Genomic DNA, 141,201 nt, shown 5'->3' with positions numbered 1-141,201 from the left:
GACTCATGGATATATATATAAATTTAGCAATATTATATATATTTTTTTTTTTGAACTTCTTTTCGGAAATATGTGGTAAGATAAATTTCCTCTTGGTTTCCCTCACACAAGGCTGCTCACCCAGAGGCCCAACACTTACCCAAAAGACGTCCTTTTTATTTATCAAGGGAGATTGTACATTTATGAGCTAAGAAGAACAAACTAATATAGTGTATGTAGTTAGAGTTTGTATTAGTAGCCACATCTAGCGAAGCAAGTACTAGAGATGTCGAACAGTGCGGGCCAATCCAGCCTAGCCCGTCTCTTGGGCCGCGTGGGTTGAGCCCACAAAAAGCCCGATCCAGCCCAGATCGAACTGTGATATTTGGTAGGTGGGTCGTGGGCTAGATTTTTTGAACCCAACCCACACGAAACCCGTTACTAAAACCGTTTAGCCAGGCACAGGAAATCGGTTCAGCCCGGTCCACGAACCGGAACCGTCCAATCCAAGTAATTATTCAACCAAATTGTGTATATTTTAATCAAATTTCACATATTATTCAATCAAATTAAAAAATTATTAAATTATTCATTAATATTAATAATTGTATATATTTTAATTACTTTTATAGGTGTTATGTAACTATAATAAATGATTACGGTGATTAAATAATTTTGAAAAAAAAAAAATCTCATGTCGGCCCGCCAGCTCAGTAGGCCCACGATTCGCTAAAATCGCTTCTCGAACCGTGAAAACCGGTAACAGACCAATGTGGGCCAAAATTTTTCATCTCGTGGACCAATCCGCCCAAACTATGAATTTCATGGTCTGATCCTGAGCCGTGAAATCTCAACCCGGCCTACTAGGGTCCGCAGACCACCCCACCCAACTTGCATCAATGATCATCTCTAAAGGTTACATATGTGCAAAGACCTTCATTAATAAATAATATTTTATTTCTGCGTTGTTAGCTTCATGAAAAACATGAGCGATGAAGCAAATGTTAAAGTGGCGATAGAGAAAAAGGCTGATAACATCAATTAGGATGTGCGAGACTATGGGCGGCATGAGTATAGTCATTGCAAATTACGAATCACCACTTAATTGTTACCTTCAATATAAATAGGATTAGTTGTATAACCTACTAGCTTTTAATGCATGCGATGCGTGCGACGATATTTTTCAAAATCAAACCACTACTCCCCAATTACCATACCTATATTTCTGAATTTCATGCAATATTTTTTTTTCTCTCTATTCAATTGAACATCATCTTCATCAATTTCCCCCAATTCAAACCACACACTCGATTTTTTTCTCTCTTTATTCAATTGAGACCGTCGATTATTAGTTGAGGATTATCTCAAGCAAGTTGCAGAGTTGTCTTTAGCGGTCACCGAATTGGCTTTCGCTCAGCCTGTCATAAATCATCGAGCTTGCTTGTGATAATCATGGCGCAAACTTTGTAGTTTATGTTGAAATTCGATTATGGGCGCAATTTTTTGATTTTAATATATGGGTTTAAGTATTTTTTTGATTTCCCCCAAATTCGAGTTCTCATATTATGTGTCAATTCTTTTAAAGTTATATTAACGATATTTGATTTTTTTATTTTAATATATGGGTTTAAGTATTTTTTTTTCTCAAATTCTTTTTAATATACGGGCACAAAAATAATTCGAGTTCACATATTTTGTCTAATTTTTTTTTATATCCAGGGCACGAATATCGAGGTCATTTTTGATGAAATTTCATTTTTTTTGAACTATTTATGATGTAATTTTAATTTGAATTTCAACTATCCTCGAATTAAATTTTAAATAAACTGTAATTTAAGTTATATTTTACTTTTGGACAAAAATATAATACAACACATATTCGTAAGAGTTACTGTAATTTGAGTTTAATTTTCTCGAACATAGTACATATTTTTAAGATTTACTGAACATAGAACAACACATATAATTTTATTTTCAATAACGAATTGAGTACCTGATTAACGATAAAGAATCGACAAATCTCAGAGTTTTGTATTTGAGAATGTCGTGAAACTCCAATCTATGAATATAACTGTTATTTTTGTTTGGAGTTTGTGTTTGTAATTGAGTTTGTGTTGTGGAAAAAAATTGATTTGATAGGATGTTATGTCGTGTAATTTTTTTTTGCTATTGTATGTAGTATTAACGGTTTTTTCACCAAATACCCCCCGAGTTTTCATGAAATTCACCGGGTACCCCTGCACTTTTGAAAATACACGGGGTGCCCCTCAGTTTCTGAACAATACACCCAAATACCCTTAATGACTAACGGCGGTTAACTCCGTTAACCACCGTTAGTCATTAACTGTTATTTTGTTGTTTTCAGCCATAATTAACTACTAACCCTAACCTTAAACCTAACCCTAACCATAACTTAACTTAACCTAACTTCTAACATTAAACCTTGTACCCTAACCTTAAACCCTAACCACCCTCCCCACCACCCCATCCACCCACCACCCAGCAGACCCCCCTCCCCAACCCCACCCTACCCACCACCTCAGCAGATCGCCCTTCCCCCAACCACCGGTTGCGCCCCACCCCACCCCTCGCAGCCCCTACCTCCACCCCCTCGCAGCCGCTCACCCCACCAAGCCCCCACTCGAATTTCGCTCCCCTCCCCTCACCTCCGATGAGTTTCAGTCCCCTCCTCCCACCCCCTCCACCGTGTCGATTGTCGCGCACCCTACTCCCAACCCCAGTCGATTTCGACACCAAACCTCCACCTTTGTTGATGAACAGCCCAGAAACCCTAACCCTTTGAACAAAAACCAGTTGGGGTGGGGGGAAGGGTGTCGAAATCGACTGCAGTTGCAGGGGAAGGTAACGAAATAGACTGGGGTTAGGAGGGAGGGTGTGAAAATCAACGAGGGTTAACCGTCGGGAATGGGAAAACGTCGGGAGTGGGGGGATTAGGGAGAGGGGGTTGCTGGGCGGTGATGGAAGGGGGGTTGGTTGGCGGTGGTGGGAGGGGGCTGTTGGCCGGTGGTGGGAGGGGTTGTTGGCCGATGGTGGGAGGGGGGCTGGTTGGCGGTGGTGAGAGGGGGAACTGTTAGCCGGTGGTGGGAGAGGGGACTGTTGGGAGGGTGGGGGAGGAGGTGGTGGGATAGGGTTAGGGTTAGGGTTAGAGTTTAGGGTTAAGGTTAGGATTAGAGTTAGGATTAGGGGTCAATTAGGGTTTAAAATAAAAAATTAGGGTTAATGACTAACGGCGGTTAACGTCGTTATTCATTAAGGGCATTTGGGCGTATTGTTCAGAAACTGAAGGGTACCCCGTGTATTTTCAAAAGTGCAGGGGTACCCGGTGAATTTCACGAAAACTCGGGGGTATTTGGTGAAAAAACCGTAGTATTAACGTATGGTAAGTTCTTGATTATGAATCTTTTTATTGGCAACTTTATATGATTGAATCTTATATGAGTTGATTGGGTTTAAATTTGATTTGATTGATATTTTTGTTTTTTGTTTTGACAAGTTTATGCATGGCCCGCATGGGATTTGGGGTTGGTTAGGTGGCCAAAGGGGCATTTAAGTAAATTCCAAAGGGGACACCATTGCTCCCCCTTGGCTTATATAATAGAGATATAGCTACACTTTCCTTTTTTTATACTAATCTTACATGCACGCAATGCGTGCGATAACGTGTGATATATAACAAATGAAGTAGAAAATAAATTAATTGGGTAGAAAAATTGTCTTTATATTTTATTTTCTCAAAAAACTGATGTTCGGTTTAAATGTCCTACTTTCCCCTCTTTTTTCATTCAAATAAAACAGTTAGTTGTCCTCTTTTTCTTTTCTTTTTTCCTTTTTCTATTTTTTTGTGTCCCCCATGTGTTGCCTTATATAATAGAGATCTTGAGTGCGAATATTTTTTAAAAGGTATAGAAGAAAGTTAAATGTGACACATTATCTCAAGTTATAGAGTTTGTCTTGTAAGAAACCGCCTATTTTAAAATTAAAATTAGGCAATAGTAAATCTAATATTAAAAAAAGAATTAGTCCATTTAGTGACTATGTCTAATTTTAATAATTTTTGCAAGTGATAATCCCAAAAAGAAAAACGATAAAAACACACAGTTTATATTCAAGCCGAGAGTGACATCAACTAACATATGAAGTAGGAAAAGAATGGGCGGACTGTCAAATAAAATTTGCAAATTTATTTGTTTTTCATTAAATATGACTAATAAGAAAATCTATATGAAAAATATTCACCAAAAAAATTATCTATGAGAAGTTAGTGAATGTCATTTTTGGGAGTATGGAGTTGCCATGGACATCTGAAGTGACCTAAGGTAAATAATGTCACTAACAATCAACTCTATGTGTTGATCAAACTGAGTATTGTGCAACTAGACAATCATAAAACTTCCGCCTCCTCTCTCCTTTTTTTTTCTCTTCTCTCTCCTCTCCTACAAAACTCTAATTTTCAACTTAGAGGTTATCACCACCCTTTTGAATGGTGGTATCTACTCATATATTGGGTTTTATCTCTCTCCATATAGGGGCGGATTATAAGAGGGGCGGACAGGGGTCTGGCCCCTCTTAGTTTAATAAAACAAAAAGAGTCAAACTGCAAGACAATACATGAGAGTTTGGTTTGGCATAGTGGCGCATGAGCAAGAAATCAAGAATATTGCTTGTAGAGTAGGTGGTTTCATGTTCGATCCTTCTTCATGCATGCTTTCTGTCTTTCATACCTTTTCTTTTTGTTGTGCCTTAAGAAAACAATTTGATAATCGATTTAGTTACTAATAATATTAATGAACTATTCCTTCAATTTCTAAGAAATCTACCCACTACTTAATTGTACCACTCTTTTAATACCTTGAAAATTTAATATTGGTCAAATAAATAAATGGACAAAGCTGCTTAAAAATGGAAGGATAAGGATTTAGAACAATTACATTAGCTACAAGTTTTTTTTGTAACCGATGATAATAATATATTTAAACTTTGATGATGTGCTTTTGTTAGTGTTTTTATTCATCATTTAAATTTTACAACTAAGCTTTTAATTTTCCTACTCGGCCCCTGTAAAATTGTCGGTCAAGATCCGCCACTGTCTCCATGTGAGAGTTTGGACACTTTGTTTTTGGATTTTAGTGTAATTCAATATGTTGATTTGTTAATCAGAATTTTGTGCAAAGTTGTAACGACAGATGTCAAGACTTCATTTACAATCACTTGAATTAAATTCAGTTCTACTTGAAAACTACAAAAGATCGACAGAACCCTTTGCAAAAGGCTACATCAGACAACGATGTGAAAGACGAGGGTTTTCAGAAGTGTTATATCTACTCAACGATCATGGCTTAATATTAGAATTGTATTTATTTCATTTTGATATGTATTATTTGTTTAGTTTCTACTTCTATCGTAGATGTCGTATGACTTTGAATCAATTAATTAATGTTAATTTCAAAAAAAAAAAACCTAAGTATTGTGCAACCTAGCTACCATTTCACAGGTCTAATTATTATGTAGAGTATATAATATATTTCCTCTACTTAGAAATAGTTGCACCACTTGCATAGTGTTTACTATTCACATTTTACCTTTTGATTATCTTTGGTGATTTAATTTTTAGGAAAAACATAGTTATATGGGATCTTGTTAGATTCGTCTCAATATATATTTTTTTAATATTAACTTTTTATAATTTTTTACTCGACAATTGAAGATATTAACGTTTGAAACCATGCATCGTTAAGCGTGAAAACATGTAACGATGCAACTATGTCTAAACAGAAGAAATATATTGTAGTATATCTATTTAATGTTTACAAAAATGTCTGCTCCCTCTATTTTTTACTTGATCTGTTTCCTTCGAGCACACTTGTCATTTTACAATGCGCTATTTGAACCTTTATATCTTTAGTTATCAATAAGCAAAAATTATAAAAAGTTGATATTTGAGAATAATACCTTGAGAAAAATCTAACAAGATTTATTCCACACTACTAAATTTTTTCTTAAGTGCAAACCACAAGAGATGATCAAAGTCATGTATGTGAATAGTATCAAAGTAAAAACGAGTCATCTAAAAACAAACAGATGACGTATATAATGTATTAATGTAAGACAATTTTGTAAAAACTAGTGTAAGTATGTAAAGCCTTGTTTATTCTTGTGCATTAATCATATATATTAACCCTGGATTATCTTAACATTAAACAAAAACACTAATTTGACAAAATCATTCTCCTTACCATATAAATATAATGTGATTATAACTTCGAAGAATCAACCAATAAAATCTATCTTTTACGTACTTCTTTCACATCCAAATATATGCTGGAAGGGGAGCATGCAAAACGCAAAAAACAACCTCTTCCCACACCTATTAAATTCAATCTCCAGTTGGAAAACATCAAGTTCTTAGCAATCAGTTGTCAGTACTTATACCATCAACTTACATAATTTCTGAAATTTTCATGCATGCCCTTATTATTTTATCATATATTTTGTCCTACTATGAGAAGTTTATCATCATCTTTGACTAGTGGACTAATCTCCTACGAGAGTTTGCATGGATACCTTAAAGGACAACATTTCTTCCAGCTTAGATTTTTTCCATACCCAAACTCGAACTCGAGACCTTGATTGAGGTGCGAGAGGCACTTAACCACTCACGCCAACCCCAACTGGTATTATTTTATCACATATTCAATCATACAATATAACTATAATATAGTAGTATAGTATTATTGTTTGGTAACATGATGATATAGTACTTCATATCATTTCCCTTGTATTATACCTACCCCTCCCTCCTGAATAGCAGAAAAATGATGACAATAATAAGGTTTTCTGAGACTGCCTTCAAAAACCCATAACTTTTACACATTCTTTCCCATATCTCTTTCTTTTTCTACATATGCTGATGATATTTTTCTCATATCTTTATTTTGATTTTCTTTTTTGTCATTCCTAATCATCAACCAACCTGCTCTGATCTGCAGTGCTCCCCCGGTTGAAGCGGGGGATGCTTTTCTTTTTCTCATTATATTCTCTCTCATCTGTCATGGGTGCACGCATATCAATAATGCATGCATGACTGACACTTTTTCACAATGCAAAGTCATATCCTCATGTAATCTTAAAGAAATCCTATACTATACCATCTTTACTAAAGATGTCTGGGTCTAATGATTAAGATTGAGGTGTTGTGAACGATAGGTTACAGGTTCGAATCCCTTCCTTTTTTTTCTTTACTTTGTACTGCCTTCGTGGCTCATATGGATCAAAAAAAATACTATACTATCTTTCAATATATACTACTTCCTCCGTTTCATAATACTCACTACACTTTTATTATGGAAAGTTTTGCATTACTTACTATACTTTTTTTTTGGACAATAAACTCTCTCTATCCCTCTCCTCTTCCATGAGTCCTTTTTCTTCTCCAAAAATTACTTAAAAGTTTGTGAATTGAAAAATATAGCAAGTAATATGAAACTAAGGAAGTACTTTCTCTGTTTCTTAATAAGTGCAACATAGAGAAAGTGGGGGAATATCAAGGAATGTAGAGAGAGAAAGTTGGGACCACAATAAAGTAGAGTAATTCAAGTGATGAAACAAAAAAGTTGTGGTCCCTCCTTGCTTTTTGGTGGTATATTTGTAATAATATTGAACTTTTTTTTACCATGTTGAGCTTGGTTGCACTTATTGTGACTATTCCAAATAAGGGAAATGTTGCACTTATTAAGAAACGGAGGTAGTATATATATTATATACAATAATCTTAATGTTATGATGGACGGAGTTTAATTAATTTGGCTACACACCAAATAGTTTCGCACCATAGGCATAGTCCACATAAAGAGTTGAGAAAGGAGTGTGGGTCCTAAAAAAGTGAAATTATCAAATTATTTTTGACATAGACCTAGTAAGATAGTCGGTCAAATTGATTTCCACTAGCATAACTTTAGGGTTAGGTTCATGTAGAGCTAATCAAAACTAGTCTGTCTCGGTTCGATCTGTTATGTTTTTGCTTTAATATAATCCGATTTTGGGTCTGGTTCGATTTTTTTGCTTTAAGATAATTCGATTTTTGGCTCAAAAAGGCTGTTCTTTTTGGCGCGAAATAGCGGGCTTTGAACACAAAATATTTAACCCGAGTCGACTAACGAGCATTTTTTTAAGGTATAATCCAGTCCGATCTATGATCACCTGTATATTTATGTCAAGTTAATTTATACTGAGCGTTGTTGCATGGTTGTAACTTATCTCAGTCTTACACAAATTCTCATAGAACCTTTTCTTAGTTTGTAATATGAATAGTCTGTGAGGTGTTTACTCTCACATGGACTATCTCATTTTGTATGTTGATCTTATGATTTCATCAATGAGAAATTAAAACTATATAAAAAAAAGTGAGCATCAAATTAAGTACAATGCAACGTTCTTGCCTAAATGCAAAAACCAAAATGCTTTATAGTTCATACAAATATATAACATTGTGAATACAATAATTCATGTTTATTATTAAGAGGAAGGAAAATTACATCTTTTTTAAATATTTTTCAGTTCCTTCGGCAACATATATCGTATCCAAATAAGGAAAAATGAATTTCTTCCTTGCTTTCTCTTCTCTCATTCTTTTCCTTCAAAATTTTATATATATCTAAACAAATATTAGTATGAGTTAACTCAAAATTTATAAGTTCCTCGCCAGAATGTCCATCAGGGGCGGGGCAAATATGAACAAAAATAAATGGGGTCATGTACTTTTTCCTTAATTGGGTCCTTCATTTGTAGTTAAAAAAAAAAAATAGAAGTATATATAGGATTCGTATTTACCGCCGCTTCCTAATGGCAACTATCTTCAAAAGTTAAAACAACAAAACTTTGATGGATTTCATGTTCTCGTTATTCTTTCCCTTACACTTTTACTACTAATCCAAATGTTTTCTTTTGTCTAATCTTTAAACAATTAAAAAATGTTCATCCTAGTATATCCTTTTCTTTCGTAGAACAAATAGGTAAAATAGAAGGAATAGAACTATAATCAGAATCCAGGAACAACAACAGTTCTAAAAAGAAAGCAAGAAACTAATGCACCTTCTACTAAACTAGCTAGGGGGCTTAGCTTGCACCCTATATTGGGACACTAAACCTTCTATTACGGTTTATAGTTGCTAGATTTCAATTGGCAATTTAATTAAATATTCTTTTACGAACTCACGGTAACATTGATCATAATGTTTAACAATTAAACTTATTGATCATTATATGAAGTAAAAAGCTTAATAGTGACATAAATATGCAATGTTAACCAGATGAACAATATGGGTATACAAATGAATATATAAGAGTTAAGACGATGGATATTTTAACAACTTTAATATGCTATGTACGATGTATTAGAATCGACATATCTTTGTGTAATTTTGTTCTTTTTCTCGCTAAATTTAGGGTTACACTATTATTTGTTAGGTATATAGTATGGAGATTGCTATATCTATCTATTAGGTATACTATTTATTACTCCCTCTGCTTTTTATTATATTTCTCACTTAGAATCTTGGCACTATTCATACTTAAAGAGTATCTTCTAATTGTTTCACAATTTATAAGAAAAAACATAGTCATGTGGGGTCTTGTTTGATTTGTCTCAATTAGTACATTATTAATAGGAAAATGATATATGTAGCCCTTAGGGCTATGTATAAGAAGCTTAAAATAGAAATAAAAATTTGAATCAAGCATTAATTACCTCAAATGGTGTGAAATTTTGTCATAAATTCATAAATTGTTTTCATTTTAAGACGTGTATTTAATGCTTATATGTAGCCCTAAGGGCTACATATAACATTACCCCAATAAAAGAACGAGATCAGAGACGGTAAATTTCACATGGAAATAAGTTGATTGCCTAATTATTATTTTTCATATTTTTGTGTTTAATTAATAATTGTAACAATAGTACTTACTAAAAGTTCCAAAGCTACCTTATTTATGCATAATGCAGTGATATGAGATTAAATTGAATAGATTAAGTGATTTTGATTGATATGTTTGATAAATTGATTTGTTGTATCTAATTAAAAATTGTAATTATTAGTCATGAAATGATTATATTGAAGTAGTTTATTTTAAAAAAAAAATAATCATGGTTTAGACAATTACATGGTCAGTAGCCGACCTTGACCCGCAGTTCATGAATTTCTGGATGCGCCACTGATGTGCATGGTACACCTTATCATATGCATGTTTCATCCAAGACTAATTTATGCTCATTCACTCATTTGGAACTCTCCTTTTTAGGCACTCTTCTTTTGGACTTATTTTCAATTTAGTTTCTCGTAGTCAGTTCAATTCAGCTCAATTCAGTTCAGCTTTGTTTAAACACTCTCTCATGTTTAGCTTTCTCACAATTCAGTTCAGGCACTCTCTCATGTTAAATTTTCTCGTGGTTCAGTTCAGTTTCTCGCAATTCATTTCAATTCAATTCAATTTATTCCAGTCCAAAAGAATGGAGCTTTAGTGTATTTTGCTCATTTGAATGATTTTAAATGAGTAATGAGTAAAATATAGCTTTGGGTGTACCATGTTCAATGTACACTAAGCTGTAAGATACAATTTGTATGTCTACTCAGTGGGTAATTAATTCGTCTAATTAATCAATACAGTCAAACTCATCAAAATTAATTATTTTTTAATTATTTATATTCAGCAAGTATATGTATCTATCTCCCTAATTAGCAATACATTGCACCATCAGCTAATGGTATGACATACATCATTTAATTAAGATAATTGTAGTCAAATAAAAGAAATGGAAAGTAAATTATCTCGGTAATGTCATCATAATCATGTCCTGTAGAAATTTAAGCCTATTGGGGGGAACAAAGAAGCTTGCCATTATAGACAAAAAGAGAGTTGCACCAACTTTTGACCATTTATCTAGGGTTCCCACCTAAGTTTTGAATTCTTTTGACCAGTGGTACTTTTTTTTCACCGTCCTATTAGCATTAATTACCAGTGCCGGTGCACATTAGCTAATTAAGCTGTAAAATATTGAAGTAACTTTTTATTTTAGAGTTATGCTATATACAGTCTTTAAGGTTGTATATAAAATATAAATATACTACTTAAAATGGAAATAAGTTGTAAATTTATGGAAAAATTTTGCATCAATCGATATAATAAATGATCAATTAATGCAACTTATTTCCATTTTTAGCTTCTTATATACAGCCCTTATGACTGCATGTAGCTTTTTCCATTTTTATTTTATAAACTCCAAAAAAAAAAAAAAAATGCAATCACCTGGAATGCATACTATAATGTCCTGGTACAGAGAAAGTTAGCAAGTTTTTGAATTTATACTGTTGTCCCTTCTTTTTGTGTCTTCATTGATGACTATTTTATTGTACAAAAAAAAGCTACATGCATACATGTATTTTGTTCTGCGTAGTTTTTTGTGGAAAAAACTTGAACACAATCCTTAATGAGGATTGAGGGTGATTCTACGAACAAAAAAACTCTTTATTTACGTATATTTCAATATAAGCATTCCCATGCAAAGAGCATACACAAAATAAAACTTACCAAATGTGGACTTTCCCAAAAGAAAATGGAATAATAGACTTATCTCTAATCTCAACATGCTTCCCATTTTTCTTATGAGACAATACATAAACGGCTTATGTATGAAATTAAGGATCATGAGTGGATTTCGAATACTTAATTAGTTGTTAGGAAATAGGGTGTTGTAGTTTGATTAATGGGGAACAAAATCAAGGAAATAGTAAAGGTAAGAAAACAATAAAGAGGAACAAAAAAGAACACAGGGATTTACGTGGTTCAGTCAAATTAGATTTACATCCATAGGTGGAGAATTAGAGTTTCTCCACTATAATGGAGAAAAACCAAAGAGAACAATACAAGGATTCTTAAAATAACTAGCGAGCGGCTCAAAGTGTTTCAAAAGTTGTGTGTTAAATAATAAACATCAGGAGGTTCTTTTATAACATAAGGAACCACGTACAAAATTCTAAAAGATAACTCAAAACTGAATATAGTCAATAACTGCGTAACAATTAAGCCGCCCGATAGCAGGGCGAGCAAATTCCTCAAGCAATTGACGCAGCGGGCCCGATCAATCCGTCCGGTCGGGTGAGCCTACGAAAACCGGTTTTGACGAAGTTTGAAGACATCAACTTTAACATTATCATTTACCAAAAGTTTATCAAACTCAATTCTATATAGCATTTAAGCCCGCTCAACTTCGAACAATTTAAAATGCCATTAATCTGAAAACAAACAACCAATTGAAAAATTCGGTTTAACCAATATGTCCAATTCAACTTAGATTGAATAATTCTAATTAACTTTTGGTCGATCAGATGTTGGTTATTTCCACCGGCAAAATGGATCTAATATAAAGTACTGCCCTTTAACGTAAGAAGTATATAGGTAATTTCTTGCAATTTTCCCTATACAAAGTACCTTTTATACCCATATTGTGAAGCCTCCATGCATGATATATCAGCAGATACAAAGGAGTAGGATAAGTGCTGTCAAATCAAACGGCTCATCCAGTTAGTTAGCAGTAAGCACACAAGTTGTGGGGCTAGAATTTCTGATTTCATGCATTGTGCCATGTGATATGAGCATGCCCTCTTTCCCCCAAATTTCTAATAATTTTGTGATATTACTCCTAAGGTCCACCTCCATTTACGAAGCTCTTACAACATTTAGGTGAGTGTATGTGTAGATATGGAAATCATTGACAAAACCCCCTACACAACAAAAATCACACAAGTGTATGTGTACCATCACTCAAAAAAGCATGAAAAAGTTAGTTTTATTTCAATAAATTAAAATCTAAAAGTACATTATATTACTTTGTTGGAACAACTTATAATATTAACATGTTATGATTTAAAAAGAAAAATTAAAGTATTATTAACGTATGTATATTGTTGCAGATATCATTTCCCTAACATTTGAATGTACGTGAAATTTTGGGTAAAACCTTCTTAGTCAAGGAAATGACTGAGATGGCAAGCTGGAATCATACATGGCTACAGTGGACCAACGTATACACCATAACATTCGAGATTTTCCCCATATACCCTAATCCCCAAATTTGCATCGATTATATATAGGAGTACAAATACAACTAAGTAGGGATTTTACCTTTTTCTTATATAAACATGACATACATTTTATTCATTACATAATAATGTTAAACATAATACAATACAAGATTAATTGTTTATTTGTTTCGAATATTAAGTTGGACTTCAACTAGCGTCTCAAATTTGAACTAGGTCACTAATTTCCGTGCTTCAAGCCAATCAAGACGATCACAAAGCTTTGGGATGTCAAGAAAGAAGTCCAGTTCACAATGATTTTCTCAATGATATGAAAATTAGTTTATTCATTAATATCAAATTTCTCTAAACTAAAAAAGTAAATACTTAAACTGATCAGAAATAATATGCATAAATTAATAATAAATATGCATCATTCATCAGAAGGTAGATGAAGATATCGATGTTTTGTATGTCACATATCTCAAGTACTTGTGTTGATTGCCAATTGTGCAACTCTAAATATCAGTTCCAAGATTTATTCAACAGGTGATAAATGATAGGAAAATGATATACATAACCCTTAGGGCTATGTATAAGAAGTTTAAAATAGAAATAAAAATCTGAATTAAGCATTTATTATCTCAAATGATGTGAAATTTTGTCACGAATTCATAAACTGTTCTCATTTTAAGACATGTATTTAATTAACAAATTATCAATCCCCGTGACCCCGTCTTTCTCCCTCGCCTTGGCCATGATAGGTTAACCAAAAGTATGAGCCTTATCAATTAACATGTTTCACGGAACATGACCCCTTAATAGCGAGGGCTCCAAAATAGTGAAAGTCCAAGTAGTAAAAAAAAGAAGTTTATCTACGTATTTAGGCTACTCTTTTTTCATAATATGACTATATTAAATGAAGAATCATGAATGGATGAACTATTACAGTAACGAAAACTTCAAATATGAGTTTGTACCGGACCTTTATATAGTTCGAAACGGGCCTAAGCCTTATTTGCTTCGTTTAAGAAGTTAATCTCAACCATATAGTATGGTCAAAATAAAGAACAACAAAAAATAAAAGAATGAAAAAGTGAGCTATGAAGAAGAAAGAGAAGGCAGTGGGAGAGTGGGATTTTGCATGGGAGAAATCAGCGGAGCACCCGTGCCTCCTTGGGAAGAAAATAAGCTAAGCGAATATTGTTAATCCCATTTGTTTAATAGTACTAAAAAAATTAACACTAATTTCCATGCCAAAATTATTATACAGGTATAAATTAAACTATCTCACAAAATTCCAAAAAGCCCAAAAAGGAAAAGGAAAAGAGAAAGATCCAAACAAAAATACAATTTTCCATATCTCAAGTGCTACTGCTTCCCATAAAAGATCACTTTGTTATAGGACAGACTATGGTGTCCTTAAAATTTTGCATGGTCCAATCCCATGGCTCATAGTTAGGCTGGATTAATGGACAATGCAGTCCAATAAGTACAAGGATTAGGTCTAGTGGTGGAAAAACTTTAATCTGTTGATAACTAGACATAAAATTAGCAGATTAATTCGGATTAAAGTTTTCACCCCGTTTAAAGTAGTAGGTTGAGTCGATATAATTTGTTGATTAAACATATTGGGTTAATTAGGGTAAAAAAAATTAACGAAACTAGACAAGATAACCAGTTTATCTATAGGCTGTTATTATCAATATTATTATTAGTGTGACTTGTGATGGTTTAATTAGATTTGTTCTTTGATACCGTATTTGATTACATTTTGGCAAGATATAGATATATAAAAAGTGGGTTAAGAAATATATGCGTTTTTACAGTTTAATTTATGTATGTGTGTAAGCTTGATAAACGAGTCGAGTAACTCATTCATTAGGCTGGCTTTAGGCTGGCTTGAGGCTGGTTGTTGATTCGACAACATATGATGAGTATTTTAACAAGTCTCTCTATGAGATTAGTCTTTTTTTAAGGAGCTTAATTATGTAATTAGAAAAGAGGATCACACATGACGAGTAGAGATAAAAGAAACCCTAAACCAAATCAAGATAATTTATTGTACAATTTCTCACAAAGAAAATTGTTGTATTTATATGAGGACTGAGTTACTATGTTCGGATTGACTTGGAAATAGATTGGTCAAACATGCATCAAATCTTTTACGCAGAAAAAAAAACCTCATATCTTGTGTCACGACATCCCATTAAAAAGGTAGGGTATAAAGAACTTGGAGAAGATACAAAGTAAAAGTGTAATAGGAAAGATAGTACTACTAGTAATTATATGCAACAGTTTTGTTTCACTTCCCCTTTTTTGAAGGGAAAATAAGACTTTACTTACACTTAATTGCAGAGATTATGACTACTACTATATTTAGAGTGTAGGTCTTGTGGCTCTATGAAAGATAAAAAGAGACAAAATTAAAGCTAATTAGTGTGGGATTAGAGCTTCATTTTAATATTTTCTTGGTAAAATCAATAACATGCACTTTGCCTCATGCTTGTCTAGGACTGTCTTTATACTAAATTCCTCTCTTATTAGCTTAACATTAGTCCTAGAAATGCTCGTCTCTCTCACTCTCTCTCCTTGTTTGTTCATCATAATCTACAACGGGCAACAGTAATAGGGATTCAAACCTTCTAATAACAAGGGTTTTAAAGTAAGATTTGGGGTTTTCCTCGAGAATTACTCTTAATGATAAATAACTTGCTTATTATATAGATTAAGAGTTTGAAGTTATCAAAGAACCAACTCAACCAAAAGTTTAAGCTGATGGTTGAGGCCCCAAGAATAGATTTATATTCTATCAGTTCCGTTCACCTTAAAAAATAAGCTTCAGGTCCAATAAGTTCCGATCAGGTCTGCTTAGGTTTGATCAAGTCTAACACAACACTCAAAAATATGTTTCAATAAGGGTCGATCAGGTCTAATAAGTTCAGGTTTTTCCAGGTGAATAGTATGCACCCTAAGAAAAATGCAATATGTAATCTTAAAATATATGTATAAGAATTAAGAGAGCGAAGAATTGGGTTGAGGCAAGAAGGCATTCACCTTTGCCTCACCCTCCATCCATCTCGTATAATTATTTTATATAGCTAAATGTAGGAGTTAGGATTATGAAAATTATGAAGAAATATATCGTATAATTATGTGTAAGTAATTTGTTATCGGTCTCCAAATTCTATGCATTTTTCTTTTTATAAATCTAAAGGCTATATTAATTTAGTCATTTTTTAAAAAAAAACTAACCCTTTCTCATTCATTTAATTCCTCCAACTAATTAATAATATGAAAATACTTTGGTTTTCTATAAGCATCTGAATATATTTGATTAATTTAAATAAGAGAGAATTATTACATCCAAATATAATAGATGCTATTGAGGAAACCTAAGTCTTGATCTTGCAAGCCATGGACCAATTGTCCAATTGTACAAGTATATCTTCAAGATGTACACAATATTGTTCATTATTTCGAGGCCTAAGTTGATTTCCCTTGGCATATGAGCTCTCTTTGCAATTTGCTTAATTGCATGCATGAACCACAAACTTTATTATTGAAGTTTATGCTACACTCGATTGCGTGTAATTTAAGGTAAATATATTCACGTGTATTAGATCCGTTCCATAATGCACCTTGCCACTCAATATATATACAGTTAATCTACAGCATAAGTGATATTGGAAGTGTTTGATGGATCAAGTTATTTTTTTATGGTGAAAATTATATACAAGTATAGTGCATCCAAAAACCAATGTTGTGCTTAAAAGATCCGAATAGACTATTATTGAGAGGGGAAAATACTTGCTTTGCTCCAAATTAAGGTAAGTAGAATCTAAGAGGGGTAGTAAATACTTATGTTGAAAATTAAAAGTTCCTGATTTTGTTTTCTACGGAAATTAAGGTAAGTAGAATCTAAGAGGGTAGTAAATACTCTCTCCGTCCCATAATATAGTGCTTGTTTCTTTTTTACACGGTCTCCAAGACGTAACTTTAACCTCTAATATCTTCAATTCCGTACTAATAAAAAATATAAAAAGTTGATATTATGAAACTACACATTGACACGAATCTAACAAGATCCCACATGAATAAATTTTTTAATATATACAAATGAGAATATTCGGTCAAAGATTTTAAAATTTGATCCACCAAAAATGAAGTAGGCACTATATTATGGGACGGAGGGAGTATATTTTTGTTATTTAAGTAAATATTGTATGGGAAAAGATGATGTTAGGAGAGAGAATAGAGAATAATTCGTGAAAGAACATTAATAGTATGACTTGAGTTGAATAAACAAAGCAAAAAACTAATTTCAAGAGGCAAACAAATGATATGATACGGTTTTTTCGGGCAAATCACGGGAAAATGTGGAACAAAATATAGAAACAAGAACTATATTTTGAAACACCCAAAATAGAAACAGAATCTATGTTTTAGGACGGAGGGAGTATCAAATTCTAACCATAAATAGATCAGGATGCAAAATAAACTGGGATCCTCAAAAAATGTATTGTAACTTCAAAGGAATGCTGAAAAAAGCTTATTCATATATTGCGAATTGAAAATGGACGCACAAGTAAATGTAATTTCGATATAGAATTCAATAAGTTTCTGATAGTTTTTTTTTACTAAATGAGGATTTTCTTCAAAAGAATCAACAATGAAAAATAAGTGGTTCGTATCTAGTAATCAAAACTAAATGATACTACTTATCATTGGGATAATAATTCATAATTGGAATTTTTTTTGATAATTAATTCATAATTGGAATTATCTTATAATCTTATCAATCCTTTGATTCCTTTTAATTTGATGTTTTTAGTTTAAAAAAATTAGACTAAAAAAAAGTCAATGTAAGATTATAAAAGGCGAAGCTCAAATGTAGTAGCAGATTCTTTGACTAAGAAAGGTTTAGTTCGCGAATCCGAATTTCTGGCTTGGTTTTAGGCAACATGTAATTTTGTGGCTTTCTGATTCATGAGTCTGATAATCCTTGTGTAATGGGCCTTGAGCATAGACCTTGTTTAAATGCTGTAAACACTGCCTTTTAATAGCTAAGATCGATGAAACCAAAACTTATTAGAAAAAAAAAAACTAAAAATAACAAAAGAAAATGAAGAGAATATGAGAAATTTTAATAAAAGACCAGTTTAAAAGTTGGGTGTTTTTTTAAGTGAATTGTTAAACATCGTCCTGAAATTTATTAAAATCGCCCAAAATTTATTTTTATAGACGGTTTCACCCTTCCCTCTTTTCCATCCCACCCACCACATACCTCCCCACTGACAGGCCATTTCATCCTCTCCTCTTTTCCACTGCACCTGCGAACTCCACCTACCTTTCCACTGCACTTGCGACCTCCACCTACCTTCCTACTGTACATGCGACCTCCACCTACCTTCCCACTGCAGCTGCGACCTCCACCGCCATCGCCATCACCGCAGCCAACAACACGAAAACCAGGCGATTTTTTTTTTGCCATGGGCGAACGTCCAGCACGAACGTCCGGGCCATGGGGCGAACGTCCTGCACTGAGCGGACGTTCGGGCCATGGGGCAAACGTCCAGCCCATACATTCGCCCATGGCAAAAAAAAATTCGCCTGGTTTTCGCGTGCGTTGGTGGCTGCGGTGTTGGGGGAAGGTTGCTGTCGCAAAATGGCAGGTGGATGGTGTTTGCGTGGCAGGTGGATGTTGGCTGCTTAGCAAGAGGTGGAGGGTGGTGATCTAGGGGGAAGAAAAAAAAAAGAAAAGGTGCGTAGGCGGCTGCGGTGGTGGGGAACGTCCCTGCTGTAGCCTGTAGCATTATGGCAGGAGGTGGATGGTGGTGATGGTGGTGGAGGGTGGTGGTATAGGGGAAAAAAAGAGAAAATATTATAAAAGTAATTTCATTTTTTTTTTGGGCGATTTTAAGTAGATTTGGGGCGAAAAATAGAAGTTCAGTTTTTGAACCTAAGATTATAAGACACCTATGAGCTAGGTTACTTGTGTCAATAAATTGCTTAACCAGGTTTTCAGTTGTTTTTGATTAAATGACAAACCAATCAATTAAATATCGATTGCCCATATGAACCTCTCTTTCAAACTTCGAGCAGTGCATATATAGTGCATTCATTAGATAATCCCTCATCATTAATTAGCTAAATGGCAAAATAATTGATTTATTAATGAGTTGGTTTCATGAGCTTATGCAAACTAGTTATAATTAACTAATGTTTTATTTTTATTTTATTTATTTTTTTGATTCGGTAATTAACCGACCCAACAGGGTCAACCCTCATGAATTGGGGGAAAGAAGAGGATCCGAACACACAAAAAAACTTCTAGAGACTGGAAACTAGAAATTTATTGACTAAGGTTTTATGAAAGCACTGAAATTCTGGTTAGTCGATTATTTCCCATAAATATAATGTTTCCTCTTCTATAAAGAAACATGTTAGAGTCCGTTTTTGGTGAGACGGTCTCACGTTAGTGTTAACGTGAGACCGCTGATGTCATGCTGACATCACATGCGTGCATCAAACCAGTATTAGAATTAGTTAAGCGCTTGCCCCTATTAGTTATGCTAGACTTAAATTGCTTTTGGGTGAATTAGTTAAGCGTTGAAGTATATTAGTTAAACGCTGAAGTATATATTAGTTAAGCGCTGATGTATATTAGTTTTTTTATCGTAAAATTAAGATTATATTGCATTTTATTGGCCATAATTTCAGTATCAAACATAAATAATTCTCTCTTTCTCAAAAAAATTAACGCACTAATTCTCTCTTTCTTAAATAACTATCGCATCTTTGCATAAGTTATGCCAACCTCAAATAACCAATGCAAAAACAATGTTTACTAATGCATACAATAAATAAAACTAATGACCTTAAAATCATAACTATTGACTGCCCATACTATCAACCCTCAAAGTATAATTGTTAACCAAATATAGAAACTATAATCATAAAACCATGCATCACTGTTACTCATGAAATTAATAAATAATTATTCATATGCTATAATTATAATCTTTCAGTTTATTTTTAGATTGAAACTATTAGCCAAGAAATCGGAACTAATAAAAAAAAGGGTCATAACTAATACTACCTCCGTTCTTTTTTAGTTGCAACGTTTGACAAATTGCACTATTCATGTTCTCTTATTTGACCACATTTATTGATTTATATGTTAAACAAAATATAGTCATGTGGGGTCTTGTTTGATTCGTTTCGATGTAAGCTTTCATAATATCAAATTTTTATAATTTTTACTTACATACAATTAGAGATAAAACGATTTGAAATTGTATATTGGCAAGCGTGAAAGTCAAAACGTTGCAACTAAATAAAAACAGAGGTAGTATAAAACTAAATATCCAAATATCATAACTATTTATCAGAAAACAATAACTAATAGCTAGAATCACAACTATCAACCACAAAACCATGATTATTAACCACAATTAATAACTAGAACCTAAAAATCATAACTATATATCCGAATATCATAACTATTAAGCAAAAGTTAATTGTGAATCAAAAAACCATAACTAAGAGCCGAAAATATGTAACTAATTATTAAAATTCCTTAACTAATTGAAAAATTATAACTATAACTTGAAAATGACAAAATTAGAAAGAAGAATTATAAAGAACAATTAAAGTTGGTTTAATAGAGAGAAGCCGGAATTTTGGTTTGCTGTCAATTACTTATACCTTCTCAACAAAATAAAAACCCCATATTCATTCTTTCTCCCTTGAAGAAATTTCCCTCTCCGTACTGAAGCTGCTTTGTTGCTCTATGAGAGCTAGGGCAGAGTTGTTTGTTACCACCACCATTTCTCCTTGCTTCGCCATTGCTTCTACTAGCACTCTACTCCCTGTTTTTCTCTCTCATATGTCTCTGTCCTCCTGCGGTGTTGTGTAGTGATGTCACGGCTGCGTTGCGGTGGTCGCCATGGTTGGGTTATATCTACCTATTATGCTATTTGTTACCGCTTTGTTGATGCTATAGCTGGGCTTCTCAAGCTATTCGTACTCTGATTGCATCTTTCCCTCTCCTCTGTTATCTTTGCGTCGCCGCTACTGAAATGTTGAATTTGGAGGGTCTCACGTTAAGCTAACGTGAGACCGTCTTTTATAATACTTTGCGAACATGTTATTCACGTGACTTTTTTTGGACATAGGCGAAACGAACAACCAAATTAAACATGAACAGAAAATGTAGTAGTGCAATGCTTCGCCAATTGATGAGCCTCCTCGATTGCATTCCTATGATCTTTAGGAAGTAGACACCAGTTAAAAGTATAACACCTCATAACTACTAGTCCAATACATTCTTGGTTAAGTTAGAAATATCTGTTATAATAGCAAGATAGCACGCGACTTTTTCACGTGAAGAAAAAAATATAACTTTTTACCAATTAGAATGACATGTCATTAACAATACTCTTATATATTTATATATACCTATTATCAATCTTAGAGTTATAGATTCATATTCCTACCCTACCTACATACTTTTTTTTAAATAGTACCATACCTACATACTTTAACACATGCAGATAATGGCACAATTAATTTGCACTAGAAATGATCAAAAAAATTCACAAAGTGAAAGAATTAATCACATCATAAACATTTGTAAAATGTCAAAGAAATCTACTTTTGTTACTGTTGCTCCCTTTTTTCAGAGAATAGTTGCTCTAGCAAAAGTTAATTAAACAAAATTATTTAAATACTTTTAAAAATAATATACTGACATCATTTTTGAATTAGAAATAGTACTATAAGTTTTATTAGGTTAAACACATAGAGTGTTTCTCAATGTAACATTATAGAAAAATCATCAAAAGTGGAAAAAATAAAGTACAAGAAGAATAGGTCTTCAGCCTCTATAGTGAAATTGTAATAATGATCTCAAGAAACATGGGCTTTCTAATCTCTAAAGCCCAAATACTCGAAAGTACTAACATTGGTATTTAATAACCAATGGCCCAAACAAACAACACATGAAAAATGCTCTTACCTATTTTTTCTTTGATAGATGCATATACAAAATGTAGATTTGTTTGATTGGATATAAATAACTTTGGATTTTTTAACTACAATAATACAAATTTTTATCCGTTTTTTTGCATTAATACAAACTTTTGATTATTTTTTAATATTACAAACTTTACATCAAAATTCCTCGAATAGGTCAAGTTGACTTGTAACCGGCAAAACAAGTCAAAAAAATTCCAAAATGATCTTTCTTCTCTCTCCCTCTTCCACCAACCCCCCACCCCCCTGAACCACCTCAGCTTGTTACCTCCTACAACAAGTTAACAACCGATATTGTCCTACTGGAGGAATTTTGATCAAAAATTTGTAGTATTAAAAAATAATCAAAACTTTGTATTATTGTGAGAGAACGGGTAAAAGTTTGTATTATTTTTGTTAAAAAATCCAATAACTTTTAGTAAATCATAGTTTTCAAGATTAATTTTTTTCCTATTCTTCTGTTTTTTACAAGAAAAGTTGGATAGAAATTGTAAATTAAAATGCAGGAGGAAAAAGAAAAAAAAATTGGTAAGAATTAGAGAGAAATTAGTATCCTAAAGATTTCATTTTAATTGAAATTTGGTTATTTACCATTTACGAGACGCTAAGCATCTATGGTTGAATGTTTAGTGAAGGAAAAAAATTGTTTCTCATATCCTTATCTAACCGAACATAAAATATAAAAAAATATTAAAAAAATTCATGAAAATTTACCCAAACATTAAACATATTACTATAGTTTTCCAAATATCTCATAGAAACTTTACCATATGTGCACTATGGTTTTTCAAGCCGCTAGACTTCAGTATCAGCAAAGTCTTCCAATATTCAAGGGTTAGATATATTCTGTTTTAATATTACAGTAGCCTGAATTGACATTGTAATACCTCATTATCGCCAATTAGATCACAACAGTCAAATATAAATTTCGGACTTCTCATATGTTGTAACATTTGATTAATTTGATGTTGCAACATACTCTCGTATACTGACCATCTTACCATAAAAACCATCACTTCTACCTCCCAAATATTTTGCGCATTCACGGTAACTACAGCTCTATTTCGAACCTTCTGAGCAAAGTAATGAATGATTTTATCTGCTCGTACCACAAGATAATGGATCACCAATCGATAATTTGCACTTTCCAATAATTGTCGACTGATGTATAGTGATGGAGACTCTCGAACATCGTATGTGTCCACTTTGTTTGAAAAGTCGTATATAGCTATGGTTTTCCCACATCCTATGCAGTGTATGATTTCTTGCACCAACTCTTCCATCTTGTTAATTCTCATTTCATTTATCAGCTTGAACAACTTTCTTTTTTTGTCTAATCCTAGACAAGCACAAATGTACTCCAAATGCGAAACATCTCTAATTAAGTCGGAACCTCCATAGTCTGCTCTTGAATCCAGAAAAAGTGATTTATTCTTAGGTCAGCTTCAATAGTCCTCTTAACATCTCTGACATTTGCTCCAACCTCTACTTTATCACATATGGATGATTGAATGTTGCTGATGGTCAACTGAGCAGCGATACAAGCGTTTGGTAACAACTTACCTTAACTTTACTTGTTTGAAATGTCAGAATTCATGAATTAACTTAGAAGGTTGAAATGTTATTTTTGAATTAAATGTGATAATGTTAGAATAAAATTTTGAATTGATGCTCCATGCTTTGATGGGAGTTTAACGACAATTCTAATTTTTGGAATGTGAAAAACATGTTTTGTAATGTGAGTAATAAGGAACTTTAATTGTAGAATAGAATATGTGTTAAACAGACCCATTTATGAGAATTTGGAGTCTAAGGGCGAACCTATATATTAGGGTGCTAATTAGATCCAAGTTATTTGAATGTTTGATTTTTGATCCAGATCGAAAAATAAACAGTTGTTTGGTCCGCATTTTCTGAAATATTGATTTTTAGTCCAAATCGCGAATAATTTTCTTTTATGTGTTAAACAGGCCCGTTTATGAGAATTTGGAGTCTAAAGGCGAACCTATATATTAGGGTGCTAATTAGATCCAAGTTATTTGAATGTTTGATTTTTGATCTAGACCGAAAAAAAACACTTATTTGGTCCGCATTTTTTGAAATACTGATTTTCAGTCCAAATCGTGAATAATTTTCTTTTTTGTCTTAACTTCTATAGAAAATTTAATTTTGCAATATTTATATGTATATTTTTTTTTTGATAAATTTCGAATCTCATTTCATTAAACCAAATCAACTATGGAGGCAGCCTCTACTCAAAAAAGGTATTCCCCCACTAGGTGGGCGACAGTTTTAATAGTGCATAAGCACACCCTAAAGAGAGGAGTCCTCCTCCATACAAAACGTTTACATCCTAATCTCAGTTACATGGGACTTGTTACATACAATCAAAATAGACCTGATGGGATGAAACACAATGAAGGATAATTATGATCTGAAAAAAATACACTCAAACTGGAGCCCTTACTGCTTCAAACACACTTAAATCCACGCTATGAAGTCGGAGCTGCGATGTAGTCCTTGCTTGGCCATAGAATCAGCCACAACGTTGGCACTTTTGCGCTTATGAATGATTGAAATATTCAGATCCTTCTTGCACGCGTTTCGTATAAAGTTTAGGTAGAAGTTCATGTTCCAAGGTCCACCTTCTATTACACCATTGAACTGCGTTCGACGAGTCCGATTCGAGAATTATGTTGCATCTTTTCAAGGCTTCTGATGCTAATGTGATAGATATTTTTATGTACTTTTTATGGATATTAATATATTATATCAAAAAGTTATTATTATATTATTAATAGTTATATTTTATATATATTAGAGATAATACAGAGGTGAAATAGATATTTAGATTTGGTGTATAAGAGAAGATGAAGGCACTAGCGGACCCCATATAAGTATACAGGGTACCAAATTGAAGGTATCATCATCTCCTGATTGTTAGATGTTTAGGCTTGAGCTTGTCAAATTAAACAGACTCCCTTCTGGAGTAAAATTGGCTTTGGAAGTTGATCCTTGAATCTGTTGGAAAGTATTCAAAACAAAATTATAAACTCTATGGAGCCTAACTCATTTACCGTTGCAAAACTATGTCGATAGCAATCCAAATTGGTGATGATCCCTTCATTGAAAAGAGTTTTATCATACTCTTTCTTTCCACTTAACATGAAAATCTCTATATCTTTCCATTATGTGATGTACATATATAATTAGCATTAACATATAATTCATTATGCCCGACCCACTGATTCTTGTTCTTGGTCTGCATTGATTCTTTGTGAAAATTTGCTTACAGCATGCGAATATCTTTATGTTGCTAAAAGGACATCCTCCTTGCAATGTTGGTTCGTTAAAGACTTTTCTGACAGCTTTAGAAGGGTTACAAGTCTTCGGTTATTTGGCATTGTGAATGATGTTGTACTTGTAGCTATAGCAATCCGTGATCACTGTCCTCGACTCAAGCAACTGCGTCTCAGTTCATGTGCCTTTTCAGTTGATGCTTCAATATAAAAAATTTAGAAATTGTGTAGTATAGGATTTGATCCCGAGACTTCAAGTACATATACTAAAGTCTTAACCACTAAACCAAGTTGTATTTAATGCTATTGTCATAAAATATTATATTAATAAATGAAACTTTTCTTACCCGGGGCATAGCCCGGGTCTAATAACTAGTTATGCATGATAATGGGTGTTATTAAGAATAAAAATGCAATACTTTTTAAATTTTAATATTCTTTTTATTTTTGAATATTAAGGCGTAACTTTTCGGTATTATGAAAAGGTGGACAACTAGTTAGTTCATCCAAGTATTAAAACTCAGGTAATTATGTTGGACCGAGTGATTGGTTTTTACCTTTTCCTCCCTCACTATTATTCAGCATTTTACTCGTTATAGCAGTATGTTGTTTTATGCATCAAGTATTTAGGATGTAAACCTTGAGGCTGTATTGGCAATCAACTGATTGGTGTTGTTGTTGTAATTGAATCTTAAGGAGTGGTTGTCAATTAAGGTTTATGAGGTTAGAGAATGAATCCATACAAAGAAACACCCTTTAACCAAGGATGTCTTGGCCTAGTGGTTAAGATTGAGGTGCTGTGAACGATAGGTCACAGGTTCGAATCCCCCCAAAAAGTTGTGCCTTTTCTGAAATACATGCGTATCAAAGGAAGTCATATGGATGAGGTCTCTAATTTCTGAGGACTTCTACAGCCGAGATGTTGGAAGGTAAATGCTCTGTCGGTGTTAAAACCCATTGAAAGCCCACTTGTGAGTGTCCCACATTGGAAAAGAGGAGAGCATAAACCACTTTATAAGATTAGGAATTACTCCTCCTATCACCAATTAGTTTTAGGATGGAACCTCCTAGCTTATAAGTGGGCTAAACTCTCCTCCTCCTTAAGTGACTTTGTAGAAAACGCATAGGAGAAGTTAGTACTCCTTTTTACATTATTCATGGAAAAAATTACCCACACATATTAATAATGTTTCAAGATATTTCTCTTCCAACTTTTTCTTTTCGTATACAAATTTAGAATGCAACCTTAAGGGTGATATGAACATGTTTTTTGTTACAAGGAAATTATGGCAATTAACAATGCCTCCTTTATAAAGTTACATTTGCTGCAGTCTACGTGCTATCGATGGTATATGATTATGATACAACAGCATCCATGACTTTGGATGTTCTTGAATGTTTCATATGCTTCGGTTTGCTTACAGTTACACCCAACCATTTCTGTAAAAGCTCAAACACGGCATCGTTGCACAAAAGTGCTCGATGATTAGCAGCAACTCCAACTCTTTCTACAGCAGCAAATCCGTCGGCCTGTTCATAGATTGTGCAACTACATATTATACCATAAACAATAATGTTCCACGATTTAAGCTCGTTTCCTAAGCTACCTAAAGCATTGTAGTCCTTCTGTCCATGAAGTTGGCAATTTTCTGATTTTTACCATCCAAAAAAGCATAGCTAAGCTTTCTTGAACTCGGATATAGGTTATATTCGTACAAGTTGGCGATGTAATCTTCTATTTCTGAAGGGTTGTGGACCTTGTGGCTTTAGTGGCATCTACTCCCATCTCTCGGGTGGGGGGAGGGGGGCGAGAGACCCAGGTTTGAAACTGGGAAAAAGCAGTCTCTGGAAGTACGGAGCTTAGAGGTCTTTACTTGAGATAGGTGGCCGGCCTAGCCCAAATCTAAATGTACGAGTTCAGAAATAAAACCGAACTTGTGATAACCTTGTTTCTTTCTTTTCCCCTTTACCAACTGTTTACTGTTACTGACTCAAAATTATTCAAAAAATGCAAAGTCATAGATTGAAGGGTTGAAGAAACAAAAATCACACCTGTGCGGATTCAGCAGGGACAGTTTCATCACCATCAACATAAGAATATTCAGGCTGGAAGCACAATAAACGAGTTATTAATTGGAAAAATAAATTGAATGCACAATATATTACTCGGATTATTCAACCCAAACTGAGAGAAAGGGACCCCCAGTGCCACACATAAACTTCAGACACCCACAAAAGATGATACTTGAGAGCTTCAAATAGACTAAAATGAAGGCAAAAACAACAGGAAAGCACAAGAATTCTTATCCCAGTAAATGAGCAACATCAACAATAGAAGAATATTATGGAAAAATAAGCCCACTCACCAGTGTATGACATATTTCTGACAAGTCGTCGATAGGATACGTTTCTGAACCGTAGCTGCATAAAGGGCAAATGCCGTGTTAAATTTAAAAGAGTGAAAATTAACATTCAAATATGAGTACATGCATCTTTGGAAAAGGGGGTGACCAGGAGTTTGACAAACAACATTTATTGTGTATGGACTAAAAAAAGTCCTGATAATGATTTATTTTAAGTTTTTAACAACAGATTCTTGAAGTGGGGTAAGCTAGAGACCAGATATATATGCAAATGATTAGAAAAGAAAATAGAGCAACATTATTACAATTTACAACTACAACAGAGATTGGCGGAATCATGTATGATACTGGAAAGATTTGGTTTATCAAGACGGAAATCAAGAAGAGGGACTAGTAGCCTTGCACTTTTTAAATCAGATACTTATCGACATTGGAAGGATTTGATTCATTGAGAAGAAAAAAAGAATGAATTCTTCAAGTTCTCTTCTTCCAAGTTACATTCAAACAACTGAATATAAATTCCCCCCTCCCTTCCCTTCTTTTTCCTCTGAATTCCATTATCCAAACACACTCTAAGGGAGAAGGAAAATGGATCCCTCCATCTTAATTTATGTCCCTTATGTTTCCCCATCCTATGTCCAAATAAGGGAAATTTGATCCTTCACTCTCCATTCCCTTCATTCTCCTAAGAATTTCTCATCCCAAAAACACTAGTAGTTTCAAATTTCCCAAATGATACAATCCCTCAATAAGGAATGTGACCTTCCTAAAGTTTCCTAGTGCAAAACAACCAAGCATCTGCGCCAGATAAGTCTATTTTTTATTAAGAAATCATGGAACTTCGGTAAATGGTATCGAAAGAAATAGAATAGAGAGATATACCTGACGAAACCACCAAAAACTCACCACTTATAAGTTGTAACAGCCAGGTTATGTACTAACATAGAAGCTCCTTATTTCACTAATCTGCTCTCTTGTTTCTCTAATGATGATATATCTGAAATCATTCTGGAGCAACTTTCGGATGAAAGCAAGATATTTGAGATGAACTCACGAGGTATAAGATTTAAGCAAGTAAGATTTCATATAGATACTTCCTTTTTCCCTTCTTCCAAAAGTTTTCTTATTTACCACCAACGACACGACCAACATAGGATAGGCCTTCCAATTACAACTGCAGTCATCACATTTCACAATCCAAAATTATAGCGAGTACTGATAACATGACACTTACCAAACATCAAAAGGGGTGTCAAATGAAGTTCCGTAAATGTTGTAAAAGCTAACTCCTTCTGGCATCTTGGCTTTGTCGAGGAGATGTCGAGTGCCAGCAGCACATTTGAGAATAGCTTTGTTGAAGGGAAGAGCAACCATTTTTCCATTGTAGTTGAGCTACACAGCACAATCAGAAAAAAGTATCAACTAGTCCATCTTATACAGGCAAGTTTGGATTTAAATGGACAGACGTATGTCAGATACTCAAACCTACCAGATTTATATATAAATAATTCACAACTTCAAGAATCCCGAGACTAAAATGTGAGAGTAAAGTAACAAGCAGGTATCAACAGATTTTGGGTCATAATTAAACTGCATCCAGCAGTAGAAAGAGTCGGAAATGATTCTACTCCTATAGCAATAACTTTATATTCTTCCTCCCTGTTTTACCCTCCTTAAGAAAAAGTTTCCGTGACCACTTTAAGCATATCAAGAGAGCTAGGATGGCAACAATCCTTCCATCTAGAAATATATATTGTTCAGCTTGTCAAAATCACATCCCTGGAATGATGCTATCTTAACAAAACCTCTAATTAGCTTCAACTTGTCTGCGTAAGTTTTCGGTACACACCTCATTATCCCTCAAAGCCTCCTCAAAGAGACTGATACTTTCAAGTGGACCATATGATTCAAATTTCGCAGGAGACGACTCATCCTCATCTGGAGATCCTTTACGCCAAACACAGATTTTGGGAACCTCTTTCCACTCAAATTCTGGATTTGGCAACATCTCATAGACTGACGGACACTCTGTCACCTGAAAAGACAAGAAACTTCACATTAACCCGAGGTCACACATCGACCAACAAAGGAAGATTACCATTGATCATATAGGATTATATATTTATATGTGCCAATAAGCAAATCAAGGTCAGATTAGTTTGAAAGATTCAAGGCTCCGTTCTTTTCATCTTTAATAATTTAAGTTTCAGGAAAACTTTAGCTCAGATCAGTTCCAATAAAATATCAGACGAGGACTACATAATATACAACTAAAAATTATCAAAAAAAAAAAACATAATATACAACTAAAATAAGTTTTGATAAGTTTAAACAAGTTCAAAATAATCTCTAAAGTTCAATTGTGATAAGTTGTTTTCGGGTGAAAGAACAAAACCTAGGATACAAACAATGTTTGCTCACCTTTTTTTTTTCCAATTAGTTGACTTCAGGGTGACTCTACGATGTCATTTTGCTGGGAAAATTCAAAGCATGAGATTACTACTTACCAGTTGGTGCATAGTCCACCTTCCCACAAAAAAGTAACTCTCAAATCCTTCAATGAATTGCAGCCCAGTTAAGAGAGCATCATTGATATATCCCGGTGCACCTGTCAAGAAAGCATGCATCAACGCAACTATGATAACCAGGTCCCTTACAGAATCTTCGAAGATAAATCACAACAAAAACTAGTTGAAGGAAATTCTAGTATTCTACAGCCAAGATACTACAGATAGAATGCCAATATAACTACCTTCAAACGGGCAAGCTATGCAGATCCACTTATTAACGTACTTGGAGAATATCTGCAAGATAAAGAAAGATGTATCATCAGAGAACATACCAAAGACATATGAGATGTACAATTGATATGAGAAGTTGAGCTATGGTTCAACTAGTCACCAAGAGAATATGTGCGCACATCAGGATATAGTGCCATGAAACACTTGACCAGTATTCCACCCATTGAATGTGAAATCAAGTTGATTTGTCTTCCTCCAGAAGCTTTATATGCAGTTTCCAGCTTTACTTTAAGACCTTCCATCAATTTGTCGATCCTGCAGGAAACACAGTGAAAATTTTCAATATAAGCACTTAGAAAACTGGTAAAAGTTCAAGTAGAATACAGTCAACTAATGATATGCCATAGTCTATCAATTGAAATTTGAAACATTTAAAACCTGAAATACCTATTGCTTTGCCGGAAATCATAACCATAGCCAAACAAAGTGGTGCCCTTCTCATATCCGCATTCAACAAGCATATTAATCATATCATGGAAATGGTAGACCTCTGTCAAGTGGACACATTTCACAAACTGAAGCATTGAAAAGGACACCTTCATCAGATAATTCAAGAGCCAGCCTACACTATTTCATTAAACATTCACAATCCAAAAATCCACTCCTATCTCAATCCAAAAACATATTGTAAACCAAATCGAGGTTGAAACTAAAGTATGGTGGAAAGATAAATTATAAAACATTATGAAGCAAGTATGCAACATAGAACAGGTATTAGCTTCTAGTTCTTGACTGCATATCAAATTGCCTGCATAAAAAAAAAAAAAAAAAACAAGCCTTCTATGTACGTGGAGTTGTTCCTTTCTTGTTAGCCCTTTAGTTTTTCAAAGAGCATCGAGCTAAAAATGCATAGTGAGCCTAGAGCGACGGCCTATGTATATATTTGGCTAATTAGCAAAGGATCATCTATTGTAATTGGCTAGCCCTTCTCTTACTGAGTAGACAAAACCATATTCCATCCCAATAATTACATCAAATAAACTAACCACAGTCACACTCATACTTCACCATCTTAAGTAATCATGAAGATATTTCGCAAATCAAGCAAAACCGCATAAAAATTCCCACAGCACAAAACCTACCACTAAATTCTAACCATATCCAGCTATTCGCACAAATAACTGGATCAACATAAATAAAATTACAACACAGTGGTATAAATCATCCAAAATATCAATAGCCAATGAAGGATCCACTATATTAATTGCATACAATCCATAATCATGGAAATGATTTCATCAAATGACACTAAAGTGTCATTTAGGAAAAATCTAAATATACTCCCTAAAACATCTTAGTTCTTACCAATGAAGGATCCAATATATCAATTGCATACAATCCATGATCATCATCAGGCACCACAATTTCAGAGTTTTTATCCAATTCCTCAGTATAACCTGATCAAACACACCCAACACTTTTATTACTATTATAATCCACTTAACTTGCTATAAATCAAACACAACAACATAAAAAATGAAACAAAAAAATCCCATAACAAAAAACTTAAATTGTTCATCAAATTCATAACCAGAAAAAGACAAAAAAAAACAAAAAAAAAATTAAAGCACATGACATTGCAAACTTATAAACAAGCAAAATATGACATCAATACAACAAAAATGTGTCCCTTTAGGTGAAAAAAATTTAACAACAGTGATAATAATACAAAACGACTTTATCACACAAAAACTAATTTGTAAGAGAAAACCGACTATATCATACAAAAACGGACTATATCATACAAAAACTGACAGTATATCAAATGAAAACCGACTATATCAAATAAAAACTGACTATATCATATGATTTTCGGTACATAATAAGTGATCGTGAATCCAGTCCATTCAAGTTTTTTTTTTTATATTATAATCATAATAACAAAAAATATAATGATCTAGATTATAGAGAGAGAGAAAGACCAGTGGTGGGATTATAGAGGGACCAAAGTTTGTTCTTGAATTGTAAATCAGCCAAGAAAATCCTGACCCAAACCCGTGTTTGAAAACCAAAGATACTGTTCTTGGATTTAGAGTTTAATATGGATCCACCCATACCCGACACTAAAACAACCGGGTCTCTATCTGCTAACTCGGCCGAGTCAGACTCAGAGACTCGGCTACCAAAGAAACATGGACAAACACTACTTGGCATTTTTATATGTTTTTATGGTGGACAGACTGAAGAAGAAGAAGATGGTAAGCAAAAGTTCTACACTTAAATGGTGTTATTGGTTTTTTTTGGTTTTTGACATTTGTTTGTCTACTTTGCTTTGTGAGTTTGGTTTATTGAAGTGGTAAACTCAATGCATTTTTCCCCCCCTAAAATAAAAGAAACACTCACAATGAGTCAATGCACTCTTGTTTTTTTCTTGTGGTTGGTCCTCCAACCTTCCCAAGTTCTATACTTCTATCGTATTTGCCAAAACAACTCTTTTTCATCCTTGTTCATCGCAAATTAGATGGTACTTGGTAGACACGAGTCTACTATTAAATGTGCGCATCATTTTATATGGTGTTGTTTCGCATTATAATACAACTAGCCTTCATATGCACGCGATGCGTGCGTTCATTTCAAAATTTATTATTCTATTAGATACTCCATTCGTACTTTATTTATGATTAAACTTAAATGTGAAAAATTCAACAGTTAGATTAATTTAGATATATTAATTTGCTAATGCAAAAAAATAAAAAGGTTGTGAATGATTGTTAACATTTATTTTTTGTGAATGAATATTGAACAAAAAGAACAAAAATAATGAGTTGGTTTAACTGAATTAAAGAGTATCAAAGGTAGTGAATGTTCAGAATTTTCATGTGCACGTTATGTATGTCATCTTTTTTTATAAGGTATAAATATTTTGTCCATTTAATTTTTGATTGAAGTATTTGATGCATATACCATTTTAAACTTATTTTAAATGGCAAGTTGGAATGAGAATTTTTAAATGATTTGCTTTTGTAATTTTTTTCATTCCATTAATTAGATCATTAAGGGTATTTTAGTCACTTCAAAAGAGGACACCACACCTCCTCCCTTGGCTTATATAATAGAGATAAATAAAACAACATTCTCAATAAACAAACTAAGTAACATGAAGATGAAAGTAGAACAAAAGAATAATATATGAGACACAATGAATATCTGGATCAGCAATGAACGACAAGAAAAAAAAGATGAACATAAGAGGAAATATATGATGAACAACCATTAAACCTAATGAACTGACAAAGAAAACACAATGAATAAAGAAATATTTGTAATAAACAAACTAAGAAACATAAAGATAAAGGTCAACAAAGAAGAATTGTCGAGATCGATGTTCATAGGAGAGCAGTTGATGTACATTAGTTTCACATGTTCATTGTAGAACAACTGATGTACATTAGTTTCACGCGTTTTATGTTTTTTGGGCTGCGTTTTAGCCCATGTCTATCATTCTAATGGTAGACATACACTAGTCCACCATCTACCAATTATTTGTTCAGTTCACTTTATTCTCATTCTTTATCAGAAAGAATAAGTTTAGGTAAGTAAAGTTCACAACAAGGATCAGGTTTAACCTTCTCAAAAAATAAGTTCAAACTAGTTTTTACCAAGTAATTTATATTTCATTTATTAATATTTTACTTTGAAATAATAACATCAAGTATCACTTGATTTAGTGATTAAGACGTTGGTATATATGCTTGTGATCTCGGGATTGAATCTTACATAATGCATTTTCTATTTTTCTTTAGTGTATGTCGATTACGTAGCATAAAATACTTCAAACGAAAACGTCACGTGGCATCGTTCATTGCTTAGGAACGTCTTTTATATATTAGTATAGATAGGTATAATAAGTTCAAATAAGCAAAAATAATTATTTGAATTAGAATAGGCACAATCTACTTCTATTTACTGAGATGAAAACTAACAAATGATATGCATATTATTCTCATTAAATATAATATTTCCCATATGTTATTTGTGAAATATTTTCTAAAAAAAAATATTTTATTAAAGAATTGATATCTTTCTCTAACGGAAAATCTATGATAATTTTTATAACCCAAGGACTAGTAAAAAGTGAGTGAAATAGATTGGACACTATAAAATAGGCCACATTACGTCTCTTATTTTCGTGTGAGACACTACATATGTATTGGTATTAAACCGACTCATATAATTAAATGGGTTAGAAGTTTGACACTAACCTCGACCTCTTCAATTAAATGAGTAGGCATATCAAGTCAACTAAGTTAAAATATACTAGGTTTGATGTTGTTATAGTAATCTTCTATCGATTCATGTTGAGGATTGAGCTAATTATTGGTTCGATAACTTTTTCGTACGTATTTGAGTTAAATAGGTAAAATTGTATTTGATGTTGAAAATCCTAACAATAACCCAATTCATTCATCTAATTGAATCAACTCAAATATAGGTGTGCAAGTACTGAGGTCATTAAGGCTATGTTTGGGAACATAAGTTGAAATAGAGTTGAAATTAATAATGTAGCTGAAAAACTTAAGCACCTTAAATTGAGATGTTATATTTGATAGCAACTCAATTTCAGTCAATTTTTGGAGTTTAAATAAAGCTCTTATTCCAATTACGACTATTTATTTTAGGTGACTTAAACTTTAGCACCTACTCATTTAAGACGACTTAAATATATTGCCAAATAAAGCCTAAAGTTAGGTAAGAATATTTAAGATGGTTGTTAATTAGTAAATTGGTAGGAAATCTAAGAATATGTAAGATGGTTGTCAATTGGTTAATTAGATTTGGATACGTGCCACGTGCTCCGCGTGGTCCTCGTTTAGTCCTTTCCTCATACTTCCAAATTCTTCTTTAGTCTCTGCCTCTCTGGTCTCCCTTATTCTTTCTTTAACCACAAAAAAAAAAAAAAAAAAAAAAAACTTTTTTTTATCTTTTGATTTGAAATAGAAAAAATAAGAATGCTGATATATTTACACAAGATTTGAAAGTTATTTGATTGACTATCTAATTCATGTGTTATTTGGCTGATATAATTATGAACATTTTTAGGAAGGTTTAGTTTCCATAAAATGATGAAAGTTACTTATTCCGCTCGATAAATATAATTTTTTATGAAACTTCAACTTCATATACTTAACCAAACAATGTTTACATTATTTTTAGGATGTAAAAATACATACGAAATGCAAAAATAAGGAAAGTTATAAGTGAAATTACCAATTACAATCAAACAACACTTTAAAAATTAGAAGTACTTATTACATAATTGACGCAACACTAACATCATTAACCCTAGGCCTCAATTCCTCACTCTACAATAATATACCAGCAGCTAATACACAAGTTAGTAATAAATTGAGATTATGATAGAGAAAAGTTAATATTATCGAAACAACTTTGTTGAGATCCTGAAATCGCCTCACAATCAAGAGGGATTTCTGCTAAATTTGAATTATATGTGTTTGTGATCAATTTATGCAGAATTGCTATCAAATTATACATATTTGATACCAATTTATGTATAGTTAATCTTATATGTGAAGCTCAATTATTGCAATAGAAAAAGAACAGAAAAAGTACTTCCTCAGTAGATGTTTACACTTTCTAAATATGGTTGTAACAAAATAGATGTTACACGTTTTCTAGACGACAATCTCTCTCTATCTCTCTTCTATCATATGAGTTCCCTTTTTTCTTTCTCTCTGCTCTTCAAAAAATTTGCCTAAACGAATATGCTTTTAAAAATATAACATCTATTTTATTACAGATAAAGTATATAATTAATCATTTAGATATACTCCCTCTATCCATAAGCGTTGTAACTAAAATGATTGTTGTCATTACTCATTAGGCACGTAAGTAACTAGTCATTTTCATAACCACTAAGATAAGGATATCCGCAGAATATAGATTGTGTGTGAGAAAGAGAGGGCATCTTAGACTAGAATATCCAAATTCATGATTTTGACAAAACAATACACCTTCATTTTAGTTGTCCAAGTCACGCCAAGGTAGAACTTAGAAGCACATCCATGTACGAAAGTGTGCTAGTATGCAACACATTTAGGATTGGGCTTGGACTTGAGCCTGGATAACACAGTATAATAGGTGATATGAACCAATCAAGGACCTTTGGGTCTAATGGTATGGCTTCCTATCTCCAAAGGTTCGAGGGTTGGTGGAAGCAATTTTCAATATTATTGGGGAGGGAGAGAAGGAGTTCGGGGATTGTTAGGCCTCTGGGTGAGTGGCCCTGTGCGAGGGCGGCGTAGAGGATATTCGTCTTACCACGGGTTCCTGAAAGGGAGGCCAAAAATAAAAAAAAAAGGTGATATGAACCAATATACATAATCATTATGTAAGTAAGAAACCATTCGAATTGAATGAAATATACTCCTCCGTTCCAAAATATAGTACCTGTTTTAATTTTAGGTGTCTCGAAATATAGTTTTCGATTTCTAAATTTAGTTTCACATTTTTTCGTAATTTGCCTAGAAAAATGTCTCCCATCATTTATTGGATTCATGAAGTTAGTCTTTTGCTTGATTATTAAACCAGTGGTTACATTTAATGCTCTTTCACCAATTATTCTCTATTCTCTCTCCTAAAATCATCTTTTTCCATACATCTATTTAAATAAATAAAAAATCTTTATTATCCCTCTTAGATTCTACCTACCATAATTTTCGTGAAAAAATAGAATCAAAAACTTTATTTTGGAACATAGGGAGTATTGTTGAAGAATCATGATCACAAAAATATTACACAAATCGATTACAAAATTAAGAGAAATGCACAATATCACTAACAGGTAGAATTACATTTACTCGCAACCATTCTAACAAGTCATTAAGCAATAACACAACTTTACAGGACCCTAACATGTTATAGAACATGAGCCGGATCAGTTAAGTAAACAATATTACAAAGATCAAAGCTATTAATAAAACAATAACATAAGACTCAAACCAATTTATAAAACAATAACATAAGACTCAAAACACTTTATAAAACAATAACATAAACCAATAAAATAATAAGATACGATCCGAACCATCAATGGCGGATCTTCATTGGGCATGAGCCTAGCCCTCGTAAGTTTTTTTAAAAAATAAAAATAAAGCCTTGTAGTTAAGAGTCCAAAACCCAACATACAAAAACAAGTTACATGGGATCATAATATGTTATTGTGGAAAAATCTGACCTCTTGTAGCAAATCTTTCAAGATCCGCCACTGCGATCCATGAAATGATTCATGAACACAATCAACATCAGCTTTCTTAGTATTTGCCATAACTAAAAATACACGTTTTATTTTATTATTCAAGCACATGAGTTATGTTTTACTCTCTTTTTGCCTAAGCTCGTCAGTCGTTTATAAATGTTACATGTAATATTGAGGCACGAAAGGGAATATAACTTACAAAACATGTGTACATGCATATACAAGTAACACAACTTGATGGGAGATGACATCGCATTATATACTCCCTCCATTTTTTTAATTGCTACATTTTCCTTATATGGTAATTTCTTTTTAATGGCTACATTGTTTACACTTTCCTTATTTGGAGCATGTGGTCCACTAAAAAGTAATAATGTTCTTTTTTATTCACTTTCACCAAAAAGTATTTTTTTCACTTGTCCTTATTTTGCATTAAATGGGTCAGAAAGTACTATCCAAGAAACTTGAAAGTGGTATTGTCAAAAATCTTATGCAAAACATAATGTAGCGATTAAAAAAATGGAGGGAGTATATATACGCACAATGGTAGCATAACTCGGTGTAAAAGAGTGTGTCATGCAAGTCCTTTTCCTCAGGAGCATCGACATCAATATAGCTCGCTAAGATAACTCTCCAACCCATTTTTAGCTTTCTATCTGCTTAAGATCATCGCTTGAAAAATTACTAACAATGGTATTGTCATCGTAGTTCTCTCGATGCTCATGCTCTTAGGGGATAACTTGGAGAGCTCCAATGTTAGCGTAGAGTTGGCTTTCCATTTTCTCTCTCCTTGAAAAGTTCATTAGCAAGCTATTTGAAAAACACCAATATTGATCCTCTAAAGACTGATGTGGAACAACCATACATGATACATCATAAGATTAGCTCTAGAAAAATGATCAGTTGGGTAATTGATACGTATAAATATCAGTAAAGATGAAAAGGATTGCTGTCATTAGGCAAGTAACTAGTTCTAGTCACAACAAAGATATACCCATACATAACCAATAAATTATTCCATTGACATACATACACAATACGTAACTAGTTGTCCAAATCACGCAAGGAAGAAGCAGAAGCAGGTACATCATCCATGTATGAGAGTGTGCAACACATCTAGAAATTGGGTGTTGGGCCACTTCAAAAGAATTCCCAACATGAACTCGTGCAAATCAATTGATCAAGTGTAGGACTAGGAGTATGGAAAACATTCAACATATAGCCAACATTAAGGCCAAACATAACAAACTCTTCATACAAAACCTACAGAAAAACAAAGCCATTGTATTTCCTGCAAAATCGCAATAATCCGAGTGACAAAAGCACCTACTAATAATACTCTTTTCTCCGAAAAACAGAACTTCTTGACATGAATTTCTAAACTCATGCAGCAAAAAAAGTATAGAAAAAAGCTCGATCAGAGTCTCGACCAAAGGTATCACACTCCATAGTTCATGTAATCTACAAATCCTGCACGCTCAAACCTGCCAAGATAGGTAAATCTCAGTACACCAATGGAACACAGAAGAAAAAAATAGATATATTTGCCAAAGGTAACGGATGACATATAGAAAGACTACCTGGGGGAAGAGATTGCTTCAATTTGTCGGCCTTCTCGGAATCAAACACACAAAGTGTGTATAGGTACTTGGAGCAGCGAACCTTGAACTTCACAACATCCTTGCTCCTCTTGATCTTGACTGATCGTGCATCCTTCCTTCTGGCAGTGAGAAGGAAGTCCTTGATCTCGTGGATCTGCTTCGGCTGCCAAATCAAACCCAAACATAAACCATCAAAGAAACGACCTAAAAACATGTCATAATAAGACAAGGTGACCAAGTCAAAATATGAGACTGAATATTGCAACTCAAGATCATCAAGTACACACACGTTCATGTTTGTGAATTTCCAAAACTTGACTGTTTAGCAAAACCCTCATTTCCTCTTACAAATATCCACCCTATATGACATTCAAATCATCATTTAAGGAGTGAAAAACCAAAGAAAGGTTTTCTATTAATGTGAGTCTAGACAGGGTAACCAAACAATGACCTATTGGAATGCCTTCTTATGCTAATACAACAAATAGATGTATCCCCAATTGACACAAAAGAAAAGAGTCCTAGATGCTCTCTTCCCCAATATATTCAAAAGTGGAGTTCGATTTTGCGTCGGCTCATACATAGCGCCCATTTCGAAGTGGCGCTAGTAATCAGTATTTCGACGCACCATATTGAGTTATGTTGTATTGAACTTAACTAGATCAAAACACCAAGCTATTTATATCAACAAACTTTTATATCTAAGCACGACAAAGCAACTCATTGTTTCATAATAGGGTAAACACTTTATTCAATTTATATATATCATTGATAGTGTGCTCGAGTCAACATTAGAACCACCAAAATGCATATATTCCCTATCTTTTGGTACTATTCAAATAAATACATTCAAAAGGCAACACAACAGCTATTTCATCAAACAATGAAATGACGGACAACTGAAATTACTCGTTAATGACTGTAAATGTATCCTGATTGATAAAAGAAAGAGAAAGCACCCTCTCTCTGAGAAAGTCAAACATGGAGATCAATTTTGCGTCGGCTCATACACAGCACCCATAGATTAAACTGCCGGTAATCAGTTTATTCGACGCAGAAAGAAATCAAAATAAGAGGAACCAGATTATAATTACAAAAATCAAGCATTTATTTCATCACAGCACTTTAATAATCAACCGGCAAGCCAAAAGTCATTTCCATCAATTGAACTAACCAAGGGATGGGCAACTGAAATTAACCGTTTAAGTTGATTATTGAATTTATCTAGTAACAAATGTAATCCTGATTGATAAGAGAAAGAGTAACCACAACCTAATTCTCAACAAATCCAAACATGGAGCTAATTTAGCGTCGGCTCATACAGAACGCCCATAAATTACAGCGCTAGTAATCAGTTTATTCGACGCACTAAGAAATCAACACAAGAGGACCTATATAATAATCTCAAAAATCAAGCATTTTTCTAAAATTCTAATCACAGCAGTCCAAGTCTCCAATAATCACTGGCAAGTCAAAAGCTATTTCCGTCAATTGAACTAACCAAGGGACGGATAACTGAAAATAATTGTTCAATTCGATCATTGATTTTAACTAATGATAAATGTAATCCTGATCGATAAAAGAAAGAGTAACCACAACCTCGTTCTCAACAAAACCAAACATGGAGCTCAATTTTGCATCGGCTCATACACAACGCCCAGTTTTTAAGCGCCACACCAGTAATCAGTATCTCGACACATTATATCAAGTAACTATATCCAACCAATAAATCAAATAAAAAGCACTGACATCATAATCAACAAAACTACAATAATCAAACAAGTTTTCAACATAATAACAAACAAAATCCCTTTAAACTACTCCTAAAACGTATACAAATTTATTAAAATCCAATCTCAACAACAAAAAACCCCATTTTTTCAACATTAGCTAACCAATTAGAGTAACATTTACCATCATCAAAAAGCTACCAATCAACATTAAGAAATTCAATCAAGTTATTTCTACTCAGTCAAACAATCAAATGCCAACATTCAATCATTGAAAAAACACATAAATGCAAATAATTCATCCATTCAATACAGAAAATTTCAAAAAAAAAATGAACATAAATCCACAAAAATTCAAATGTATAAATTAACTCGACCCATTTTCTCCATTTAAGCTCAAATTCAACATCAATAACACTAAAAATGAAAAAACTTCCAGCTTCTCAATTATACAAGACTATAAACTGATGAACAATAATCATAAAGACCGGAAAAAAAAATCAGATGCTCTATAAAATCGGGTAATTTCGAGTGACAAATTCTAACAAATTAAACAGGAAAATAGAGTGTGAATAATGAAAAAAGATAAGAAATTTTACCATTTTTGTTGAGCTTGAAAATCCCCTCTGCCGAATTAAGCTTTTGTAAAATTCTCTCTCCTCTGAATTTCCGGCGGATGAGAAGTATTTGTAGGGTTTGTGTTACATATGAAAAACCCTAGTTTTAGAGTTTGCTGATTTTCCAATTTTGTCCCTCTATCGAAAAGAATGGTATTCGTTTTTTTGGAGTTAGATTGATGACCATATTGGTCATTTTCTCTTATGACATTTTTCAGTTTTTAGCCCAATGATTTGGGTGTGATATTGATCTGGACTTTTGGTATTGGGCGTTGGTTGATCCATTTTAATATCATTAGTAGAGAGTACAGGTGATCAAATGTAATCTTGGCTCGGCCCAGCTCGAAAATGGATAAAAAAAAATCTGCCTGTTTTTTTTTTTGAAGGGTTTTGAGTGGCTCAAAAATGGTCTTTTATTATAAAGTAAATTGTCCGACCCGATTTTTGCCGAAAATAGTAGGTTTGGGGTAAACAAAAAAAATGCACCAAAACTTTCGTTTGCCTTACATGGTGGGTTGATTTTTTTTTTTTATGCATTAGTGTAAAATCTATACACACTACAGTGTTAATTTTGCGAGATATAAAAGTAAAACTAGTTATTGATTTAGATAATGTGGCACTCCCTTCGTTTCTTAAAGATCTTCCCTCTTTTCGTTTAAGTGCGTTTCCAAAAGATCTTCCCTCTTTTACTTTATTCCTTATTTGAATTTTTTTTTCCCCTTTGTACCCTCTCATGTCTCTATCATATGGCCCACCATTACATTATTAATTCAATTTTACTCTCTTTCTCTCTCCTACTTTAACCTCTTTTCATTCGTTTATGTATCTTAACCCCTTTCTCTCTCCTACTTTACCCACCCACACCCCACACAAATTAATTTTCATTGGTATCTGTAGTAACGGTAACAAGGAAGATCTTTAGAAAACGGAGGTAGTATGTGGTATGAGATCATGAAAAGTAAATATTTACATTCGATAAAAATTATATTTCTCAATTTAATAAAATATATTAGGAAAGTCAACAATTTGAATCACTTCGTTAAGAATGAAGTTCCCCATAGTTCAAAATTTCAAAAAACATGAAAGAACTGCTTTTGTCAATGCAAATATTGGAGTGGAAGAAATTCAATACGAAAATATAACAAGAATTGTTATAATAACCAATTTGAGTGAGTGACTCTTAAATTTACTTTACTCCTTGTTATGTAAAAATAGAAGTATTACAACATGAGTAACCCTTTAAGTCTCGAACAACTTCTATGTAAAGCTTGTGGGTTGTTCCAATAAATGGATAGTACTCATAGTAGTACGACATTTTAGTTCTTTATAAGTCAATAAATATTATCATATTATAGATGTATGATGTTTAACTTTTATCTATCATTCGTACTTTCGTGTGAGTTAATATGCATTTTTTACTTAGCACGTGTGACGTGCATGTGTATTTATGTTAGTGAAGTCTCAACATACGTAATACTAGTTTTTTGTGCACGCGATGCGTGCGATGATATTTTTAGGCCTAATACTAAGTAGTAAACAAACTGAAAATGCAAGTTAGTTGTCAAGCTCACTTCCATTTTGTGAATAAGATTCTTGCATGTTCTTTTTATGTTGTTATTCATATTTATGATTTTGAATAGTTTTTTGTTTCTCAAGTCTTATATGCGCATGTTCTTTTATAATCAGTATGATGTTCTTTACTAAAAATCATCATGTTCTTTTTTTTGGTTTTATTCATTTTTGTAATTTATAATAGTTTTTGATATGGATTTCAGTAATTTCTATATGATCCCAAAATTGTAACCGAAAAGTATCAGACAAATTTCAGTTTTTTTTCCTTGTCTAACTTCTAAATTATGATTTCACAAATTGATATTTAAAAATTTTCATCATCATAAATGTTCACACTTTGAGTTTCAATTATATTTGAAATGAAAATTTAAAATTTTCATACACGACCTGATTTTGCATGAAATGGTCATATTAATTTTTTTCCTTTTCTAAATATTAACACTTTGAGTTTCAATTATATTTGAAATGAAATTTTAAGTTTTTCATACGCAATCTGATTTCGCATAAAATGGTCATTTTTTATTTTTCTCCTTTTTAAAATTTTAACTCTTTGAGTTTCAATTATAGGTGAAATGATATTTTAAATTTTTCATACACAATCTGATTTCGCAAATTAATGTAAATTTTGTTTTTTAAAAATGGATTTTTGCAAAAGTTGTTCGCAAAAAGGTTTGATATTGTTTTGTTTTTCAAAATTTATTTCTGAACATGGATATTTTGCAAAAATTTTGGGCAAAAAATTATATTGGAATTTTAAAAAAAGAACTAAATTTGTAACTTTTTCATTAGTGTCATAAATAAAACAAATTTCATTCACATCTTGTTTTCAAATTTTATATGAAAATGAATCAAATTTAAGTCTAATTATATAAAAACCCTTTTCAACTTTTCTATTATCTCCATTTTTTCAACTACATAACAGTCGACTAATGTGAAATAACTTTGAAGATTAAAAGAATTATGTACCTGTTTGAAAGTTCGCAAATCGCTGATGGACGAATGTGTGATATCACTGTCAAAATCTTATGTTTTTCTCAGATTTGTGTTTATAGGTAATTTTTGTGAGTATGTAATTGTGAATGGTTATTGAGAACAATGATTTGTAAGTTAAATTTGTGACTGTTTTTGTATGTATTGACTTCCTAGTATATTAGTTTTAGTTTGTAAGTTAATTTTTAGTTTTTGTAAAGTTTACTGATCATTTGAATAATTTGCGTGATTTTTAACGTGATTTTCTCAATTCTATGAGTGATTTGTAAAGTTTCCTCATATAAGTGATTTCGGAGTGATTGTTGAAATTAATTTCCGGTGGCTTTAATTTGTTTGACCCTCATTTTGGTATTGAGATTCCTTTTGTAATTTAGAAAGGGAAGGGGGACAAAATAGTCAGTTCAAAAGAGGACACCGTTGCTCCCCATTCCCTTATGTAATAGAGATATTTGATACATCCGTGGGGATAATATTACTTGAAAATAAATGAATTTTACCATTAACAATTTGTTGGTAATACTACATGGAAATAAATGAATTTTATATAGGGTCATACAAGTATGTAATGCGAATTTAACAAAGAAGATAATTTTGTCGATCACTTGCTCGTCCATGTGATTACATAACAAAACACTAGAGAATTCATCAAAGTTGAGATTATTTTTAATTTGTTTTTTGACCCATACTTAGGATTTTACTTGTTAGGTTATTTTAGACTATAAGTGCTTGTTTGGCTGGATGTAGGAAACAATCATTCCTAATTTTTTTTTTTTTCAACTAGAACTTCCATTTTTTAAGAAGTGACAAAATTTATTTGGAAGTTCGATTTACCTATGTCTCTCTAGGTAAGTAACTTCATCTGTTTGTGAACTTTCTAATATTTTTTTTTTTGCCAACTAAACAATGTTACCTTATTACTGTACTTCATACAAAGTTTTAGTACCCATATATATATTTGTATAATAAATCTAATTACTTTAAACAAAAAAAATAGGGAAAATTAACAAGATGGAGCTCAATTATTACACTTTTTTTATAAGTCCCCAACCATGAATTATTTGCAGGTTCCATGTTCATTTTGTAATTTTATAGGACCTGATTTACTTAGAATTAGTTCAAAAGGTTAGAAAAAAAATTAGGTTTATGAAGTATGCATGTAAATTCACTAAATTTTTAGTACCATGTCAAATGTTCTTGTTAGAATTCTACTACATATCATTACAAAATGATTGTTTCAACGAATTGTAATTGATTTATTTTTGTTTATGACAAATGATACGCCGAATCTCCAATTAAAATGTTTTCATTTTTGCTTATTAAATTTTAATTCCTTGGGAGACCCGCACTTCAAAAACTAGTTTTCTAAGAAGTAACAAAAGTTGTTTGAATGATCATGGGAAGTTCGATTTACCTATGTCTCTTTAGGTACGTAACTTTTTTTGTGTGTGAACTTCCTATATTTTGGTCAACTAAACATGTCACTTAGACCTTGTTCTTTTGGAATTATTTTCAGTTCAATTAAGTTAATTTCAATTTAGTTACAATTCAATTTCTCTTGACAATTCAATTCAGTTCTTTCGGTTCTATTAATTTCAGTTAATTCCAGTCCAATTAGTTCAATTTATTTCTATTAAGTCCAGTTAATTTTTTTTTTAAAAAGGGACCTTATTGTACTTCATAAAAAGTGTTACTTCCCATATACTTTGTATAACTAACCAAGCTTGGTAGGCGGAGGTAGTGGGAAACTCACCTTGTAACTTTGAGGTCACAAGTTCGAATCCCACTACCTACTCTCAAGCGTTGACCTATGTAAATGAGCTGATTAACCTGCGTCTGGTGCTGGTCCAGTAGAATCTTTCTTATTACCAAAGGGGTCATCAAACACTTGTATAGTTGTATTATTTGATCGCACCTCAGCTAAAAGCCTAATTAAAATCACTTTTTTTATCCATATGAGCCACAAAAACAATACAAAGTACAAAAAAGAGAAGTGAAATTCGAACATGTAATCTATCATCTGCAGCACCTTAATCTTAACTACTCAACCAAGACAGTATCAAAATTACTCTATCATTGCTCTCAATTGAGTTCAGCTACCATGAATTTGATCTGTTAAACAGAAAAAGATAAGAGTGAGATAAGACAGTGCCATGAACAAAGTTCCAATATCACTGCCAATAAAAGTTTTGGTCGGTCCAATATGAAATTATCAATGAAAGTCTGGTGGAACCCATTAAGTCATGGTCAAGTTTTCCTTGGTTGCTAAGCAAACTTCTGACAATAAGGATTAGGCAATAATTTGCAATTAGTTTAAAAAGCGATGAGAATGAGATTCAACATTTAAAGTCAAATACTTCCTCCGTTCCAAAATAGATGGGACATTCCGGACTAATACTGAGTCATAGGTTATATAGAGCGGTACTAGTTACAAATTTTTAGAAGAAACAATGTTGTGCGATATAGAAGGAAAAGGAAAGCTATTATTTTATTTTAAAGTTGAATGTATGTGTGATGGAAAGTTAGTGGTTTCATTCCAAGAATAGAAACGAAAAATAAATGAGTAAACTAATAAGGGACATCTTAAAAAGGAATACGGATAAACTAATAAAGACCGGAGGTAGTATTTTGTATATAAACGTGTCTCGTGAATCGTAGGATAACGAGTGAAGCAAACGATACGAGACAATATGAGTTATTTATATTGTTGTTTAATTTTTAACATAATTGCTAGTACAAGACTATGTAGGTCAAGAACTTTTTTAAGCAGTTTTATATTTTGTCCAAATTTCAATTTTTAAGGATGAAAATGTTGTGATATTTCAACTAAATTTCTTAAAATTGGCCTTGAATTACCCGACTATAAATGATAATAAAAACTCTAACCGGTTCCCAAGCTACTTAAGCTTAGCTTTACTAAAACTTTTATTATTTTAATTCATTAAAAGAATTTAATTGACATTCTTAAAACATGTTCAAAAAAAGTAGTTGTTGTCACATCGACTTGTTGTCACAATAATTGTTAGCCATTGTATTAGGTTATTTACTGATTTTACAAGTAGTTGTTAGATGTTAGAGATTAAAAGTAGTTTTTTAAATATTTTATTACTGTTTATAAAACATTCCTTCCGCTACTGAAAAGTACGTTTCATCGGCTTGTTGTCACAATAGTGGTTAGCCATTATATTAGGTTATTTACTGATTTTACAAGTATTGTTAGATGTTAGAAATTAAAAGTAATTTTTTGAATATTTTATTACAGTTTATAAAACATTCCTTCAACTATTGAGAAGTACATCAAACGTTATTTGATCAAACACATTTTTTAATCATTGATGAAATATGAATTTAGTAAAATTTCTCCAAGTTAATTCAATATGCATTTTGAAACTGATATTCACACTCTTAATTAGAGTATACCAAAGTTGGTTATATGATAAAATTATGAGCATAAACTGGAAAAATTTTATCTACACAGTGGGTCAATAACCCACTACTAATAGAATTAAATAAATAGTGGAATCCAACTCATCAGTTCTAATAGTTTTTTGATGCTATATTTTCAACGGGTTAACTATCCACCGGATAGATGTAGCATTGCTCGCATAAATTATAGTGCACAATAAATAAATTCTCCTCTATTTAATTAAACTCATAACTTATTATTGATTAATACATTGTTGTTTCTTTTTTCACATTGGTAGTTTCATTTTTTCTATTTATGCACTTTATTCTTTCCTTGGTGCATGTTTATTCCCCTAAATTTAACCATCCATGACTAAAGTATACTCAAAATTGCACACAACAGCCTAAACTTTTTTCCAATTTCAAGACAGTACTTCTACTGGTAGTACAAAAATCCAACAGGGAGATTTTCAAATTTTATAGCATCACCATTTCACTTTATTTGATGATTCAGAGAGCACAAAAGTTGAAGAAATCTCCTTTCAATTTCTTGAAACAGCAACATTTTCTAAAGGTATACTGAGAAATATTTATCATTCTAATATTTTACCTAGATTTATCTGCTTATTTGCAACCCAAAGGAAAAAAAAAAAACCAGTATTTGCATAAAACTTTGTAAATTTCCTGGGATTTTTGACAAATTAATAAGTAGGGAAACTCTTCGTTTTCCCATAACATTCATAAAATTGTAATTTTTTTTCTGGGTAGTTTGATCATTAAAGTCTGCGAGGGAGAAAAACTGTTAATATCCCTGTTCTTGATATATTCCCACTGAAATAATTGAAGTTGTAAGTTCAAAATTTTCTGGGTTTAATTTTTGGCATATAAAGAACTAAAGAAGCTTACTTTTTTTCAGGGTTTAACAATGGCACCAGTTTGTATGGAGGTCTGTGAGACAAAGAATGACTCTTCTGCTGCTCTTCAATTTGCTAGAAGGTTCTTAAGCATTTTGTTTTTTTAATCTTTTATATGTTTATTTGTTGGGTTAATGTTATCTGTATATGTTGTTGTTGTTGAATCTTAGGATGTTTTTTTTTTTTTTGAAAATTTTCATTGAGATTGTTGTTATTAGACCTGTTGAATAGGGTTGTACATTTTTCGTTTGTGTCTGTTGGGTTAATTTCAGATGAAAGTTGCTGTTCAATACCCTAAAATTTAAGCAAGAATGAGATGGATTTTCATGTTGGTTTAATCTTTGATAGAGTTCATTCATCATACATTCGGGTGTACCATATTACAATTTGCTCATTTTGATCACTCCTTTTTGTATATTTTGCTCATTTGGATAGCTCCGTTTTGTATATTTTGCTCATTTGGATGATTTTAAACGAGCAATGAGTATAAATATAGCCCTGGGTGTACCATACTCGCTGTACCCCTGTTTTATGATAAAATTTGTATTTTCGATATGTGTAGGTTGTTTTTGTCATTGATTTTTTGTTTTCGTTAATATTTTTGTTTATTTATTTCATGTATTGCAACTTTTTTTTTTTTTACATATTAGCTAGATATTTAACCACATGTTTACTGTAGTTACCAGCTTGAGGCGTTGGAGAAAGCCATGAAGCAGAACACTATTGTGTTCTTGGAGACTGGTTCGGGAAAGACATTGATTGCAGTCATGCTCCTTCGAAGTTATGCACACTTCCTTCGCCGGCCTACACAATCCTACATTGCAGTTTTCTTAGTACCTACTGTTGTTCTGGTGACACAAGTATGGTTCATACTTCATACTATATATTGAATCATGTACATGCATAAGTAAAATTTTAATCCAAAAATAGTAATTGATTCGAATAAGCTTAGTATAAATGATGTTTTCGAGTATGCCATGAGTTGATCACTTTTATTTTTTTGGTTTTCCTATCATTGTTGACTAGCAAGCTGAAGTTATCGAAACACATACCGACTTAAAAGTTGGCAAGTACTGGGGAGATATGGGTGTTGACTTTTGGGATGCTGCTACTTGGCAGAAAGAGCTGGACAAACATGAGGTGAGCCTTTCATGTTTCACTCAGTTAGTGATCATTTAAACTATTTCTTCATTTGCAGGAAATAGAGTGAGGAAAGGTAGTAGTATAATGAGTAAGTCTTGGCGTTGTTTGTGTAAGTTTGGAACTATTAATTCGGAGGGGAAGGGGTGTTAAATATTCCACTAGATTGAAGGTGTACTTATATGTTTATTGATTACACCTTTTCTTTTTCCTTATTTTAAAATTCTGTCATAGGTCCTTGTGATGACACCAAAGATCCTGCTTGATGCGCTGAGCCATACTTACATCAAACTGGAGACGATAAAAGTTCTAATATTTGATGAATGCCATAATGCCAGGGGAAATCATCCCTATGCTTGCATCATGAAGGTGAGTATACATATCAATTTACTACATAAGTTACTATATCATCATTCTAAACTCTTTATAGTGCTTCTGGGTGTTTCCTTCACCAATCTCACTTGCTGCACGCCTGCACCATATGTTTTCGTCCTGAGATGGGAAGCTTTGGGGACTGGAGACAGCCACAATGATCCCTCCCAGAGTTATTAGAAACGAAATGTATGCATGATGAAAGAAGAAAGAACAAACTCTATACTATACTAGTTTCTAAAGACATGTTATATTCTAATCTTTAGCTATAGGTTATGTGCTCTTTTTTCCCCCCAATGATATTGCATTGTAAATAACGGTTTCCCAATGATATTGCTTTATCAATAATGGTTGGCTGTTAACATTAGATCCATCTGTTATGCTTTTACCTCCTTTTGGCTATGAATTTTGGTGCTCATAGAAATAGAACTACTTGTTCTGCAGGACTTTTATCACCGTCAACTGCATAGTAATGCAGTCCCCAGGATTTTTGGCATGACTGCTTCACCTATCAAAGCAAAAGCTAAAGGTAACAGTCTAACAGACCATGAGTTGTACTATCTATTGCTACAGTGGTCATGCTCATTCTGGAGATTTAACCTGACTAGCTCTCGCATGCAGGTTCTGAGTCGCATGCTTACTGGAAAGATATTTCTGCTTTGGAGAATCTCATGGAGTCAAAGGTTATTGCTCTGTTGTTATTAGACTTCTGTCAGACTTATTTAATTGTTTACCTTATTGCTTAACACTTGAGGTTGCAATATTGTTTAATTATATTTGATGAGTATTATCTCCTGAATGAAGGTCTACACTTGTGTTAGTGAGGCTATCTTGGCAGAGTATGTTCCTTTCCCGAATGCAAAGGCTCAGCTTTACAATGAAGATGCACCAAACACATTGCAGATGCGTCTGATCGATGGTTTGAACATGCTGAGAGAAAAGGTGTCCTTATTATATTTTAACTCACTTGATAAGAAAAAAATTAAGCTGAATAGGGATGATTTTCTCACAAGAATTTAGTTATTTGGAGTTCAGCTTTTTGATTGCATGACTGATGATTTATATTGTTAACTTCTTTTGTAGTTTCTCTTTGCTATCTTATATAACTAATCCCAGATTCACCTGCAGCACATATCTGCTGTCAGAGAAATGGGTGTTGAAAAATTGACAGAAGATTCTCTATGTAACAAGTTAAGAAAGCTGTCAAAAACTTTTCAGTTCTGTTTGGATGAGCTTGGTTTTTGGGCAGCATTAAAGGTATGGGTGTTCTCTGTATTCAGTAGTTTTTTTTTTTTTTTTTTTTTTTTTTGATATTTGCTGAAGTATCTGAATATAAATGCTGTGGTAATAGGCCTCAGAAATATATCATTGTGAAGAAACCGAAATTTTCAGCTGGGGTGAATTTGATATTCGTGGTGAAACGGCCATAAGAGCGTTCAATTCTGATGTGCTCAAGGAGTTTTCAAGCCACAAGCCATCCGGTAATTAAGATAAGATTGATTTGAACATGCTGAATAGTGGTTATATATCTTTTTAAAGTTAATAATGCATATATTACTTATATTTAAATTTAGGCTGCAATTGGTCAATCTCCAACGTGAAAGCTAATCCGGATGCCAGGATTATATCCTCGAAAGTATTGTGTCTTGTGGAGTCTCTTCTTGGCTATAGGTGAGACTGGTGATATTTTATGGTTTCAGCTTTTCTGAAATTTGAGTATTAATGTTTTTTTATATAACTAAGAATTTAAGATAATGTATTAGTGTCTGGAACTTTATCTGCCTTTATGATAAATTTGACGAAATGGGGGGGGGGGGGGGTGTTGAAGTATGTAACACTTGCTGTAAACTATTTTTAGTATTTGTTTAACACCTGAGTTGAAAAGGATTAAGGATTTCAGGGACTTGTATGGATGGGATACCACTATACCAGGGATCCTAAGGGATTGGAACACTTGATGAGTAGATGTTAAATTTGAATTTTTTTTGCTTGTAACATATCTCTTTCAAAAGTACTAGTTCCTCTTCCAACGGAAATGACATCATGGGAGAATTCGAAGTATGAGTTGGCAGAGCGATGAGCAAACTATTAATATGGAAATATTACCGAGTACGAAACAGAGCCATAATAAAAATTCTACCGAATTTTTTTCTTGCTTTCATATTATCTGAATTTGGACGTGAAATTTCGTTGTACAACAAGTTTTTGTCTTAAATTTTTGTGTTTGGCTTAAAAGAATCCACTATTGTTGCTGCTCCTTTTCCCCTGATTACCTCAGTGCAGTTTTCAGGGTAATTTATGTTTATTCTAAGGAAATCTAGTTCAAATTTACTCCTGAAAATACTCTCTTGTTGTGAAATGCGCAAACAATTGTTTTGCCTGTTCAACTAATAGTCGACTCACTTTTTACTAATACCTTAAACCGAGAGCAATGTAACTGGTTTTTATATTCACTGTTGAATTAATTTGTTGATCATATTTTCTTGTCAGCTTGCATATAACAAGATTTTCTTTTTGCTTCTCATAGGAGTTTAAAAGACATGAGGTGCATAATATTCGTTGAAAGGGTAGTTACGGCTATGGTTCTTGAAACTATATTGGATCAACTACTTTCTCAAACAATTGGCTGGAGAGCAAAATACATAGCTGGGAATCATTCAGCACTGAAGTCCCAAAGCCGGAAGGAACAAAACAAAATTGTCGAAGAGTTTCGCCGAGGGGATGTGGGTTTCTGCATACACCCTCGTCACTTTTACTACACCTTTACAACTTACTAATGGTTATGGATTAGATAATCTGGTTTTTTCTACCTATTCAGGTTAACGTTCTTGTTGCTACCTCCATTCTAGAGGAGGGGTTGGATGTGCAAAGCTGCAACTTAGTTGTCCGTTTTGATCCGTCAGCCAACATTTGCAGTTTCATTCAGTCTAGAGGCCGTGCTAGGATGCAGAATTCGGATTTCCTGCTGATGGTGAGAAGGTAATGTTTCATTCTGTTGCAAATATATAAAACTTGCTTCAACTCCCCTACCACAGATCGTAACACTGACCCCCCCCCCCCCCCCCCCCAAAACAAAGAAAAAGGAAGAAGAAAGGAAGGGAAACAAAAAAACAGTCATGTGCTTAAAATAAAATTGAATTGCTAATGCAGTCAAGCAGCTCTACTAGAAATCGATATGAATAATTACATGTATTCTTTATTCGATTAAAGTCTCTGATATAAATTTGTTCCGCATCTACTGGTTAAAGGATGATATATGTTGTTGAACAAAGACAACAACAAAAAAGGGAGTTGCTCCTAACTTGGTATCTTTTTAATGTTTAACAGGGGAGACAATTTGCAGCTATCTCGAATGAAAACCTATCTTTATTCTGGTGATGTTATGCGGAAGGAAAGTTTGAGCCATGCTTCGCATCCTTGTCAGCCGCTTCAGTTTAGCGAATTTGATGAGATCTTCTATCGTGTTCCAAGCACAGGGGCTATTGTTACGCTGAGTTCTAGTGTTAGTTTGATATATTTTTATTGCTCACGCCTCCCTTCTGATGGGTATGCTTTGTGGAACTTCTCCATTTGGTTTTCCTCTGGTTTGTTTTGACTATTTGTATGTGTTTTGTTCATGCATGCTGAATCATTAGCATTTTGCTTACCCAGATACTTCAAACCATTACCTCGTTGCATCATTGATGAGGCTCTGGAGACTTGTACACTGCAATTTCCAAATAGTTGTCCTTTGCAATCAGTTTCCGTTAAAGGCAATAGAAGGATATTGAAGCACCTTGCTTGCCTGGAAGCATGCAAGAAGCTGCATGAGAAAGGTGCTTTGACAGATAGTCTTGTTCCGGATATTGTTGTAGAAGAGGGTCTGTCCAAAGAAATTGGTATATTTTGCTTTACTCTGCACCCTTGTGTTTTTGCATGTGAGCACGTGTTTGGTGGGACTCTGATCCCCCCCATGTCATACAATAATTGGGCATTTTTAATGCAGAGCGTGAACCTTATAATGATCACCAAGCAAGATACGTCCCTTCAGAATTTGTCGGTGATGGTCCAACATCTTCATCTGACGTGTACCACGGCTACTTAATGGAGCTGAAGCAAGACTTTTACTCTGACATCCCTGTGCATGACATTGTTTTGGTTTTTAAAACAGAGCTTGCTTCCGATGTGGGAAACATGCATTTTGACATGGACGTTGACTGGGGTAACATGTCTGTGGACGTAAAATATATAGGCAAGATCAATCTTACTCGTAAACAGGTAACTTTTTTTATTTTGTTAAGCAGTGTGAGAAAAGAAGCTACGACCATCAGTTTGCTTCCAGCTAAATCTTCACAACTCTTGTGGACAGGTAGCTCTTTGTACACAATATCAAGTTGCTGTCCTGAGGGTTCTTAGAGATCTGGACTTTGATAAGTTAGTGGAGTCCGTGAAGGAATTAAATAAATGGGAAAACAATGATGGTGCACCTGTTTCCCATTATGACTATCTTCTTCTCCCCCGCCATTGGCTGCATCAAAGGTCACTTGTTGTTGACTTGGAATGTATAAGTTCTTCATGCTTTCTGCGGGATGTTGTTCAAGGTTCCTTCCCTAATTGCAATAAGAGGAAGTGTGCTCATCCGGATGATGTGTACACCAAAAATGGATATATACATCGTAGTGTGCTGGAGAACTGTTTGGTCTGCGCACCTCATAATGGTTACATCTATTCTGTCTCTGGGTTTTTAGATGGCATGGATGGGAACTCACTTTTGAGGTTGAGCGATGGTGAATTTAAAACCTACAAGAGTTATTACAAAACACGGTGTGTTTTCCTGTTTAATTTTTGTCACCTCTTAAAATAGATTATTCGGGATGCATGTCAGCATGTGTGATGATTAGCATGTTCATTTGGTATGATGCAGGCATGGGATTGACCTAAACTTTGATAACCAAGCCCTGCTTTGCGGAAGACAGGTTTTCCGACTGAAGAATTACCTTCATAGGTGCCAAAAGAAGAGGGAGAAGGGTATGCAATCATTCTGCAGCTAACCTTTTTTTCTTTTTAACATTATGCTAGAGTTTCAAATATAAAGACGTGTCATATCACAGTATATGCTGAAAGTTTGAGAATCAGTTGCGGGTCAGTAAAATAAACGTTCTATACACGTAATTCTTCCCCTGTTTTGTGTGATCTATCCTTACTTCTATATTCATCAGGATACTACCATTACATTGAGTAATTGTCTCCAGTAACATGGTAGCTTCATGGTAATTATTCATGTTTAAACTGCCACTTTTAGCTGATATCGCTTCTTTCATGTTGCAGAATCAAGTGGTGCTTCTGTCGAATTGCCTCCTGAACTCTGTTTCGTCATCATGTCGCCCATATCAGTTGCTACGCTCTATACCTTTTCATTTCTTCCTTCAATTATGCATCGAGTTGAATCTCTGTTAATGAGTGCCAACTTGAGAAGCATTATCACGGGTCACTGCATGCAAAATGTTATAATTCCAGCCACTAAGGTTCTCTCACTTTTTCTGTTCTCCACTGCATTAGATTCCTACTAAGTTAACTGCATAGCATTCTCTACTGTGCCAACTTTCAAATCACTGCTTTTTTTATTTGTCCTCAGTACCCTTGATTTGTAATTACTTGCCTAGTAGGTTCTTGAAGCTATTACAACCAAGCGCTGCCAAGAGGAAATTCATCTGGAATCCCTAGAGACCCTTGGCGATTCATTTTTGAAGTATGCTGTCTGCCAACAGCTGTTTAAGACTTGCCAAAATACTCATGAGGGACTCCTTAGTATGAAAAAAGAGAGAATAATATCTAACGCTGCACTGTGCAAGCTAGGGTGCCAGCGCAAGATTCCGGTATGAATTATCTCATCACCCTAAAACAGCTCATGGGCATGTATAACGAATTACGTTTGCTAGCGACATTGAGATTAATGAATTTGTGGTTAGGAGTTTCACATTTCTTGATTTATACAGGGTTTTATACGCTATGATCCCTTTGAACCCAATAATTGGTGTATACCTGGTGATCTTTCTGGATTCTGCCCTCTGGAAAAAGAGTTTCTTTCTAGCACCTATAAGATCTATAATGGAGGAACTCGGAAAATCAAAAGCAAGAGAGTTGCCGATGTTGTTGAAGCATTAATTGGTGCATTTCTGAGCGCTGGCGGTGAAGTGGCGTCCTTGATGTTTATGAATTGGCTGGGTATAGAGGTCGAGTTTTCCTGCATAACATACCAGAGGAATGTTCCTATGAATCCCCGTATGATTCTAAACGTCAATCATATAGAGTCCGTATTGAATTACTCATTCAAGGACCCGTCTTTGGTAGTTGAAGCACTTACCCATGGGTCATATATGCTACCTGAGATTCCTCGGTGTTATCAAGTAAGTCAGACTTGTGATTTTCTATTCCTGGTTTGTTCTCTTAGCTTAAATAAGTTAAACATTATTCAATTTTTATGGGGCCTTGTGATTTAGCAGTGAAATTGGATGATTAAAGATTACATTGTTATATGGAATATTTTTTGCCATGTTTTTCTTAACCGGAAAAGGCGGACCTTACTGTCTGCTATACGACTAATCTGGATGTCTCTAACTGTTATCTTGTCTAAGCATCTTCCATCATTATTCAATTCGGGAAAGGAAAAGTCTATCTAATATTTTTATTCCAATGCAGCGACTGGAGTTTCTGGGAGATGCTGTGTTGGATCATCTGATCACCATACACCTTTATACAAAACATCCTGAGATGTCTCCTGGCCTGTTGACTGATCTAAGGTCAGCATCAGTCAATAACGAGTGTTATGGTTTATGCGCAATCCGTGCTGGTCTCCATAAGCATATTCTCCATGCGTCACAAATACTATACAAACAAATGGCTGCTGCTGTTGCTAGTTTTCAGCAATCATCTCTGGAATCGACTTTTGGATGGGAATCTGAGATAAATCTTCCCAAGGTGGGTGACTATAGTCTAAAAATAGCAATTACTTGGACTTTCTTTTAGAAGTTTTTGACTTATGTTTGAATTTCTTATCGACGGATTTTGGTTGATACAGGTGCTAGCTGATATCATAGAATCCTTGGCTGGTGCTATTTTTGTTGATTCTGGATTCAACAAAGAGGTTGTATTCAAGAGTATATCACCTCTTTTGGAGCCCCTCATTACTCCGAAAACATTGAAGCTGAATCCGGTTAGTGAACTAAATCATCTTTGTCAGACACATCATTATACTATGACGAAGAAAAAAACCTGCGAAAATGGTGTGGCTTCCATCACAATCGAGGTTGAGGCAAACGGAGTCGTACACAGGCATACGCGCACTGCTTCTGACAGAAAGACGGCCAAAAAACTCGCTTACAAAGCTGTTCTGAAGTCCCTCAAAGAAACCATTGGAAACTTATAGACTTCTGGTCCTTGTAGTCTTGTAGATGCTTATGGTTATGGTGTAGAGAGTTTTGTCCAGATGCATTAGGGAAGAGCTAGAGTAATTTAGTTATCAACCCCAGTGAGAAATTGTGGTAAATAGATTAGTTATAGGCTAATGTTAGTGCTTTGTTATCATCTGTATGCAACTATGCATGCAGCCATGCAATGAGGCTGAATGATAGTGTATGTGACCCCAATATTCCATATATAAATAGTAATAAAATGTCAATTTTTTTTTTTTTTGGAAAATTGTACTTTTTCATGTGTTAGTGATGTTTATGTCAATTCTATAATTGCTATACTATTGAATTATTTATTGTTATTTGTTTGTATATTCTCATTTTCTAAGGGTATTTGGCCATGTCCAAATTCATGTTCATTTTGATCATATTCCAATTCTACACAAGTAGTTGAAGAATATTTTTTTTTTTTAATAAAATAGCTTAAGAATATAATAAATCATATCAGGTTTATTAATATGATTCTATGACCTATATAAATTGTGACGTATTAACCTTTTACTATCAGACGGAGTATTACCTAATGTGCATTTTACGACTTCCGTGAAGTATAAAATTTTGAAACAATACAGAGTGAGACAAGAGAGTTATATTATACTAAATTACTAAATTAAGGTATCAATGCTAGAAATTTGACCATTTTGACCGTAATTTTGGTAAAACATTAGAATCTTTTAAAATACTAATTGACAAAATAAAATATAAAAGATAATAGTTCAAAAAAAAGATGATTTTTTTTACGATTTTTCCAAAAATCTTTCATAGAAAACCTAACTTTTTTTTTTGTCATAAAGAAAAACATCTTTAAACAAAATGGAAAATCTTTTTTTTTAGGGTAATTTTTTTTTTTATAGGATGAAAAAACTTAGTTGATCATAAAGTATGGTAGAAATTTTAGGTGAAAACGTCGTCGTTTCCTTATATGTTAACATAACAAAAAGCTTATCCCTGATTTCTTCACTTCTCCCTCTTTCTCTCTCCTCTGCTGAAGTGTTAAAGGAGCCATGGATGGAGCTCTGCAAATTTTGTGCTCAAACTTAAAAGTACCCATCTCTTTTAAAATGCCTCTTTTTTCTATTAATTCTCGTAATCATCATTTTCTCTCTCTTCCCAAACCCACTTTTTCTCTCTCTTCCTACTTTTCTATGTCATCTAGTTTCCCTTCTTCAGGTAAATTTGATTCTTTTTTTACTTTTTAAATACATATTTGTTTTTGTTATTAATTATTTATATGTTTATGTATTGTTAATCTTTCATTAAGTTTCTAAAGTGAATTGAATTTACATATGCTGCACTATGGTGGGTCTCAACTTAATTTCATATACATATGTATGTATGAGTTTGTCCTGTAAAAGACCGTCTATTTTTAAATTAAAATTAGTCAATTGTAAGCTCAATATTAAAAAGAGAATTGGCCTAATAGTGACTAGGTTAATTTCTTTCAGTGATTAGTTTAATCCATTTAATTACTAGGTCGACTTTTATATTGAAATTAGACCGTCTCTTTTAATAATTTTTGTATATATATTGTTATGTGTTTGTTAGCTTAGTTTGTGATTAGAAGTTATAGTATTTCTTGAATTTTACACTAAGTTTTTGAGGTGATTCTTTCTTGCAAAATGTTGTGTTTTTGCTTAATATTTCAATGTTATCTGATTCATTTTTTTTTGTTGTTAAAAATTACTGTATGTGCATTTTTTGGAGTTGGGTTCAGTCCTATATGCAACCCCAGATAGCCAATTGAGCGTGGAGGTTGGCACTGAATCTAGTGAATGGGGAATGCAAGGTATGTGACATACATTTGATCAGATTCATTCTATCTACTTGTTGAAATATACTTGGCATCATTCAAGTTTGGGAGTTATTGGTGGTTAATGTGACGGCACGATTTTAGCTCACTTGATCATAAAATACTTAGTAGAATTGAGCTCATTAGATTCTAAGGGGGCGTTTGGTATGATTAAATGAAACGGGATGGAAATGATTTGGATAAGTAGGGGAAATGGAAATAATAATTGTTACCTTTAATAGTTGTTTGGTATCCTAGTGGAATGGAAACAATTGAGAGGTTTATGATTGAGTAAGGAAACATGATTTGTTTCCACCAGTTTGATAAGGATAACAAATGGGGGGATTGTGTTTTCTTCCGGAAACGGAATTTGTTATTTAACACTTATACCAAACAATTAGAAATGGAAACGCTTATTTGAATCCGTTTCCTACATCAAGTTTTTCTACACCAAACACCCTCTAAATATTTACTAAATTCCTGTTTTGTTTTTCTAGTCCTTTTTGCTTTCTGGGTTTGGGTTTCTTCTTATTGATGTTGGTTACACTTTTCCTGGAGATGATTTATAGAGCAAAAGAGGTAAGGAAATGATTAAAGAAATGGAGATGAGGGATGGAGGAGAAAAGGATCACAAAAAATCTTGTCATTTCGAATGGTCTATTATGAAGATTGTAGGAAGTTTTGGAGTTCAAGGGAGAAATAAAAGCCAAAATCTTTCACTGTCCAAAATTACTCGTATAGAAGATGCATTGCAGAGAGAAAAAAAAAAAGCAGTTTCCATATCAGAGATCAAGCATGCTAGAGCGTCTTGCCTTGGCAGAATGTTGAAATATGTTTCTGTTAAAGGGTTGATAGCTTCTTATAGGTTGCTGGCTCTTTTTCAGCAAGGTATTTGCATGTGCTTCTATATTCGTAGTAGGTTGCTCACTGATTGTCGGCCTATCCTATTACCTGTCTAAAAAGTGGCAGTAGCTGTTGTGTCTGTTATCTTATATGTGAATTCTCAGTTATATTAACCCAACTTCTGGTTTGTTGTTCTGTGGAAGTTCATCCATTTCTTGTAACCCCATAACATCAATGATTTGATATCATTTTTTTTTGTGTGTGCAGATTTTTATATATTAAGAAAAGAGGTAGAAAATACAAGTAAACGTGTGGAAGAGATTGTACTCTCTGCTGGATTAGAACACTTAGAGAAAGAGCTTGCAGCTTTGGAGTCCAAATCAGCTGATAGCACCTTGTGGGATGATCGTGCTAAGGCCCAAGAAACTCTTTCAGCTCTCACTGATGTCAAAGATAAACTAAAGCTTCTTAAGGATTTCCAAAGCCAGGTCTCAGACTTATGTCATCTATAAAGTCATTTTGCACCATGGTTTCCATGGTTTTTTGTCAGTCAAAGATACAAATTGTGCCGCCACCCCGCCCTCCTCCAATCTTTGCTGGACTGATCTTTATTAAACATAATACTGTCATATAAAGTTATAAACTATTTAGGGGTCTTACTAGAAGCCTTGCTAGAATTTTCATCAAGGCTTGTAGCATGTAGCTAGTTCAAAATGTCAACTATGTTATGTTTGCAGGACCAGCCTGTTCTTGATGCATTGATTTCATTAAAAAAATTTACAGGTTGAAGATGCAGAAACAATAGTTAATCTTACTGAGGAGATGGATTCTACAGATACTGCACTTCTTCAAGAGGCTGCCAACATTATTAAGGAGCTGAACAAAGCACTTGATCGTTTTGAGTTCACAGAGCTGCTTTCTGGTCCTTATGACAAAGAGGGTGCTGTTATATCTATCACAGCTGGTGCTGGTGGGACTGATGCTCAGGTTTGTTGATCCTCGAGCACACTACATGTTCCTGATTTTATATATATATTTTTTTGTATCTTTTAGTTTGTCTCTGGAGAAGCTTTATAAAGGTCCAGTAAAAATATTCACAAAAGCAGATCAGAAAGTTGATGAAGTGCTTTAGATGATATATAAGCTTGTTCGTTCAACTCATTCCTGCACATGAGTAAATTGTTTAAATGCATAGCTTGTGAGATTACACATGGCCCTTGTCCTCTGTCAAACATCTTTAAACAGTTGGTGAATAGTGAGAATTAGCTGAAAAGTTGTTTTTACATGTTCCAGTCTTGTGTGAATTCTTTGATATATTTCAGTGCAGGACTGGGCTGATATGCTTCTCAGGATGTATATGAGATGGGCTGAAAAGCAGAAGTACAAGGCTAAAGTGGTTGACAAATCATTAGGAGAAGAAGCAGGTATTAAATCAGCGACAGTTGAATTTGAAGGTCGTTATGCTTATGGTTATCTTTCTGGAGAAAAGGGGACGCATCGTATTGTGAGGCAATCACCTTTCAATTCCAAGGGTCTTCGTCAGGTTATCCTCTTCATGTCTCTGTTCTTCTGTTGTCATGAAAACTAGAATCCTGAATGAGGGTAAAACATTTTCGAAAAATTATGTTTAGAATTTCAGATTGGTAATTTTCTTAGGGTTAATGACTTCAAAATGAGTTCAATTTGTGGCCAATAAGAGGTACCAAGTTGTAATTTACAATTACAATAAGTTTGGGTAAGCTAATTCTTGGTCAATAAGGTTAGATAAGTTTTTCTTTTGAGGTGAAAGGCTAGACAAATCTAAGTTTAGAAAAGATATTGTCTAGATAAATGAAATTCAAGTGTCCCACAGTTCATATTGTCTGTGTGATATATAATGAGTTAACGGCCTTTGAGGTCAAACTTTGACCTTTCCTTTTCCATCACGATATTTTAGTAAATACTATTTCATTCCAACATATTCATAAACGTTTTTTTGTTGAACCTTTATTAATCCGGAATTAGGTGCAATTTGGAGTTTTGTATGAACATAAACATTGTCTGCAGAAAAGCTTTCTTGGTGGTAAGATCAATATTGTATGACTAAACCATTAACATTATGTATGCAGACAAGTTTTTCTGGTGTCGAAGTCATGCCTCTTCTTCCTGAAGAGTCATTGAATGTGGACATACCTGAAGAAGACTTGGAAATAAGTTTCACGAGGGCTGGTGGAAAAGGAGGACAGAATGTAAACAAGGTCGAAACAGCTGTTAGGATCACTCATATTCCTACTGGTGTGGCAGTCCGATGCTCAGGTCTCTCGCTGTCCCTTGTACCATTATCAATGTGGAAACAATACCTTTGCATGTTAAAACTTAAAATTAATCGTAATAGAGCTGGAAAAAATGGACCAGACCAGGAGATTACTCAAAAAAGAAAAATCTCAAAAATTTTGCTGCAACTTCCGAATTTGAGTTGTTTTACACAAGCTATCTGTATCTGATTATTCAGTATTTGCTTGTCTAAAACCTCTGTTTTGACATTCTTGATTGTTTAAACTATAAACATCTGATGCTAATGGAGGCAATGATGTACAGAGGAAAGATCCCAGATACAAAACAAGGTGAAGGCTCTCAATCGATTGAAAGCCAAACTTTTGGTGATTGCGGAGGAGCAACGGGCGTCTGAGATCAAGCAGATCAGGGGAGATGCTGTGAAGGCAGAGTGGGGACAGCAAATTCGGAATTATGTTTTTCACCCCTACAAGCTTGTGAAAGATGTGCGTACAAGCTACGAGACTTCAGATATTGCCTCTGTAATGGATGGCGATTTAGATCCATTCATTAAATCTTACTTGAAACATAAGTACACTCAGATGCTTACAACAACTAGTTAGAGATAGAATTGTATATTTGGTGCATCATGGAGTAGAAGTTAAAGCCTTACATGGTTATATATTATCATGATTTGTTTAACTAAATTTGTTTAGAATGAATGCTGGACTTTATTTTTGATCGTATCTAAAATCATCCTCTGCTGACCAAAATATCAGCTCTGACAGATTTTGGCAATAAAACGATCTTCAAAGAAACATTTGGCAGAGGTTTTGACATATAACCTAGTTTTTACATGTGCTTATCTCTGTCCCTCCTTTAGCCTCTCAGTTTGCTCTTCTATTAGCCCGCCCATTATCGACCGATTAACAAGATGACCCATCATTGGAATCACCTGCCCCAACCCTCCCAATAAAACTGGCCATAGCCTTTCAATTTGCTCCTTTGTTAGCCCGCCTATTATCGACCTATTAACAAATGACCCATCATCGGACTCACTTTCCCCAAGCCTCCAAATAAAACTGGCCAGAAAGCATTTGCAAAATATTACACTGAAGATTAAACTCCTAGCTTATCATTATGGTAGAATCACTTGTTTTGCAGATTCAACATCAGGGCTTTCAATCAGCCGGACATAACCTTAACCAAAAGGATCTGTTACATATACAGAAACCATTTACAAAACAAAATGATTACAGATTAATATTAACAACCAAAAAAAAGGGCAGGAAGATTTATGAGGTTAAAATGACAGAGCCATAAGACAAGCATCTCCTGTAAGGTTAGATGTAATTTCCCGACCCCGAACCGTCAAACGCCATCAAGAATGGTATCTCATCATGTTCCGCCATTTATCTTTCAAGTCTACATCAGTTCTGTCCCTAAAGAGGCTACTATAAGTATCCAGGATCAACTTCCACCTCTTGCCAAACTTCTGTACTCCATTCCTCAATGCATCCTCTTGCTCTGGGGTCCACTTCTTCCTTTCTCTCCTCCAAGGAAATTTTTTATCCTCGTACTGTTTTAAAGGGGACACCCTACACCTCCTTTGACTAAGAGACGACCGAGGCCCAGCATCTAAATCTTGATTCAAACTATCAGCAGATTCACCCCACTCCAATGTATGACTAGTGCCATTGGGCTCCATCAAACTACGCTTACGTTTGTTCTGTTCTGGTGGATCGTGAGTCTCGTTGCCTAGGACATCTCTTGTGCAGTCGTCTTTCTTCTCTATATTTTTAGATTTGTTGTCGGTGGACTCTCTAGGTGCACAGATTCCTAGTTGTTTCTGATTGTCTAACAAAGCACCATTCCTTTTGTTTCTTGTTGTCATTTTAGATGACACATACTCAAATGCAGCAAAAACATCATGAGAAGAATTCCCCGCTTCAGGAATTGCACGTGTATCTGATCCTGTCTGGTTTTCTTTACCAGTTCCTTTGTTGACTGTCACTCCTCTTGATGCCAAAGTAGCTATTTGAAGAGCTTTGGGAAGAGGATCTGTCACAGCTGCATGCAGCTCCCGGGAACTGGAATTAAGTGCTTCTTGCACTCTGATAACTTCAGGTGTTGCATGCATTCCGAGTCCTGTCTGATTTCCTACTGCTTTCACATTACTTGTGGTGTCAGTTGCCTTTGTTGATAAAGTTTCTAGGAGAGGATCAGTCACAGCATGCGGCTCCATGTTACTAGAATGAGGTGCTTCTTGCACTCTGCTCACTTCAGGCACAGCATGTATTTCGGGTCCTGTCTGATTTTCGACCTCATTCACATTACTCGTGCTGTCTCTCGCCTTTGAAAATGACAGATTCTGAGCTGCTCGAGAAACATCAGGATGAGTCTCACTGACACCAGCATCCAACTCCATGGAATTCAATTGAAGTGGTTCTTGCGCTTCGTCTAACTTGTGGTTTGAGATATCATTAGACTCTTCAGCAACTTCATCAGCATCAGAAATCTTAGCACCTCTGAGGCGTCTGCGCTTAATTGCAACATGTTTTCGTCTAGGTGTTGTTAGACTTCTCTGCATACCTACAAAAACATATACAGACTATATAATTCTGCAAAGCCATATCAGAAACCTGCTGGATTTGGGGTTTGTAGCACAACGATTGTCAAAATGTATCAGAATTACATGAAATGTAGGTTAAGGTTAATTATTATCTTCTTATATAGTAAAATTGATCAAATCAATTTCTGCATTTCTGAACTATAATGGCTAGTTCAACTCTCTGCACTTCTTAATTTATATAAAGTTACACGCGTTCATTGCATATCATTGATCAATCTATTTGTTATCAACTAAATAACAACACCCAAATAAAACTAGCAATTTTGCCAAACAGAATTAAACAAATTCCACCTTGATTTCTTTTCATTGCCCTTGAAACAAGCTACTCTAAAACATTGATTTTCACATTCACATCAAACAAATAACAACACCACACTAATAAAACTACCAATTTGCCAAAAATCAAATAAATTATACCTTCACTAGCAACCAATTCCAAGCATGGATTATCAGAACCCACGGTCTCACCACCGGCATCGCTGCTGCCACGACGAAGCTCCTCTCCCTCATCCCTAACCAAATTGGCCACCAATTCAAGATATGTAGGTCCAATACACTTCCAAGCATCCTTCACATACCCTTTAACAGCCTTCAAAGCCTCATTTCTAGTATTTCTCCTCCAAATCTTCTCACAAACACCAGAATCCCAAACTGCCGCTTCGATATCTCTCAACCAACGGTTCGAATCCTCCGATATTAACCCCTCCATTCTACAAACCCTATTTCTCCAAACTCTCTCCACTGCTTCGAAATACTTGCCGTTTTCCGCCACATTTTCCTCCAAAAATCGCACCGTACAATCAACCGCAACCGCACAGTACGCCTCCTTCATTAAATCCGAGGCTAATTTCCCCATTCTATGATCCAATTCCTCGATAATTTCCAGCAATTCCAGAATTTTCTCGGAAACGACTCCATTTATAGTTTCCGATTCGATTTTACGCAGAAGAATCGTCTTCTTTAAGCGGGAATCGTTATTTGGAAGAGGAAGACATGAGAGTACGCCATTGATGATCTTCTCGTCAATTGAAGTTCGCAGAAGGAAATCCAGAATCCATCTTGCTATTTTTTCGTCCATTACTTCACTAAAAGAGGAACTATAAGGTTTCAATTCAATGGATTCAAGATGTGAAAACCGGAAAATTAGGGTTACGAAGTAGCGGTGAAATGTGGATGTTGAGGATTTGAATTTTGTTCATCTAAAGATTGCATTTTCTTTTTTCTAGGGTTTGGAACTTTTGTCGATGAGAATACTTGCCGATTAGAAGTATTTGCAAATTTTAGGCAAATGAATATCCTATTACATTTTCTTTGAGTAAAATATGATGAGTAATTATCAATTTTTCTTTTTATTTTCCTTGTACCTTTTTGTCTAAAAAAATCCTTTGTACTTTAATAAAATAAAATTTAAATATAAAGTTATCCTATTACATTTTCTTTGAGTAAAATATGATGAGTAATTATCAATTTTTCTTTTTATTTTCCTTGTACCTTTTTGTCTAAAAAAATCCTTTGTACTCCCTCCGTCTTTTTTTATTTGCTACATTTTGCCATTTAGGGGTGTTTCAATTTATTTGCTACATTTGCAAATATTTCCATATATAGTACATAGGTCCCACACTTTATTTACAAATTTGTCATCACTTCCTTCTTGATTTTGTAAATGTTTCTATATATAATACATAGGTCCCACAAATTTACCTATTTGCTTTTTTGTTAATTCCATTTATGTCAATGGTCCCCACTCCCTCCTTGGTCTTTGTGAAAAAGTGCTTGTAGCAAATAAAAAAAGACGGAGGGAGTACTTTAATAAAATAAAATTTAAATATAAAGTCTCAAAATAAGATTAACTTCCTCTATATTCTCAATGATACGTGTGTTGATGTACAAAAAATATAACTAGTATCCCCTCAAAAAAAAAAAATATAACTAGTATAATAAATAATTGTAAAGTAATAATTATCTTTTTAAACAATTATAGTATTAAGATATCAATAATTCTATATTTCTATTTTGGCTATTTTGAATTAATTGTATCATTATCTTATTTGGAAGCTTTTGGTCCTTTGATTTACATAAGAGCCCTTGGCACTTGAGATGATCCCAAACAATAAAGCAACTTTCTCTCTTGACCTTTACCAAACATTACTTAGTGAATTCGGTATTCCTTAGTAATTGCGCAAAACCCTTTGGGTACAACTAGGCGGGTGGTGGGACGGTGAGGGGGATAGGTTGCAGACTCATCTTGGGGATGGGAAGAACAAGATTCACTCTGCCCTAAAGATGATCATGGGTCGGGCCGAGTTTTGGCCAAAAAAAGTAGCCCATTTTGGGCCAAGTTGCGGGCCAAGCCAAAAAAACCACGCCAAAGCCCGTTATTTCGGGGCGGGCCAACGGGCTAACTGGACCATTTTCGAACTAGGCGAAAATTTAGCTGTTCTTCAAATCTAGGTTGCTCGTGGCCATGAATGTTTGCCCAAAAAATCGAGGTCTAACAGCGGGAAAAAAGTCGTGCTCAAAAGCTCCCCATTTTTGGACCGGGCTCACCTTGATCACATCTACTCTGCCCCATTGACAGTCCTACCTATTTATCCTCGTATATCAGCGTTGGAACGTCACGTATAGCCAAAGAAGAGGAATAGAGGTAAAGGTGATGTTTTAATAGTGGTCAATTAAGTTTAATGACTCAAATGGAGGTTAATAAGGGTTTTAGTATCGGAATTAGGGATTAGCAACTAAAAAAGTTGATTGTTTTTAGTCACTAAGGACATATATGGTGAATTTTACATAAAATAAAAGGGTATGTAATGTATTTTCAAAAGTTCGAGTATATATCGTGAGAGCAAATTATTCAAGGTATATGTTGAGAATTTGTTTTAGAAATGCACCATGTACTCTTTTAGTATAGAAAAGGACAACTAATTCCTCTACACACTAACGACATTAGCTTACCATTAGGGTTGAAATTTTTGAAACCATACACCCCAATTTTTCCTCCAAATGCATTAGATATCATCTTAATAGAGTTACTATTGTTGTTGTAATTGCAACTTTATATTTGAATTTTTAGGGTTATGGAGTGTTATGGGTGTATTTTTGGTGGTTGTGTTGTTTTCAAGGAAGTGATGGTGGATTAAAGGGCTGTGGAGATTTTTCGGTGCTTTGAGGTGGTAGTTACCATGGTTAGGTTTTTTTTGGATGGGGGTTGGTGGCTGATGAGGTGGTTTTCGTGCTTGGAGATGGTAGTTCAGTGCATATGGTGGTGGTTCTGGCAGTGGCATGGTGTCGGTTGCAGTTGGGCACCACTGCATCTTGGATATCAACATAATCTGATTTTCTTTTGATAAGATTTGTTTATATATCTTAACACTTCGAAACTTTAAATATTCTAAAAAGAAATAAGCAAACCACTTTAACTCAATAATTTACATAATTTAAGCATATCAATAAGACAATAACTTTTCAAAAGAAAAACTAAAAAGGAAGGTTAACATACACACTCCCCTCATTTCTAACTATAATTTTTGCTCCTTTTCATTACTAGAGCCAAAATTCATCAACATTTTACCATAAATCATCATTAGATCATAATAAGCTACACTGTTATGTGAGATGTGGCTAGATCCATTAAAGCGATATGAAGTTCTCTATATTATATTTGCAAATACGTTATTAGCTCAAAAATACTTGATTTGAGTAAAATTAAATTTTTTTCTTTGTTATCTTGATAATATCCATGAAAAAAAACCCAAATATATGAACTAAAAATAGCAAAGTGTATGAGTCCATTTAAAAAAGAAAAAGGATGAGACAGAAAATAATGTCTCCTTGATCGTGCGAGGCAAATGGCCAACCATCTATGTTTTTATTATGAAACATTGATATCGGAAATGTGGTACGTGGCCAAGTTTCAGGAGACGCGTCCCACAACATGATACATGGTCTAGGAGTCCATCTGGTTTACTCTAGTCTCTAGAGGCTGCGTTCGCATTTCCGTTTCGGTACCACGTTCCAGAACGTTTTGCGTTTCATGTAACAATGTTATGAAGTGTAGTATTTTTTATGGATTAGCAAATTAATTATTTTTTTTGGCCATAAACTAGGAGCCAGCTGCCCCAATGGAAGATCCTCCCCTGGGTAAATTCAAGTCTTCACATAATCACATTTAAGAAGATTGGTGCTGTGCATGAGATTCAATTCTATCATCCAAGCACACACATTTTAGTGTCATAGTGTTGAACAACCTAACAGAAACGCATTCCTCTATTGACGACAAAATGTTAAGGTTTTCTTGCAGGAATACATGTCTACAATACAGAGATACTGATGAAGTACACGTTTACAGTTGTAAATTGTAATGAACTCCAAACTACAATCCACACTAGTGGAGCAAAAAAATATTCAACATATCAAAAATTCGTGATCTTCATAGATGATTTTACTCTTTGGCAGAGCCAAGTTTGTGATCTTCATGGACGATTCCATTCTTTCTCCCAGCCACAACAATGAAGGATCCATATTCAATCAAAAACAAAAATCATGTCATCTTCGGCTTGCCAAACAACAAACCTAATGAATACGTGTTCCCCTTTTGTGCAGCCGTTTCAACTCGTTTTTCACCAATCTTGCAGAGACAGTCCCCAAATCAGTACACAGTAATTAAAAGGGGGTGGGGAGGAGGAAAATTCAAATATGAAAAATTAAAATAAAAGCATGACTAGTTGAATAAAGAAATGCCTAAAAACATAAGTCATGGGTGAAACTCTGAACTGAGGTGAATGTTCACTCATTCTTACGAGGTTGAGAGACACTACACAACAGGGATTCATGCGTTTCAGCTTTAAGTGGTTGAATGGGGTAACCATAAAGAGAAAGAGGGTTCTATACAATTTTGTTATATCAAATTGAGCCATCTTCTCGAACAAGTTTAGATGGATGATGAGCAACCAGTACATAGATAACACACAGTGGGAGTACTTTATTGGCTAAAGTGAGAAAGCAATGCTATTTGTGGCTTTGTGCTATAAAGAGAGAGAAACAGTACCTTATCCATGAGCCAAAAGCCAATTGTTGGCATGTACTGCACCAAATACATCACTCCAAGCACGGGCTGACAAAGTAAAGAGAGTAAAATGCAAGGTTGAGTACTTAGTTGCAAGGAAGTGCGATAACTGAAGAATCATGGAGGCTACATCATCGAAAAGATCATTTTTTATACTAGTTACTTTAGTTAGACTTCAGGGAGCAAAGGATGCTGCATGAGTGCATGTGTGCCCAAAGAATATAATTATGAAAGACATTTAAGATCACAATGCAACTGTATTTCAGAATCGGTCTCCACTGAAACAGAATCGTGTTTTCTTGCCAAGCCGGCAGCCACATATGTATTACACTCGATTAATTGCAAGTGTAACTATTATGCCTTCTTTAATACTCTTGAAGTTGACCTCTGTATAATCTTTTAACCAACATCCAATGCCCCGGAGATAAGGCAACACACAACATAGTGATAAAACTTAAAACGGTTTTTTCACCAGGTACCCCTGTGGTTTTTAAATATTCATGGGGTACCCCTGGTTTTAAAAAAATGCACAAGGTACCCTTATTATTTAAGTTAATTGCACCAAATACCCTTAATGACTAACGGTGTCAAGTTTCCGTTAGTCATTAGGGTTAATTAACTCCTCTAATCCTAATTAAATCCTAATTAAACCCTAATTAAACCCTAATTAAGTCCTAATTAACTAACTAAATCCTAACCCAATAACTTGAAACCCTAACCACCCAACCCACCACCCAACCCACCTCCACCCCCACCCCCACCCCACCCTCGACAGCATACCCCCACCCCCACCCCCACCCCATCCCAACCCCGACAACATCTCCCCTCCCCCACCCCTACCGCCGGCAACATCCCCCCTCCCCTAGCAGCAGCCACCACCTCCTCCCTGTAGACCGACAACCACCACCTCCTCTAAAATTGATTTCAGAAATCATTTTCGAAAATTAATTTCGAAATCATTTTCAAAAATCATTTTCGAAAATATTTTCGAAAACCTTTTTCGAAAAAAATTTCGAAAACCTTTTTCGAAATAATTTTCGAAAACATTTTCGAAACTATTTTCGAAAAAAATTTTCGAAAACCTTTTGCGAAAACCATTTTCGAAAACCAATTTCGAAACCATTTTCGAAAACCATTTCGAAACCATTTTCGAAATCAGTTTTTGAAATAAAAAAAATCAATGAAGAAGGAGAGAGAAAAAGAAATGAAGAAGAAGGAGTTCCTGGGTCGACTTGCGGTGAGGGGGAGGGCTGAACGGTTGCGGGTTGGGGGAAGGGTAGAGGGGTTCTGGGTGAGGGGAAGGCAGAGCCGCTACGGTGGGTGTGAGGTGTTAGATGAGGCGTTAGGGTTGGGGCTAGGAGGTGGGGCTGCTGGGGTGAGGAGGGAAGGGGACTGGGGTGGTGGGGGTGGTAGGGTGTTAGGGTTAGGGTTAAGGATTTAGGGTTAGGGGGTTAACAATGGCAAAATGGTAAATATGACTAACGGAAACTTAACACCGTTAGTCATTAAGGGCATTTCGTACATTTGTTTGAAACAGTAAGGGTACCTTGTGCATTTTTTTAAAACCAGGGGTACCCCATGAATTTTTAAAAACCACAGGGGTACCTGGTGAAAAAACCGAACTTAAAAGGCAACCTTTCTGCAGCAACAAAGTTTGAACATGAGACTGAGACACTGGTATTAACTAATTCATTGTCACAAACTTAATCGTAAAGCAATTATCTGTAATGAAAGACACGGTTGCACGACTTAGCATCATTCACTTTTTGGGAGCGCAGAAAATTAAAAGAATCAACCAACCGAACTCAAAGGAAATAGAATATGTTTATAGAACCGTGTGTTTTTACTTGTAAAGGAGTTACCTGATGAGATATCCAAACTTCCTTCAGACCATGACTAGCAGCAATTATTGTCAGCTGAGAGCACCTTTCGGCAGAGACACGCTTCTGGAGTCATACAGAAGCAGAAAATTCAAAGATAGGCATCAACATTTAAAACATCAACTCGAGAAGGAGGATCAAAGTGCTACATTAAAAAATCTCTGCCTGTGATGATAAATGCATCTTTGGGAAACTAAATGTTATTTTGGGAATACAAAACAAGGATAGAAATTAAGCATTCAATAATGTCCAGAGTAAACCATGTAAAGTGCATAGGCTTCTTTAGAGATAGAGGTGAGTACTATACAAGCTCGTAAGTCAAGTACAAAACGCACATTGGATGTGTTCCATCAAGAATAAGGTCAATCTTTTTTTCAGTCGATTCATACACCACAACAGAGAGAGGAAAAAAGTGATATTTAATGTTCATAGCAGTAAGAAGTAAGAACAGAAGCATCATGTATAGAAGGTTTTTTTTCCGGGCATATAACAGAAGAATAGAAGTTCATTATTCATTAGACGTTCAAACTCAGGAGATCACATAAGTTGATCCACATATCGAGCATATTCGGTATAAAAAATAGCTCCCTCCTCTAATGGTGAATCAGTTAGATCCTAGCAACAATTACGCTACGTTGTACATAACAAGTTATCAGCACAATATAAAAAATGTCAAAGCCTTAATCCCAAAAGATGGGGTAGGCTGCTGTAACGAACTGGATATTTGGACAGTAAATTAAAGGAAGATGACGATTTTGATTGATAATCCGAAAATACAGCAAAACGTAAAGATATTCAAGCTTTCGAGAGGCTTGATTCTCTCCCAATTGAACTCTTCTAAGCTCACCCAATTTCTCATCTATTTTCAACATCCTCTCTAATATAGAGTTTTTACCCTAACATAGTATCTCCTTAACTATCTTCTTCTTCAAGCTACTATCAATATAAAGCTAATTCCTAAATTACACCTCCCCCTTATATTAGTTCATTGCAGCTGCATGAACCAATAATTTATTCTGTGGTTGTCCCCAAACAACCTCGTCCTCCATTCACTTATATCTTGTGCTATATGCTCCTTCAAATCCATTTTCTTATATCAAATTTTACTCCTTCCATTCAGGTCATCTTTGGCCTCCCCCTGCTTAATCAGTGCTTATGCTAATATCCTCATAATCCTAAATCTCCAGTATTCTTATGGTGGCATCTTTTGTCGACGTGCACATACCCAAGCCAATACAGCCAGTTCTCACTCTTACCCCGAGTATTTAAAACTCCACCAATCTTCCTCCCAATATCTTAAATCCAAACCTATCCTATATTGCGAATTATAATATATTTTAGATATCTACATTCCAAATTTGTACATAACATAGATATATTTGCATATATTTCTAATATACTTGGCGACGAAAAGCATCAAAACCAGGTTCTTTAAAATACAATACATACATATGGTACTGACCTCAGAAGACTTTGCTTGCCCTGAACTACCTGCTTCAGCACTTGTTGATGTCTCTATTGGACCAGGACAAACAACAGTGACCTTGATTCCCTTCTGAAAGAGCTGTGTACGCATAACCATACAAGTTTAAAATCTTCAAAAAAACTAAGAGAGGATGCATTAGTCAATAATCAGCCAATCCATTAAAACACGTACGACAGGTAAAGGAATGAATTTGTTGGGTTTGAAAATGTGTTGATTGTGATCACAGATCTTCAGATGAGGAAGGGTAGAGTACCTCAGAACGCAAACAATGGAAGTAACCATTCAAGGCAAATTTAGAAGCACAATAAATGGCTTGACCTGGTGCAGGTGTCTTCCCTGCAGCACTACTCATCTAGATGTTCATTATAACCAGATCAGTACACTATCCGAACAAAGAGAGATTGGAAATAACATACCACTACCAATAAACTGAAAAATGTTGAGGGACATACCACCACAAAATGACCCCTTCCCCTCTTAAGCATGTAAGGGGCGAGTAGCCTCGTCAAAGATATTGTCCCAAAAACATTTACATTGATGGTAGCCTATAAACAAACATAACGGTCAGCTCTACCAAATGAAGATGTCCTAATAACACTAGACTATTGGATGTGATGTGTTCACATATAATTGACAAGCAAATACCTTAAGACTTTCTTCGGGAACATCCAGAGCAGCAGATTTCTGCAAATATTTCAACCATTAAATGGTCATACATCAAATGAAAAATAAGGAGTAACTACATACTTTTATTTCACATAGTGGCATGAAATAAATAATAAATATACACACAGGGGTAATCAGGTATAAAAACATTTTAAAAGCAAATCTACCGTTCAGGCCTGCACTATTTTCCTCTTATTTCAATACTGAAATTCAGTAGATTCACCCCCATCAACACTTTCAATCTACTCGTCAGCAAATACCCCTCCCCCCCAATATACTCCATAATCCACAGTTCTAACGCATCAAAGTTGGCAATTTACATACAGGACGCTCATAGGCTGCATTGTGGATCATATAATCAACACCGAAACCAGGGAAGAAAGCTTCAGCTCTTTCTACGGCCTCTCTGAGAGAATCTTCTCCAGATGACAAGTCAAGAGGTAAAATCTTGACCTCGTTTGGGGCATGTTTACCTGAAACAAGATGAAAATAAGGGTAGAACAAGGAGAATAAATTCACATCCACTGAAGATGGTCACCACAAAATCAGGGTTAGGAGTATACCTTTGAGTTGGTTTTTTACCCTTTCCAATTCAGCTTCATTTCGTGCAGACAGTATTAGCTTGGCCCCTAAGCTTGCAAACTGTTTAGCAAGAACCTCCCCTTCACATTCAGATTGAAAAGGGTGTCATAACCTTTTTTCATTTTTCTGTGTTCCTCTTTCTCATGGGGGTTGGGAGAGCACATATATTAAGATAACGGCAGCAACTAATGGAGAAATGACACGAATTTGTTGGAAATCCGAGGTGAACTCTTCGAATCCATAACGCCCCTTATTCTTTTGGGTTGGGGGGGTCGAAAATAAACAATGAAATTATTGTGCAGCCTACTAAGTTGATTTATAAACTAAAGTTTATAAAAGCTTTTGCATAAATTATGTGTTTTAGTTTCAAATCCAGATGATAGCCTTCAACTTTATATTTCCAGATATAAAGATAAAATACTTCCACATACCAAGATCAACTGAAGGGTGAGATGGTCCAATGATAAGCCATTTGTTTATGCTAACAAAGCCCGAAATACTTCAAAAACTGGCTCAAGGCTAGGTCACACCCCAAATATAACAAATTTCCCAAATGCATCACTAGTCGCCTAAACAGCCCTGGTTAAAGATCAAAAGGCAGCCAAATGTACAGAGCAGTGGAAGTTTAATACTGATCATCAACGGCGTACTTGTGATTTAAGTTAGCATGAAATGATCTCATCTAAAAGTTTGTGCGCAATTAATTGCAATCCAAATGGAACTATTGATGAAACCAGTGGAATATCAACACACATTCTCAATTCAGCATGCTCCAAAATAATGTAGTGTAACTTGAAAACTGAAAAGGCAGTAGCTAGAATTACAATTGGATTCTATACAAATCTTTCTTAAATCAGTGAATCACCAGTTTCAGCTGCAATTAATTGCTAAATTGACAAAAATAGCAAATAGCAACAGTCTCAGTATACGTAGGAAATAAAATGATAATTCAATATGGATTCCGCAGCTATAATTACAATTGGATTCTATATTAATCTTTATTAAATCATTGAATCACCAATTTCAGCTGCAATTAATTGCTAAATTGACAACAATAGCAAGTAGCAACAGTCTCAGTATACCGATACGAAGGAAATAAAATGGTAATTCAATACCAATTCCACGGCTAGATTTACAATTGGATCCTATACAAATCTTTGTTAGTGAATCACCAATTTCAGCTACAATTTAATTACTAAATTGAAAACAATAGCAAGTAGCAACAGTCTCAGTATACGAAGGAAATAAAACGATAATTTGATACCGATTCCGCGGCTAGAATCACAATTGAATTCTATACAAATCTTTGTTAAATCAGTAAAAAAACACAAGTCAAGCTGCAATTAATTGCTAAATTGAAAACAATAGCAAGTAGCAACAGTCTTAGTATACGAATGAAATAAAATAATAATTCAATACCTATTCCGCGGCTAGCTCCAGTAATCCAGACAACCTAAGATGAAAACACAATCAAACTACTTAAAACTGCAAATTCGCAATCAAATTACTTAAAATTGCAAATCCGCAATCAAATCATTGAACATTTGTGATCAATTAACAGTACCTTATCTTCAATTTCGTCGTGTTTGAGTTTTTTCGAGACTAGAGTAAAATCCGCTGGAAGATTGAAATAGTCGATAAAATTAAAATCTAGTGAAAAATTAAGAAATGAATTGCAGAAAAAGAACATTTACCATCAGCAATGGAGAATTTGAGGACAGTTTTGAGGATCGAAAGGATGAAGAGTATCAAGAAGAGGAGAGATAGAGACAGCATTTTCGCGCTCAAAACGAACTTTCTCTCTCCACTGAGCAAATGAGAAAGGTAGTGAGTTTTCCAGCACTGAGTAGTGAGTAGTGAGTAGTGAGTAGTGAGTAGTGAGTAGTGAGTAGCGAGTAGCGATCAACAACGGAGCATGGGACATTCACAAATCACACTCGGCGTTTATAACCGCAAATTTTTACCCGGGATTACGGGTGTCTAACGGATCGCAATCAAACTTGGGACTACTCGGCTCGTACCACTTTTACTAAACTCGAGCTGAACCTTTAAATTTTTCGAGTTTAAATTTTCTAAGTACATCCATAAACTCCTTTTTGCTTGTAAAAATCAACTAAGGCTCCAATCTTATAGATCCTTATGGAATTTCAATCCATATTTCCCGTTTTTGTCTTTGAACTACCATCTAAACAATCCTCAAACCTAGGCTCATAAAGTTCATCAGCATAGAAATCAATTTCTTCCTCAACAACAAACTCAGAACTGAAAATAGCATCTTCATTTGTGTCACTCTCGCTTTCCTCAACCTCAAAATTTTCATCTGATTCACTCTCTTCCTCATCATCTCTTCCCTCATCAGCATTAGAAGAAGCAGTGCCTTTACCCCTTAACCTACTACTACTATTACCCTTAGAAGTATTGTCCCTCTCTTTAGGCACATATGTCCCTATTTTTTTTTGTGCTCTTAGGAACTTTAAACACAACTGACCTTGTTCTTGGGGGTCTTTTAGGCTTCGTTGTAATGGAAGTTTGTGTTGGAGTTTGGGTTGGTTGCACAAGAGTTAGTGTGGGTTCCCTTGGTTGCTCAGGGGTGGTGTGGGTAGTCTTGATGAGGCAGTGGATGTAGAAGGTGATGAAAGGGTCCTGCACGAGTGAGGCAGGGGATATAGGGGGTGGTGAAGGCTCCCTCACTGTGAGGGAGGGGATGTATGTTGTGGAGTTGGTCCCTCATAAGTGAGGCAGTGGATATAGGAGGTGGTGAAGGGTCCCTCAATGGTGACACATGTGGCGTTTGTTGTCGAGTATGGGGATTAGGTTGGGAATCTCCATAGCAACGCTCTTCTTGTGATTGATACACCATCATGTACTCACAAATGGTAAAATCATCCACTGAGAGCACATGTACCTCAACTCAAACTAGGTATCTTCTAGTATCCTGAGCTTCCCTCTCATCTTCTTCCTCTTTTTGTTTCCTTTCTTCCTCTTTTTGTTTCCTTTCTCCCTCTTTCGTCTCTTGTACCCTCTTAATGTTTTCAGCTTTTTCTCTCTATTAGCCTGATCCATTAGATGTACATATGCCCTAAACGTTTTTCCTGGGTTGTCTGTTTCCTCAACCCACATCTCTACAGTGTCATTTGCCTTTTAAAACTTCAATCCTTACCTAAATTAGGGTCAATACTTATCTCCATCTTCCTATTAGTCCTAGGGTATGCACCAATATCATAAAAGCTTTGGAGAGATATACATTATGTTTAACAGATTCCTCAAAAAAATCTTCATATAATCCCATTAAATGGCACAAGTTTGTGTCCTCCACCCTTACATCAAAATCATGCCTATTATAATAGACAAGCAACCAAATTGAGGCCATCCTAAACAAGCACAACGAAACCTAAGTAATTGAACTACCACATTCCACAAAAACAAGAAATATCAAATTTTTCCCATGATAAAAAACAAGTTAGTCGCAAAATCAAAATAAACCCTACAATGAACTAACCCTAATAAAACACAATTGCTTTTCAGTTAAAGGTGTTAAGACAAAGAAACACTAATTGAAGTTACTTACCTTCAAAGGGAATAGAGATGGTCTGATGTTGCAACCCTCTTTTTGAAATTTCAAAATCACGTTTTTTGGATCCTTTGAAAAACACCCACTTCAAGTATGTTGTGCAGTCGTCTTTGTCTTCAAATTTTGCAGCTTTTTGTTAACAAGTCTTTAAGGTTGCAGTATATTTTTAGGGATCCTTCGATGCTTCAAGACGCATGAACAACATAGCAAGAAGGGGGAGTTGAAAGAGCGTGGTTTTTTTTGGAAGAAGTTTTATGTCAGGTTATCTCAACAACAAAACCATAATGGCGTCACAAATAAAGGGCAAACTTGTAAATAAACGCTAACAAAGCACTAACGTCCGTTAACAATAAGAGTATATGGTGAATCTTTTAAAAGGTCAAGGGTATTTGGTGAACTTTGAAAAACGTGGGGGGTATTTGGTGAATAATTTTTTTGTCAGGGGTATTTGGTGAAATAACCGTATTAATAATGACTTATTTCAAAATATGGTGATAGTTTTTCAATACTATAAGATTGAAGCAACATGCAACCAAAATCCAATAGGAGAAAAGTAATATGTGAAATTACTTTATGATTTTTTAACGATAGGATCGGATCGTAGTGTTGTAAGATCGTAGAATCGTATTAAGATCCTAGCATGTATTTTTTGTGATTGCGTAAGATCGAAGGATCCTACAAAATTAAGATCCTAAGTAGGAACGAGGCTGGTGAGATCCTTCCGGATTGTAGAATCGTAAGATCTAGATCATGATTTTAACAACAATACTTGCGGGGGTGGAGGGGAGGGGTAGGGATGGTGGGTTAGTTTAATTAGGATTAGTGTTTGGGGTTAGGTTAATTGGACAATAGGGTTAGTGTTAGAGGTGAGAGGATAATAGCGGCAAAATTTTAAATAAAGCTAACGGCGAATTAATGTCCGCTAGCAAAAAGGTGCACAATTTTGAAGACTTAGGGATATATGATTAAGAGAACGTATTGTGTCGGACTCGTCCGACCATAATCTTTGGTCGGACGACTTTCAGGTGGTCTTAGTTTTTTTCAGTTAGTCTTCATTTTTTTCCAGTTAGTCTTAATTTGTTTTCAGTTAGTCTTCTTTTTTTTTTCAGTTAGTCTAAATGAAAGTAAGTTACCTCTAAATGAAAGTAACTTAGGTCTAAATGAAAGTAACTTAGGTCTAACTGAAAGTAACTTAGGTCTAAATGAAAGTAAGTTAGGTCTAAATGAAAGTAACTTAGGTCTAAATGAAAGTAACTTAGGTCTAACTGAAAGTAACTTAGGTCTAACTGAAAGTAACTTAGGTCTAAATGAAAGTAACTTAGGTCTAACTGAAAGTAACTTAGGTCTAATTGAAAGTAAGTTAGGTCTAAATGAAAGTAAGTTAGGTCTAAATGAAAGTAACTTAGGTCTAAATAACTTATCCAGAAAGTAATTTCTAGAATATTAATTTTCTGGAAACTCGTCAAAGTATATTTGATCATAATGTAATACTATCTATGTAAAAAAAAAAAGGCCAGAAGAGATAAAAAGAAAGGCAGAGGAAAGACAAATGATTCATACAGTTTGTTGAACGCCGTTGAGATAAATAGCTTCAGAACAAGTAGTTTGAGCTGGACAAAGAGCACAAGTAGTAAAATTGAAAAATGTAAAGTGTCGAATGACACAGAGTGGGGAGAAGAAGGAGAGAAAAGAGAAAGTGGTGCGTATTTGATTCCTTCAAATTCTGACGCTTCTTACTCTAACCGCTCGTTTGAGTTTGAGTTTTGGGCTCAGCCTGTCTGACGGTAAGCATGGGTCAGACGGTTTGATCCAATACTTTCACTATGATTAATATATGAAACATTGATGGTATATGGTTAATTTCGTAATATAAGGTGAAAAAACTGCTACAACATTGATGTTAAGAAGGGAACTAAGAGAGACACGAAGGGAGAGACACGAAGAAAGAAAGGGCAAGAGCCACAAAACCCTCCACATCCACAAGACCACAACCCCCTTTTCTGTACACCTCCCATACATTTTCTCTCTCATCCCTCAACAATGGCGGCTGCTCGCAGTGCAATTTTGAAGTACATGAGAGTACCTGTAACAAGGTCTCTCTCTCAAAACCCTTACACTCCATTTTCGATTTCATCTTCCTTCAACTCTCTCTTATCTCGCCGCCATTTTTCCGACGAGGTTCGAGCTTCCTTCCTCGACAAATCCGAGGTCACTGATCGTGTCATCTGCGTCGTTAAGAACTTCCAGAAAGTCGATCCTTCTAAGGTTTTATTTACCCTTTTTACTCTTTCGATTTGATTTTCCGATTTTGATTTTGCCGATCAATTTTTATGAATGTAGTTTTAATCCTTTAATAAGTTCTGTAAATTGACGGAAGTAGCTTTATATAGGTCAACATTCGGGGTTTTTATTTCTGAGGGTTTAATTAGTTGGTGTTTAGAAGAAGATTTAGCTGATGTATGTTTTTCTTTGGTTAATTGTATTTTGTTTGTTGATTTTACTCATTTTAGAGGATTTAAACCTAGAAATCGTACCTAATTGAGCTGATGTTAAGGATTGACAAGGTGATTGTAATTGATAGGCACTGAATTATGGGTTTGAATTGGCCTGATTATAAGCAGTCTTGGGTCAGTTTTGATTGCGGATTTGCTGTTGAACGGTAAAATCGATGTATTTCGATGGTTGTTTTCTGTGATTGGAATGGAACTGATAGAAAGATTTGTTTATGTAAAGCTGTGCAATTGCCTAGGTATACTGACTGATTCCCTGGCTTACTTGATCGGTTGATTATAAGTGAAGTTGGATGGAGGCCTCATACATTAGTTTATATCTCATGATTTGTGCGAAGTATGATCGTGGAATAATGCCGACTGTATTTAGGTTCAGAAACATACTTCCTCCGTTTAGAAATAGTTGCACCATATCTAACTTTCACGCATGTCGATGTATGATTTCAATCATTAATATCTGTAATTATCAATAAGTAAAAATTATAAAAAGTATTTTTAAAAAATTTACATTGTGATAAATCTAATAAGACCCGCATGACTATTTTTTCCTAAAATATAAATCACCAAAGACAATCTAAGTGAAAGATGTGAATAGTGCACAAAATAGAAATGGTGCAACTATTTTTAACGGAGGAAGTATATTGCTTAATGCTCAGGTTGCGAACATTCATAACATAAGTTTTACTCCCCTCCGCCCTCCCCCAACCCCCCAATGCACGTTACCGTTTGGGAAATGGGAAGTACACTTTCTTGTGATTTTAAATAAATTTGATTGGCAAGTACTATGGAGCTGTTCTCTAGAGGAGTAGAGGATTAAGGGTATAATGCTCTGATTATTTGTGATGCCGTACTCATTGCTTAGGACAGTTGCTCTTCGTGCAACTTATTTCCTTAAGCTCAATGCAGTTTGGAACTGCAACATGTACTTTCCTATTTCTCATATTAGGAGTTTATATATATACGTACGACTGTCTTTCAACTTATCTCACTTTTATTCACAAAGCATGTGTTGTGGATGACATATTGGTTTCATTTAGATAAATTCTTTCAGCTACAACCAGTCTCACGCGGTACACCTCAGAAAAGCTGAACGTGTATTATGGATGTATGCTATCTACTTGTGTGATATTTGTTGGCCTTTTCTATTTCTTGAAGTGAGGAAAGCATATAGGTAGAGTTTGTAGAAATATTACTATTTCGTTCCACAACGATTGCGTCTATTTCACTTTCATTGAGTATTAAGTATGGGGTTAACTAGTAGTGTATTAGCGTAGTAGGAAAAGGAAAGATCATTGGGTGAATATGATTTTGTCGATAAAAAGAGAAGGATGAAATGGGACAAACAAAATTAGAAATGAAGAATTATGTTTTGGGCCGGATGGAGCAGTTAGGTTTGCAAGTTGAAGTATAATTTCTAATTTTCTTCTCTAACATAGAAGGTATTGGGTTGAATTTAATTTCTGATAAAGATCATCACAACATGCACTTTTTAAGGACGTAAGAGGTGAGCTTTTCGAAGATGTATCCTCTCGTTCGCGGTTTGGCTTGCAATATGTGACTTTTTTCTGATTTGCCTTTCTTGTGTTGTCCTTATTCAATAGTAATAAACAGTCTTGATGGACTTGATCATTCAGGGAAAATGTGTTTGTTATGCTCAGTGAGAGTGTGTATCTTTTGCATCAAAGGTCTGTTTTTACAAGTTCAAGAATGAAAAGTAGTTGATGTATGAGAGTTATATGTCACAATAATTTGTTGAATATCTTGCTGACTATCGCCAAAAAAATACAGTTATCTACATTAGAAAATCGAAACTGCACATACAGGCTGCTTTGACCTCAAAGATTCCAAGCTAGTCTTCAATCATTTCTTTTTTCAATAAACAAGTAAATGTTTTGCACATTTTTGACACACCGAAAGTTCTTCTAGACTGCACTGAAGCTGCAGATCATTTTTGGACTTGGGCGATTGACGTATACCTAAATCTAGTCAAGCCAGGTTCAGACTTTTGAGTTGAGTAATTGCGTTGTTACTATCTTGAGGAGCAGAATAATCATCACCCCCTCCCTCTACCTAAACTTGTCATTTGACTTGCAATTGATTGAATTGCTTTCAGTATTGCATTAAACTAGACTCCAGTACTTAAGGTCCATTTGTATGCAAGTGAGGGAAGATCTATAAATGACTAGACTTGTTTTCTGAGTTTTTTTTTTCTTTTGCATTATTGCTTACATGTGTTTATTATGTCCTCAGGTTAATCCTAATGCACACTTCCAGAATGATCTTGGGCTTGATAGTTTGGATACTGTTGAAATTGTGATGGCACTTGAAGAAGAATTTCGTTTTGAAATTGGAGACAATGAAGCAGACAAGATCAACTCTATTAATATGGCAGTTGATTTTATTGCATCTCACCCTCATGCAAAGTAGATGGGGGAAGTTAGAAGCCCCTCTTTCTCCGTTCTCTGGTTTCTTATGGATATTGCTTTAGAAGATAACTTAGGGTTGTTCATTTTTCACCTTTAGACTCTATTTCATGATCTGATCATTACCCTCTCGAAATAGAGGTGGTCTTCCCCCCTCCCCCGTATTCAATTACTTTGTTGTTGCATCATGTGGGTGTGATTCTTGTTTTGAAAACCATTTTTGCGCGGGCAGTGTTACGATGGTATCATTCTGCCAAGGAGTTAGAATAATTACTGTACATCTTGAACAAGATGAGAATTGACACTTGAATCGTGTTATTTCGTCGTGACAGGATTTATTATGTTTAAGCACAATGCAGCTCTATATCTAATATATTTTCTGATCTGGTGAATTGGTGTTATACATTGTCATGTTGTCAGCCACCAAACTTGGTACCAGTGCCTGGCATGGCACATGAGACTCATGTCCAGCTGTTTGCTTCATCTGTTAAATTTACAAGTGAGTGAGAGTATGCCCTCTTAAAACTCAAGTAGAATTTTAGGTAAAAAAAAAATGATTGGACCTAGTTCACTCTAAATTTAGTGTTGACCTAATGCTAATACATGTGATGTATGATAAAAAAAAAGGGTTGTTATATTTAGAAAAAAATATATATAAAAGAGTAGTTAAAGATGGGAAGGGTGAGTATGTGAGACAAAAAAGCTATTATGTTATAAAGTTTTAATTTTTGTTATGATATACTGATGTAAGAAAGGGTGATTGTATGCAAAAAAAAAATGTGATTATGTTAGATAATGGTAGATTAGTGTAACTTTAGATTGTAAAAGGTGACTGTATAAAAAAAAATGTTGCTATATTACATGGATGATTGTGGTCCATGCAAGACTAACTCTTCTATCGATAAGCTGAAGTTGTACTTATTGTGTCATGTCCAACAAATAAATTAAAACTCTATAATCACTATGTGATTTCATTTAGGGTATTATGGTATGTATTGTATGTATGAAATTGAGTTTTTAGTTCAATTTTGTACTTCTACTCATTTATACTAATGTAGAATATTTCCCTGATTTAGATAATTTAAAATTATAGGAGTGTGTAAGAACTTGTTCGTTTGTTTTGTCAAAATTTCATTTAGCTGGTCAATTTTGATTATATTGTACTTATATATCTCCCTTGAAAAACAAGGTTTCTATCATATCCCTCGATTAGCTCTCTCTAGCTTCTGGTTGTTCTCTTCGACTCTATTGTCGAGGAGATTATTGACTATTGCTCGAAACTTAGTATAGAACGAAAGAAGATGATCTGATTGATTTAAACGAGCTAAACCTTGACAAGGAGGATTGTATTTATCGCTGCTGCTCATGGGTCGCGTATTGACTGAGCATCATATAACATTGAAGCTTTCAAGAAGATGACGACAAACAATATATTATTATTGTTATTGTTATTATTATGCGGTTGTATGATTGCAAGACTCGATTGTATTGACGATTCCATCAAATATATGGTGTTTGTATGAAATTCATTTGAAGTTCAACTATTTTATATAGAAGCTAAAGTTGATTTAATTAAAATTGTGGTCGACCATTAATTGGTGTAAATCAGGAGAATTTGACCAAAGAAATTTCAATATAATGGATTAAACTCATATAATCATGACACGAGTCTCGACTCTTGACTGGAGAGGAAGAAAATATTGAACTTTTACTCCTAATCATGAGCTGATGATATAATGGTTGTACCTCATGCACAATTGAAATGATTGAATGAAATGTTAACCCAACATAATATAGGTTATTTTTAAATCAGGTCATTTCGGGTTAATTTCAGGTTGAAAAAATCAACCTGAATTTAATCCATTATATTTTCAAGTCGGATTCGATTGGGTTAGCCTATTTTCTTTTTGAGGTTGAAAATCTCAACCCAAACCAAATCCGAAATTTTCAGGTCTGTTTCAGATGAGTCCGGATCCTCTAGAGTTTTCGTGAAACTCTACAAGGTAGAGTTGTATCTGATCCATACATTTTAAAATCAAGGGCTCATATTGGTGGAATGAAAAGATTTAGGGGTAGAATTTGATGAGATAAAATAGGGGGAATTTTGGAAAGAGAATATATGAGCCATTGATTTTTTAGTCAATGGTTGATATTGCTCAAACTCTACCTTGTAAAGTTATTTTACAACTCTAGAGGATCCAAACACGTTTGAGATCGGACTATCAGTTTGTGTCCGTTTTTGCCAAGCCCTAGACTCTAGTATAATTATACAATTACAACACCCTCGCGGTGACAAGGCCCAACTCATACGCAAATTCCTTTAAACCTCTAGAGCCTCTAAAACCTCTCACACGCAAATTCGTCACTCAAATTCGTCACTCATACGCAAATTCCAGCTCGAATTGCAGAAGCTCGTTCAGGTTCTTGTTTTGTTCCTTAGATGAATCTAATTGTTTTGTTGCGGATTTTGGTGTGGAATTGCGATTTTTAAGATATACTTCATGTAATTTTTCATGCGATTGGTTTTATGCGGTTGTTATTGTTTGTTTCATGAATTCAACTTATTTTTTTATTTATCTCATATATGTTATTTCATGTTTTTAGGGATAATTTACATGTTATAAACTTATGCTTCGAATTTCTGGTATAACTTGTTAATTCATGTTTGGTTCAGGGAACTAAATGGTAAGAAAATGTATGTTACACAGTTACAATTTGTAGATGAGCATATATGTGTTCACTTGTTCTTGTTTTATTTCATGAGATCAATTTTTCAAGTGTTGTGTCTGGAAATCAGGAATGAATGACCTTGCTTTTCATTTTCTTTAAATTGATATGATTATAAACTTTGCTTGTTCATAAATTAGGTTATAATATTATTCCTTTGTTTAGGTCTTGTTAATATTTAATATAAGGTGCATTTCATTTATAATTGTATTTCATTTATGCAACAGGACATAAAAGAGTGTGTAGCTTGCAAATTGACTGTAAAACTTGTTGTAACAAATGGCATGTAGAGCAATGGATTTAGCAGTGACAATTCCTCTAGGAACTTACGCTCCAAATACTCGGAAAATTCGGTTCTTCAATGTCAAGTGTTCGGTATCTCTAGCCGATAATGCTACCACTACAGGTCTGTGTAATGTGATATGCTTGCACCTAATTGTGTGGATATTTCTAATGTTTGCTAATTTGCTCATTTAGAACTCTTTTTTTGAGTACATTTTGCGAGCAAAAAAGTAGCCTTGGGTAGTTGGGTGTATCATGCTCACGATACAGTAGGTATATGATAAATTTTTGGTTTCTAAACCAATGTGTTCATAAGTTGTTTGTGTGTGTTAGTTTGCTTATATAGAAACAGGATTGCCTTCCTTTTATGGCGCTTGCTGCGTATGAGAAATGGACACATCCGTCCTTTTTTTTAATTCTTAAAGTTGCATTTGTATAATCGATATTCAATAAATTGTTGCTAGTCGCTTTAATGTGGAGAGATTTCTTAACCAATAAGTAGGCATAATCGAAAGTGTGTTTCTAGACTTTGTTTACCCCTGTTTTAATGAAATTTTTCTTTGGAACTACTCAATTTTATGCTTCCGTTAACTGGGAGTTGCAACCGGAGAGTTCCATCCTCTCTGTCTGTATGTGTGTGTAATTCAAACTTTTGGGTGGTAGATTAATGCTTGCTTCTCATTATTGTCAATGGAAGAATATTATTCTTCTTAAGTCTCGAGGTTGTTACTGCTCTTTTCTAGGTGTCTATTCCACAATCATATCTTTTTAAAACACAGGTCTTGGAGGCAGACCGTGGAAGGTATCGGATGCTAGACTTGTGCTTGAGGATGGTTCCATTTGGAGGGCTAAGTCATTCGGTGCGGCTGGGACACAAGTTGGTGAAGTGGTCTTCAATACATCGTTGACAGGGTGAGCTGTTACAGTCTCCGGAGAAGCTGCTGATGTTTCCATTACTTGTTCCCACCCTTGGGTTGATTTGCAATCTGACCTGGGTATTTTATGTTTCAGATATCAGGAAATTTTGACTGACCCTAGTTATGCTGGCCAGTTTGTATTGATGACAAACCCTCATATAGGGAACACTGGTGTAAATCTTGGTAAGTGAAATTCTAAGCTTCTGTTTACGATTTTTTCTATCAACAATGTGTAGCTAGATTTAATATACTGTCATTGCAGATGATGAAGAATCAAGGCAATGCTTTCTAGGTGGTCTGGTGATTAGAAGCTTAAGCATTAGGTTGGACTTTTCCCATTATCCACCTTTGTCTTATGCTGTTTATTAACATGTTAACTGCCTTTCTAAGATCTGGCAGCATAAGTGAGCATCTGTCTTTTTCCCTGCAGCACTTCAAACTGGAGATGTGCTGAGACGCTTGGAGATTATTTAGCCAAGAGGAACATCATGGGTATATGTAAGTTAGAAGCCCAACTTTTCGAAACTGATGTCAAAGAGCATGGATCTTTTTTTAGTTTTTTCTAACTTTTTTGGGCTGTGAACTAGATGATGTTGACACTCGTGCTATCACCCGTAGATTGAGGGAAGATGGGAGCCTTATTGGCGTTTTGAGCACAGAAGAATCAAAATCAGACAAGCAGCTCTTAGAAATGGCTCGTTCCTGGGACATTGTTGGTAATGTTTGCTTTCTGTCAGTAACACAAAAGTCATTCTAGAAACTACCATCTAAAATTCTGGTTACATTTTTGCAGGTGTTGATTTGATAAGTGGTGTTACATGTCAAGCTCCTTACGAGTGGGTAAATAAAACTGAGAATGAGTGGGAATTTAATTCGAACGGGAGACCTGGGGAAACTTTCAAGGTCTATATCTTCTACTGCAATGTTGGCTACATGTTTAGTTGTTAATTCTGATTGGTTCTTTCTTTTGGTGGTTTACAAAATTGAAGGTGGTCGCCTATGATTTTGGTATCAAGCAAAACATTTTGAGGCGTCTGGCATCATATGGATGTGAGATTACTGTTGTTCCATCAACATGGCCAGCATCAGAAACCCTGAAAATGCAACCAGATGGCATTCTCTTCAGCAATGGTCCAGGGGATCCCTCAGCAGTTCCATATGCTGTTGATACAGTCAAGGAATTGATTGGACAGATCCCAATTTTTGGAATTTGTATGGGCCACCAGTTGCTTGGCCAAGCATTGGGTGGTAATACTTTCAAAATGAAGTTTGGTCATCATGGAGGAAATCATCCTGTTCGTAACCTGAGAAATGGTCAGGTTGAAATTAGTTCACAGGTACATTCTTAATTAGTGCATGGGTAACATTTTATCTTGTGCATATATATTTATGTTTTTTTTACTGTCCTCTCAGCTTCTTTGTGGTATTCTTTGTCTTTTCCTCGCCTTGCTTCTCGTACTCCTCATTTGTTCACCTTTTGTTTGGACCCCGGGGGTTGTCTAAAAGTTCCATAAAATACTTAGAAAATGCTCATTAGTAGTATATCATGCATCATTAGTGTGTAAAGCTTTGAAGGTTTTTAATTTTCATGCTAAAGATCAGGGACGTTCTGATATACCAGCAATAGTACAGACTTCAAACACTTCGAAGTTACATTGCTGTTATATTGCCTGACCTTTCTCCAACTAGAATGTTATCTGTATCTTCTCCTATCAAGATTTTGGTTTCTGTATTCTGCATATTCTTTGACAGTTTTGATCTCTGAGAACGTCTCTACTCAATGATAAAATGTGGACCTTAAGTTCAACTCCATGATTGACTGATGATTTTGGTTTGATGTGTGTAATGTGACAGAACCACAACTATGCAGTAGACCCTGCATCACTTCCTGAGGGAGTTGAAGTGACGCACATCAATCTTAATGACGAGAGCTGTGCAGGTCTTGCATTTCCATCAAAGAATATTATGTCTCTACAATATCACCCTGAGGCATCTCCAGGACCTCATGATTCAGATCCTGGTAATTAGTTTCTCCCGTTCCAAGATTTCTTAATGCATTATCCTTCCATCATGTTGTCTAGACCTGGGCATGTGTCATACCGGGCTGGGTCAAGGGCCTGCTACGTGCCTAGAAAGTAGGGTCCACGTGCACGGTGGGTACTGGGTCGTGTCTTGCTTGCGGTCCCCTTAAGAATTATATGATTTCTTGGTTAAAAATTAATGAGATCGTGCTGAATTTTGAAACTGATATCTGTGCACAGCCCACAACCTATCACATTTCTCTCTTGACTAGTAGCATGCTCGTGCTGGCCCTTGTGCGTTGTGCCGGCATGTCCCATGCCCAACACTATTACTTCCTTATACTGTATAACTAGTTATTAGGCCCGGGCTATGCCCCGGGTAAAAAAATTTCATTTATTAATATTGTACTTTGATATGATAGCACTAAATACAACTTGGTCTAGTGGTTAAAACTTTAGTTTATGAACTTGAAGTCATGGGATCAAAACCTATACTATGCAACTTCTAATTTTTCTTATTGTACATGGATTACATGAACTAAAACTCCCTAGGGAGAGCGCCACGTGGCACCGTTTCTGGTTTACGCGCGCCTTTTAATATATTAGTATAGATGATATGTTGACGCTAATTCCGTTTTGATGTAGTTCTAGTTGAAGATTATAATCTTTTGTGTCATTTCTTCAATTTTCTGAATTAAAGTTTCTTCTCTTGTTACAGTTTTTGGAGATTTTGTCGACATGATGAGGCGAGTGAAAGGAAATGCTTAAGATAGTTAGATTAGTGCTAATGGTGGACAAGGTTACAAGTCCACACATCTTCGCAACTTGAAGCAATTTCCATCAATGTCCTTTAAATATTGCTCCTTTGTAGTCTTGTTTTGTGGAGTATGAATTGTTTTGATGTAGAGTAAATGTATGATACTTGTATTTGTCCTTATTTTTTGTCTTCTTTGTAAGCTCAATTTGAAATGTAAAAGATTAAATGCAAATCATATCTTTGAATGCAAGCCGATGAAATCAATTGAAAATTCATCATGAGCACATTCAGAATGTAAATAATTATAACCATATACATAGAGAAAACAAAAAAATTAAGAATATTGGTATCTTAATCAGATTTTAGAAATGATTTAAAAAATACAGTTGATCAAATCATATATCCTGACAAAAAAAAATTTATTCACCAAATATTTCTATTTTTTCAAAATTCACCGGATGATCCTATACCCACAGCCTCACCACCCCAACCCCTCCCCTTACCCGGCAGCTTCCATGCAGACCCTCTTTCCCAATTGGGATATTTGATAAATTTTGAAAAAAGTGAAAATATTTGGCGAATAAATTTTTTTATCAGAAATATTTGGTGAAATAACTGTAAAAAAATATAATCTCTGGCATAATTTGGATGCAGCTATGTACTGTTACTCTGTTAGTGTTGGGCTATCAATTGAAATTTGCATAATTTTGCGGGGCCACCCGTTGCTTGGTCAGCCACCAACTTGGAGTTTTTCCTACGTGCCGTATTGCTGTTGTTAGTTTGCCGTGTTAATTGTTTTTCCCTTCTATATTTATTCAATAAAGCTGTAAAGTTTTTTTTATTAAGGGAAAGACTTTGAAGTTGACTTGTAAATTGACTCAGTCAGAATAGAAGTCATCCCAAGTCTTCTGCTCTAAAATCTACAAGAGACATGCACTTGTCTTTGATGCCAAACTATAGGAATACAGTTAGTATTAATGAATGTTACGCTTTTTAATAGGTGTTCCACTGTTTTTGTGCTACAGTCTAGTGTAAAGGCGAGGGCTCGGCCTGGCTTTGGCAAATAAAAGTGGCCTGAAACGGATCAAAGCTGCTGGCCGAGCCAAAAAATCCGCCCCAAAGCCCGATATTCTGGCCCGGGCCGAAATTTAGTTTGCCCGTATCCCAGATATTTTGCCTGAAAAATCGGGCCGGGTCAGGCCCTATCGCGGGCCGAAAAAACGTGCCCAAAACCCGCAAAAAATCGGGGGCTAATCTTGATCACCTCGAGTCTAGTTTACGCGTTGGATTATTAATATTATAAATTCATAATCATGTGGCATTGCAAAAAATAATTAGGAACTTCTTACTTAGAAAATGAACATATAACCTCATAGAAAGAAACCTAACAAGATCTCACACGATAATATTATACGTTAGGGAAAAGAACTACGATCAAGATTTGCGAAAGTTGATCTTGTACAATCTAAAGAAACAATGGTTATAAAACTAAGGAGATACACACTAAACTCTTGACATGAAACTAAAATTTGCTGCACATAGACAAACAGTTTCTTGTTCACAGGGGTAGAATTTGAGTGTAAAATATGGCATGGAAAAGTCACCAATTTATCACACAATCACCATCAGCTTGACTTTGAACATTGACTTACCAAGTAGTAGAGTATAGCTCCATTGAAACTAAAGGACCCCACAATATGTGGAGGAACATTACTATTGGTTGCTTCAAATGCTATTATTCAATCTCATTGGTCAATAATTAACTAGTTAAGGACCCACATAAAAATGGTAAGCCTGTATATATATGCCAGGAATTTCCTGTAACTTGCTACTCTAAAAGCAGCACTTTGCTAATGGCAAAGTTTAGTGTAACAACTTCAAATTTTGAGCTTCCATCACTAGTACTTTGCTTGTTGCTTGTAATTCAATTCTTTTGTATTACACACTCAGAAATTGTATTCGAAGAGCGATTCGAAGGTACTCTCCTTTCCTACATTTCAGACTATCTTACTAGTTCTAACACGGAACATTGTTAACGCCTTCACTTTCCAATATATTCCTTTTCTCTTAGATTGTTGTGTCGATTTTATGTCTAAATATAATTTTTGGATAGAGAGTATAACATGATTATCTTAAATACTTCTTAAGATATATTTATATTGTTGTACTTAGTGGCGAATGTTGAAAGATTTGCTACATGGGGCCAGATTTTTCCACAATAACATATTATGATGCCGTATAACTTGTTTTTGTATGCTGGGTTTTGGGCTCTAAACTACAAGACTTAATTTTTATTAAAAAAACCTACGGGGGACCAGGCCCAGGCCTGCCCCAATGAAGATCTGCCATTAGTTTGTACTCAAGTTAACTCGATAATTATTTGACTTGTATGGTCATTGGTCAAAATCAAAAGTGCGCTACTATTCTAAAACTGAATGGACTACTATTCAAAAAAAAAAAAGGACTAAGGGAGTAATAAGTATTTGGAATTAGTCTTAAAACAATAGTTAGACAACATTGAAAATCAAACTTCTATTAGTTAACAGTTAACTCTCACCTAGTGGATAGAGTATTAAAGGTTTGTTTAATTTCTACAGTTGACAAATTTAACTTGTCTCTCTAGTAATTTGTTTGTTGTTATGGCTAATTGCACTTTCTAAGGGTCCGTTTGGTAGAGTGTAAAACGTTTTCCTTGAAAACTATTTTCCTATTTTACATTGTTTGGTTTGGTGTAAAATATTAAAATGTAAAACTTGGGATGGAAAACCATTTTCCACCCCATTGAAAACATTTTCCCCCAAAATTGGGAGGAAAACATTTTCCACCACTCCTCTTTGTACATTCCTTTTACTACCTCTTTCATTTTCCTTGTTTTCCATCATTTTTCTTACATCGAACCAAACAACGGAAAACTAATTTTGGAATTGTGTTTTCCATTGTAAATTGTTTTCCATGAAAATCATTTTACACTGAAAATGTTTTACGCCCTACCAAACGGAGCCTAAATGTGGTATCTTTACATGTAAATGGAAAAGATGGGTGGAAGAGTAGGTGGGTAGTATCAGATTGGAAAAGAAGTGAGGGAAAAGCAGGTACATTTAAGCACACAGCAGGAAAATGGGCTGCTGATCCTGATGATAAAGGTATTAATACACTAAACTATACCAGTATAGTTGCAACGTTTCGACTTTCATGTTTGTAATAATTTTCTCATTATAGTAGTTTCCTATATACTACTTTTGACCTGTAAATTTTTTTACCAGGTATTCAGACCTCAGTTGATGCAAGGCATTCTGCCATATCAGCAAAAATACCAGAATTCACTAATAAGAACAGAACATTGGTCCTTCAGTATTCCATAAAGTTAGAACAGGATATTGAATGTGGTGGTGGCTATATTAAGCTTCTATCTGGATTTGTCAATCAGAAGAAATTTGGAGGAGATACCCCTTACAGGTTTGTCCTCCCACATTAGTTACTAGTCTTGTATGCACGCGATGCGTGTGAAAACAAACAAAGGGTCATTTGCATAATAATATATACGACAAATTGTTCATAAAGTTCATTGTATTTTTTTTTTCTGTTTACCAATAAATCAAGGATGATGTAAATATTTTGTTAATTGAGGGTATAATGGTAAAAGATGATGAATTTGTATTTTATTACTTAAGGATATAAAAGGGTTTATTATTTTTGGTGTTCTCCTCCTCTTTCCTTATATAAGATATGGTAGTTGTAGAGGTGGAAATAGCCAAATAGGTTGTATAGGTCGGGTTCGGATTGGGTTATTTTAATTTCGGCAATATTTGAATGATGTGAATAATCGAGTTCAGTTTTGGCCTTTTAGGTCAATTAGGCCAGAGTCATATTTAGGTCTATTGTTAACGAGCTATTATTGTGATAAATTATTCAATAATAGTCACTATAATTTTTTGGGTCGAGCGAGGTCAAGTAGGTCATAGTACTTCATAATTTTGGGCCCCGTAATGATATTGTTCTAGAAACCCCGACCATTTCCGTACTAATGAAACCTTGAAATGGTCGGAACATGAGATTCCCGGTTTCCTAAATATATATTTCATTTCCAAAAAACCCCGGTCATCTTCGTGCTACATGCATGAGTTACGTAACTTGTAAAATCCTATGCAACCCTCATGCATGCATTTGGTTTTATGTTTGAAGTTTGCATATATTCACACAATAATAAAATTTCCAACCAAGGATGTCTTTGCCAAGTGGTTAAGATTGAGGTATTATAAACGATAGGTTACAACCTCACAGGTTCAAATCCCCCTCCAGCCATCCCCTTCTTTGTACTTTGTACTGCATTCGTGGCTAATATAGATAAAAAAACAATAATAAAATTTTCTCTTCTTTCCAGTTTAATGTTTGGACCAGATATATGTGGGACAGATACAAAAAAGCTTCATCTCATCGTATCCTACCAAGGCCAAAATTATCCTCTAAAGAAGGATCTGCAATGTGAAACAGATAAGTTAACACATTTCTATACATTCATACTGAGGCCAGATGCTACTTATAGCCTCCTCGTCGACAATCGAGAGCGAGACTCTGGAAGCCTATACACAGATTGGGATATTCTTCCTCCAAGAAAGATCAAAGATGTCAAAGCTAAAAAGGTTTAAAAACAATTATAAGATTGTAATATACTTGTAAAATGGAAGAACATCTGAAGTCTGGAATATTGCACTCTGATGACTGATGTTCAGTTTTCTAAGCCAATTGCTTTGTTTACTTTTGTAGCCTGCTAATTGGGAGGAAAGAGAATATATTGATGATCCTGATGATGTGAAACCTGAGGTATTTTTGTCTTTCATGAATGCTGTGAATTATGCCATTTGTATAGGAACCGTGCTATTTGGAGAACTGTTCTCTGTCGAACATGTGAGGAGAGGGAGTCGTGGTAAATCCCACACGAATTCCCTCGCTTTGTTTGATGATGAACAAGCATTTAGCCTTTTTTTTGTTAAATAACATGATTATGACTAAATCTGCAGGGTTATGATTCAATACCATCAGAAATTCCAGACCCAAATGCCAAACAGGTGAATTTACTGCTTGTCACCTTTGATTTACTTTTGTGTGCTGTGTCTAGAAAAAGAGCTTATGTGGGGCATTTAGCATTTTTAGAATCCATATTGGATCCTGTATCTAATTTTAAAGTAACAATGTAATGAGAGGTGCCAGACACATTGTTCGAATCATGTTTCAATCGAGTCGTACTGAGGTTAGTTATATAGCCATTCTGTTTGGTTTTGGTTTCAGGTCGGGTCATATTTGGATCTTTTGATTGTCATTAAACTTATTTTGATAAATCAATCTATGTTAATCTCATAGATTTCTAGTTCATTACATTTCAGCTCAGATCATATTTGGGCTGTGAAATTTCAGTACAATTTAGAATTAGGACAGGTGATCAGATTCAAGTCGATTTTGGTCTAAAAACATAGATGATTGATAAAGAGAACATTCAATCAGAATATAGGCTCTAAATCTAGCATAATTCCTGACCTTTGGTTGGCAATAATCCTAACCTTTTATCCGAAGTTCTTACATGTTGATCTAACTAGTAGTTTCAATTAGCATATTGGATTTGAGTAGTAAAAGAACTATGTACTCCACAGATTATTCTATTGCTGCATTTGCTAGTTAAATTCTCCTACTATGTTACTCAAAACTCTTTATTATACCTCTATGTACGACACTTTCAACTTCATTTTTGCCCAAAATCACAGAAGTTCACAAATTAGCCGAGCAGAATACTTGGACACAGACCTGTATTTGACACAAATACCCCGAGTCTGAGTAACATACCTCCTACATTCTAATCAGATGATCACCTAACTATTACTAATGAGTTCCTGTCCTGCTAATTAACAAACAAAGCCCCCTTATTACCTGAAATATGGAACCAGAATTACAATTTATGTCGTTTATATTTCGACTCTGGACAGCCCTTAAACTGGGATGAAGATGAAGATGGCTTATGGAAACCTCCAAGAATACCAAACCCAGAATACAGGGGAACATGGAAGAGAAAGGTAAGCTAATTAATCATCATTTTAGAAAGAAAAGTAGCTCTGATATTGTGCTTTATTTCTACATACTCACATCTCAAGTTTCATTCTTTACACCAGAAAATTAAGAACCCAAACTACAAGGGAAAATGGAAGACTCCATGGATTGACAATCCAGGTAAGGTCTAATCATTTCTTTCAAATCGTCGTTATATAGTTCTCTCAGGAACACCACATGCAGTGTGCTCCAAATGAATATAGACTTCATTTAATATGAACATATCCTTATTAGTAATGAATTCATAGCATATAATAAAGATTAGAGCTGGCAATTTGCGTAGATGGGGTTGAATTCGGGAAAAGTTTTGGGTTGATTTCGGTTGTGCTCAAAGCTTAATATAACAACAAATTCTAGGAATAGGTTAGATCATGTTGAATCCAAATTGTTCGGGTTTAATTTCTCTCAAAAACTTCAGGTTGGGTCAGTGATTGCTAGCTCTAATTACGATATACATTCTATATACTAATCAAATACTCCCTCCGGTCTTTATTAGTTTACCCCTTTCTTTTGCACGGAGTTTTAGGAGAAATAATGTTGTGGGTCATAGAAAGAAAGAGAAACTATTGTTTTATATTAAAGTTGAATGTATATGTGATGAAAGTTAGTGGTTCCATTCCAAAAATAGAAACAAAAGAAAGGGGTAAACTAATAAGGGACATCCTAAAATGGAATAGAGGTAAACTAATAAAGACCACAGGGAGTATATTACAATAGAGGCGTATCCAAATGGAGCCAGGTGTAGAATATAATATTTGATAATTATCTTGCTATTTCCAGAATTTGAAGATGATCCTGATCTTTATGTGCTGAAGCCTATCAAATATGTGGGTATAGAAGTCTGGCAGGTAGAAAACTAACCCAACAACTTTTTCAGTGATGTTTAAATATGTACAAAAGCAAAACAACAATTATGTTCTAACATGTATTTTTACCGCAGGTAAAAGCAGGATCAGTTTTTGACAACATTTTGATATGTGATGATCCAGAGTATGCAAAACAAGTAGTTGAAGAAGTATTTGCCAACAGAGAGGTGTTCTTTCACTGCACATATATTTACGCCGTGTTTTATAGACTGTAAGTTATCTCAGTTTGAAGCATCTAAATATGGTTTCTTCTGTTCCATGCTAGGTTGAAAAGGAAGCGCTGGAAGAAGCAGAGAAAGTGAGAAAGGCGCGAGAAGAAGAGGTGCAAGATGATCCATTTTCCCTTGTTATTGTATTTAGGTGTCTGGCGTTCGAATCATAATGTATAAGAATGTGATGATTCTATCTGTTCTGTCTGCAGGAAGCTCAAAGAGCAAGAGAAGAAGGTGAAAGGAGGAGAAGAGAAAGAGGTCATGACCCACGTTCAAGACACAAGGATCGCTACAGAGACCGTTACAAACGTGTATGATTTCTGAATCCACACTCCTTCCTCTATTTATGTCGAACAGTTCAATGAAGTTCCTGAGTATGTGAAATTGTGAACTCTAGATACACACATTCACTCACTCCCCAGGAAGTACCAGCCCATATTCTTTCCAATATGGGTGCTTATGCTACTGTCTAAACTGTATCAGACCTTTTTTCTTTGGATTTCACAACTACCTCTACATCTAGTTTAATCAATAACAAGTTGTTTATTTTTCTTGCAGCATCATCACCGCGATTATTTGGACGATGATTATCATGTAAGCAATGAGTATCTTCTTGAATTACTACTAATCAATCTTAACATGACTCACATTAATCAAGCATATGAGACATAGCCATTGCTTCCTTCAGGCAGAAGTTTTTGTTATATATATCTTCATTTCTTCGATTAATTAACCTTGTTTTCTTGCATACTATGAATTGAAATGTGAACTTACCATTGTGCAGGATGAGCTTTAATGGCATGACTCTTCACAATAGCTCTTTCTGAAAGTTGAGAACACGTTTTTGTATCGATTTGCAGTAGTCTTCATATTTCCTGTCAAGAACCGCTGTATTATTTCCAGATTTTAAGCGAAAGGAAGACAAACTTCCTCATTATATTGTGTAGAAAGATACATGAAGTTCTCTAGAAATGAATACCAAGAAAATCAGCTATCGTGTAAGACTGAGCAGAAATTAATTGAGTCCTGAATTCTTATGCAATGACATTTCTCTAAATCTCGTGAAAATGATTCTCTCACTGTTAATTAGATTTGGGCATGGGCCAGCATGGCACACGCCCACCACTGGCCCGGCGCAAAACAAGACAGACATTGGCGGGCCATGTGCCATACATGGAACTCATTGTCCAAATAGAGCACGAGCCCGGTACTAGTACAATTGGTTACCACACTTTTATAACCAAAAGAAAAAACATACTTCCTCCGTTTTGAAATAAATTCTCTCAAGAATCTCTTACATAAAAGAAGTATTTCACTTATTTCAGAACGGAGAAGTATAATTCTTAAGGGCCATGCCAGCACGCACCACTCCACAACCCAGGTGATACAATGTCCCTCTTTCAAAAATTGCTACAAGCCCAACACCGCATCTCTTTTCCTGCCAGGCCAGGCGCAATGCAGCACATGTGCCAAACATAGCCTGTGCGCAGCTTTACTTGTCATGAGCTTTTGGACAAAGATGTGCATAATCAAATTACACAGGTTTTAAAGGCCATAAAAAGGCCATTTTTTTCTTCATTGGCTAGAAAAATATCATGTAATAAACCAAAATTGGGTACAAATTAGATATCCAAGTAGCTAAAATGGAACTCGAAGTCGCAACAAGAACATGAGCATTACAAGGGTTTGAGGCATATTTTTCATCCTCAGATCTAATCTTTAAAAGCCTGGAAATCCGTAATGCATGGCAGCACTTCGACAAATATAATCAACCTTCCCATAATAAAATTATGTTTGATACACTTCAATAGAACTTGGGGGTCTTGACAAAAGCCTCCTGCTCTCTTGAAGATCCTTGGTTAACGATTAGTCGCACCACATAAGCCCATTTACAACTGCAGAGAAGCAAAATAGTTACTTGCATGTATGATGAAACGATAACATGAGGTAAAATGTGGCTTCATGGGAATTCTAGTAACCGAAGAATGAAGACACGTCAATACCACTCAAATTGTGGGCCAACCCATCTTGGGTGCGATCACTCTTAGTGTCTCACAATAACAAGTTAACCCTCAACAAATAAAAGTCACCCAGCATAATATAGAAGTTACCCCTCAACAATATAACAAGACACCCTAGACCAGTTGATCACATCGAAATCTAGAGGTTGGTTGGTCAGAAAGTTTGCAATTATGGAAGTAGTCCCTCCAATTCAATTGCGCATCTTGTTCTTTTGACATATAAAGTTAGTAACTTAAGAACCTATGAAATCCTAGTTACTAAATCCCGCACAGTCGCATACCATACTGAAGATGCAGAAAGCAGCTAATTAAGGCAGTAAATTGTAGAGCTTATAATGACTTATTTCTGAAAAAATCAAGTCCAAATAAGTTCGGATGAGTTCCAATAATTTAGATAAGTCAGAAAAGTACAACACCCCCTGAGGCAAAGATGTCGATCAGAACAGGGATGGCATCTATATCGCGTTCATACCCGAAGAGGTCAAAATATTCTTGCCCTAGTATAATCAATCCAACCAACATGTCCAGACCTTTTCTTATAATTTACGAGAAATGCAAGTCATGTATTATGATTCATGAGTAGTATGTTTGGCCATCACAAAAACTAAACATATACTATGTTGAATCTTTCACTTGCCAAAACACCATCAAAGGTATATTCACCTTATAATACAGCTGCTAAGCTGATATGCTAAACAAATTATGATCAGGCTTTAGGAACAACCTCAAGTAATCTGTAGCTTCAATTAAAAGATTATCTTCTTCGCACAGCAGGTGGAGCCCTTGCTGGCTGCTGCCCTCCTGCTTGGCCAGCGGCCTGCTCCTCTGGCATGTTCAGAGCTTGCGTCATACCATTCATGATCATAAGACCTAGAGGGATTAAATACATCCACTGCAACAGAGACAATAAAAGATATTTAATCTAAGTATTAAGTCTATGAACCAGGAAGGAGGGTATATCTTCTTCAAACAACTACTCACATATTTAGCCCAAAAGGACTTCTCTGGTTGCATCATGGCTTCAGCCTCTGCATTCTCCTCGGGAGTTTCTTCAGTGAAAATAGGGGTTCTGTTGAACAAAGCCCACTTTCAGCAGATGAGTTTGGCATAACAGTAAAAATATTGAGTAAAAAGAGCCAAAGAAATTGGCATATATGTGCTCCAGGGTAATAATTCAGATAACGGATAACTTTGACAGGACAAATGGCCAACATATTTTTGGTCTTATAACACATACTTCTTAGCCAGTGGCTATCAGCAGATATGTGAGGCAGAAAAGTAAAATAATTGAGCCAGAGAGCCAAGTAAATTCGCATAAATGTGTTCTTTGGAAATAATTTAGATCAAGGATAATCCTGACATGACAAATGGCCAATTTGGGGTTGTTACTTCATAGACACTGTTCTCGACTTCTCGTCACCTTATATTTATTTACTTCAAGAAACATAAGTTCAGATAAGTTTCTTAGAAGAAAAATTTCCGAGAAGTTCTGTTCAGGAGAAAGTAGTTCTGGTAAGTTAAGTTTGGGAGAAATAGTACGATAAGTCCATGGATAATAAGTTCAAATAAGTAAAAATCAAGTGAAGACAACATAGATGCTAAGTAATCACTCCATAAAAGAAAAAGAAAAAGAAAGAAAGAATTGACAGACAGTGATGCCCTAAATACTTTTACTTCCTAGCCAAAACTTAGGTATACATGTGCCGTTTCCCAGAGCTCCATATCAATTATACATCAGCTAAGAATTCCTTTCTTTCTAATTTTGGAGGGGGGTGGAACCTAAGCAAGAAGAACTCAATAATAAACCTACACTCAGACTTCAAGTGAAGCATCCTTTGTCTCTACTAGCTGACACAATTACATGTTCAGTGGTTTATCTGCACAAGAGAACAATATATAGGCATAAAGCATCATACCTTGGTGCCATCTCACTATATTTCAAAACTGGATATGAATTGAATGACCATTTGGATGGCTGCAACAACAAAATGAATAATAGTTTCTTGTCAGAAACGTAATAGAATAGATATAGAAACTAGTGATACCTGTAAGTATTACATAAGAACACAACATATTACATGTTTCATCCTTAACAGCTAAACCCATAAGGCAACTCATAACTTATAAGGAAGACACAAAGCCAATACATTCTGTCAGAAACCAACTCTCAGAAAGGCATATCATGAAGCTAGAGAAGTCAACTTGCTACACTTGCCTAAGATTTAGAAAACGCAGCAAACTGTCTCCATAAAGGAGATTATAAACAACAAGTTGGAGATACAATAAACATGAGTGAGCCATTGTGCCATACCACACAAGGCGGAAAGAGGAGAAAACCTAACAATGGAATCAATAGGCCCAGATCAAGGGAGTGAATGAATTTCTTGACTAGCAAACATCCTAAGAAGTTACAATTAAGATTTTGTGGAAACATACAATGGTAGTTCTTACAATTAAAAAAAAATGATGCTTTAATGCACATGCAAACAAACAAAACGATAACTGGAAAGGCTTAAGTTACCATTTTCAGCTGCCGAGGATATGGGCATGCCCCAGGAGAACCATAGTTGACTGCCAAAATATTAACACCTTCCTACAGACGAACGTAAATGAAAGACAAACAGTTTCATTATTCAAAAACATACTTCATGAATTAGCTACATCTAATAAGTTACTAAAAGAAAATCATTGAGTAGAACTGTAGAACGACACAAGCTGGACTGGAAATATACAATGCAGATTCACCAAACAATAACAGAAAAGATATCAGCAGCAAGCATTTAGTTCCAATACTAGCAACAATATCACAAAGTCATTGAAGAAGTAGACAAACATAAGTAGGCTCGTACCATGTGTATGACAAAGTGTTCATCCAAAGCCTCCCTAGCAAGACATCTCTGCAGTACAATAGCAATTACTTAGCATAAAAAGAAAAACCATTGCACAATAGTAAAAGCACTTGGCATTCAACACCATGACCTTCACTGACATAAACCCAGCATCACACAGACATTCTACTTGGGATCATTAAACTTTCACAATAAACACCAATAAAGTGCAGCACAGTTTGCAAGACCTAAGTAAAGTCAGCAGAAACTGATGACAATGGAAAAACATAACATAGGCGAACAGAGAATTGTAAAGGTAATAAAATCATTTTTTTAGGTAAAGGCCCTATCTACAGTGTGAAATCTTGACAACCTATGTAATTGATGAACTAACAGCGAGATAAGTCCTAATCAACAACAATAAAGCCTCAAATGTCACAAGGTACATCCTCATTGCACAATCACGTGGCAAGTATGACAAAATCCAATAAACAAGCAGTGCTACAAACAAAAGTAACAGCATATACTAGCCACTGCCTTACACAAATGCTAGACCCATAAGCCAGAAGCGCAACAAAACATACAACTGGTTATAGCAACTAGCTCAATAGGAGCTTACCGCCTTCACAACAGAAACAGTATAATTCCTTCCCGGAGGACTCAAGACATTGGATGGAAGTCTTATTTTGTAGAAATCATCTGTTTGCAACAGCTCCTACATTCATGGACAATAAAAACCATAAGAAATTTGTCAAAAACATGGGCAGCATGAGCATCTTATAGAAGAGGCTAGATATTAAATTTCACCTTGAACTTCTCCTGCTCCACGTCTGTCAAGGTATTCCTCGAAAAGCGCAACTTGGTAAGGGTCTATAACACAAAACATCATGTCAAACAGCTGTATAGTCACCAAATTGCAATAACAAAACCAGAATCCGATACTCTATCCAATTTGATCCACTGATCTTGCAATAACACTCTGGGTAGCAACTTATTAACTCAAGCTATAACAAAACTTCCCCCAGTAAGATACCCTCTACTTCAAGGCAGCAAAACCTAAAACTGTTAGATATCTGATTTCTGTTAACAAGCCTCATTGAGTCATTTCAGACATTGATAGTTAGTTTTATCTAAGCCCGATAAAAAGAATATGTTCATGGAGTCCATAGGAAAAAGTGCTCGATAAGGGTAAGGGCGTAAGGCTACAAATATTTCGAAGTCTGTCATGCAAATGCCAAATGCCTTAAGTTGTTTGCAAACATAAGCTTCCACCATTACACAATTTTTATGTCTTACCAGCTACAACCTTGCGATGCATAAAATCCTGACCTCCGAATTCTTTGTTCACTCAAAGAATCACTAATTACACATCCTGAAGCTCAGTTTTTGGTACTTCATCTCAAAACAGTTACTCTGCTAGACTAAGAGAGTGTTTGGTTGGGAGGAAAAAAAAACTTCCTTTGCTTGATTCATAAAAGGTAAAATAACATTTTCCTTCTCAAACAGAACCACAGTATCTCCCTATGCTTCACCTCCCTTCTATCCACCCTCACCTATTCATTTACATTCTTCCTAATCTCTCTAAAGTTTCAATGCAAGTAATCAAACAAAGGAAAAGTTGCAATTGTGCTTTCCCTTAGAAAACAATTTTTCAAGGAAAATCACTATCCAATGAAAATGTTTTCCCTTGAACCAAACGGACCCTAAGTACAATGATCATCAAACAACACTAAATCAACCCCATCACCACCACCAAAGAAAAGGGCAAAAAAAGTATAATTATTGAACTCCAATTCCAACTGAGACTACTTATAGTTTTACTATACATTTTCACCATTACAGACCTCAAAGGTCACATGCTAGATTGCAAAACATAATTTTTGTAGGCAAAAAGTGGCTTACAAGCCCAATAATATCAAAGATTGCTTCTTTAATTGCCTAAAACCCTCCAAATCCAGTCCACTCGAAAAAAAATTAACACAATAAATAATATCCAGATTCAATCCACACACAGAAAAAAACCTAGATTGCATCAACCCACAACAAAATAAAAAATGAAAAACCCAAAAATCAAATCAAAAAACGAAAAAGTGGGTTTTGAAATTAAGCTGTGAACTAACCTGACCACCATGAGACCAAGACTTTAAACGGGCAGAAAAAGTTCCAGCAGATGAAAATTGTGAATCTCCAAAAGCATGTTCAAGTGTAAATTGCAGCTTTGAATCAACATCTGAGTCTGAAGATCTCCTCCTTGTTGTAGTAGTGGTGGGAGTTGTAGGAGAAGGAATTGACGATGATGATGATGATGGTGTGGAACGAGGAAGATCAGATGAGTGTTTTAATGGAAGTCCTTCGAATTCATCTTCGTCAAGGAGAAGTTCATCGGATTGGAAGGAGAGAGAGTGAGAGAAGAGGAGAGCGATTAGGAGGAGAGAGAGAGATATTGGAATTCTCATCGCTTTGTTTTCTGGGTTTGACGTCGCCGGAGAGAGAGTGAGGAGGGAGATGAGACTTGTTAGACGTGGTAGAAGCTAAAGAAGTAGGAACGAGAGGTGATCAAGTTTAGCCCGCCGGCCTGGAGGGTTTTTGGGTACGATTTTTCGGCCCTAAACGAACTACTTTTTTTGGCCAAAGTCTAGTTCGGTCCGATCCATGATTACCTCTTGTAGGAATTATAGCCGGCAAAATAGACTCGTACTCGATGGGCCGACCCGAGGCTCATCCACCACCTGAAAATAATGTCCTGAAATAAAATCGAAACCCGATCTGGCTGAAGTAAAACAAAACTAAATATGACCATAACCCGAAGTGTCCCGATCCGCAAGTGGTCGACCCGAATTGACCCGGTAATTATGACCTGAATTTGAACTCGACCCAAAAGTTTTCATATTAATTACTTTTAAAACAAATTTAAGGAAAAAATTGTTATCAAATACTATATATGATTTATCCATTGTACAGTAGTTATTTAAGCTACTCTCGTTAGTCTTATATGTGTTCAATTTATTTGTGAGATTGAAAACCCGGTTCAACCTGACTTGATCTAAACTGACCCGTTATTAACCTGACATGATCTAACCCGACTCGACATAGCATAAAATCTCATGGGCCCGAGATGGACCAACACACGCCTCAACTCGTTTGGGACCTAACACAAACACAAAACTGACCCAAATATGACCCGACATATATGACCCGTTTGTCACCTCTAGTAGGAACTAACGGAAGTGATGTAGGCGAGATTTTGCCGATTAAATTAAAAGGCATATGCTTATTTAAAGTTTGAAACTAGTGTGGTGTTATAAAGAGATGATGCCTTGTTTATGTTGTGTGGAATTAGTTATTTTTCAATTATATGTATATTGAAGGTCAAAATCTACTTTGTCTAATATGTTTGACATCGCTGGAGAGATAAGAGGAGGAGATGAGACTTATTAGGCGTGATATAACTTAGAAGCTAGCTAAGGATATGTTTAGTTCACCTGAAATTTTCTGATCTGAACTTATCTGATCTGATCTGAACTTATTTTTTATGATCTGATCTGAACTGATCTGATTACAAGATCTTATCTTTTAGATTTTTCTCAATATATAAGGAAAAATATAGTCATGTGGGCTCTTGTTTGATTCGTCTCAATGAGTACTTTATTAATATTCAATTATTATAATTTTTACTAATATGTAATGAAAGATATAATGTTTTTTAAATATAAGCATGATCTGAACTGATCTGATCTGATTAGATCTGAAATAAGCAAAAATAAGGTGAACTGAACATAGCCTAAGAACTATCAAGGGAAAGAAAGATTAGTGGGTTAAAAAGGGATTATATTTGTTAACGACTAAGGACATTGATGTAGGCGAAATTTTGCTGATTAAATCAAAAGGCATCTGATTATGTAAGGTTTTGACTAGTGGTGGAGTTATTAGAGAGAGATGATGCCCTTTTCTTTTCTTTTTTAAAGCAAAAGTCACACATAGATGATGTCTTTTAGGTTGTGTGTGATTAACTATTTTTCGATTAAATGTATTTAAAAGTCTTTATGAGTAGTATTTATTATTTTTCGGTGTTGCAAATTATTGTTTAGTTGATTGGGGAATGATGCATCTACACTATTATATTAAAAGGCGTACATAAAAAAGTTTGTGTGTCACGTGACACTCTCCTCTAGGCTCTAATGCAATACTTCAAGTCAAACCCTCAATTTAAAAAATAATAGTGTGTAGTTACAAGGAATCAATCACGTGACCTTTGAAATGAAAAGTGGAAGCTTAACCATTAATCCAACATAACATCGTTGTTTAGTATTTCAAAATAAAACATCATAAAGTCTTATTAATATATCTCATTAGAAGATTTGCACAAGTAATTAGATAGCTAAGATTTTTATGATAACGACAAGACTATTATAGACATAAATTCTTACCTCAATTCCATGTATAAAGTTAAGTTATTGCTTTCATCCCCAAATTTGAAAGGGTTTATTTTTCAGAAATCATGCAATTACTTATTAGGTCAATACGTCAATTTTTCCTAACTTGACAAAAACGTTACGAAAAGTAAAAACCCGGAGCATCGCCCGGGACACTCACTAGTTAACTTGTAAAAAGTTGTATTGACACAAAGATGTGAGAATATACTGAATTGTCAAACCTTTCAATGCACATTTTTCTCACAAAAAGGATTATTGTTATTTGGTTTGTGTTTTCATTGTTGTTAACACTCTATCGTTGATTTTGTATAGCTCTAATTAATAAATCCTATCTCACAACCAAACAAGTGAAGAACAAGTTAATATTCGGAGATCGATTAATGAGAATGGTAACATTTGCATGCTAGAGAAATATAATCCTTCCAACTGAAGTGTGTGAAGCAAAAGAACAACACCATTTAATTTTGAGAAGGTATTGTGTCAGACTCGTTTGACACAATGTAAGTGGTCGGACCAGCCTGACCAATAAACCAACAACCAACTAAAAGAATAAAGGAACCAACTGAAAGAATAAAGTAACCAACTGAAAGGATAAATCAACCAACTGAAAGAATAGACCAACGAACTGAAAGAATATTGTTACCATAGCGTCATTGAAAGAATACCTGATGAAACTCAAATACATCTAAATGAAACTCAAAGAGAAACTAACTGAAACTTACAAATTCATACCCAAACACCATTTTTTCGTCCAAATCTATTATCTAGCGCCACTACACTACAATCTACACTACTCACTCTACCTTATTCTCTCTCTCCTCTTGCAAACCTTCTTCTCTCTCTCCATAGGAGTTGTTGATGTCTATGCTTTTGTAAGTCGACCTCAATAACGTCGGATATAAATTTGTTGGCGCTACATGAGAGACTAGATCGAAGCTGCAGCAGGTGTTTACCCTTCGACAAGTCTTTCACCTGGAAGAAGCGTGATAATGGCAAAGGGAAGGAAGACTCGACTTTAGATGGCTCACTTGCTGACTTAATCTCCGATCGAAAGTTTCGGTCAGACCGTCTGACCCAATACTTTCACTTTAATTTTAGTATATTGTTAACCTCATACAATTATAACTTGAGAAATATATAAAAGAAACACACGTTTAGTTTAAGGAACATAAACAAAGGTCAAAATCCACATTGTCTCGTATGTTTGAATGTGCTCCTTTTTAATTACTTTGTTTCAGTTTAGTTTGATAATTTTCATATTTGTAAAGAAGCTACTACTTTTCTAATACATTTTAGTTGCATGCCATTTTCTTAAAAAAGGTATAGTGCCACATAACGCTCTTTTTAAAGGCGTTTTACTCCATGTAATTCACATATATTAAAAAAAATAGATTTACATAGTATAGGATTTGATTTTGTGATCACAGTTTATACATGAAAGTCTTAACCACTAGATCAAATGATACTTATTGTTATCATCTTAAGACTTAAAGTATAATATTAATAAATAAAATTTTCCTTACCCGGGCATAGCCCGAACATAATAATTAATTTCATCATAAAATTGTGTGCTTCGAATGTTTTACAAACTACGGAGTAAGGGAATACATCTCATAATGGTTACATTAAAAAAAATAAAACTTCACATCCAATGAGTAGTTTATCTATTAAAATATAATGTAATACAAGAGTCGGATGACTTTAATCCAAGGCATGATAAACAATTATTTTCAATAACTAGTTAAAAATGAGTATTATACCAGATGAATCAATAGATGCATGTGCTTGAGAAGAATTATGGATAAAACATATATTTTTCAATTAAAGTCCTCATATTTGGAAATTTTTTTTAGAGAAAAAGATTTGTATTATTTGTACTCCCTCCGTTTCCTAAAGATCTTCCCTCTTTCCGTTTAAGGGTGTTTCCAAAAGATCTTCCATCTTTTACTTTATTGCTTATTTGGCAAAACAAATTTCCCTATTTACCCTCTTATGTCACTATCATATGCTCCACCATTACATTATTAATTCAATTTTACTCCCTTTCTCTCTCCTACTTTAACCCCTTTTTATTTGTTTATTTATCTTAACTCATTTCTCTCTCCTACTTGACTTACACCATGCCCTACACAACTTGATTTTCCTTGGTATCTGTAGGAACAGTAAGTGAGAAGATCTTTAGGAAACGGAGGGAGTACAATATAAAGGAAGAAAAGAAGACTTAGGCTATGTTCAGTTCACCTTATTTTTGCTTATTTCAGATCTAATCAGATCAAATCAGATCATATCAGAAAAAATAAGTTCAGATCAGATCAGTTCAGATCATGCTTATATTTAAAAATCATTATATCTTTCATTACATATTAGTAAAAATTATAATAATTGAATATTAATAAAGTACTCATTGAGACGAATCAAACAAGACCCCACATGACTATATTTTTTCTTATATATTGAGCAAAATCTAAAAGATAAGATCTTGTAATCAGATTAAATAAGTTCAGATCAGATCAGATCAGAAAAAATAAGTTCAGATCAGATCAGATAAGTTCAGATCAGAAAATTTCAGGTGAACTAAACATAGCCTTAGTGTCCACCCTAAAACTATAAAATTATCCTCAAATAAAAAACAGTCAAACATATATTAATCAATTATAAAAAAAAAACAACTTACATGACAGTTTTCCAACTTCGTTAACTTACCTTTTCTAGTTGAGAAATGAATTAGATAGATGTAATTATACAATTTATCTTTTTATTTGATTTCGCACGCATCATAATACTCGACAATCAAACACATATAATATAATTACATAAATTCTTCTCTTTCCGTCTCAAAATATATTTCATGTTTCTATTTTGGGAGTCAAACTTTAAAAACGTTGACCAAAATACTCTCACTAATGTATATAAAAAAACATACTCATGTGAAATCTTGTTAGATTCACCTTAATGTCGACATTCATACTATCAATTTTTTATATTTTTTACTAATACGAAATATAAGATATACTAGGTCAAAAATATGTCAAGAAAACTGTATAAAAAGAAACTGAAATGATATTTGAGGATGGAGGGAGTATAACATAGCGACGAATCGCAAATCACAATCCCTAGTAGGCTAATACAATAGGCGGGTAGAATTATCAAAACCCAACTTGGCTTAGCCACGTTTAGGCTATGTTCAGTTCACCTTATTTTTGCTTATTTCAGATCTAATCAGATCAGATCAGATCAGAAAAAATAAGTTCAGATCAAATCAGATCATGCTTATATTTAAAAATCATTATTACTATTAAATATTTTTTATTACACATTAGTAAAAATTATAATAATTGAATATTAATAAAATAGTCATTGAAACGAATCGATTAATCAAATAAGACCCCTCATGATTATATTTTTTCTTATATATTGAGAAAAATCTAAAAGATAAGATCTTTTCAGATCAAAAAATTTCAGATCAACTAAACAAATAGTCTCGTGTTGTTTCCCCTAAAATCTTACATCATTACATCTTAACTCTTAAGTGCGTAATCCCCCTAATTCGCGAAACACCAAACCCCCAAAACCAGAAACCCTAACTTCCAAAAACCCGCTTCTTCTACCGAAGAAGTGAGAGAAAGAGCGAGAAATGGATGCGATTCGGAAGCAACTCGATGTGTTAATGGGAGCAAATCGAAATGGAGATGTTCGAGAAGTTAATCGCAAGTACTTCGATCGAGATGTTTGCCGCTTATTCTTGTCTGGTCTTTGCCCTCACGAGCTTTTCCAGTTAACGGTACTATTTTTTCAAACCCTAATTTCTTCGATTTTTAGTTTATCAAATTGTTCTCTATCCTTCTGATTGCAAATGCATTGAATTTTTGGAATTTGTTTCATCAAAATTGTAAGTTGATTTCAGTGCGTTTTGATGAGCATTAGCTTTACTATGTGATGACTGTATGTAAGTGTGATGGACTTTGAATTTTGAAGTGGAAAGAGATTTGAGTATAGGTTGACAAATTGACAGGAAGTTGTTTAGTTTTTGCTACATTTGATTTTGTTAGAGCTATGTAATGTTCGCAAATCAAGATTTAGTTTTTCAAGCTAGGGTTCGGTATGCAAAAGGATTACTGTTCGTTTTACTTATATTTAGATGAGGGACATGAAAAAGTTGAGTATCGGTGTAGCTTTACCAAGGTTCTTAAGATAATTGGATGTAAACTACTTGAGATAGAAGAATGGGACTCTGTCTTTTCTGGATGATCTTTCGGTTGGATTTCAGTGCGTTTTGATGAGCATTAGCTTTGCTATGTGATGACTGCATGTTCTTTGTCAAGTAAGTGTAGTGGAGTGTGAATTTTGAGGTGGAAAGAGATTGAGTATAGGTTGACAAATTGACAGGAAGCTGTTTAGTTTTTGCTACATTTGATTTAGTTAGCGCTATGTAATGTTCGCGAATCAAGATTTAGTTTTTCAAGCTAGTGTACGGTTCGGAAAGGATTATTGTTCGTTTTACTTATATTTAGATGAGGGACATGAGAAAGTTGAGTATCGGTGTAGCTTTACCGAGGTTCTTTAGTTAATTAGATGTGAACTACTTGAGATAGAAGAATGGGACCCTGTCTTTTCTGTATGATTTTTAGGTTGGATTTAGGGTTACTATGCGATTGTCCATGTCAATGGCTGAGTGCTGAGGACTTGTTTCGCAATGGAATTATGGTTCAAAGTACCCCTAGGAAAAGGAGAGGTCAGCATCCATTTATTGTTGGTGAGAAGCCACATGATTTCCATTATGTCAGCGTCCATCTATTGTTATGATTCAATTATGATTCCAGTTATGAGTTTGTTATCTATTCCTTAATTTGTATATGTACCGGTGTCCAATGAAGTCGTTCATTTGCTTATTTTGCTTTCATTGAATGATACTACAGTACTTAACTAAGCTGATTCTCTATTTTTCAGAAAATGGATATGGGGCCTTGTCCAAAGGTGCATTCTTTGCAATTACGGAAAGAGTATCCTTTTGCTCATTCTGCTTTCGTACTTTCATCGTTATGGTTTTTGATGAGAAATTTTCTGCTAAATACATTGCATGTTTGTATTCATGGAATATCTCTTTTATGGGAAATATATTTGATATCTCTTTATTTAGAATAGGGTTAAGATCTCTGTTTGGAAGATGGATGGGGTGCAGGCGTAGTTAATGAAACATGATGCTCTTCACTAAACGAGGAGTATTTTAGATGATGAAACCGTTGTTTGAAACGATTGTAGTGTATATTTTTCTTTAGTTATATTTTTTGAGGTGTTCATACATGTACGTTTTCCATTGTTGAAGCAACGCCAGTTCGTTGTCACAAGAGTTGTTTAATTTCGGTTACTTGTAAAGTCACCTTTTGTCCTTATCATAAGGCTATGACTAATTGCTTGAGTCTCCACCACTGTCTGTAATGTCATCGTGATTTATTTGGTCTTGCATTCTGTTGGCGATATATTGTGAGGCGAGGACAAGCTGCTTGTCTTGTGGTGTTTTCTAATTTGTTCATCTTTTCAAGCTTAAGAAGTAACTGCTGTAGTGCTGTTAGCTGGTTGGAGTTTTGATTACTTATTTGCATGTTGCCGGCATACAGTTGCGTATCTGATTACTGTTCATTCCTTTTATTGCATTGCCGCGATTTCACTTACTCTGGAACTCTTTGGGTAATTATACTTGGCAGTAGGCAATAGTGAAGATGGACATACATCCCTATCAGTTTTGTTTGTTTAGCTCCTAACTCATATTAGATATGAAGAAGCAAAGGCCAAGGGTGTTGACAACTATGACAGGGATTTGGAGGATGTCATAGACAGGCTTATTGTTGAATGTGACAGAAAAATTACTAGAGCTCTCAAGCGTCTCGCAGACGAGGATGCTAAAGCAGCTATAGCAATTTCTGTGTCTGAGGTGACTCAGGTAATGATGAAGCCTTTCTTTGAAGTCCCTACGTGTTCCCTATTGGTATCATGTTATATAGGATTTATTTTTAATGCTTGCTGTAGACAGAAGAGATCTTGGAATTGTCAAAGGTGATCAAAGAGAAGTTGAAAGAGGCTGATCAGTCTGGTAAGTTGCTATTTTGTTCAGGAATTATGATAAATTTGTACATTAAATCTTCTGCATCATGTAAAACAGAGTTTTTGTGTGTTCAATTGCCTACTTGAGTTAGTAGTATATGTATGTTTTCATCTTAGACTATAGCTAGAGGAGGAGTGCGGGAAGAGCTAGAATTGTGATTGGGAATTTTAGGTGTTTGTTTTTGAGCTCATGTGTATAAGCTCACATTAAGAAAATCTATGATGAATTCATGATTGGGAGTTGGATCAGTTCTTTTTCAGTCATGAATGGAGTTGTACTTTTTCCATATAGGTTGTAATCATATGAGGGTGGCTGAGGGCTCTTAAAATATGTATTTTTCTGTTAGATTCGAGCTAAGATTTCATATCTTTCGATTTTACTATTGCTGTATTTTTTTTTTTTTTAAATCCGTTTCAATTCCCTTTTGACATTCATAATGACCACCTCACCAGTCATGTTATTAGGTATTTGCATTCTCAGTAAGAGTGGCATATTGTGGCCTTTGTCAGCTGATGACTGTCCTGGATTTTGTGTTTTCAGATCTCGAAGGAAAAACAGATGTTAAAATCCGGGCTTTGGAAGAAGTTGAAGAAATGAGAACAAAAAGAGCTGATAAACAGGTTTGCTCATATGCTTGTTACTGTATCCTGAATTCCTGACATCCTGAGTCCCATTAGAAGATATTGCAGAAAGTATTTGCAGTTGAACTAGTACATGATATTTTTTATTTTTTTGCAGTCTATGCTTCTTTTGGACGCTTTCAACAGAGACAGGGCCTCTCTACCACAGCCACTTCCCAATCCTCCTCCATTGGCCCCCTTACCTATGCTTGCCCCTGATGCTCGTACTCAAGAATTGATAAATGAGAAGCTGAAGAAAGCGGAGGATCTTGGTAAGAGTTCTTTTATTGGTAGTTTTAGGGAGGTGGGCAATAGTTTTGCGTTTTACATTTAGTATGGCAGTTTGCTTCATTATGAGTCTTTCTGCTGGCGAAGTCTCTTAACTCATACTATATTACAGTTTTCTCAGTTTGTCTCCTTATGATGTTTTTTAGAATTTAAGTGTATTGGCCCGTATAATGTTGGTGAACATTTGTATGCTTCCATTTGTTTCTGCTTGCTGTGCATATCAACTTGACCAGCTGTATTATAAATTTGTCAGTATTATTGATTTGTTCTTGATAACTATGCTGTCAGCACTTTTAGTTGATTTCATCCCGGTGTCAATAATTCATGTGGATTTAAATGTGATTCAAGTATTAAGCATCCCTGAGGATGATGTTCATTAGGACTATGAGATCATTCCTGATTCATTTACTTTTGCTCACTATATGAACCTGAAATTGAGCTCTAAACATAGATGCTGCCTATCTTCCTGTGAGTAATAATGGATGTATAACTGGAAAGAAAGATACTTCTGCTGCTAACTTGGGCAAAGGACTTGAAATTTCTTTTTTTTATTATTCTTAGGTGTCTAATTTTGGGAAATATGCAAGCTCCCTTCGGGGATACAGTGTTGTATATATATTATGAGAAGCCTGGTTAACTTAGTCTGTATTTGTGCTGTAAAGTTCTGAATATTCTGGGTGATATTCAGGTGAGCAAGGAATGGTTGACGAAGCACAAAAAGCGTTAGAGGAAGCAGAAGCACTGAAGAAGGTTTTTATCATATATCTTTTGCTTTCTCCTAACATTACAGTTTCTATTTCACATTTCTATGCATGTCAACTTTCATTAATTACTCAACCTGTAAAATGTTGGTCCAGCTTGCACCAAGGCAGGAGCCTGTTGCAGATTCGGGGAAGTATACTGCAGCAGATGTTCGCATTGTAAGTCCTCATCGTAGCTTTTGCAATCTATGAAGTTACTTTATTGGCTTTTCAATTCCTTAATTTGCTTTCTTAGGCAGAAGGGAAGGTTGGGGCTGGAGCTAGTTTCTAGCATTTGTTGGTGTAAATTTGAGAATTGTAAGTGAGTGGCTCAACTTACCAAAGCCCCTGAAAAGATATTTCCTCCACTTTTTTTATGTTGAGTTGTTAGCATTTGAAAGTAACACAGTTAGGGGTTGTTTGGTTGGGCAAGGGGAATGAATGAAGAAAGGCTTAGATGAGGAAAGAAACCCAAGCCGGCAATTTTCCTACATGTTTGGTTGATTCCAATGGAAAGGGCTACAGAAATCCTCCCTCCTTCCCTCTCATCTCTTTGTCTCTGACAAGGCTACAGAAAGCGGTGGGCTTGGGTCAATGGTGACATCGGCAGTCGACTGACAGTGGGCTTGGGTTGACGGTGGGGTCGGAGGTCGACCATGGTGTGTTGCTCCTCTCTCTCTCTCCGCCAAATCTGGTACAGTGGTGGTTTACTCGTCTCTGTCTCTCATCAGATCTGGTAGGGTGGTGGTGGGATGGACTATCTCTCGCCAGTTCAGGTAGGATGGTGGTGGGTGGTTTGTCTCTTTCTCTCGATCCAGATCTTGTGTGGTGGTAGTGAGGTGGCGTTGGGTTGAAGGTGGGACTAGCACGGTCAATGGTGGGTGGTGGACCAGTGGTTAAGCCTGGTCAAGGTGGTTATGATGCACAAAGGGAGACGAGGAAATCCAAAACCTTGGGGGGGGGGGGGGAGGAGGGCTAGAATCAATCTTACACTCTAGAGGACTTTGGGGGTGACTGATTCTCTGACGGGGGTAGAGGGAATTGAAATTTGAAAAAACATCCATACAAACAACATAAAAGGGAAACAAGATTTCTATTTCCTTTTCCTTTCTTGGAAAACCATAAGCGAGCAACCCACTATTAAGGAATAGAAACTTGAAGTTAAAGGACACATGAGATTGCCATGAGAATATAGTTAGACTTAAAGGTCTGAAACCAACACTTCTAATATACCAATGGGTAGAGGGAATTGAAATTTGAAAAAACATCCATACAAACAACATAAAAGGGAAACAAGATTTCTATTTCCTTTTCCTTTCTTGGAAAACCATAAGCGAGCAACCCACTATTAAGGAATAGAAACTTGAAGTTAAAGGACACATGAGATTGCCATGAGAATATAGTTAGACTTAAAGGTCTGAAACCAACACTTCTAATATACCAATGGGGGTCCATGATTTGAAACGAGATTTCTCTTTTGTCAATGCTGGGTGTGAAATTTTTATGTATTGGCTTATAGAGGTCTGGAGAAATCTTCTCTCCAGCTTATGAACTACCATTAAAAGTTAAAACCACTTCATCACAACAACCCATTTGAGATCTCATAGTCTATGTTATTCTTCTTCGTTGTTACGATGGCTTTTTTTCTTTCTAATGCGGTTATCACCATAGATGGCTTTGTTTTCAAGAGTTCTGTTTTCTTCAGTTTACTTTTGTCCAATTAGTTTTTTGTACTACTAGTTTATACTTTATCCATGTCACTAAAATAGTTACACTTTGTATTTTTTCACTTTTCACAAACTCCACGTTGACCCTCATTTGTGATTTATAAGGGAAAATATAGTAACATCAGATCTTGTTAGATTTGTCGAATTTATTTTATACTACTAGTTTATGCTCATTTCGTGTCACTAAAATAGTTACACTTTGTATTTCGCCACTATTTCAAACACCGTTTAACCCTTGATTGTGATTTACAAGGGAAAAATTGTAATTCTACTATATGAGACCTTGTTAGGCTCGTCTCAACATATTTTTTCGAAATATCAACTTTTCATAATTTTTGCAAAAAATACATTATTGACAGACCTTAATGCTCAAAATTTGACATTGGCAAGCATTAAAGGTTAAAGTGCAGCTATTTTATTAAAATGGATGGAGAATTAAGGTATAGGTTGCTCATTATTAATCCTTTGTTTTGTGCTTTGGCAGACTGATCAGAAGCTGCGTGTCTGTGACATATGTGGAGCATTCTTGAGTGTTTATGACAGGTAATAGTTACATCTTCCTGTTTTAAACATATGCCTTTTGCCAGCAATTTTGTGAGGGTGACAAAGCATAGTGTTTTTGGGGTTTCAAGTACTTCAGCTTTTGACTGGCAATTATACCTCCTTGTCACCAGCAGGCTTTTGGCCCCAGTTTTACGAGGATAACTTTTGCAGCTAAAGAATGTGCGTTTTTATATTTATGCTTGTAGATCATGCTGTTATTAGCTAGCCTCGGGAGATTTTGAAGTGTTTAGAATATGTACTGGTTTTTTTATTGATATCGAATGGATGAACTTGATATTTGCGTGTGGTTTTCAGTGACCGTCGTTTAGCAGATCATTTTGGGGGAAAACTACATTTGGGCTACATGCAAATTCGAGAAAAATTGGCTGAGCTTCAGGTATTATGGCTATATCATTAATTTCATGTGTAAATTTATTGAAGTAATATTTGCGTTACTGTGATTTTTTAATGAGCATCTCTTGGGCAGTGAATTTATAATTAAAATTGTGGTCTTTGTGGGATGTGCATATGGATGGGAAATGATGAAGAATGCAGGATCTAGGCCTTTTTTATTGTTTATTTTGGAACTTTCTACTTGGGTTTCTATAGCTGTTGTGCATGAACTATGTTCTTTAATTTTGGCGTAGTAGGTAGAGGAGATAACAATAATTAATAATTCAAACAGTTGGTGAACTTGATTTAGTTTCTAGTGTTTCTGTTTTTTATCTGTGACAATGGGGAAATTCTCAAGACTATGTATGTGATCCAGGTGCTGGTCTTTTATCACATTGTTCTTCTGTAAAAGATGTCGGTTGTGCCATCTGTGAGTTCTTCTTTAACTTAGAAGAGTGGTTATTGCATTTTATTATTTTGACTTGGTATCTGTGCCCATCTGAGTTCGAGGGGGACTTGAAGTAGAGAATAGTGCCCGTTCAATGGAACTCTTAATAGGTTGAAAAGGGAAAGGATAAACCTCATTACCTTTGGAATATAGCTGAGAAGATAAATTAATAATTGATACACTAATCTCTATGCCAATGGGGATTTGAGATATCTGTAAGTATGATTGCTTCAGTTGAATTTCTATCAGACATCACATACTTTTTGCTGGACTTTAGACATGAAATATAAATCTAATGCTGAGGTCAGTTATTAATGAGATTGATCTTTTGATTTCATATTCCTTTTTTTCTGGTTAGATTTCATTTTCCTATAATATAAAAAATTGTTGTTTGCATGCCTGATAAAGGCTTATGTGAAACTAGTCCCAGCCTATTATGTTATGCTTGTGTGCTTTTTTTCTTCATTTTGTAAGCTTGTACACGAGTTATGCTGAACATAGTTGCCCAGCATGTATACCTGCTTTACTTTTTCTTTTGTTTGGGGGGGTTCCTAAAGGGTTTCTTATAATTAGATAATCTGAAATGAGTTCTGCGTTTGTACACTACCTGTAGTGCCAAAGTAAACGTTCAACTTTGGTGGTCTATGACAAATTATTCATTTTTAATAAACATCTGCTGTGAGGAAACAGCGCTATTGAGGTGGACTTTAGGTGCTTGTGTTCGGGTCATCATGGGTGCTGGGTTTCTGATTTTCCGTTGATATACTCTCTGGCTCTCTGCAGTGTTCCCCTTCCTTCCCTTCTATCCTCTTATAGCTTTACGCGGTGCATGTGCATGTGCTTCGTGTTTGACAATTGTGCCAGACTATTGTTTTACTTTTTCTTGATAGAGATTCTTGGTTGTCATATATGCTTTCCTTTGTGATTGAGATGGGGGTCATGGAGTGGCTTCTTGGCAAATATACTTAAAATATTGGAGCACATCGCGTGTGATTAGAAGTTATCTAATATTAGAATATAGCAAGTTTATGCTGGTCGCATACATATGCCTGTGAGAAACCTCCGAATGAACAAGGTATTGAATTTATTGAAGAAATTTTATATTGGATTACTAATATTTTCAGGAAGAAAGAAACAAGAAGCGAAAGGTACATGAAGAAGATAGAAGGTACATCCCAATTTCCATTAGTTCAATCTTTTATTTCTCTGTTGTTTTTTTACTTGCCTACGTGTCACTTTAAAATATTTCAATCTATTGTGCTATTCATCCCGGAAAAGTTCTCCTGATATTATATCATCTTCTAGATCCAGAGAGCGCAGCCGAGAAGCTGAGCGTGCATCCAGTAAGGACAGGGATAGAGGTGATAGTCGTGAACAAAGGGATCCTGATCGCAGAAGCAGGGACCATGATAGGTACAATGACAGGGATCGTGGCTATGACCGTGATCGTGAAAGAGAGAGGGAGCGTTCACGCAGCCATGATTCAAGAAGTCGCCGAAGGTCCCGTTCACGGTCCAAAGAGCGCTCCAGGGATTATGGTCGTGATTATGATCGTAGCAGCAGGTATGTTAGTTTCACTTGATTAATCTGTGTCCATTTGGGCTAAGTGACTTTGACATCTGCTGAACAGTTCATATAATTTGTTGCTATGACCCGTGCTTTTAGGCTGGCAATTTATTTCTGTTGCTAAGTAATATGAAAAGGTCATTTATTAAAACCTTCTCCACATGATAAGAGGTATATTTTACATTCTTACCATTTGTTTTGTGAACCTCGGTAGAACTAGTATGGCTTAGAATTTCAATATACAGTGGTTGGTTATATAGTCACCGTGGTGTAATATTCTTCTTAAACTCCATTTATCTATGTTCTGATGATCTGTCTAGATTTAGTTTTTTAAAATTATTGAATTTTTTTTTTATTCTGGAAAAGAAAATGGGACAATTACAGTGAGTTTGAATCTACTGGCTCCCATCTGTTTGCTGGTTCTGCTGGTTGTGGTTGTGAGCCGTATTTTTTTTCTGGATGTTTATCTTTTTTTTTTCCTAAAATTTCTCTTCATTTGTGTTTTTTGCATTGCAGACGTTATGATCGAGATCGATACTAGAGTTGCACGTGCTGTATTTTCAGCATGAACGAGGATTCTATTGTCGTGGTGGAGCTCTTTTTTTTTGCCTTGCAGGCATTATGTCTCTTGCTTCTGTGAGACGAGAAATTCTAAAGTATTTGGGTTATATGAGTTGGTCTCCTGCAGTTGGGTTGGTTTGTCGTACAAACAAGTAGATGCTTTTGATAGTTGGAGAAGAGTGATCCTTTTTCTGTGTAACTGTGTAGGATCTGTATGAATAGCAAGATATCGATTACATTGAGATAAGATGATACTCAGTGTAGCCCTCTCTCTTTTTAACCTTGTTTCGGGTTTCACTGGCGCTCTTTGTTCAAAGAAAACTGACCTTGTGATTTATCCCAAGTCTTCAGATTGTCAAAAATATTTGCACCGTGAAGATGAGTGTTAATAGGCAGAAATCAATTTCGTGTGGGTCACAATTATGATGAGAAATCAATTTTAGTCCAACCAGTCACAGGATCAATTTCCCATGAAAATTTTACATAACATAGTTTCCATAATAATACATGTCAAGATGTTAAAACTACTAACGCAAACTAGTAATTGAAATGTTTTGTTCTATCACATTAATGGTTGTTTACAATTTTTAAAGTCAAGTTGAGTTATAATTTTTTAGATAGAGTTGTCCTGAATTGAAACGAGCTGCGCAACCTAAGCATGAACAAACTAAACATATTAAAGTTGTCAATTGAGTTTGAAGAATGGTCCAACAAATTAATGCAAGAACTCCGAATGCCTGATATCTTTACTTAAACTAGGGCTGAGCAGAAATTCTGGGTATCCGGACCCAGACTTGTCTGGACCAATTCAACTGGGTCTGGGTCCAAAAAAAGAGATCCGATTACATACAATTTTAAGTTTTAGTAAATTTTTCAAACCAAGTATCCAGTGGATACCTAGTATAACATTTTTTGTGTATGGATACCCGGTGGAACCTGTTCTAGAAATAGGAACCTGGTTCATGGAATTGATTTTTAGCATATGAGATGGTCCGAGGACCCAAATATAATTAAGTAAAAAATTACTAAGTAAAAAGTTAGTATGTCTTTAGGTCCATTTAATATTTTTTTTAAAATTTTATAGCTCAATCGACTTATTTTGTGTGCTGTTAAACTGACAATCGCGTACACAATTCCGGACCCAGGCCCGCCAATTCCTGTTCCGTGTCTAGAAAATTCCACCGAATATCCGGCTGTGCTCACCCCTACTTAAAACAATCGGATCAAAGGACATTGTTCACTTTGCCTAGCCTAGTGAAATTGGAGGTGTTAACAGTTAATCATTTAATCTTAATATCCATGCCTTGATCTATACAAAAATCAAATCAACTTTAGACAGCTCTATGTTGCATCCTTGATCATATAACAAATCGGAGTAATATAAACTTTCGTACATATAGAATTTCAGTGAGCTTGATTGATCAGCTACATGAATCAGCTTATAATACATTATACAAGCACAAACATAATTCAATTTACAAAAAGAGGACATAAAACACAAAATGTAGAATCACTATACCAAAATTCTCCAATTCAATAAACTATCACAACATACATAATCAAAGTAGTAACGATTTCAACTCAAATCTACCCACAAAAATTGAAAAAACCCCCAAAATTTTATTAATCAAAACCCTAATTTCTCGATTAAAATCAGAGCTGTCTTCCTGCAGCATCAGCAACAAAGGGCAAATACGGAGTCTTCCCCAAAAGAGAACAAACAACGCCATAAACAAAACACGAAACAACAAAAACAAACAAAAAATTATGACACATAACCATAATCTTAAACCCTAATCCTTTCCCAGGAGTAAAAATCTTCTGCAAAAGCAAAGGAAGAACAAGAAGAACATCAAGAACAAGAGCTTGCATTGCATTAAACCTAACATAATGAGAAAAACTAGGGTTTCTAACAACACCTAAATAAATCGCGAAGAAAGAGACGAAACTAGCATATGGGATTGATTTGTAGAGAGAGAAAAATGGGAGAAAAGGTTCGAAGAAGAGAGATAAAGGTGGGAATTGCGCGAGGAGAAAGCGGCCGTAATGGAGGCCATTAAGAAAGGGGAGAAAGTAGGAAATGGAGGAGATTAAGCGTTCTGTTGCAGGAACAGTTGAAGAAGAAGACATGGAAATGAGTTTTTGAGTTTTTAGGGTTTTGGGTTTTGGAGAGATTGGAAATTGGGTTTTTGTGATTGGGGGTGATTTGAGAGGGTGGAAAAGGAGAGAGAGTGGTGGTGTTAGGGTTTTTCGGCGGTGGTTCAAGGTGGTGGTGGTGGTGGTTGAAGGGAGGAGAGAGAGTCGGAGGAGTGGGATTGACGCCATTTTTAGGGTTTTTTTGGGGGAATTTGAATTGGGAGATTTTGAGGAGAGAGAGAGAGTTTGTATGAATAGTGATATTGGCGTAAGTTGTTTCCACACTTTTGGACAACAGGAAGAGGATATTACTCAAATTTTGGAAAAAGTTGTACTTCTATTACATAGGTTAATAAAATTTTGGAAAAAATTGACGATATTAGTAAATATGGACGATAAGTAGTAATGATCTTTTAAAAATGTCTACTGAGAACTTTGTGAGAAAGTACTACATGAGAAGTTTTTTATGTCGTACATAAGTTTAAAATATGGTTAAAGTTGATGAACTTTGACTTTCGGGAAAAGACATGATTCTAGTATTTTAAAAGTTGAAATAAATGTAGAAGAAAAAATTAATGTGAGGGATGTTAATTTTGTTTTGCTCATATTCGTCCAATATGATAATTGTTTTTTTTGAAGTGATCAGAAATAGTAATAATTGTTGAAGTTATCTTCTAAAATGGTTTGATTAATGATATTATTTGATAATAGGGAATAATTTGGTTAAGAGAAGTACTACTAAATTTCTCAAATTTTGAGAACATTCATTATACAATTAGGTTTATCATGTGTAAGGTATACCCAAAGTTCTTTTCGCTCATTTAAAACTCTACCTATCGTTTGAAGTTTGTTCATTTAGAGGACTTGAAATGAACATGACTATGTAAAAAAAAAAAACTTCACAATCTTATGTGAATTTTTTTAAAATTTACCACTTAACATGATTTTAAACAAGTAAGCTAGAAAATATGTTGACACTTGTCAAGAATCGAACTACAACTAGTACTACAAATTAACCCGAAATTCACTAGGGTTTTCGTTTGGTTAAATTACATGGCTTGCAGTGGTGGATTCAGAATCTGACCCACGTAAGTTCGAAGTACACAACATGGCTTGACAATGTATCTAGACACCTACAATCTTAAATATACAAGCATAAACCCGATCCGATATGATTAGTCATATAATTGCATCTAGCTTGAACGAAAAGGATGTACACAAGATGGAGAAACAATAGGAACACTGTTGAATTTACAAAGGTCAATAGTTATATTTCACAAGCTTAGCAACATGAACATATACTCTCTATTAAATTGCATTTCTCTTCCTAAATTACTGTAAGCTTGACAATATAGTAACAACGTCGCAAAAAACCACAAGTTGGCTTAGTGAAGAAAAAATATACAAAGTAAATGATACAACTATAATAAACCAACTTCTAATAATCGCTGGCTCTTCTTCGGAGCTCATTCAGCTCGTTCTCGATTTCTGTGTCTCGAAATGGCGATGCACTTGAATTTGAGCTGGCAACCGCTGTTCTCCCTGGAGGGAGTTCTCCTTTCTGCTCAACACCATTTATAAGAGAAGAAAAAATTACAAGCTACCTCCATGAAAACAAATCAAGATTTACATGGACACAATGAACTGAATTCTAAACAATGACCCTATTTTTCAATTTTCAATCGATTAAGATTTCCTAAAAAAAAAAAAGGATATGTATACCTTTGAGCTCCCAGACAATTCCTTTTTCAAGCTAGCCAAGTCCTCGTCAACAGAAGAGCCTTCCAGTAATGCAAACTGAAAAGACAAAAATAGAAGCTCAGTAGTCAGTACAATTTACTACTGCTATTCCGACAGTAATCACTGGAGCTGCTCTCTTGCGAACCACTGTTATTCAAAGGAATCATGTAATGAAAAGGCTAAAGGGAGGACAAGTTCACCGGTGAACAAGAGAGAGAAGTTGCTATGGGCCTCTGGGGTTCATGCCAAGTGGATTTTATCAAATTACTCGCCTCTGACATATTCACCAGTGAACCATTGTCCATTTAGCATCACGCCGTCACTCATTTATACACAATACATCACCATTTGTCTTTTCCTCTTTTATCCTTTCACATATTTTATTTGATATTTTTTGGCGCTCCAAGAGGGGGGGGGGGGGGGGGGGGGGGGGGGGGGAGGGGGGAGGACCTACCTTTCCTTCAAGCTCATCACCGGTTAATTGATTAAGTGCATCGGCTTCTGATTCCATAGCCATCACTGTATTGAAAGAAAGCAACACATCAGAAAGCACAGCATAAGTATACTAACTACATGTAAGTAATAAATCATCATTAGCTACTACTGTGACCAATACAGATGATAACACAAAAAAGCCTCCACATATATGAAGGAAACAGTGTAGGAATGAAGGATTTATTCATTTAGCTCGTACAAAGTAGATCTATAAGCTCATTCTCTTCAGCATATTCATTTTAGGACCTCTAGTCAACAACCAGCCTTTTTTTGCATTTAGGGACAGTGTTGCTTGGACCTAAATATGGTGTCTCACATTTGACTTCGTATGTCTTTATGTGACAGGGTACAGGGACTTGATCAAGGAATGAGCATCGTCTACAAACTACAGTTTGGATGTGGAAAGTTACATATTCTATAAAGAAAGAATAGGCGTTACTGCATTAGGGTGTGGTTAGAGCCTTAGGGGAACACCAAATTACATTTTTTTTGACGAGATATTAGGCGTTAGGGCATGGTGCAGAACATTACATCTAAGCCCTAGGGCATCAGTTGCAATTCAGTGAAGGATCTTTTTCTATTGCATGTATCAGAGACCAAGAGAACATCACATGCAAATTACCATGTAAAAGAACAAATGCCAGCCAGGAAAGTATGGAATAAAACATTTCCGCATTCAATAGGTATTCAAGAAAGTAAAACGTGCAAAATTTTATGTTCTTTACCTTAACAACTGCCAGCTCGTATATACACCCCCAATAAAAGAAAAAAAAGAGGGGACGGAAAGGATGAAAAAAACAAAATATTCACATTATTTACTTTTCACACATTCAAATGGGCATCAAAGAAGTAAGGCTTGCCTTTTTCTTCCATTTTCTCAAATGCAGCAAGAGCACCACTAGTATTCACTTTTCCCACCATCTCATTTACTTTGGTAGCAGTCCTGGAAATCATTAGCAGAATCCACATTCACTATGATATACAACCAGAAAGAAAAGAAACAGTTAACTAGATAAGTGACAAAGAGGGTGTGATGCAAGACCTTGCAGACTGAGCACGTGCTTTGAGTGTGTCTTTCTTTGACTTTGCCTCTTGTATCTTGCTTTCCAATAGCTACAGAGAAGAAGAAAACCAATGCATCAAAATTTTTTCCACTCTCTTTCCAGCTGACAGAGTTGATTATTTAGACTATTGATCATTTAAGCAATCAAGCTATGATAACCTAAACTCCTAATAAGCTTCAACATCCAAGAACAAATATGCATCGGCAAGTTGCAACAAGCAGGACAAGTTTTTAAGGGCTTAGATTCAAACCTACGCTAAGATAGAAAGTTTAGCAAACAAAATCAGGTAAAATTAACAGTAACAACTAACAAGTAGAAATTGGGGATAGCTATTGTCTTGAATGATCGGAGTAATCCTCCAATTACAGCCCTTAACTTTTGAGAGGTTAAAGACCCTATAGAACAGTAGCTACTTTCAGAATGAATCCTCTCTGTATACATCACTACATCAGTCAATCACTAATCACTGTGTATTAATTACATTTCCTGCTTTCTCTTTCTTACGCCCCGTTCCAGTGTAACATAATTCGCTATATAATTCACTCTTTTAGTTCACGGTTCGCCCAAAATGGGAATACAATAGACAAACACGGGCCATAATTCGCTTTTTTCGGATCGCAGTTCGCGGGGAGATTAGGGAATTATGTTACACTGCCCCGTTCTTTTGGACCGAGAGAGACTGAAATGCAGAGAGTAACTGAACTAAAGTGAACTGAAAATAAGTCCAAAAGAACGGGGCCTTAGACCAAGAGAAACTGAACTGAAATTAACTGAAAATAAGTCCAAAAGAACAGGGCCTTACTCTTTCTTGCCTCCAACTAAATCTGTAACTAATTTCTGTTATGTATGTGGTCAGAATATTCCTCTAGCTCATATTCTCTATCTGGTTGATTAGTAACTAATAGAGGAGGTGTATAGGTGTTGGTGGGTTACAGAATTACAATCTTAGCTTACTAAGTTACAATTATGCCTTCGACATTCTGCTGCTTCCTTTTTCTAGCATGTGTACAATAGAGGAGGTGTAGGTGGGTTCTTAGCAAACTACTAGTGCAGTGAACCACATAATCAACAAGTAACATCTTCAATGATTAAGGTTTCATCATCCCTGTAACAGACTAACAGTATACCCTCCCAGAGTGAAGATTTCCAATTAGAAGAGAAAGTAAGCTAAAAGAATTTCCATTCTCCCAATCCAATTCTCAAGAAATGATATAGTCCAATGCTTTACACAGTTTAGTTGTCCAAGTATTAATGCAATCATCTTTTGTCAGGGGTCATGTTCCATCAATAAGGCAAGATCACAACTTACTTTAACTAAAGCCTAACTTCCCCTTATATATATGTGGTGCAAGTTAAGGAAGAAACACCAATCTCGAGAAATAAAGGAAAATGCAAGGAGATGAACTATCGATTAACTATTAAAATCATGAGATAGTGACAAAAAAATATTACATCAGTGATAGCAGCACACCTTAGTATTTGAAACAAGACTTTCAACTACACCCTTTTGCTGATCAAGCTGAGTCCTTAAGGCATTGGCATTATCCTGCAGATGAATAAACAAGAGTGTAGAAAACAAGTGAACAACTGATCATATGGAAATAGCACCCATCAAGCTTCAATTCACATTTAGGGTATAATAACACCTTAAGCACAAAAAATTATTATAATCCTTTTTTCCCTAGGACAAACTACAATGAATCAAAAGGGTCAATAAGACAATCATTTTTCCTAACGATGATGACATAATTTTACTGGGAAAAGAAAGATTAAATGAAATAAAGCAACTCTTCTTAGGTGCATATCCATATACACTTTCTGCAATACGCAGCCGTATGGATTTATACTTTAGCTTCATTACTCATCTCAGTTTACTTCTCTTCAAAATCACAAACTCTTCAGCTCCTCTATATGAAATCTGTCAATACGGATTTAACGTCTTTAATAAGGTTCTCTCTCCTAGTATCTCATTTTTCTTCTTATATCTTAAATATTCCAGCATAATCTTGTACCAATCTGAACAGGAAAGACAATAGCTCGGACAAAGACAAACCATCCTAAGCTTCCATGTACGTTGCAGCCCTTCTTTCCCACCATCACACAAGGAAACATAATACTCCCTCCATCTTTTATTAGTCGAAACACTTTAATTTTTGCACTATTCACAAACCTCACCTTAACCATATTGTTTTGACTAATCTATAAGAACAGTGTTGTTATGTAAAATGTTGTTGGATATGTCTCAATGTATCTTTTCAAATATCAACCTTTTTTCATGATTTCTACTAACAGGTGGGTTACTGATATTAGTTGATTACTGATAAAAAGAACAATAAGTATAAGAGGAACAAACTACAAGTAAAGAACGTAACAGCACCATGACAATTTGATGTCCTGCCGGCGAAGATAATAATGTGATGACTGATACCCTATGATGACAAACTGTACAACAATTTGTTCGAAATAGCCTCCCAAATCAACACCCCAATATCTCAATAAGAACTCTCAAAACTTCCATCTCCAGTAGACAAATAAAAATTTTAAAACTTCCTTAGTTACATCCAATTTATGGTAATCCATCCATTGAACACAGAGAGAAGTTAAGTCGAGACACACTAAAATTGAGTATGCTAATTTAATAAATTTAGAACATGTGCCATAGTTATCGAGAATGCTAATGAACCCGGTTCAGTTCCGACGAAAGGAAACAAGATTTGGGGGGCCGGGGTGAGTTAGGTAGTGCAGAAAATACAAATCTAAGGACTTGACTATGATATTATCACTTTCTCATTTTTCTACGGCCTCTGATGTCCACTGACACAAGAAATATCCTTGTGGTCATAAGGGTTGTCTATCGGCATTAAGACAAATATGTTCCTCAATTTTGCCTGTCAGAACTTTCAGAAACTGCCATTTAATACGTTTCAAACTGACAAATCACCCTGGCATACTTCATACTTAAACTTAATGAGACCAATCAAGCACAAGTAAGCACATGAGGAATGACCAATTGATAGGGCAGTGTGGGTGAAAACGCAAGTTCAAGAAACAAAAAGGGCCTGGGTTATGTTGGAATTGGGCATTCATCATCCTTGAAAATCAGAACAGCTTTAGTCATTTGGTATACTTCCTCATTTGTCCCCTTTCTAGCTCCCTCGGAACTGGAAATTTCTTATTCTTTGACTACTGAGGAGGGGGGAATGTTATACCATACACCAACCCAGATACAAACATTGACATCCAAGGTTCAGAAAACAAGACAGGAAATCACAATGAAGCAGAAAGATGATCAGTGACATATACGAAACTTACAGCATAAGATTTGCGCCTTTTCAAAGCTTCGCGAGCAAGTTCTTCATCCCCTTTGCTAAGTGCAAGCTGTGCCCGTTTATACCTTTTAACCCATGAAAGATATAATCAGTATGATTAACGAGGAAACAAAATCTGATATTGAATCTAATTCAGCCCCATGATCAACTTACCAATCGTCTGAAGCCTGCTGAGCGGCTTTACACTTGTTCTCCAATTGCTTTTGAGACGCCAAAACCTTCAAAAAAAAAAAAAAAAGGAAAGGTGAAAACATTAACCTTATTAGGTGGTGGCCGTCAAGCAACACACTTGGTGTCATGATTAAGCTCATGACTTCGAAGCCAGGGAATAGATAAATCCAAAAGGGGAAGAAAGAAAGGAGAAAAGGGAAATGTAATATCCCACTCAATCTAGGAACTATCAAGAGAAAGATGTACCTGTGCAGTAGACTGACGCATTTTGGTCAAATCTTCATTCATCTCAAGAACAGTCTGTTCTAGAATTTTCTCTGGATCCTCAAAACTGGTTAAAACTGCGTTTGCATACGACTATGAATGAAAAATACGACAACCCGTTAGGAAAAAAATCAAAAATGTCAAATGTCATTACTGAAAAAGATAACAACAGTCAAGAAACCTAACTTCTATAGACAAGTAACTTTAAAACTCAAACCTTGACAACTCGAGCAAATCGATCAAAGAGGTTCATTTGTGAACCAAGAGAGCCCCCACCAATGCCATTACATCTAGACCTATTAGAATGTAATAATTGAACTCCACTCAATCTCAATGCTCCAACTGCAAGCTCAGCAATGTAACATGTTTCCAATCAGAAGAAAATACTACCACAAGAAACATTAACTCAAACCAAGAACACGAAATTCAACATAATTCATCAAAACACCCACTAAAACATTACCCATTACAAGTAAAGAAATAACTAATTCTCAATCATTTTGTCCCAAATCCCCTTCAAATCACACACGAAATAACCATTTCACCCAAGTCTTCAAATCACATTAACTAAATCCCACAAATATATTACTAATTCCTCCAAAGTGAATTGTTATACATAACAATTTCAATTCAAAGAGCATACCCATTAATCATAAACATTCAAATTGAACAAAAACAACAATAACAACAACAGAAAGAAAGAAGTAGACAGTATCCCATTACACCCAGAAACCAAAATTAGCATAAAATCCAAGAAAAGAGAAGAATTAAAGAGAAAATAGAAGGTGGGTAAGTTACCATTGTTGCCAAAAATAGAAGACCTCAAAGAAACTCTAACAACAGAAAGTGTTTGAGAAGCAGCAGTTGCAGTAGTTGATGCTGATGCAGCCAACCGAAAACCTGTCATAGGTGGTGCTTTTGTAGCCATGTTTAAACCTTCCAAAATTAAAAACCCAGAAATTATTCTGAGAAAAATAAGAACTTTGAAGATTTTTTGGGAGGGAGGAATAGTTTGATCGAGTAATTTGTTCCACACTCCCCAAATGGCCAAAAGTGTTAAAACTGTGTTTTATTTTGGTTTTGTGTCTATGTGGTGAGAGATGAAGGAGATGATGGGATTTTTGACTTGTTTTGCGTTTCTTTTTTTTCTTCTTTTTTCCATGAATTTTTTTTGGTGGGTCGAGCTTAACTTGGATAGATCAAGGATCCACTCAAATGGGCCAAACATACATACATATATGAATTTTTGATATATCATTTGTTTGTTAGATATGCAACATCTTGAATACAAACTCAATCCGCGAGCAAGAGCCCAAAGCACGCAGACCAAATTAACAAACCATGAAACAAAACCAATCTTGTTTAGAGATGGTAATGGATCTTGGACCCGTCCCAGATCCGTGGATTCAGATCCGTTTTGAAGGATCTGGATCTTAGCATTTTGGACCCTGCGGATCTGAGTCGGATCCGGATCCCACACAAAAAAACATATCTGAATCTTACGGAGAGGATTCAGATCCGATCTGTAGATTCGTTTTTTATAGTTTGAATATTTTAATTTTTAATTAGTAACTTAAGGCTACTGTTTATCTCATTCTCATACAAGATTGAATATTTTAATTGTTGGGATGTTGCTATATTGTAGTTTGGTGAATGTTATAATAATTATATCATTTAGCAATAAAATATTGGCAATTGTTTGTACAACTTTTTGGGAGAAACATCAAATCCAGAACCGTGGATCTAGTGGATCTGGATCCGGGTATTGCCTTTTGAGATCCATGGGATCCGGTCCGGATCTGGCACCACCAAGAACCGGTCCAGATTCGACCTGTTGCACTTTTTTTTTATGTTTAACTGGTATTTGGCTTAGGTGGTATTTTTTTTCGAATTTGATATACACTTTTTTCATTCGAATTAAAATATAATAAAGAAAACTCAATATTTAATTTTGAAAGGATACAAATATAATAATGTGAACATATAAAGTATGATTAAAAGTTGATCAAGATGATAATTGTGCTATATATCATAGCAAGACGTCACATGTTCAAATTTTATTGCAAGCCAACCTACTTTTGTTAATTAACATAACATATGTATACATTGGACAATTCTAGTGTGGTAAGAGGGGTGCCACATGACGTGTATACGTTGTCAGACACACATTTTAATATATTAGTACTGGTATTTTTTTGCACGCGATGCGTGTGTGACATCACGTGTTTGTGATTTTGTAGAAATTTGAATTTGATATTTATTTATTATACTGGGTTAAAAAATTACTGTAAATAAAATTATACGAATAAGTGTATATCTATATATATATATAAAAAAAAGCTTGATAAATTTTAGCGAAAAAATACTCCTAAGATATAAGTGTATAAATATATATTTGTAATGAATGAATAAAGATTAAATAGAAAAATTTATTTACTACTTTTTCTTTATTTTTTAAAAAATAAAAACTACCCACATTTTCTTTCAAAACTAGTTATTAGGCCCGGGCTATGTCTCAGGTAAGAAAAATTTCATTTATTAATATTGTACTTTGATATGGTATCACTAATTACAACTTGGTCTAGTGGTTAAAACTTTAGTACATGAACTTGAGGTCACGGGATCAAAACCTATCCCATGCAATTTCTAATTTTTTTTATTGTACATGGATTACATGAACTAAAACTCTCTAGGAAGAGCGCCACGCAGGGGCGAAGGGAGGGGGTTTTGACAGGGGCCATGGCCCCCCTCTCCTTGTCAAATTTCTATAGAAAAGTGGTGAAAATCTCGACCCTCCGAACTTGCGATTAGTTATATTGGCCCCCGTAGCTTATATCGGCCCCCCTAGCTTATGTGTTCTGGCTTCGCCCCTGGCGCCACGTGGCACCGTTCCTGATTTGCGCACCCCTTTTAATATATTAGTATAGATTCATTGGCATCTGAATCTAGTAAACCACAGTAGATTCGCCCTTGATTGTGTCAGATCTTTAATACGCGGACTGTAATATCTCGAACTTATTTTTTATTTTATTAATTATCTTTATTAGCTTAATTACGTCTTATTTTTTTTCAAAGAACTTCCTTTACTATATATGACTTCATGACTATGTGTTATATTGTTTATGATTACAAAGATGTAATTTATTTTATAAAAGAAAAAGGAAAATCAAAATGGTAATAGAAAAATGAGATTTGGTGACTCTTTTTCCCCAATTTTTCTTCCTCCATGTGACTTGTGAGAGCAAGGACAATAGTTTTGATTCCCTGAATTTTGCCACTCAAATGGAGTCCTTTGTTTTTTCTAGAAAAACATCTTCCTCCCATTAATTCTTGCACCCACTTATCTACTTTTGGTTTTAGCCATCACTTTTATTGACCTCATTAACCTCTCCTTCTATTGAGGAAACTATGGATAATCCAAAACCTGTTTTTCTTTCTCTTAATTAGTGGGATTAATTTAATGCTTCTTACAAAATTGGTTTAGCATTTTATTCTAGTGGAATCAAATTACATAAACTATTTTAATTGCGTAATTAAAAAAAATACATGTTAATAAATGCTTCTTGTCATCTGCTGTATGACCTAAGAAAGAAAAACTCTAAACCTACTACTCCCTCTGTTTCACAATATAAGGCACGCACGATGTTCGAGGTCGAACTTTGACTATTAATTACTTTCAATATACGTTGATAGAAAATTTTAAAAAATAATATTATTATAGTATTTTTCAAGACGAATCCAATGGTATAATTTTTATTTATCGTATTTGAGAGATATCTATGATCAAAGTAAATTTTCGTAAAGCGTCAATGCCTTATATTTTGAAACAGAGGGAGTACTATTTCCATCACCGTCATTAGTTACTTGCCTGTTATTTTAAATTGCAAACTGAATTAAGCTAAATTAAAATTGTGAGAGAAAAAAGCTAAACTGAACTGAATTGAACGGAACTGTACCCAATAACCCAAAATAAGGGGCCTTAGTGGCCATAAAATAGACCATGATAATAAGTCAACGAAATCCTTTTATCACGTTGTGCGCAATTACTGACGATCGTTCATGTTCTTTGGTGGCTTTGTCAAGTTGATTAAAACAAGTAGATTTATTGCCAAGTTGTTTGGTTAGGTGAAAATTCTTCTAGGATAAACTTAAACAACTTGTAACTTTTGGCTTCATGCAATGTGTCAGTTTTTCAATTCTCACCTATATAATATCCTCTTCTCCAAACATTTCCTTATATAAACCCCCTCAATTTTCCCCAAACAAAATAAACACACAACTCACATAAACAAAAATTTGCAACCAAATTTGTGAGAAATGACAAAGTCTTTATTTTCTTTTTTTAAATTCGTGATATTCACAATTTATGTAGCAAAGTTGGGCTTTATTTGGGCTGATCAGCCCGAAACATTTTCATGGGCCAAAACCCATCCTTATGGCCACGAGCATAAAACTACCATACAATTTTACTACCATGAAGCTGCATTAGGAGAAAATGCAACTGTAGTTTTAATCGGTCAGGCCCAACCACCACAGCCCAGCCCAACATTCACAGCCTTCGGCAACTTGTTTATTGTTGATGGGCCACTCACTGTGGGCCCAGATATTAACTCTAAGCTTATTGGTGGGGCCCGAGGTTTCTTTGGGTCAGTGTCCAAAACTGAAGTGGACTTTATGTTGGGCATAACTTTTAGCCTTAGTGATGGGCTATATAATGGAAGTACCTTCACTATTTTGGGCCGAAATTCATTTGTGAATTCGGTTAGAGAACTACCGGTTAGTGGTGCAACGGGCCGTTTTAGAATGGCCCGTGGATATACTTTGGCCCGACAATATTCTCTTGACCCAACTACAGGGATTCTCATTGTTGGGTACAATGTTACCTTGATTCATGAAAAGATCCATGGTGATATTGTGGATTTGGAATCAATTGAAACCATTAGTTCTCAAGGTCATTCTTCTATATAACTTCGCAAGGCGAGAGTGAGGGATAGCCTAGTGGTTAGCGCTTGTCTTTCAGTTTCAGGAGTTTCTGATATCGATTTTCACTATTGACAAGTTGGGATCCCTTTATTCCTCCAACTTGTTGAGTTTTCTATTCTATGAGATTTCGAGTAAGTGTTTACATAATCTTCTTCTGTTCGTGATCCTTAATATGAACAACACTATCTCATCATCTTATGGGTGGGTGGCTTGTCTAAGAATGAATTACGATGATTATTGATGATATTAGTTTTGTTAATGCAAGTTACCCCATTGACTTTGATTTTAATAATGTACTCTTTGCTATCTCTAGAAAGAGTTTGTTTATTTTCTAAATAATTTTCCGATTGTTTAATAAGGAAGTAGTGTATAGTTAAATAATATGTACTTTTTCAATTTTGGTGTCACATTTATTTTTGATGCTTATTCATGCATAACTTACATTGGAATAAGACAAAAAGTCATTGTTTATTTTCAATATAATTTTCCATTCTATTTGTTTATTTTCAAAATAATTTTTCGATTAATTAATAAGGAAGTAGCGTATAATGAAATAATATGTACTTCCTCCATTTTTTTTTATTGCAATAATTGAGTTTTCAGGCTTGCCAATGCACAACTTTAAATATTAATATCTTTAATTACTTTTTAGTTAAAATTATACAAATTTGCTATTATGAAAGTATATATCGAAATAAATTTAACAAGACTCTACAAGACTATATTTTTCCTTACATAAAAATCACGTAGGTAGTTAAAGGATGGTAAATAAATAGTGTAAAAAATCTCATTGTTGTAATAGAAAAAGAATGGAGGAAGTACTTTTTTCAATATTGGTCTCACATTGATTTTTAATGCTTATCCATGCATACCTTGCATTGCAAAGAGACAAAAAGTCATTGCTCTACATTTTATTTCATTTTCACTTTATCTCACGTCTCATATACTAGTATATAATGTCCTAAAAAGTTTTTTTTGATATATATGAGTCACGAATGCAGTACAAAGTAAAAAAAAGGAAGAGAGATTTGATCCTGTGACCTATCGTTACACCTACTATTAGCATATAGTGTACACAGCAGAAGCAAGAAATTCAACAGAATATCAAGCATTACAACTAACACATTTCAGCACATAACCAGATATGGGAATTGTGACAACACAAATCAAGTACTCCCTCCGTCCCAAAATATAGTTCCCATTTCTATTTTTGGAGTCAAATTTTAAAAACTTTGACCAAATATTCTTACTAATGTATACAAAAAAAACATATTTATGAGGGGTCTTGTTAGATTCGTCTCAATGTATAAATTCGTAATATCTACTTTTTATATTTTTTATTAATAAGAAATAGAAGATATCGTAGGTCAAAGGTACGTCTTGGAGACTGTGCAAAATGAAATGGAAACTATATTTTGGGACGGAGGGAGTAAAAGCTATTTCACAGTTAGTGTGCTTGGGGAATAGAGTAGAGATTTAGATACACGGTCACGAAACCAGGAAACGCATAGGTGTTTGATATAGCAGCCAACAGATGATAGTTTTCCTACAAGAATCAAGTAACATGTGAATGCAAATAATTCTCTTAATAGTACTCAAATGATACTTCTAAGAAATCGGGCTTGTAAGAGCATATAAAACTAGACATAAGGTAATGTGAGAAGAGGGTCGACGTGAAAGACCATATATAGGAAAAATAATTTTGGCACATGTAACCAACCTTATTCTATTAGAATTTAAGGTTTTGGCATTATTGTCGTTGTAGGGCTCCAGAAAGCTTAACCTTAACTAAAAATAGAGCAGATATTTGATTCAGCTCCAATATATTCTTTAGAAATTGGGAAACCTTACCTCCTTTTGAGTTTTGATCTATTTGAACATCTTACTCATTTTATATTACCTTGAACAATATGGCCCAATTATTCGTCAATCTAATCCGAATATCCGACCGATTTTAATTTTAAATATTTCGAATTGGGTAGTCGAAAGAAATGATATTTGGATCGGATATGTATTAAATCTTTTAAATTTTGGATAATCCAAAATATATGCTTTTTCAATGAATATGATCTTTTGTTCTTATAAATGATTGTACAGTTTTTTCACCAAGTAGCCCCGAATTTTCAAAAAATTCACGAGGTACCTCCCAACTTTTCAAAATACACAGGATACCCCTCAATTTTTGTTTATACTCTCAATGCCCTTAATGACTAACGACGTTAACCGCCGTTAGTCCTATATGAACTGTGAAGTATAATTTCTCAAAATTTAAATTGGAATTATATAAAAAAAATGATCGAATACGAATATTCGGATTAGATCATGTATCCAATCCGATCCATCCAAATAACCGAATACTCGAATTTTTGTGATTGGATGTGGATCACTTCTTTGTTGATCCAGCTTTTCACAAAATGTATTTTACATTGATCAAGTTTTTCATTTGCACATCTTTCTTTAAAATTGGGTTCGTACATGGTAGCACCATCACTAAATTCCTGTTAGGTTCATATGGCCCAAATTTTATTTGGCCCAACATAACAACAAAAATCCAAACCATCAAAGTATGTCGGTGATTTGCTTTGGTTATCATGATTTCTCTAGAAATCAAGAGAAATCATTTGAAGATAAATTTGGGTATTTTGTCGGCAAATCAAGGGGCTAGAGTTATCTTGAAAATTCTTTCACTAACCGACTTAAGCAAGGCTTAAGCATTACCAACATTACTTGCATTATAAATAGGATTTTTTGTCCCAAACTACCTTTAACTTTCAAGTTTTTGCGAGAAACTACCTTATAAAAAAATTGTTGTCCTAAACTACCTTACTTTACAATTTTGTTGTTGACAGCTACCTTATGCCGGTTTCCGGCGTTGACTTTTGTTTTTTCAGTTCAAAATTGTGGGAAAAACAAAATTACCCATGTGGGAATTGAGGAGGGTGATTGTTTCAATTTTAGTTTAAGTAGAAGAGGAATTTAATGGTGGATTGGTGGTACAAAGTGTCACATAGATATGAGGGAGAGAGCGGCGCACACCGGAAAATGAGAAAATTAGGGTGGGGAAAATTAAAAAAAGGGTTTGAAGAGGTCAAGTGATATAATGTGACAATAAAAAAGCAGAAAAAACAAAAGTCAACGTCGGAAACCGGCCTAAGGTAGTTGTCAACAACAAAATGGTAAAAATAAGGTAGTTTGGGACATCAATTTTTTTATAAGGCAGTTTCTCGCAAAAACATAAAAGTTGAAGGTAGTTTGGGACAAAAAACCCTTATAAATACATGACTTTTGGCATTTTATGATTTATCTACAAAATCCAAGAAGCCATACATGCTAAGTCTTTTTATCATATTAATCATCTTTGTTTATAACCCACCTTGTATAATTAATCCACTATTTCTCTTTGTAATACTCTTTTGTGAGTTTGTATTATAGTGAGAGTTTTATTGTATACTCACCCTAATAAATTTTAGGGTTCTTGTACTCTCCTATTTTCATATAGTGGATTTTGGGTACTCGTCGTTCGTGGATTTTTTTGTCTCTATTTGATGACTTTTCCCACGTTAAATTGTGTGTCCATCTTTTACTAATTTTCTTGCCATATATTTCCAACTCTATTTAGTTATCTCAATCTCTACATCTTTAATTTGCTTCCGCTATGCACTCACAACCCTAACAATTCCTATATATGCCAGCAGTACCATCCCTAAACATGTTTTTCTTCTAACCATTTATTATCTATCATCTCTAACGTGCATGACAGCATGGTTATGAGTGTCTTGAAGCCTTGAAGGGACATGATAATCTCATAATATATGAAGACTTATTTTTTACGTTGCAACTTTTACGCAAAAAAAAAAAAAAACTTTTACTTTCAACGAGAAGATTGAAGATCTAGGTTGCACAGAGACGGATACCGGAAACAGGTACAGATTCGGATACGAGACGGAAAACAACGAGATTTTGAAATTTTAGGAATGATAAAGGATACGTATTATATCGGGCACGGGTGCGGATAAAAGTACCCGTACAATGACTGGTATCGAGTTGAAGATCATAGATATCATAGTAAATAGTAATACTACATATATAGCATGTATATTGACATAAAATTTTGCGCAGAAATTACCTATAAAATCTATTATCGTTATCTGTTACCATTAAATAAACCATGATGATAAGTCAATGAAATCCTTCATCTGCGCATGTTCTAAAGATCGTTCATGTTCTTATAGGTGCCCTTATGTCACAATTCACTGATATTACGGTGAAGAGAATTAGAGAACTCCATCATATGTATATATAAACTCACAATATACAATTAACATTTGAACATCAACTTAGAGTAATATTTTTCTGATCATACAACATAGCTGATTACCATCAATATATGCTAATATGACTTTTTTTTTTCTTGGGTTAAGATAAGGAATAAGTCCAACCAATACGAATTTTTTTTTTTTTTTTTATTCAAATGAGGAACAATTCCCATCAATATGGTATCCTTTTTTTTTTTTTTTTTTTTTTTTTTTTGTTGTTGATTCAAATGAGGAACAAGTCAAAGTATTATGAATCTATTCAAATGAGTAACAAATCTAATCAATATGACATCTATGATATATACTAATTAAACGATTTGAAAAGCTTATTAGTAATACAGAAGAATACCTATTTCATTATCTGTTTTTTTGCGCCCGGGTGATGGTCCGGGTTAGTTACAATCATCAAATGTATTATTATTCATAACTTTCATGATTAATTTTATTAGTTATTCGAAAATTTCTATTTGGTGCAAAATTGGATAATGGATGTTATGGCATGATAAATTATTTTTAAAAAAAACCTTCAAAACATAACACTTTCAATTTAATTATAAGACTTTATTATGTTTTATTTTGAAACATTAAACATTGAACTTGTAGTAGATTGTTGGTTAAACTCTCACATTTCATTTCAAAGGTCATGAGTTTGATTGCTAGTAAGTACACATTGTTAATATTTTTAATGAGATCATAAACATGTGACACATTTGTTGGAGAGTGCAATGTGGCACCATTCCTTGGATAATACTATAGCTAGTTATGTGCTTTTTTTGGTAAGGGAAAAATTCCTTAACAGACCCTCTTCACCGAGGGAATAAAATTTGTCTTGTAAGAGACTGCCTACTTTTAAATTAAAATTAGGCGATAGTAAACCCAATATTAAAAAGAGAATTAGTCGAATAGTGACTAGGTTAATTTCTTTCGGTGACTAATTTAATCGTCCATTTATTGACTAGGTCTATTTTGTTGGAACATTTATAGGGTAATGGGTTTGAAACTCATATGGATATGTACTAGAAGAGGAGGAGGTCTAGTATGCAAAAGGCTAGGGTGCATCAAGTGGCAAAACGCATTGATAAACCAAGGGAGACAGAAGACTGGCCGCGAGTCGCGACAACCGTCGCGAGTCGCGACCAGTGGACCGTCGCGAGTCGCGACAGTTGTCGCGGGTCGCGACCAGCGCCTCGCGACTCGTGATCTTCTTCGCGAGTCGCGACGTGTCTTCTGCCTTGGAATGCGAAAAGTTGCCTCGACGGTTTTATATCCGTTGTGATGCTTTGTTGATCATTTTAATGACTTTTAAGGTCCTTTAATCAGTAGATTAAAGACCTTTGATGAGTGATTAAGATGGGGGTTATGTGATTAACCTCTCTAGTCAATGTGCCTTAAGATGGGGGTTATGTGATTAACCTCCCTAGTCAATGAAAGGTTTATTCTTCCTATATAAACCTTGGGATTCCTATGAGTGAAGGGTTAGAAGAAAATCAGAATTTTCTATTCTATACTCTCTCAAATACTTCTTGCTTAGCTTTAGAGAAAACTTGCAATCTTCTCTTGAGTGTTCCTCACAAACACAAAACACAAGTTCTTGTTGATTCACTTAGAAGATCATCTAAGTGGATTGTTTCTCTCCATTGTATCTCATTAGTTATTTCGTGTTAACCCGATGATCCTAGAGGGGCGAAATTAAACTAATAGGAAAGCGTAGTTTCCGTGCCTTGGTGTGGATATCCGGTTCTCTCATTGATCACACATCTAACATATTTTTATATTAAAATTAATTAGACTGTCTCTTTTAATAATTTTTAGAAGGGATAAAGAGGGGAATAATATTTATCTCTATTAGATAAGTCAAGGGGGAGCAATGGTGTCTCTCTTTGAATTTACATATTCAGCCCACCACAATATAAAACCATAACACACATAAACTTACCATAAAATTCAACCAAATCTCTATTAAATCCAATCAACTCATATAATTGTCAATCACGTAAACTTGCCAATAAAAAAATTCAATCAAATTAAATTTAGATCCAATCAACTAAAAAATTCGTAATTAAGAACTTACCAAAAATTAATACCACGGATAATAAAAATAATATGGCATTCTCACTACAAAGACAACTCATATACAAAATTAATCACAAATATAAACTTCAAAAAAACAAATAGTTTCTTCATTACTTGGATATGCAATTTCTTCACTTATAGTTACTTTAAAATTTTTTTAGATACTATTTGTAAGTATATAAATACTTCTTATTTAAACACCAGATGAAAGTGAACATAGATACGTACTTTCATAATTTTATTTTTTTCATTTATTTTAATACTGAGCAATAGTTATGCCTAAAATGTCACCGCACACATAACGCGCAGAAAAAGCTAGTGACATTAAGGCGATTTAGTGATGGTTTAAATCATTTTTAAAAAAAATATTTATTTTTAAGATTTTCTATAGGATTTGAAAAAACTGAAAAGATACATAAATATAGCATACTATAGTAATCTTCCCAACACATTAAACGAGAGAATTATTGATTTTAGTTATTTAATTTGTATAGATAATTGATTTTAGTTATTTTTAAACATAAAAAATCATTTCAATTCAAATCCGACTTTTGACCGGATCAATTCTTATATTTTTTCGACATGAAAACTGAACCGGTTGGCTTCAGTTGGAGTCCGGTCCATTTTTAATCCGGTCTTGTTTTCGAGCACCCATAATAAAAGTTGCACCTAAGTTATCCAAAAATAAAAGTATCAAGCCAATATCATCTTTCTGACTAAGAATGAAAAGGATGATAATGATGATATTTAAGTAGTAGTATACATGATATCTAACTTATTTTATTTTTTGCAAAAGAAGATAAAATACTTTTCTTAACATATCCATATGCATAATACTTCCCCAATACATAACCTAGCATTAATTTGCCAAGTTGTCTTGAGAGTTGATTTTTTTCAATAAAGATTAAACAAGCTAGGTTGTGACTTGTGGATGCAGTGTCAATTATCATCCATCATACACAACACATAAAACAAATAAAAGTCAAATACATATAAAATTCACTTCCCCCCAAAATTTCCTTATATAAACCCCCCTAAATTCCCCAAAAACAAAACAAAACATAACAAAACACAAGTTATAACAAAAAGTTACAAAAAAAAGTTTGTTTGCAACCAAATTTGAGAGAAATGACAAAGTCTTTATTTTCTTTTCTTAAATTCTTGATATTCACAATTTATGTAGCAAAGTTGAGCTATGTTTGGGCTGATCAGC

The 141,201-nt window shown here is 34.8% G+C and overlaps 15 protein-coding genes across 23 annotated transcripts in view; 8 read left to right on the top strand and 7 right to left on the bottom strand.

Annotated features, from left to right (window-relative positions):
* Positions 1-26,536: 26,536 nt before the first annotated feature.
* On the bottom strand, positions 26,537-32,959 carry LOC104890190 (phospholipase A(1) LCAT3). Of its 2 annotated transcripts, none has more exons than XM_010675583.4 (11): positions 32,495-32,955; positions 31,878-31,969; positions 30,960-31,087; positions 30,692-30,827; positions 30,524-30,575; positions 30,279-30,379; positions 29,621-29,806; positions 29,006-29,163; positions 27,775-27,829; positions 27,461-27,514; positions 26,537-26,938 (listed from the first exon to the last, which is right to left on the bottom strand). In XM_010675583.4, exons 1-11 carry the CDS (start codon positions 32,724-32,726, stop codon positions 26,765-26,767), a joined length of 1,368 nt encoding a protein of 455 aa, XP_010673885.1. In that variant the 5' UTR covers positions 32,727-32,955; the 3' UTR covers positions 26,537-26,764. The 2 variants fall into 2 exon arrangements, with proteins under 2 accessions (XP_010673885.1, XP_048499570.1); XM_048643613.2 differs by having other exon boundaries at positions 26,818-26,957; positions 32,495-32,959.
* Positions 32,960-39,052: 6,093 nt separating this feature from the next.
* LOC104890191 (60S ribosomal protein L38) lies at positions 39,053-41,881 on the bottom strand. Its single transcript, XM_010675584.4, has 3 exons — positions 41,719-41,881; positions 39,369-39,552; positions 39,053-39,272 (listed from the first exon to the last, which is right to left on the bottom strand). Exons 1-3 carry the CDS (start codon positions 41,719-41,721, stop codon positions 39,250-39,252), a joined length of 210 nt encoding a protein of 69 aa, XP_010673886.1. The 5' UTR covers positions 41,722-41,881; the 3' UTR covers positions 39,053-39,249.
* Positions 41,882-48,001: 6,120 nt separating this feature from the next.
* On the top strand, positions 48,002-57,795 carry LOC104890192 (endoribonuclease Dicer homolog 2). The gene is made up of 23 exons (XM_010675585.4): positions 48,002-48,274; positions 48,617-48,696; positions 49,294-49,474; positions 49,641-49,754; positions 49,989-50,123; positions 50,571-50,655; positions 50,748-50,809; positions 50,931-51,068; positions 51,255-51,383; positions 51,478-51,607; positions 51,701-51,797; positions 52,654-52,849; positions 52,945-53,105; positions 53,454-53,672; positions 53,778-54,004; positions 54,112-54,383; positions 54,475-54,929; positions 55,030-55,133; positions 55,434-55,630; positions 55,772-55,981; positions 56,102-56,512; positions 56,805-57,083; positions 57,184-57,795. Exons 1-23 carry the CDS (start codon positions 48,206-48,208, stop codon positions 57,529-57,531), a joined length of 4,299 nt encoding a protein of 1,432 aa, XP_010673887.1. The 5' UTR covers positions 48,002-48,205; the 3' UTR covers positions 57,532-57,795.
* A 721-nt stretch (positions 57,796-58,516) lies between these two features.
* On the top strand, positions 58,517-63,197 carry LOC104890193 (peptide chain release factor PrfB1, chloroplastic). Its single transcript, XM_010675586.4, has 7 exons — positions 58,517-58,744; positions 59,289-59,360; positions 60,474-60,694; positions 60,990-61,193; positions 61,534-61,749; positions 62,315-62,501; positions 62,784-63,197. Exons 1-7 carry the CDS (start codon positions 58,579-58,581, stop codon positions 63,080-63,082), a joined length of 1,365 nt encoding a protein of 454 aa, XP_010673888.1. The 5' UTR covers positions 58,517-58,578; the 3' UTR covers positions 63,083-63,197.
* A 375-nt stretch (positions 63,198-63,572) lies between these two features.
* On the bottom strand, positions 63,573-66,402 carry LOC104890194 (hypothetical protein). Its single transcript, XM_010675587.3, has 2 exons — positions 65,509-66,402; positions 63,573-65,051 (listed from the first exon to the last, which is right to left on the bottom strand). The coding sequence occupies exons 1-2, from the start codon at positions 66,167-66,169 to the stop codon at positions 63,841-63,843; spliced, it is 1,872 nt and encodes a 623-aa protein (XP_010673889.1). The 5' UTR covers positions 66,170-66,402; the 3' UTR covers positions 63,573-63,840.
* A 2,924-nt stretch (positions 66,403-69,326) lies between these two features.
* On the bottom strand, positions 69,327-76,657 carry LOC104890195 (uncharacterized). Its single transcript, XM_010675588.4, has 12 exons — positions 76,462-76,657; positions 76,332-76,384; positions 76,187-76,220; positions 74,749-74,847; positions 74,510-74,658; positions 74,165-74,203; positions 73,972-74,064; positions 73,773-73,871; positions 73,496-73,597; positions 72,016-72,099; positions 70,136-70,201; positions 69,327-69,715 (listed from the first exon to the last, which is right to left on the bottom strand). Exons 1-12 carry the CDS (start codon positions 76,541-76,543, stop codon positions 69,629-69,631), a joined length of 987 nt encoding a protein of 328 aa, XP_010673890.1. The 5' UTR covers positions 76,544-76,657; the 3' UTR covers positions 69,327-69,628.
* Positions 76,658-80,259: 3,602 nt separating this feature from the next.
* On the top strand, positions 80,260-83,619 carry LOC104890196 (acyl carrier protein 2, mitochondrial). The gene is made up of 2 exons (XM_010675589.3): positions 80,260-80,603; positions 83,099-83,619. The coding sequence occupies exons 1-2, from the start codon at positions 80,379-80,381 to the stop codon at positions 83,273-83,275; spliced, it is 402 nt and encodes a 133-aa protein (XP_010673891.1). The 5' UTR covers positions 80,260-80,378; the 3' UTR covers positions 83,276-83,619.
* Positions 83,620-85,541: 1,922 nt separating this feature from the next.
* LOC104890197 (carbamoyl-phosphate synthase small chain, chloroplastic) lies at positions 85,542-90,250 on the top strand. Its single transcript, XM_010675590.4, has 11 exons — positions 85,542-85,691; positions 86,226-86,404; positions 87,060-87,192; positions 87,292-87,380; positions 87,460-87,520; positions 87,628-87,695; positions 87,785-87,913; positions 87,991-88,100; positions 88,187-88,534; positions 89,052-89,217; positions 89,937-90,250. Exons 2-11 carry the CDS (start codon positions 86,278-86,280, stop codon positions 89,984-89,986), a joined length of 1,281 nt encoding a protein of 426 aa, XP_010673892.1. The 5' UTR covers positions 85,542-85,691; positions 86,226-86,277; the 3' UTR covers positions 89,987-90,250.
* Positions 90,251-91,797: 1,547 nt separating this feature from the next.
* Positions 91,798-98,191, top strand: LOC104890198 (calreticulin-3). Its single transcript, XM_010675591.4, has 14 exons — positions 91,798-91,952; positions 93,011-93,118; positions 93,239-93,431; positions 94,357-94,615; positions 94,740-94,796; positions 94,994-95,041; positions 95,951-96,037; positions 96,134-96,191; positions 96,852-96,919; positions 97,012-97,104; positions 97,203-97,259; positions 97,359-97,460; positions 97,708-97,743; positions 97,934-98,191. Exons 1-14 carry the CDS (start codon positions 91,829-91,831, stop codon positions 97,943-97,945), a joined length of 1,302 nt encoding a protein of 433 aa, XP_010673893.1. The 5' UTR covers positions 91,798-91,828; the 3' UTR covers positions 97,946-98,191.
* Positions 98,192-98,692: 501 nt separating this feature from the next.
* On the bottom strand, positions 98,693-104,578 carry LOC104890199 (uncharacterized). The gene is made up of 9 exons (XM_010675592.4): positions 104,119-104,578; positions 102,806-102,868; positions 102,618-102,713; positions 102,020-102,067; positions 101,692-101,763; positions 101,087-101,145; positions 100,152-100,239; positions 99,895-100,062; positions 98,693-99,044 (listed from the first exon to the last, which is right to left on the bottom strand). Exons 1-8 carry the CDS (start codon positions 104,452-104,454, stop codon positions 99,925-99,927), a joined length of 900 nt encoding a protein of 299 aa, XP_010673894.1. The 5' UTR covers positions 104,455-104,578; the 3' UTR covers positions 98,693-99,044; positions 99,895-99,924.
* A 5,351-nt stretch (positions 104,579-109,929) lies between these two features.
* Positions 109,930-119,754, top strand: LOC104890200 (uncharacterized). Of its 8 annotated transcripts, none has more exons than XR_789649.3 (13): positions 109,931-110,212; positions 111,379-111,431; positions 112,201-112,369; positions 112,456-112,519; positions 113,072-113,151; positions 113,270-113,423; positions 114,128-114,189; positions 114,297-114,359; positions 116,391-116,449; positions 116,765-116,846; positions 117,219-117,272; positions 118,415-118,458; positions 118,596-118,710. XR_789649.3 is itself a non-coding variant. In XM_010675593.3 (13 exons), the coding sequence occupies exons 1-13, from the start codon at positions 110,066-110,068 to the stop codon at positions 119,395-119,397; spliced, it is 1,260 nt and encodes a 419-aa protein (XP_010673895.1). In that variant the 5' UTR covers positions 109,932-110,065; the 3' UTR covers positions 119,398-119,754. The 8 variants fall into 8 exon arrangements, 3 of the variants coding, with proteins under 3 accessions (XP_048499566.1, XP_010673896.1, XP_010673895.1); XM_010675593.3 differs by lacking the exon at positions 117,219-117,272 and adding an exon at positions 119,373-119,754 and having other exon boundaries at positions 109,932-110,212; positions 118,596-118,853; XR_007273716.2 differs by lacking the exons at positions 117,219-117,272; positions 118,596-118,710 and adding an exon at positions 116,539-116,629 and having other exon boundaries at positions 109,930-110,212.
* A 1,154-nt stretch (positions 119,755-120,908) lies between these two features.
* On the bottom strand, positions 120,909-121,848 carry LOC104890201 (protein TIC 20-II, chloroplastic). Its single transcript, XM_010675595.4, has one exon. It carries the CDS (start codon positions 121,740-121,742, stop codon positions 121,071-121,073), a length of 672 nt encoding a protein of 223 aa, XP_010673897.1. The 5' UTR covers positions 121,743-121,848; the 3' UTR covers positions 120,909-121,070.
* Positions 121,849-122,778: 930 nt separating this feature from the next.
* Positions 122,779-129,825, bottom strand: LOC104890202 (membrane-associated protein VIPP1, chloroplastic). Its single transcript, XM_010675596.4, has 11 exons — positions 129,415-129,825; positions 128,834-128,958; positions 128,599-128,709; positions 128,335-128,399; positions 128,165-128,246; positions 126,324-126,398; positions 124,831-124,901; positions 124,649-124,731; positions 123,748-123,812; positions 123,276-123,350; positions 122,779-123,114 (listed from the first exon to the last, which is right to left on the bottom strand). Exons 1-11 carry the CDS (start codon positions 129,542-129,544, stop codon positions 122,992-122,994), a joined length of 1,005 nt encoding a protein of 334 aa, XP_010673898.1. The 5' UTR covers positions 129,545-129,825; the 3' UTR covers positions 122,779-122,991.
* A 3,011-nt stretch (positions 129,826-132,836) lies between these two features.
* Positions 132,837-133,995, top strand: LOC104890203 (dirigent protein 22). Its single transcript, XM_010675597.4, has one exon. It carries the CDS (start codon positions 132,934-132,936, stop codon positions 133,582-133,584), a length of 651 nt encoding a protein of 216 aa, XP_010673899.1. The 5' UTR covers positions 132,837-132,933; the 3' UTR covers positions 133,585-133,995.
* Positions 133,996-141,059: 7,064 nt separating this feature from the next.
* The window catches only part of LOC130591016 (dirigent protein 22-like), a 953-nt gene continuing 811 nt past the window's right edge, over positions 141,060-141,201 (top strand). The window contains exon 1 of the mRNA XM_057393792.1: positions 141,060-141,201. This exon is cut by the window's right edge and continues 811 nt beyond it. Coding sequence (XP_057249775.1) covers positions 141,117-141,201 — 85 coding nt within the window. The 5' untranslated portion in view covers positions 141,060-141,116.

This window comes from Beta vulgaris, chromosome 4 (assembly GCF_026745355.1).
Source record: "Beta vulgaris subsp. vulgaris cultivar EL10 chromosome 4, EL10.2, whole genome shotgun sequence".
Lineage (NCBI taxonomy): Eukaryota > Viridiplantae > Streptophyta > Magnoliopsida > Caryophyllales > Amaranthaceae > Beta > Beta vulgaris.
Note: the sequence above shows the minus strand (reverse complement) of the source record. Positions and strands in the feature narration are given on the sequence as shown.

Excerpts from the sequence above, each read along its gene's own strand:
- LOC104890191 (XM_010675584.4), bottom strand. Across the intron at positions 39,273-39,368 it reads GAAGCAATCTCTTCCCCCAG|GTTTGAGCGTGCAGGATTTG; the intron begins GTAGTCTTTCTA and ends CTATCTTGGCAG.
- LOC104890199 (XM_010675592.4), bottom strand. The coding sequence starts at position 104,454 with ATGAGAATTCCAATATCTCTCTCTCTCCTCCTAATCGCTCTCCTCTTC. Across the intron at positions 102,869-104,118 it reads CTTGGTCTCATGGTGGTCAG|ACCCTTACCAAGTTGCGCTT; the intron begins GTTAGTTCACAG and ends TTTGTGTTATAG. Across the intron at positions 102,714-102,805 it reads TGGAGCAGGAGAAGTTCAAG|GAGCTGTTGCAAACAGATGA; the intron begins GTGAAATTTAAT and ends CCATGAATGTAG.
- LOC104890195 (XM_010675588.4), bottom strand. The coding sequence starts at position 76,543 with ATGCTGTCTCTATCTCTCCTCTTCTTGATACTCTTCATCCTTTCGATC. Across the intron at positions 74,659-74,748 it reads GGTAAAAAACCAACTCAAAG|GTAAACATGCCCCAAACGAG; the intron begins GTATACTCCTAA and ends ATCTTGTTTCAG. Across the intron at positions 73,872-73,971 it reads GAAGGGGTCATTTTGTGGTG|ATGAGTAGTGCTGCAGGGAA; the intron begins GTATGTCCCTCA and ends ATGAACATCTAG.
- LOC104890201 (XM_010675595.4), bottom strand. The coding sequence starts at position 121,742 with ATGGCGTCAATCCCACTCCTCCGACTCTCTCTCCTCCCTTCAACCACC.
- LOC104890196 (XM_010675589.3), top strand. The coding sequence starts at position 80,379 with ATGGCGGCTGCTCGCAGTGCAATTTTGAAGTACATGAGAGTACCTGTA. Across the intron at positions 80,604-83,098 it reads AGAAAGTCGATCCTTCTAAG|GTTAATCCTAATGCACACTT; the intron begins GTTTTATTTACC and ends TTATGTCCTCAG.
- LOC104890192 (XM_010675585.4), top strand. The coding sequence starts at position 48,206 with ATGATTCAGAGAGCACAAAAGTTGAAGAAATCTCCTTTCAATTTCTTG. Across the intron at positions 50,810-50,930 it reads AGAATCTCATGGAGTCAAAG|GTCTACACTTGTGTTAGTGA; the intron begins GTTATTGCTCTG and ends TCCTGAATGAAG. Across the intron at positions 53,106-53,453 it reads TTCCTGCTGATGGTGAGAAG|GGGAGACAATTTGCAGCTAT; the intron begins GTAATGTTTCAT and ends AATGTTTAACAG.
- LOC104890193 (XM_010675586.4), top strand. The coding sequence starts at position 58,579 with ATGGATGGAGCTCTGCAAATTTTGTGCTCAAACTTAAAAGTACCCATC. Across the intron at positions 59,361-60,473 it reads TAGTGAATGGGGAATGCAAG|ATTTTTATATATTAAGAAAA; the intron begins GTATGTGACATA and ends TTGTGTGTGCAG. Across the intron at positions 60,695-60,989 it reads TTAAGGATTTCCAAAGCCAG|GTTGAAGATGCAGAAACAAT; the intron begins GTCTCAGACTTA and ends AAAAATTTACAG.
- LOC104890200 (XM_010675593.3), top strand. The coding sequence starts at position 110,066 with ATGGATGCGATTCGGAAGCAACTCGATGTGTTAATGGGAGCAAATCGA. Across the intron at positions 112,520-113,071 it reads GAAAGAGGCTGATCAGTCTG|ATCTCGAAGGAAAAACAGAT; the intron begins GTAAGTTGCTAT and ends TTGTGTTTTCAG. Across the intron at positions 113,152-113,269 it reads CAAAAAGAGCTGATAAACAG|TCTATGCTTCTTTTGGACGC; the intron begins GTTTGCTCATAT and ends ATTTTTTTGCAG.
- LOC104890198 (XM_010675591.4), top strand. The coding sequence starts at position 91,829 with ATGGCAAAGTTTAGTGTAACAACTTCAAATTTTGAGCTTCCATCACTA. Across the intron at positions 91,953-93,010 it reads ATTCGAAGAGCGATTCGAAG|ATGGGTGGAAGAGTAGGTGG; the intron begins GTACTCTCCTTT and ends TAAATGGAAAAG. Across the intron at positions 96,920-97,011 it reads TGGGTATAGAAGTCTGGCAG|GTAAAAGCAGGATCAGTTTT; the intron begins GTAGAAAACTAA and ends TTTTTACCGCAG.
- LOC104890194 (XM_010675587.3), bottom strand. The coding sequence starts at position 66,169 with ATGGACGAAAAAATAGCAAGATGGATTCTGGATTTCCTTCTGCGAACT. Across the intron at positions 65,052-65,508 it reads GGAATTGGTTGCTAGTGAAG|GTATGCAGAGAAGTCTAACA; the intron begins GTATAATTTATT and ends ATGTTTTTGTAG.
- LOC104890190 (XM_010675583.4), bottom strand. The coding sequence starts at position 32,726 with ATGCCAAGTAGTGTTTGTCCATGTTTCTTTGGTAGCCGAGTCTCTGAG. Across the intron at positions 30,380-30,523 it reads CATAGCTTGCCCGTTTGAAG|GTGCACCGGGATATATCAAT; the intron begins GTAGTTATATTG and ends CTTTCTTGACAG. Across the intron at positions 29,164-29,620 it reads AGGCTTTGAGGGATAATGAG|CTCAACTACAATGGAAAAAT; the intron begins GTGTGTACCGAA and ends TGTGCTGTGTAG.
- LOC104890197 (XM_010675590.4), top strand. The coding sequence starts at position 86,278 with ATGGCATGTAGAGCAATGGATTTAGCAGTGACAATTCCTCTAGGAACT. Across the intron at positions 87,696-87,784 it reads GAGGAACATCATGGGTATAT|ATGATGTTGACACTCGTGCT; the intron begins GTAAGTTAGAAG and ends GCTGTGAACTAG. Across the intron at positions 88,535-89,051 it reads AGGTTGAAATTAGTTCACAG|AACCACAACTATGCAGTAGA; the intron begins GTACATTCTTAA and ends GTAATGTGACAG.
- LOC104890202 (XM_010675596.4), bottom strand. The coding sequence starts at position 129,544 with ATGGCTACAAAAGCACCACCTATGACAGGTTTTCGGTTGGCTGCATCA. Across the intron at positions 124,902-126,323 it reads GTCTTGTTTCAAATACTAAG|CTATTGGAAAGCAAGATACA; the intron begins GTGTGCTGCTAT and ends TCTTCTCTGTAG. Across the intron at positions 123,351-123,747 it reads GTGATGAGCTTGAAGGAAAG|TTTGCATTACTGGAAGGCTC; the intron begins GTAGGTCCTCCC and ends TTGTCTTTTCAG.
- LOC104890203 (XM_010675597.4), top strand. The coding sequence starts at position 132,934 with ATGACAAAGTCTTTATTTTCTTTTTTTAAATTCGTGATATTCACAATT.